Source organism: Echiichthys vipera (genome assembly GCF_963691815.1).
Source record: "Echiichthys vipera genome assembly, chromosome: 11".
Classification (NCBI taxonomy): domain Eukaryota; kingdom Metazoa; phylum Chordata; class Actinopteri; order Perciformes; family Trachinidae; genus Echiichthys; species Echiichthys vipera.
In genome coordinates this window covers 14,912,621-15,056,799 of record NC_139836.1, presented here as the reverse complement: position 1 = coordinate 15,056,799, position 144,179 = coordinate 14,912,621, and the positions used below count along the sequence as shown (strand labels likewise).

The following is a 144,179-nucleotide window of genomic DNA, read 5'->3' as shown; positions in this document are numbered from 1 at the left end:
ACATCCTTCAAGAGATCTTTGCAAATGTTATGAAAACAGATCACAGGCTTATTTGGGCTAATTTAAATATTCATGCCCTGAGTCACCTCTGTGTAGAATAACTGTTGGCAACGAATGCACCTTCTGGTATGTCTCAATTCTGGGATTTCCTTTTTCTTAATGTCTAGTTTTCTGAAGCTCTGCAAACAGAGGATGAGAGCAGACTGGGCTGTGTGACAAAAGAACACTTGTACAAATAGCACTGTAGACATATAGGTTTAATTCACCAAATCAGATGTTGTTGCCATTTGGACAGCAGAGATGTGCCTCTACTTATGAAGGTAAGAAATAGATAATTTTGAATGAAATTTCATTGCATTGACTCAAGTGCAGCAAGAATATCAACATTCCTAAACAGACAATCTGTAAAAAGTCAATAAAAGTGCTGAGTGTGTCCATAAAAGTGCTTCATGTGCATGTTAAAAAAAGTTCTGCAAAATGTAGGAAGGTTTTAAAAGTGGCAATGTATAAGAAAGTTGTAGCATTGGTTTGATTGTGAGTTCAATAGTCTTATGGCCTGGGGGATGAAGCTGTTGCAGAGCCTGGTTGTCCTGCTCTTCGTGCTGCGTTACCTCCTCCCAGAGTTCAGCAGTGTGAACAGTCCACGTTGTGGGTGTGTTGGATCTCTGATGATGCCCTTTCGCCTTTGTCAGAATGCGTTTGAATCCAATGTCCATTACGGAAGGAGGAGAAGTCCCAATGATTTTTTCCACTGGGCTCACCACTCTCTGAAGGCACTTCCAGTCTGCAGCTGTACAGCTGCCGCACCACATAGAGATGCAGCTGGTCATGACTGATTCAGTGGTGCTCCTATAGAAAGTGGTGAGGATGGAGATGTGATCTTCTCATCCTGCGGAAGTACAAACGCTGCTGTGCTCCTTTTACCAGAGATGTGGTGTTTCCAAGTCCAAGTTAAGGTATCTGTCCTCTGCACTCCCAAGAACCTGATGCCTTTCACCTGCTCCACTGCTGAGTTGTTAATGCATAGCGGAGTGTGACTGGGCTGTTTTTCTTTCTAAAGACGATGACCATCTTCTTGGTTTTGTCCACATTTAGGAGAAGGTTTGTTCCTGCTGCACCAGTTTACCAGCTGCTCCAAATCCTCTGTATGCCCGGTCGTTGTCGTTGTCGTATTTGATGATGTGATTAAAAGTGGACCTGGGGACACAGTCGTGTGTCATCAATGTGAAGAGCAGCGGCCTCAGGACACAGCCCTGAGGGGAGCCGGTGCCGGGTGTGATTTCTGAGGAGGTGTTGTTCCCCAGCGGCACAGACTCTGATCTTTCAGAAAGGAAATCCAGTTGCACACGGAGGTACTGAATCCTAGGAGTTCCAGTTTGCTCACCAGATGCCGGGGGATCACCGTGTCGAATGCTGAGCTGAAGTCAACGAACGGCATTCGCACGTGGGTGTCTTCACCTCCAGGTGTCGTAGGCTCAGGTGGACTGCAGAGGAGATAGCATCCTCTGTGGAGCGGTTTGGGCGATAGGCAAACTGGAACGGGTAAAAGCTGGAGGGGAGTTTAGAGACCATGTGCTGCTTAATAAGCCTCTCAAAGCACTTCATTATTGGTGCGAGTGCTACGGGGCGGTAGTCATTCTGTCAGAACCAGGGCCAGCTGGTCGACACATCCCCCAAGCAGACACCCCGGTTGTTATCTTATCAGGTCCGGCTGCCTTTTGCTTGTCTATGCCCTCGAGGATTCTGCGGACTTTAGCAGTGTCAAAAAAATAATAACACAGAGGTTAAGTAGACTGACCAAAGACGGCAAACTACTGTATTTCGCCTTCCCCACTGTCAACAACAATGCATCACGGCTTCACTACATCCTTCTCACCTTTCACAATAAAAGCCCTGCCAGTATAACTTAAAAAAAATCCATAATGGCTTACCAGAGAGCATTTTGCTAAGGGTCATGTCAACAAAAGCGCTGCCTCCAGTGATACTGCAACAAGCATGCTCTACACTGAAGCTGGTATTAGATTGGTGAGGTGGTGTTTTTAGTTTCTGCCGGATAATGCAGATTTAACTATTTTTGTTTCATAGAATACCAGGAACATTTGTTAAAATGCACATAAAACACTGGTTATAAAAAAGGGTAAACAGTATCCGTGCTGTGGCTGTATTTCAGGGAGGTTAAACTCATTTTAGCTCATGGGCCACATACAGCCCAATTCTATCTCATCAGGCTAATGTTTTCAAATGCTTGTGGGTCACAGGATTTCTGCAGCATGTCTTCACAAATTCCCCCTCAGATTATGGCTTTGATGCTGATGCTATTTCATTAGCAATAAGGTAGCTAGCTTCCACAACTACGTCACTAATCCCTCGGCTACGGCTAAAAACAGACGGAAGTTTCCTTCAACCCGCAAACAATTTTGTTAATCTTCTCCGTTATCGGTTATCCTTGGAAGTTTTTGTATTTTTCGCCATGATAGCTCTAATACATAATATTAATAACTAAACACTGAAAGGTGTTGTGAATACACAGAGTACACTGGAATGGCATTTACGTCTGGGAACTGGTCCATTCCTTCTAAGAAAAGCCCACACTGTGTCAACTGTTCTCCTTTTTGACAAAGGCATTTTCCACTGGCAGCTCCCGCATGAACAGCAGCCTAAGCTTGACAGTGTTGTGTCACGTAGTCCGTACGCAAGCATCTGTTATCTTTAATCACGTATCCAACATAGGGCCTGTTACTCTTAATAACAATGTGATCCCCAGGTGACAAATAGGAAATATCAGTGCATTTTTTAATTACTTGATTTCCACTTATTTACTTTAAATTCTGCAATTTTTAGCCTTTGCAAAATCATCTGGTAAGCTGGACTGGACCCCTTGGCAGGCCTGTACTGACACACCTGCTGTAATTATTCCTTCTCTCATGCATAGTATAAATATATCCCACTAATGCGATGTTAGTACTTCACTTCCAATTAGTGAGCTTTACTCTGGACTGGAAGGTTTTAAGGGGATTAGAGAAACAATATGTCAAACATCCAAGACACTTAATCATACTATTACCGCTCAAACCATCATCATACATTTCAGGTCTTTCAGAAATAAATCACTACTGTGGGAAGACATCAAATCATGCTGTGAAAACAGTATCATCATTTTAATGCATCTTTGTGGATTGCCATGAAATGTTGTCCACACATTCATGGATAAATCCTAATCTGATCCTGATTTTTCATGCAGCGCCACCAGGGGATCAAAGTTTCACTTAAAGAAAAAATTCCGGTATATTATCTACACTGTATACCCTGTAAATTAAACATTAAGACCGAGGACCTCGTGAGTGGCACCATTTGCCAGTTTCTGAATGAAGTTTTATTTTACACACAACTTATAAACCCATTGACAAAATAAATGTCATGAGTTTGAGGCGGATTGTCTCCAGTTAAAGGCAGAGAATGGTGGCTGGAGGGCTTCTCTGGTTTTTGAGAGGCCTATTGTAGACAGGAAGGCACCCACCTGACTGATCCCACTTGGAGACACCTTGTAAAACTGAAGCTTCTGCTTCAGCAGTTCTGGGTCACTGTGACGGAAAGGACATCCTACAACCATACAATGGAAATTAATTATAATACATTGATATAGAAAAAAACATATAACATAGAACATTACTTGTACTTAAACTAAAAAGCCTGATAATGTCAAATGAGTTGCTTGCCACTTGTGTAATGGCTTCATCCAACTGCCATCAACTCACCATGATGGTCGCCTTGGCTGGGTGGGTTTGATAAAATCACCTTCATGCAACTGTAGGGGGTGTAGTCGGTTCGCTTGCCTTCTTTGCCAAACATGTGGCGGATGCTGTAGGCATATGCTTTATCAAACTACAGAGAGAAAGAGAAGGCATTAGGTGAGGATGAGAGTGTGAGAGGGACAAGTTTGGGGGTGAAAAAAGACATTGTCATACATCATGTCAGTTTTGACAGGGTGTTTTCCTCAATGAAATATAGAGCTATTAGAGAGAACCTGCTGTGGAGGTGTCGTCACACCTGAGGAAGCTGGATTATGGATATTGTAGAATGGCCATCTTTCCAGGTTGTTGCTTTTGCCCCTTGTTCTGTACTTACTTACTGCTACAATATGAAGAGCATGTTTTGAATAATATTTAAAAATATTACATGCAGGAACTCCCAATACAATATGTAGACTCAAGTACTGTTCTATTTTGATGTCATTTATTTGAATATCTCCATTTTATACTATTAATTATATATATATATTATAATATTTGAAAAATATATATATATATATATATATTTGAAAACTATAGTTTCTAGTTACAAAAAAAGCACAGTAATGTTAACGGCCTTCGCTTCATTTCAGACATCTGAGTTGTAAGCAGCTTTACCAAAGAGATACATCCCATCCAAGCTTCTCTGATGAACTCATTAAGTTACCTGTACGAAGCCTAAATAGGTCGAATTTTTAGATATTTCTCAAAAAAGCAAAGACTATGGAAACAGATTTCAGAATTTTTCTCTTCTTTCCTCTGCATTCTCATGACCCCTCAGATTTGATTTTAGACCCATTTGAGGGTGAGAACCACCATTTGTTTGGGAACTACTGGACTTGAATTCATTCAAATTATGTGAGCCCCTCATGTCACTGCTGGAAAAAGCTTTATGATCACCCAAAAGGCAATAAACTTTAAAAAACTGCAAACCTTCACACCATCTTCTGTCTGTTTGTTCTGAGCCAAAAAACCCTGTCATACTTTTTGATGGGGATCGTTCTATACAGTTAACTCCTTTTACGTGTACAGAGCTCATGTGCACTCATTAAAATTATTTACAGGGACCCTGCCTCTAAAAACTAAACAGTAAAAATATACAGTGTGCTTCAATAGTGGCAGAACAATCACCATGCCTGCTCTGATCATAACACAATGTTGCAATAAAACCCCTGAACTTGCTAATGTGACAAGCTGCAGCTGCAATTCACAAATCCATTAAATCTTCTTGAAGTACTACAAATCAAATATTAATTATGTAGAGCTTTGAAGGATTCAAGACGCCGTTTCCTGATTTAAGACCCCCCTACCAACTCCACTGGCACTAAAGTGTGTTTAATATGTATTATGTGAAATAATTGGGACATAAAATGATCCCATGTGGTCCAAAACAGTAAAGACTAAGACATTGAAAGTATGATATTAAACTTTTGCTAAAAAACGGTGAGTAAAGATATAACTCCACCGAACAGATTATAAACCAACTCTTTCTAATGCTGGGTTTTCTAAAAACATTTGATATGTCCTCGAAAAACAGCATTCAGATTCCCCTTGGCAACAGATGTTGTACAATACAAATGTGTTTTGTTCACAATTTGCCCCATTTTACTCACACTGAATGCACGTCCCCTAAGAATAATGATTTTTTCCTTTTAATCACCAACTGTTCCTGCACTTCAACCCACACTTCAGATTATCCTGGATATACCAACACAACTGACCTCCAAATTGAGGGAATTCAGAAAATCAGAGTAGAGAGTATAAACACAAGAACAAAAGCTGCATTAAAGGAGCAGAGCCACAGCTCTTCTTGTGCATATCTTGGCTCATGGGGCTACATCTCTCTGTAACATCCCCCCACACTCGAGGACACATTCACAAAAACCTGCAGCGATTGAGACAGAGAAATGGGACAAAATCAAAAGGGATTACGTGTGTGTGTGTGTGTGTGTGTGTGTGTGTGTGTGTGTGTGTGTGTGTGTGTGTAAACTTGGCATGGCTTCTTAGGCTCAGTCCATAGTGACTGATGTGCCTGCAGCTCCAGTTCCTCTTATGTGTAATACCATTAAAATACTTCCAATTTTAATCTGCACTACAGGCTTTTTTTCAAAACCTAAAAAAAAACAATAAAAAAGGTGAGGGACTAAAATACTGAAAGTGTGCACAAGTAAAGAAGCTTGGTGTTGCAGAAAAAAAAGGATGGCTTTTTAAAAAGGTAATTCACACACAATGCACAAGTATAGTTTAAAAGTAAAAGCAAAAGCAAATGGAGACAAATTGCAAAGTCTCTAAAACACTGCGACAGGCCAGCAGCAAACCCTGAAAGCTGCACTGTTCATCTTACCCATATAAATAGCTTAATGTCATCTAATTCCAAGTCTAATTCATGACACTACTATGTAGTTAATGTTATTGTCTTGTACTTTAGGAACTTTCTAAAAAGGAAAACAAATTGATGAACACAAAATATCCTTGCCTGCATCTCCGCAAGAAAAAAATTAAGTGAATAATCATGATATGTTTTTATATATGGACATTAAGTAAAGAAGAAGGTAAGGGCTACTTAAATCTACCGAAAACACATTAGTATATGGTTTACATACCCTGTGTAACCAAACTTTAGCAGAAGCTGATAGTGTCATCTAACGAAAATCCTCCATTGTTGGAAAAAGCTCCAGAGCAAACCAAAACTATGTGAAAAATGGTGTCGGTGGAAATTAGTAAAACAAGCAGTCCAAAAGCAGTCCTGCCCCCGAAGGCAATACAACAGGCCAAAATGTGCAAAAGTCTTCCAAATGAATAGGTTAACTTCTCTGGCAATAAAAATGGATAGCTCAAGTTGATTTCATCCATTTTTTCTCTCCCTCGAGTCTAATATTGCATTGCCTCTCTTCCTCCAGGCCTTCCTCTCAGCATCGCTGCCTCCCATCTTTTTCCTCTGTGCCTGTCGCATACTAATGAGCAGGTTTTGTGCAGCATGCCACAAAGTGCAGTCCCTGACTTAACACATACATCATTGTGAGAGCTGCGATGTGGTCAGCACCATTCTGCTGCCTCTGCTGTGGAACAAGAGCTGGGCTTTGTGCACAGCCAATCACACTTACTCTGGTAGATTGCACATGAGAAACAAGTCACCTCGGAAACTATGGGGCACCAAAGAGGGCTATAACATGAATCCAGTGTACAAATACTAGGACAGGAGAGAGTGAAGGCAGGATAGACGTACACTGCTGTATGTGTCTAAAAATGTGCTTTAACAGGTGTCAGTGACAAAACTTCACAAAAGTTGGGGAATCTTTAGATGGTTGAACTAATTGTTAGTGCAGAGTAAACAACGCAAACAAAAATCTCCTGGTGTCTAACATATTTTGCTATGGTGCGAAACTACTTCAAAGAGCTAAAATTATTGGTGATATTGGCTTACTTTTCATCTCAGATTAGGGATGCAACCTTTCCCCCACCACTATTTACCCTAGTCTTAAATACAAGGTTCGCATTGAACAGTGACAGTTGGAAGATTTTATGTTTAATGAAAAAAACATTTCAAAGAAATGAGTCTACGCAAATTGTGAAAAACTAGATGCAATTAGAGGCTGGTTGCACATGTGCTCTATACATACGAAAATAAGTTCAATGTGAAGATTGTGCAGAATGCTCCCATCAAAAATTATGATGGTTGTTTTGGTTCAGAACAAACTAGACAGATGAAGGTTCCCAAACATCTGGCACTTTAAAGTTTATTGATTCAATTCACTTGTGACCTTGACTTTGATGTTTTTGCTTTTGGGAGATATTTGTAATTTAGCTACATTCTTTTTATTTCATTAAAAGGTTTAATTGTAGCTTTTTGTGTCTTTTATTGTTTGATTTCTCTTAATGATCTATACTGCAGTTCTGTGCCTGTTAATATAATGTTAGAAATTAGACGCGCTAAAATTAGCTACTATTAACACCATTTTTACAGAGGATTTGAGACATGGTTTAATGCTTTAACCTCAATGTCAACCACATTAGTGCTATATACATTTCTGTATTTAAAAAAAAATAAAAATTTGCCTTGTACCAACTGTATATTAGCGTACTTTTTTACCCTCTTTCTACAAACTTGTTATTTTGCACTGAGCAAAGAGATGTGAAAAACCTTACAAGTGACAGCATGTTGGATTTTCAAAAAATTGAAAACATGAAGGAACGCGTATCTTTTTGCATCAGAGTCTGGTCAGAACTCTTTGATGTGTCTTCTCATTAGGACTGAAAGTGTGGCGCCAGCAGGAAACAGAGGCTCAAGAACTCCCCACAACATGCCTGGCTGATGCAACACATGTCCCCGGACTGAAAAGAGGGCAGGCTACCTAGAATGCCATGCCAGCCTTGTGATGTACTACAAATCATTAGGCTATCTAAAGACGACATGGCCCAGGGAACAAGGCCCACCACCCGCACTACTGTGCCAAATTGCAACAGTGGATGAATTTAACTCACAATTAAATTATTTCCTGGCACTCACCTTGCACCCTGTTAATACTGCATGTTTTGAATAGCACCCAAAATTATCAGCGGGGGTCAGTTGGACATTTAGATAGACCGTTAGCTTTTACTTTTGAGCTCCCATTACTGAAATGAAGTTTCTCATTGTGTCACAGTGCAATCAGATCATGTTATGACATTAATATGTCAAGTACTTCCAGCTGGGGCCATGCCAGTCGATGTAGTATGTGTGTACATCAGCGGCGATTGCTCTAAGGCTGCAAGGGAAGCTCAGCTTCCCCTAAAATGTCGCCAAAAAAAAACAACAAAAAAAAAAAGTGGTGAAAAATGTACATTTCATTGACTACGCGCCAGAAAGGCTTCATCTCTCGTTCAGAATCAGCTACTTATCACAGATAACCGGCGCAACCTCCTCCTCATTCATCCCCACAGCTATTTACAGAGTCGGATGCTCAGCTTCTACTGACTTCAGTGGGGAAGCGTAGAGCGGGTAGTTCCACTGCAGCAAAACTAGACGGTCATTGGATAAATGCTGGGCTTTGTCCCGCCAATCCGACACTCATCGTCTCTGGGGGTCTATGGGACTCTGGGCTGGCCCGGACGCTCAGCTTCTGCATGATTATTGGATGAGCTGTCGGCGGAATCCTTTTTTGATTTACAGCTAAATGAGCGAATCAGCGATCTTGAAGAATAAACATCCACTGGAATGTTTTCCAACTTTTTCATTCTGTTGTTCTGAACTGATCCGGAGACTTTGTCCTTGTTAAAAACGACTAGCGTTGTGTTTGGCGACTGTTTTCTCACTCTGCAGTTTCTTTCCCCAACGAGCAGCGGAAGCTGTGGAGCTTCCCCCCTGTCACGATCACTCACACTTACAGGCGGTCACACTTCACACGTTTAAGCAGCCTAGCTCTGCTGGCCATTGAGAGGACACTGATCAAGTCCCTTTTTTCAACTAAAAATCAGATGAATATACCTTTAAAGTTATCATGATGTGATTTTTTTAGTATAGTGCACAGCTCATTAGTCATGTCAAGCAAGTGATGCTGCTAATAAAAAGAGAAAAGAAAGAAAGAAATGGTACGAGTGAAGAACAAGATCTTAGAATATGTTTTAACGCTTTCAAACCTTAAAATACTGTGTGATTTGACAATAAATCCGCAACAAAGCAATTTGATACAATCAGAGGAATTATATATTGAATACGCTATTATTTTCATGACAGCTTAGCTTGAGTACATAGTTCAGAAATCTGACCTTATCCAGGCATTTTCTTATTGGATGAGTCCGAATGGTTTATCTCATCGAGAGACAACAACGGAACACACAACCACTTAAGTCTTCATTAGTGTCAACGCAGTACTGTGTGAAAATAATACCAATGACCGTTCTTTTAAATCAATACAGCCTCGATGGGGTCACTTCATCACGAATGAAACCGCACCACCCATTTAAGTGTTGAATAGCACTTTGGAGAGGCATTCAGACATCAAGACCGCTGTCCTATACTCCTAGGGTTCTTCAAGTTAAATTTAAGACTTCTTCTGACCTTTTTAATACCACTTGAAGGTTAATGGCCACTTCACACCCATACTTGCAAAAGTATAAAGGACATAAAGGAAAATCGGTATGTATTTTTAACCCTAGAAAATAAATATTATAAATAAATATAACTTCTTCTTTGTCTGAAGAGTTGACGCAGAGCCACAATGAGCTTGCAGGTTCACAGGCTAGACTATGGACAGTGGGATTTCTTCAATACTGCTGGCAGTAGCTGCGGTTTGTAATAGAACTTTACTGTGCACAGAACTGTACTACTATTGGGCTGGCAAGTCCCGCTGATCAGTTTTATCCAGCGATTCCTAGTCTTACGGTCAGATGGGAATCAAAAGACTGAACACCTGTTCTTGTTGGAATGTGGGCATTCTGGCACAAAACACACTGGCATCTTGATCTCCATCTTGGCAGTAGACGCAGCAGCAGCACTCAGCAGCAGAAGTGGAGAGAAAGCGTGATGACGTGATGTCAGATGGGCGTCTTCCTAATTAAACTTTTTCCAGAGCCTCTCACTGAACAATCTTACAATAAACTCTTGACCTCTCAACCTCGTAACATGAAAAAATATCTTTTAACTCCGCAAACATGATATGTGTAATTCAGGACAGATAATGACTGGAACCAGAAAAAAAAAAAAAAAAAGAATCCATTTCAACAAACACCAAGGTCAATATTTTGGGAACTGAGGTCCCATTGGGTCTTACGTAAGCCGTACTAAAGTAGTCGGGACTTAGATGCCCTATAGGCGCCTGCTGCTGGCGGGATGTAGCAAATGCAACAGGTCATGGGAGTTCTTTCACAGCGGTTATGTTCAAAAAATAAATAAACAACATAAACACACACCTCTGCACAACCATTTTTGTCAGATTGAATGAATACAGGGCCTCATCCTGTCTCCGTATAAGCGTGTGTTATGGTAAAACAGACACGCTGCCTTATGCCCTGGGTTTAAGAATGCAACGCTGAGGGGAGGGGCGTGACAAAGCGCGGGTTGGGGGTCAAAGGCTTAAAAGCTCTTTGCTGCATGAGGCTCAAAGGCTCTTTGCTAACACCCGCCTCTGCTAACACCCAGAAACATACCACACAGACCAAAACAATAAGAAAATGAAAGTCCAGGCAGAGGGCAGGGTTTCTGCAGATACAGACACACAAACACACTTTTAGTGGGTCATATGTGATGAATGAGAGTGATGATTGTACTAGTCCATACATGGGACAATACTACATATTTTACCTTTAATTGTATCTAAAAGCAGTGGCATCCACCAATATCACTATGTAATTGCATTAGGGATGCCCCCGACCAAGGATTCCCTTGGTCGACAACTGGTCGTCATTTATCTAAGCGAACGTTGATTACATGTTTTAAGGTGGTGGGTCGTGGACGAGTGAGAAGTTTTTCTTCCTTCTAGGGGATTATCCTTGTTCTTTTCAAAGTGATCCCATATTTTAGACGCCTTTGCCAACATGATTGGCTATTAATTAACTGTCTAACCCCAATGTACAGTCAAGGGAGCTGCCTGTTAAAAAAACAAAAAACACTGACAGTGAGTGTCACGACTTCCTGTATCTGGCCCTTCAAATTAAAAGCCCTCCAGCCTTCGGTCACATAGATTTTCACTTAATTTTGACAAGATCCAAATGTTTTTTTTTCCTGCGACCAATTGACCAATAAAATTTTGGTCTTCTAATGAGTTTTTGGTCAACCAGTGCTTGGTCCACTATTTGGGGGCAGCCCTAAATTGCATAAGCGTAAATTCTCACCACTTCACTCCGCTCACATCCTCTGCACACAAGCAGAGTATAGCATTTGCCACAATGCTGTTAGATGGGCTATATGCTAAACATGAATGTCGATATAAGAGAGCAACACATGAGGCTGCGCTCCCATTCCGGTAAAAACAAACTACCGGCATTGACTGGCGGTAAATAAAAACGCCGCCAGTAAACGCCACGTAACCTGTCCCGATTTCGCCTATGTTACGTTAACTTGCCTGGAAACCTCCTTCAATTGCTAACGTTAGTCAGGCAGATGGCTATATTACGTTGTTGCCGAGCGATGATCGGTGTTATATGTTCAAAAACCAAAGTTGGAGAATGTTTGTCCAGTTTACCGGAGGAGAATTGGGTAAACGAGTCCACTCAGTGGCCTGAGGTGACACACCCATGTTTATGTCCCTACCTCACTGAATCACCAGGTAATTCAGGACTCGATCCCTTTCTCTGTCGTTAATATACAGTCATTTTAGTAGGCTATACGAAACAAAACAAACAGACGAAGCTTTGTCCACCTAAGGTTAAATGAGGGTGGAAATGTACTGACTTTCTCTCTTACACACACTCACTGCCATCTTTTTGATATTCTGTCATCTTTCTGACATCATTCTATTAATAAATATGGAAATATTACTTGCATTTCCCATAGACTGTAATGCATTTCCTCAAATGTGATCAAATTTATTTTTATAAACTCACTTCTGTTTTTCGTATTAGCACCTATAGAACACTGAGGCCTTCTCTTTTGTTTTCACCGGCGAGGGGGCGCTGCCTTTTACGTGACTTAGCGTTGCTCTCTTCTATATCCGTTTGGGGAGTATCTTTGGAGAATGGTTGAATAGTCTCAATCAAATTGTATTTTTATCCATCCCTATAAATAAGTGGTCAACAGTAACTGTATTCACTCACTCGTTTGTTTAAAATCCAAATGGATTTATAACAACTTAAAGTTTTAAAAAAATATCACAGAATTCATGTTATCAGCATTACCTTGTCTGCATCCACTTTGCCTCTTATGAACTCTGACCTCCAGAATTGCAGTGCTTGCTCCAGAGAGAGGCCGATACCTTTGAGGAAGAGGCCGTACTGCATGCGACCACCATGGCGGAGATGGTGGTTATCTCTGAGCGACTGGTGGAGCTGCCTCATACAGAGCGGGAACGACTTCCCTGAAAGCTGAAGGCAGACAACAATTACAGTAATTTATCTGCTCCTGTTAACATCCATTTCATAATCTAATCTATATCTTCCTTTTCTATGGGGCGTGTTACATAATGTGAACTGATTGATTAAAGCTTAGGTGGCACTGAATACACTTTCTATTCATTGCTAGCTCTGGGAAAACAGAATTACTATACAAACCTCATGTCTCCACCATTATACCACACATTTCCAGGCAAAATGGCAGTGTGAACTTGACATTTCAAGAATAGATAGTCAATACAACTTACTGAATCAATTTGTTCCAAGGAGATTTTCCCAACATTCTTCTGGATGCTGTAATCCTGTCCCACATAGGCATGACTAAAATAAGAAACATATTTTAAGCAATATCAGGAGGACTGTGACAAATGTTAATACCATTTTAGAGGCAGTCAAGGCTCCCACCAAATCTGATTACATTTGTTTACTCAATAAGGGCTTTTTGATAGAAAATAACACCTGACAATAAAGGCTGGACACAATCATATAAAAAAGTAAATGTAATATACCCCTTCCAACCTCCTGCCACAAAGAAAAGAAACTGCTGTGCTGTTGTCAGAAGATTTTTAAGCTGATGACTTTGGCAACCCATTGACTCCTGTATGGCAGTGCTTTACATCACATTGTGTTCCCCCTACCTTGGAGATTAGTGGGCTGCCCACTAATCTCAACAACCTGCCCACTAATCCCTATCAACAATCAGGCAACATGACTTCTTCCACCCCTATATTCACTGTGATCTGAGCTGTTCATCTTTGCGATTGAAGCTTAAATGAAGGCTGCTGCTATTAAGCCACTTTTAATGCAGATCACAGTCTGTTGCACAGTACAGCATAAAGTAGGTATCCAATCCATATGGAATTTGGTTTATACAGGGTGCATATTGGGGCTCTGTTCATTATATTACCTTCACCATGAAAATGCACCTCTGCACAAAAATTAAGCCTATTATAAATCAATTAAGCAATCTATTCTAAAAACAACTAGCGAGGGAAAACATGACCTCACCTCTCATCAACTAATACAGAGATACAGTACAGTGAATGAGAAATAGTTGGAGAAACAATGCACATGTCATATAGTCATTATTACTTCAAGAACAATAGGAATAGATTATGCTGCACACATAGGTAGGCACCACAAGTTACCACAACATCTGGACTTGTCCACAGGGAGATTAGGTTTACTCAGACCAGCCACAAGCTCCCGATAATATTTGGTGCAAAAGATCTATCAAGCTAAATTCCTTTTTCAATGGAGTCCTGGCAAAGGGGCAGTGAAGTTATTTAACCTACTGCTACTCACCTTAGGTGATTAAGGAGCGGTTGGAGGCGTTCATCCGAATGCACTGCTGGTAGCGAGCGAGCTGTCAACTGCAGATGTGAAGGACATCACATGAGTAATGGTTAATAGTGTTGGTCATAGACCTAGAAATGCCTAAGATTTCAGGTTATGTGCAAAGATCAAGTATAACACAGAACAGTGATTTGAATACAAGGCAACGGAAAAGTAACATAAGGAGGTTTAATAAACCTGCATTGGAGTTCATCTACAGAAAGAGTACCTAAACTTTAAGCACTTCATGTTACTGAATGTTTGACGGTAGTGTCAAAGAGCAAACTGTCAGCATGGTGGCTATGATTTTCTGACTTGAGCAAAAGATCATACATCACACATTGTGACACCATCCTGAAATATATGTAGCATATGAAAGAACTGTCAAGTGTTTCCTTACATCCCCCTTCTACACCTGACATTTGGTTTTCACATCCTGTCTGTCTGAGTTCAGCGAGATGTCTGACTTCATGCACATCCCTCCCAAACAAAACGTTTCACTTGTTCTAATTGCTTTATGAACATCACTCCAATCGGTCCATCACTACAACCATTTCAAGGACTGCCTTACACAGACACAAAAAACAGCTTAATATACTATATTTCTGTTATGTTCTGTTAAAATTAACATTCAACCAATAACTGGAGTCATGTGGAGAAGCAGCTTTCAATTTCATGCCTTTTTAATGAGACATTTTCTGCGATGTCCCCTTGTCATCCCCAGTCGAGGAGAATAACCATTATAGTAACACAGAAACAGTCACAATGGCATAGTTACAAGAAAAATTGTTTTGGAGCATTATTCCATTCCAACAGTTAGTGGTCCGGATAATTACCAGGAAATGGGAGAATGGCAGAATTGGATGAAGTTGCTCTTTGAAAAGATGGTCCTGCCTGTCCCATGATGTGTTGCAGCAAATCAAGTGCATGTTGCCCACTATGCCAAAATTAGTACAGAGGCAATAACTTGCTGTACTATACCCAGAACAACACACAATCTATTTGATCAGGATTTGGACACTGGGAGGCTTCTACAGCCAGTGTTATTTTCAGAGCAGAGTCCTACTGCAATTCTTTACCCAACTTACACACAATAAAAGGTTTACTGCTTTGGAGAAATTGAAAGCACATAATCAGAGCAGCAGGTCATGGTTTGGTGACCAAGATACGTCACATGCATTCTGAGAATAGTAAGCTACACTACATGAAAACTACTCTCAGAACTACGTGTTATTCTGTTAATTAAGCATATTCTAGGTTGCCAGTAGTAAGTGTTAGATGAGTAGCAATAGGCATTTTAGATCACTGGCCATACAGAGCCCGGGCCGTATTACCTGGAAACTCACTGAAAGTGACTACACCCAAACCCAACGAACAAAAATGGACCTTTGTTCAAACTGCCAAATCATTTTCTATGAACAAAGCAATGAAATGACAGTTCTAAAGTAGACTTGAACAGCTGCTTTGGAAAGACATAACAGCTGGTGTCTCTTTTGACTGAGTGCTCTTTAGTTGGGAAAAGGGAACTAGAGAATAATGCCAAGGGCGGCTCCTCTGGTCCACATGTCGAAGTGTCCTCGGGCAAGACACTGAACCCCCAAATTGCTCCCTGTGCATGGGTGTGAATGGAAGTCGCTTTGGCTAAAAGCATCAGCTAAATGAAATGTATTGTAATGTAATGCATGACATTAGAAACACCGTCTGTTACCATTACATAGTTTCCGCGTGTTGAAGACATCAAATTCAAACTAGTGAATATTTGCAAAAAAACAACCCAAATCATTGTATTCTGTTTTATTAACGTTTTACACTACGTCCCAACATCATTGGAACTGGGGTTTGTAGTTTTTAAACAACATGGATCAGTTTAAAGAAAATGTATCCTCTCTTTATCACTATCATCACAAAAAATATAATGCCTTTCATTCAGGCACAGCTTGGCAAACAGCACACAAACGGTTGGCTCAAAAAAACACAAATTTAACACAAAAGATCTGTAGATTAAAAAGGTTTAGATTCCAATCAGAACAGTCAGGACCGTTTACCGGTCTTTATATTGGCATATTTGATACATTTCTTCTCTGGGTCTGTGAGTCACCTATTTTGTAGATTTATTCCACCTCATTAATAGAAAAAGTCTATTCATAAACCAGTGCAGCACCTATGGGTGTTGAGCACGTTTGTGCCCGTTTCAAAGTCAGGGCCCCTAACCACAATATTTACTAAACCATGGTTGTCTCCTCACGTATTAAAAAGAATGCCTCTGGACCCCGAAATGCCATGTTCCATGTCCCTCAGGGCATTCAATGCAATGCACGAGATGGCCGATGCGGTGTTTAAAAAAATATCATGCCCGCAGGGATAATGAGCACTTTCATACTAGCACTTCCCAGTCTTCCCTGCAGACATTTTCTGTCACATGTACATACATATTTCCCTCATTTGAACCCTGTGTTTCTCCAGTTTTCCCTCAGGCATGGAAGGGAACAACCAATTTTAAAATGTGCCTTATGGAACCAAGCTTATTGTATACACAAAATATATTTACATAATCTACATAAACAGGGTGTGGACATTGCAGAAACACAATATAATGCAAAGTGAAGCTGTGTTGGAGTGAGTCAAAATGCAGATTAGTACGCCTGAAGTTGTCGTTTTGCTCTCAAATACAAATCCTCATTTCTCTTTGAGCTTCTTTGTATTACATAACATCCATTATTCATTCTTTCTAAAACAGTGAAGAGCTGCAAACACTTACTGCAAGAGCTTTAGACAGCCTTGTGCGGAAATCATTAAGAACAATGGTGACAATGTCCTGGTGAGGGATGTACACGTAACCTGCTTTGAGGTACACCTTCCTTGTTCGCACTAGATCCAGGGCATCTTGAAATGGAACCTTTGAAATAAAACAAAAAATATGTTAAATAATGTATCCATTCAAAATATGGTCAGGGTTCCTACACCTTTTCCAAAGTCAAATTCAAGCACTTTTTAAGCATTTCAAGATGCATTTTCATGCTTTTCCAGCACCTTACAGCTGTGGTAAACTACATATTTGTATATAGTACAATACTCAGTATAGTTATTATTGCACATTAAATGAGATGTTATTGTCCCATAAACAACCAACATGATGTTTTGAGGCAGCTTTCGACCGAAAGACGACAAATAAAAGGAAAACTAACTTGATAGAAATACAATCACCAACTATTTTGATAATCTGTTAATCATCAAAAGTTATTTCTCATGCAAAAATGTCAGACAAATGCTGATTTCAGTCTCAATTATGCAGATCTTCTTTTCTGTGTTATACTGAGGCCAACCCTTTGCCCTACGTAACTCTGGCTGTGATATGAGGATTTACACTTATTCTAGTGATGCTGTCAGCACCAAGCCTAGAATGTACATTTGATGTCAAATAGCAGGCCATGACATTTTCCCATTTCCCTTTTCATTTTGTGAACAGACAACTGTAGACTTAAATCCATTCAACTGTGAAAGATTTTGATGGTGAGTTGTTAATCAGACATTTTCCCCCCGTGCTGAACATTTCTACTGATTAAAGAGATTTTTTGTAGTGATCAAACAAAAATGATGTCCAAATATTTCATTAGAAGTAAGGCAAGAAACTCAAGATGCCGCGTGGACTTGACTGGTACCGTGGGCAGGTTAGGATTGCTCAGTATGGGTGAAACTAATGAGATAGCTTGTGTGGTAATTAGTCCAAGTGAACAAAATGCAGAAGTCCAAAAACCAAATCTGTGGATTTACAATACTTAATTTGTTGCCAAAAGGATATCTTAAAAGACACCTCTGAATGGAACCCGAATTATGTAGACAGAGGGATCATTATCCAAGTGATCATCTAATCTAATGGCTTGGAATGACCTTAAAATAACTACTCCAGGGATTTAGCATAGCACCTCCATTAAGTTGGGGAACTCACAAAAGACAGATTTTTTTTTTTTTTTTTTAAAAAGGAAAGGTCAAAATTGAAGGAGCAGGGACGGAGATAGTTTATGTCCCTGGTAAAAGTCAAGATCAAAACACACTGGATCTTTTTCATTTTCCTAATGGTACTGAAAAGTTCATCCAAAGTTCACACAGGCTAAGTACTATCTCTCGATATGTAACGTTGTATTTGTGTGTAAAAATGGTGGAGAGCCCTTTGAATATGGAAATCCAAAGTGCAGAATATTTGTTGTTCCATGATTCTGGACACTTTGTCAGATTGAGCATACAATTGCCCAAGTAGCCTAATATTGGAGAAACGGTGGAGCTTTTGATAGTAAATGGAAGAGTCACTTTGAAAATAATTAGTGTGGACGGTGTTATTTTTTATTTTATACTAAATAACATGATTTGGTTATCTGTTTGGATATCAGTGTATAAACTGTAATTTCTTTATCCAAGTTCTGGCATTTAAATAGAAAACATTGTGTCAACGTCACTATGCCTCGATGGCTTGCTTCTTCCTTCACTATGTGAGATTGTAGAATAATATTGTATACAGAAATGTGTTTTATGGACATAGCGTTCTTAGTGGTCTCAATGGAAAGAGAGAGATGAGTAACTTACTTTGTAGAAGTCCTGGTCCTCCACAGTGATTCCACTAACAGTGTAACTGGAGTTGACAAGTTTATCCTGCAGAGCCTTCTTCTCCTCCACACTTATCTGAAAAGTTATGGATGAGAATGATGAATTTCAGTGAAAAGCTGCACATGATGCAGAACTGTGTCAGTGTTAATACATTAAAGGCTGAAGTTCATGGAAACCAAACATCATTCATCGGATGAATGCACCGTTTTTGTCCTTGCTATGATGATACTTGATGAATTATTAAATATATTTCCCCCATTTTTTCCTTTAATTATTTACCTTAAAGAGAAACTAAAGACACTTTATTAGACATACTGACTGATAAAAATAGGTCAAATATAATTTTACAAAAAAACTCTTTTACCAATATACTAAAGTGCAAGAAAACATTTCAACTTTTTAACCACCATTCAAGGAACCCCTTAACATAGGTCATGTTGCAGTGATCAAACAGCTCCATCTAGTGAAAAATACAAATGTGCACAAATGTTACTTTCCCCACCCATTTTCATGGGTTTCCTTTCCTAATTTCCACCAATACATGGGTTTCTGTTTCAACCTCTTTATCACACATATTTATGTATTATTCTACAATTCTTACAGGACCCCAAAAAGTCAGAGGAGACAGGTATTACAGTATTTGTCATTTGTAACATAAATAGATAGCATTTTTGCTGCTATAGAACCTGCTCTCTACTTTGATGGTGCGTTGACCAATACATATTCATAGCCCACTTTTTTTCAATATTTTGAGTATGGCTCCTCTAAACAAAGAAAAACCTACTGTGTCATATTGCAGATTATTTCTGTGAAGAAATTCAAGCTTTTGTTTTGCAGACAGGTCATTGAAGCGGTAGCGGAAAAGATCAACCTCCTGTTGAATAAACCACCGTCTCAGATCCTCCCTTTAAGATGCCATTGGAAATAAACATTAATTCAGTTGCAATGCATCTTTAGATTTTTTTTTTTTTGACAACAAAAACATTAGAGACTTACGTTTGGCAGTAGGCAAGTCTGAGAATGAAGTGGGAGATATGGTCCTTTCTTCGTTTCTCAAATTCACTTGGTCCAGATTTTCTCTCATCCTTAATGGGTTAAATGATGTACAGTATTTGTATTACTCATAACTTGTGTTGGGAATAAACATTTGTGAGGTATACTCAAAATGACAGTTTGTTAAATTGAGTTTTGAGACTTGTGTATGTATAAATAAGAATGCAGTACATACTTTTTACTACAATCATGATTACAATACCTTTATGCCATCTTCAATTAATTCAAGCGACAGTAATTCAGCTTTATTTTGGAAAGTAAGCAGCCAACTTTATGTGCACATCTTCTGTCTCTGTGGTCGCTCCTTTTGTGTTTTGATGTTTGATGTTGATTTTTGATGCTGCAGATCAAACATATACACAGTGCCAGCCACTGGCTGAACCATATATATACAGTTCAAGTTTACTAGGTATACCCAATAAACTGTTAACAGAGTGCAATTTATGGTGACCACAAGCACAATGGAGTACAGCGTGTAGCACCAACTACCTACATATGATGGGTCAGTACAGTGCAAGACTGCGAGGGACCACGCCTCCTGTGAAAGCCAACACCTGGTAAAAGGTCATGGAGGATTCACTTTGTAATACAGCTTTATGGAATGTGTTCAATACACAGTGACTCGTGACAAGTAGTAAATTTGGCACTGATTTAAAGGCAGTGTACTCGATATTCAGAAAATTAATATAGCAGCCAACTATTTTCCATGCAACGATATATTGGAGTAATGGTGTCCTAAGCAGAGAATGAAGTCACTCTCCCTCTGTATGTTGTAATCTGAGTTTCTCTGTTGTCTGTTATGATAGACGGTCCAACCGCACATGTACATGGCTGTGAGCCGTGTGGTGGCAATCCCAGCTCACTTTTTTTTGTATTTTGAGTAGAGCACCTTTAAAACTCTGATGTGAATCGTGCTAAACATACTCACAGCATCGGGTCTGTAAAGAAAGTTCAGGGCTTTAGACTCAGACTCCAGTTTCCTTGCGTACTGCTCTGACACTTTCACATAGCTCACTCCCAAGTTCTCAATGGTCTTCAACACTGCAGTGGCAATAGAAGCCAATGTAAATGTCATTAAACACATTTCAAATGCATTTCACAACAGAGAAAACACTGCTTACAACAAATGTCATAGGGTAAATATCATTAGAATGGCGTAAGAAGCAGGTTTTACATTTCAGTCTGTCCACAGCAAATGCCTCAAACTCAGAGAGAGATATGTTTTCAAGTGGAGGCTGCCCATAAAACTGCAGAGGATGCTGATAGAGCTCCGTTGCAGAGTTGGAGTTCAACTTCTTTCTTCTGCTGCTAGAAAACTGCATGGTTCCTGATGGCAAGGGAAAACAAGAATGAGCAATAATGTAACAGCAGTTCAGTCACTTTATTATCCCAGATGGGAAACCTAATTAGCAGGTGGATGCACAAGATTAAAAAAAAAAACTGTGCCTTTCAAAAAGAAACAAACTATGCTGACATATTTAGTGAAACTATAATCATTTTTTAAATATTTGACCAGTGCGCTTTAATACAAGTTAACGGAAATGAAAGCTCAACTCATCTCATATGTACAGTGCCTTGTTTCTGTTTATAACACTTTCCGCTGTATTTTCTTCACTAGGGTGCTGGCTTTTGGGTAATAAATAAAAAATATATATTGGAGGCTTAATACATAAGGTGCCCTGTTAATAATTAGCAATCCATTGACCCTATATGGTATGACGAAAAAGAGGATGCTGGGATCCTCTTTACAAAAACTGAATAATTAAATTACTACTTAAAACGTGTTACCAGTGCTGTGCCATTTAAACTGTAATGTTACAGAAGAGACACCCTTTACAACCAAAAGGCTCCGCTTGCCAACAGGCAAGGCAGGAAGCTGCTTGGGGTCCCAGGCCAGTAGGAGGCCCCGAAGGCTGACAGACTTTAAACGACAGCAGTGACAATGCGCAAAGTTTGCAATGACAGGAGGAGACCTAACCTCCCTAAGGTGGCCTCACCTGACTCCAACCAAGTTTTTTTTCTTTTTTCTTGATATTAATGTTTGAATTAAAGTTTTTTTAAATTATTATATTCATATTTGAAAATAGATAACTTTAAAATAAAAACATCTTTTTTTACATTTGGCGATTTTTTTTGTTGTGAGATTATTTATAACAAAATGGTGATGAACACAGGTTTGAGGGGCCCCTGTGAATCTTTGCCCAGGACCCCAACAGACTCTAGAATCTCCTCTGTATACAACTTAACTTGTGTCCGAATAATGTGGGCAGCAGAGAACACGTGTTCATACACCACACATTATAGTACAAATGTTATAGTTAATGGAAGGGTGAAGAAAGAAAATACTTTGTCAGAAAGCTGCCTCCACTCTACTCGGTTAGCTCTGTTATGAGAGGAGGAGATGCAAAGACTGGCAGTGAGTTAGAAAGTCAACTGACCTGACAAGCCAGTGATTTATACGGTTAATCCTAACCCTGATAGAAAAACAAGCATTATCGCTTTTTACCATAAAGGAAAAGCTGTACCCGCGGGACTGAGTTCAGCCTGTAAAGTTAAGTGAGGCCGGTGTCCTTAGCTCCAGGTTAACGGTTAGCTCCATGACAGCACTAACGTCAAACAACGTCTTCGTGGTGGAAGATGTTAACGATAGCTTTAGCTAACTGAGCCGAAGACGACCGACTTCTTCAATCTCAGCAACTCATCACACAACATACAAGCGAGACAAGTACTGGAACAACATTTAAATGACTTATTGTGACTACATTACCGATTAGACGATGTGCTTGCGTCTTCTCTGTTCAAACCCGCCAAACAAAGTGGGTTGTTCAACTAACGCGGGTAAACGATGACGAGAGCAGCCCACTCAGGAAGAGAAACCCCGTGGGGGCGCTCGTTTAGTTGTTCCGTCCTACCCGCCATGTCTCTCCTGTTGGTGGCGGAAATATTAGAAAAGACTTTAAACTTTTTTATGTTAATAATTATTAACCAGCCATGTAGAGAAATATGTAAAGCAGAACAAGGTTAATAGATTGTGTAACTGTTATTGTGTTGTTTTCTTTTTGTTGTTGTTTTTTTCGGTTCCGTGAAGCGACTTTGAGTTTACTGGAAAGTGCTATACACAAACAATGTATTAGTATTATTGTTATTATTATTATTATTACTTTTTTTTTTTTTTAGCCTTCGACCTTTTTTTTATACAGTCTATACTACTATAGATCTGGGTGGGTGCAGCGCAGGAACTTTCGAGAGCATCCGCACAACAAATCAAACGCACCGAAAACACGTAGTTCTTCCAAGCATACGTCGGTACCACTATGGTCGACACGGCGGCCATCTTGTGTCGGGGTTCCAAGGCAGTTCAACCGCGCTTCTTTGGTCAGAAGATGCCTGACTATTGCGCCGCATATGGTTGTACAAACCAAAGGACCAAAACGACAAAGGAGAAAGGCTTAACTTTCCATAGGTAAGATTTATTTTGCTATCTGTTTTCGACAAATGAGAAAGTACAACCGTTTTTGAGCAAACGCCCCCTGACCATTTATTTTATCCACTGGCGCCGTCCCAATTAAAAAAAGAAGTACGATTCCGAACTTTTCTTTCTTTAACTGGACCAAACTATATAACATAACATGTATAAAACAAAATAGTTAGTATAACTATTGGTAAAACTTACCAGGTGAGGTACTCTAAAATGAATAACAGAATAATAATGCAGAACTGATGGCACATTTTAAATAATAAAATACATAACCTCAAATAAAAAATGCAGAAGTAAATGGGACCTTGATAATATACAGTATAATATAAAATACATTCTCTGTAGCACAGTACGGTGCAACAGGGGGGCACCTTTGGGCAAATGTGGTTACTTGGACATTAATGGTAGATTTTTCTTTACAAAGAGAAGAGTCTCTATCACCTGACAGGCGGCTCTTTTTTCATTTACCTGATTCTGTGTATCGTTGTTGTGGAGTCCGCTTGTCGCAGGTCAAAAGGTGCACCTGAATGCACCATGAAGTCCCGTCAGCGCACTAACGTTCATTATTTGTTTATAACTCACGGACAACATGTTTCCACACAGGCAGTATTGGGAGGGTTACTTTTAAAATGTATTCCCCTACAGATTACTGATAACATGTCCTAAAATGTAATCTGTAATGTATTCCCCTGGATTACCCAAGTAAAGTAATGTATTCTAAATACTTTTGGATTTGGATTACTTTTCGTCTAGTTGAACGTGTTTATCTGAGACAGTGATTTTATTTCCCACTTGCAATAGAGAACGATCTTATTCCTGTCTTCAGACAAAAAGGTATGCAAATACACAAAAACAAATGTGGTTTTGTCCTGCCACTGATATTATAAGAAAAGTGGTATCCAAGAGTTAACATTCTTCGATTTCATTACCTTTCTTCATTTCCACAGCTAAGAAATTAGGCAACAGGGACGGTTGTAACATGTGTACAAAATAAACATAATGAATCACTTAAATACTCCAAATGAAAAAAGAAAATGTAGCATTCACATTATTAAGACCATTCATTTATTTTCTTTTTTCAAATAATTATCTTTCATTCACACTACATGATAAAAGGTCAGTTAGTTATAATGCAAACATTTTTAATGGGTGGAACACACATCATCAAATGTTAAAAAATCTATTCATCATGGATGTGAGGTGGACATCCTCAACAATAAACATAAAAGAGATAAACCTTCTCCCCAACAAGGAGATAAAACACAGCTATCTGTCTGTTTTTCTCTTTCTGATATTTGGCATCCTGCAATCAAACACATTACAGGGGACGGACCAGCAGTTACTAGTCATTACATTTAGCAATAACATTTCAATGTCTTCAAATCTATTTAGATATCCATATATCTATCCCTCCCTCCATCCATCCATCTACCTATCTGTCCATCCATCCATCCATCATCTATCTATCCATCCAAGATTTCAAAGTCAAAGTTTATTGCATCCATAACAATGGGAATTACATTGCTCATGCCCACCGTGGTGCCCATATGAAAATAACCTCAATTGAGGATAGATTAAATACATACGCAACTGTGCCTATAGTTACAGGCACTGATATAGTAACTTAACATAGATCAACATTACAGGATAATAAGTTAACATTTAAACACACACACATAAACCTAGATAAATTCTACAAAAGTACGTTTAAAGTGCTCATTGTGCTGCCTAACCACTAGCGGGTATAGTCGACCATAGTGGAAACGAACTTATTGTGTTGTAGTCAGTGACACTACAGTGTCATTGACAAACTAATGGTTTAGTTGGGAAGCCCATTAGCTACTACAAAATGTCTCTATGGGTATACTTGTTGTGTAATAGATTTCCCAGTGGTGGAGAGATGTGATAGGCATGGACCCCTGCTCTTAAGAGAGAGCGGTTTGTGGCAAAACCACAAACTGCTCTGTAGCTGCCATTTCCGTCCTGAAGATTTTGACAGAATTGGACAGACCGTTCGACTAAGAGAGGGTGCAATCCCATCAATTTTGAATTTCCCAGAGCATTTGTCCAAGGTTAGCCACACAACTAATTTCAAGACACCTCATAGTAAATCACTAGTTGTTCTTAATAAATGAAAGACTTTTCTTTTTCTATAGCGGCCTCGTTCAAGGTCAAGTAGGACTTCTAAAAAGGCAACTGAATTGTGTCCACCACAGTCCCAGACACTTGCAAGAGAAGCTGACACATTTGAACTGTCAGACACAGTGAGTAAAATAACTTAAAAAATGGACGCTGGTCTGATGTAACAGTGATATAGTTTGACATGAGAAGACATTGTTCTGGATTCCAAAGTGTAAGTATGTTTCAGGATCATCCGTATGACCTCGATCCTGTTGCAACCAAGCAGAAGTTGACTGAATGTCAAGACCTAGTTGAGATGTTAAGGTGGGAACTGAAAAATGCCAGGGACCGCGAGAGGAGACAAAAAAAGACTGTTAGATGCCCTTTGGATGATTTGAAAGAGAAGAACATGCTGATTGAGGAACTTCAGCAAAAGCTGGATTTTAACTCTGGTGGGTTGATTCAGGTTCTCCTTTCCTTGTTTAGCATCACAAGAGTTGGAAAACTCTATTTACAAAAAAATCAGGGGTTGGTAAGCTGCGTTAACTTCATCTCTGACATCCCTGACTGGAATATAAAGAATGAATATAATGAATGCACACTTACATGTAGTCGCAAGTTGAATCTAAAATCTCTGCAATAGCCTGTCCAACAATTATACACTTGCTCGAAGTACTTTGTCAAAATAGTGTTATTGTTCTTCTTAATCTCTCAGATCTTCCAGTTGAACTCTTCAAAAAGGATTAAGCTTTCACTCCAAAGCAGAGGGAATTTGCTTTGACTTTACACCTGCATGGACCTAAGGCCTAAAGTTTCTTAACAGAGACCACGAAGATGCCACTCTCACTAGGGGTGGGCGACAAACGATATTAGATCATGAAGGATTAGAGCGTGTTGACGATCTACCAAAGCAGAGAGATCGTAGTATCCTCTACAGGGAACATTCTATCCACTGCTGTTCTCTGCTTTGCTTCTGTAGCTGTTGGAGTTATTGGATAGCTTGCACTTGTCTGAAATGTTTACTTGGTAACCTTGGTAACCCATTTGGTCCATTGCCTGTTAATTTTTTTGTTTGTTTTTTTAATTTCAGGAGGATGGAACAATAATCCAAGTGTACTTCACTTTCAACATTACTGCTGGCACGTTATGGTCCGCTGTGGCATTGGAGACAGGAGACGGAGACAACGTTCAAGCATGGGATGACACTACATGTTTGTTAGCTGTTGACATGTCATCAGTGGTGCCAGCTGAGGATGATAACAACATTACACCTTCTCCTTTTGATCAAGCCACTGGTGTTGTATTAGACCATAGCTACTTGCCAACCAGCTTTGGGGCCCTGACTAAGAATGCTCTGGTGTGTATCGCAGTGTTCTCTGTTAGACATGTCATTAAGAAGCTGAAGTGTAATGTATGCTGCAGTAGTTTGGTTAGTACAGCCCTGCCTTCATCTCTCGGTGAACACTATCATCTGCTGACCTTGCGTCTCAATGGAGGCCTGCTGATACCAAGCCAGGGTACAGTAATGGTGATTCGCTCAGCTGAGCAGTGCATCAGACGTGTCTCCAACACTTCGTCTGCGGCCCATCAGTGCTTCGAGTCTCTACTGAACAGGGTTGTGATAGCAGATATAGGTTCTGAGGATATATTTAATCTTTGTGATCATATTGCTGAAACACAAGATGGCATTGACAACAATCGCTATTTAATTTCACTCATTTTGTCTAGCTTTCACAAGTTGAGACAACACCATCTGGCCAAAGTTCATACTCTCCAACTACAGAGCAAGAAACTGTGGAAAGTAGTGTTGTTGCAAGGATACTAAATACTTTAAATATAAACTATATAACATCAGGTGTATAGATTGTAAATATTACAACCAAATGTGTATATTGTAAATAATGCAATAAAGTGTATTATTTGTTAATGTTGCAATAAAGTGTATATTTTGTGTAGCTAGATCATTATCAATAGTTATTTTACCAAACTTATACAATTCCTGTGTGTAATACAGTCAATGGTAAAGACCTGCCCTGTCTTGTTCTTTTTCCAAATAAGCATGTAAATGGCTATTCATCAATATTAAAATGTATATTCAAAAAAAATCTTTGCTTGTTAAATATATTCTGTGCATTGTCTATAGTAATAGTTATATATACACTGATGATTTAATTCCGCATCACCCTGGCTTCTACTGACGTTCGTTCATTTAAAAGCAGCGCTACCCCGTACCAAGATGGCGGCTCTGTTGACGCGTTCGTTCCGATTCTTGTTCAAGGGCTCAGGCACTCCAGTCATAATGGTCGCAACTCTCGCTTCAAACTGCTCTGGTTATGGTCACGCTCATTCCTACCTATCGCGAGAGTTTGAGATTACGCTCGCGGAAGTTTACGTTCTGTCTGGGAAAACGTGTCGCTCATGCAAGTGTTGAAGAAAGAGCCGCTTGCCGGTAATAGTTTTTTTTCCTGGCAGCGTCGCTACCCTCTACAATGTATTCTGTTTTAATTAACGCGGTCTTGTCCAGCTCTCCTAACTATGACCTTTTATTTGAGTCTCTGACCTGGAAGAGTGACTCGTGGCCGGGGACGGAGCGAGTTGAGGCGCTGACAGCTTTCATTGAAGGACTCGGACATCTTTTGTCCGACTCCGACACTTCTCCCATTTCAGATGCGAAAAGAAGATATATTAAAGAAAAAATCGACTCGGTGATTTGGACCCAGTCTCTTCCTCTCCTCTCCAGAATATCAACAGAAGCAGGTGAAGGTATGTGGTGCAGAGAGAGTACCGCTGCTGCCTGCAAACTTGTGAGTGTCTGTGTCCCGCTGTGTGACGCGGCTGTGCCGGGGCGAGTAGCCCTGTCTGTGCTGCCGTCGCTCCAGCTGTCAGAGGAGGAGGTGCCCGCTCCGGGACGACTCAGTGTGGAGGTTGCCAGTGAAGTCATGGCTGCTCTCATACCTTCTCTATCAGCGGATGAACAGCTCACACTCACCACCCTGTCAGCTGCCTTGTCCTGCATCAAAACACTCCCTGGTGCATTGGTCTCCAAAATCACAGTCAGGCTTCTCTTAACTGTGCTGAAGTGCTGCAGCGGTGCGAGGTTCACTAGCATCCTCAAGTTGATCCTGGATGATCTGTGCAGCTGGCACTCCACTGACCGCACACCTGTGGTCACAGAGCGGGCACTGCTGTGTTTGACCGGACTGTCAGACCACCTGCTGAAACCTCACAGCCTCCCTCCCTCTTCCTCCTGTGAGTCTGACCCTCGCCTGTGCCTCCAGTTCTGGAGGGTGGTTCAGGATGGACTGACGCACAGAGATGGGGTGTCACGGAAGAGGGCGTTGTACCTGCTGAAAATGTGCGTGTCCCTTTCAGAGGAGGAGGGGGTGGACTGTCCTCTGTCTCCATCAGAGCAAGGTGAAAATGCTCAGATTTGCTGAACGTGTGCCAACTTGTTGTGTGGTTTGATTTCTTACTGTCCTTGAAACCGTTGCAGATGACATCTTGTTCAAATGGGCCTCTAACAAGAGCAAGTTGCTTAGAGAGTTTTGGGAGGATTATGCGCTGGTGATGGAGACCCTGGAGGAAAACCAGGTAGAAAATCCCACATGTTCACCCTCAGTTTGGAGATGGGCCTCTTGATACATGCTTTGTAATGGTACTTGTCTCTTCTCCCTTTGCAGATTCATGTCGTCCGGCCAGTTCTAAACAGAATAGACACATTGATCCAAACTACAGTGAATGATAGTCAAGGTAATAATAGTTCTGGGCAAAGTTCTGAGTTGCTTTCGTTTGATTTTTTACTGAATGTTTGTAAATGTTTTGAATCCCACTTTAGCAAATTAGTTTTTTAATCAGACCTTGGGCTTTGTTTTGGTGTAGGTCAGTGATACAGCAGTTGTTAATTTTTTATGAGGGCTAGAATCCATTGCATTAGTTCTCTTTGAATCAAAAGGTCTCAACCCTTTTTTTATACTGCTTCCATCTGACTGTACAGTAGATGCTATCGATCTAATCATATCATATAAGGTTCTGTTTTGTAAAATGTGAGATGTCCATTTCTATTATAAAGCTGTTTGAGGTTCTATATAAATCCTGTGAAAGTATCAAAAGGCTTGTGCCTTTAAAGGAGCTGTCAGGACTTTTGTATGGTTGTAATGTCATTGCGATGTGAAAATGAGCATAATATGCGAATTTGAGCTTATCAACTCTTGACAATTTAACACTTGAGCTTGTAGAATTTCAATCGGATGAAAAAAATTTGAGTTATGGAAAATAAGTGAATGGCATAAGGTACATCATTTAAATAAACTCATTCAAAACATATTTAAATAGCAGACCTTTTATTCACTTCTATACAATAAAGATACCACTCAGTAAAAAAAACTTAAGTCAAGTGCCAACCTGGTAGTTGTGGCTGTTCTCTTTGTCAGTTCTCTGTCTGTGTTGCAGCTATGGATCAAGGCTTCTTCCACCCCTCCTGGCTGCTGTGTGTGTACCAGCGAATGTTCCACAGTGAGAATAAATCCTTAATGAGAGAGGGAGTGTGTCATCTGCTTGAGCTGCAGGTCCTCCAACAGCCAGCCTTTGCATTGGCCCTTTCTCAGGTACAGGCGCGCACATGCGATGTAGTCATTGTGATTAATTCATTCAATTTCACAGAAATCATTAAAAGTAAAATCTGTGCCTTTAAGTTTCCTCTTCTGTTGCTTTTTTCCTCAGTTCATCGTTGGCCCTTTTATGGATGTTCTGTCTGAAACTTCACTCTTCCACAGGTGAGGTTTAAAATCAAGCAATTTAAAGCAATTCTTAACTTCCTTGCATGTCTCACAGCCCTTACGTCAAAAGTCCCCCCCCCCCCCCCCCCCCCCCCGCCTGACCTCTGACGCTCCTCCGAAGTTTCGGACCTCCAACTAGGCAAACTGCACTGGAATATCTGTCAAAGTGGAACCTCCTACTATCCAATTTGAGGAAGATCAGCCTACCTCGAATTCCTTAGTAGGAGCTTCCACTTTGACAGGAATTCCAGTGCACTTTGCCTAGTTGGAGGTCCGAAACTTCAGACATCCCATTGCACTTGAACGCAGCATGAGCAGCGCAAGTGAAACAGAGCGATGGATTACAGGCAGGAAGCCCGGCAAATCATTTTATTCGGACCGAATAAAATTATTGCTCAGACTCTTATCAGAAATAGTTTCAACACCTGGTGGATTTCTCGTACATTTTAGTGTGCCATACGCTTATTAGGAGCATTTTAAGATTACAAAAGAAAAGTGTAAAAATGCCAGAAAGGTAAGAATTGCTTTAATAAAAGCAGGAATTACTTTTGTTATTGAGGGTTTCTCCACTTCTGTCCACATGTAGGTCAGCCGGGCAGAGTGTAGGCGATTGTCCTGAGCTCGGGGCTAAACTCCAGGTCTTCATGGTCACCTTCTTCAGCAGCCTTCCATCAGAACATAGAGGTAAAGGACAACACAAGCGAAGAATACATGTCAACAAAGTTCTGACTCACTTCTCACGACTGCCCATCTCCGACCGTTGTGTTTGCTTTGTAGGCCGTATGTTGCTGCAGATGATTCAGCAGCTGTGCTCTAAGCACTGGTGTGCAGCACCCCTGCTCTTCCTCTCCCAGGCTCTATCCAAGCTCCTTCCAAGTCCACTGCTTGGGATTGATGGCCTCACTGCTCTAAGGTACCTCACCATGGTTACAGTTTGACAGACTGCATGGTAGCTGTTTATGCTTAATATGAAAACTCATTTAATCTGCTACGTTGTACAGGGAAGTGCTGTGCTCCACCATGATTACCCATCAAGTCCTGCTGAGAGGTGCCTCTCAGTGCTTCCTGCTGAAAAGTGCCCTCTGTCTCACAGAAGTGGTAAGACATAAATAATTTGCATAACACCTTACTTTTTAATATGACAGCTCTATTGTCAACCACATTTTAAAAATCATAAAAGCTCATTATGTATTTTTCCGGTTTTGACTATTAAAGTAGCCAGGATATTAAGTGAATATTCTATTAAGTTCATTTCTGGTCAATGGTGGTGAGGTAAAGTTATGATCACAGAGGTGCTGAATGCAATACTACTGCACACTTAAACATCTTTTTTGATAATGTAATCCAAATTATATGAGTATACTCTGATAAAACACATCTGTGTTGGTGTTAATATTTACATTTTTCACCAAATTTATAAAAAAATCTGCATTTTATGGGTTGAAAATTGCTCAACAAACCCCCTACGGTTCTAAATCAGCTCTTACCTTTCAAGTCCAAAACTGAGGTGGAGTCGTCCTGTTGGGACTTCTCTATGTCATCAAATTCAAAAATGTTACTCTAATCTGAGGTGGGCAGCTCCACTCCCCTTGCCCTCTCTCTGTCCCCCTCTGAGCACCAAACACTGAACTCACCATAGGACTGTTGTGCTGCATAGTAAGGTGTTTCTGTTATTTTGTCCAACCCCTGTACTTTCATACACAGCTTTAGAATTAGTGAGTGATTGAAATATCTCTTTCCAGAGCGCAGTGACCCTTGATGATGTTTTTAGTTTCCTGATGCATTTTCGGGCCGACGAGTCACTGTGTAGAGGGACACAGATTTGGAATCAGGTACGCTGTATTAGACACATTTGAAGCAACATTTGACATTTTTGCAAGTGTTAAAATGAGCCGTTAGGGAAGTTGTCTGACGGACTTATTGCTACATAACATATGTGTGACTTTGCTGCAGTCATGTGTCTGGCTATTGGAAAATGAAGGCAGTTTCAAGCCCAGGATTATGGACGGAGATTGCACTGCCGCTGCTACAAAGAGAGAAACTGTAAGAAGTTATGTGCAAGGCGAGATACAAGCCTATCTCCGAGTCCCAGCTAGCACTGGTAAGGTTGAAGTGAGATGAATGAATTGAATAATATGGAGACATGATATGTTGGTTTTACGTTAGTTTCCCTGCTCCACAGGTCACACTGAGAGGTTACCTGACTCCAGAGAGGCCGATAAGTTGGCCAGGGCTGTTCTGCTGTGCGTGGACATGGAGAGGAATGAACTCGGAGCAGAGATCGGTAACACTCTGGAGTCATTGCTGTCACCGCTGCTTGACACCCTGAGCAGAGTCAGCACCAACATCTATTTGCCTCTGCGTAAGAGCGACAAGAGCCTGCAGCTTGTGCTCCGACTGTTCCAGCTTGGAGGAACACCAAGCTGTCAGCATGTTGGAGAGGAGCAAGGTTTGTTATGGCAATGATCCATTGTTATAACTGTCATGACCAAACTCATGCATATGCAGTAGGTACAATAGATGGATAGAAGCATTCATATATTAAACAATCGTTATACCTCTACTCATAACTACTATTCGCCTGGTGTCCTATTGGAAAAACATGTCACATTATTCTGTAAACATCACCCTCGTATATCAATCCAGATCTCCATAGATTTAATAAGGATTTAGTCTCTACTCTTTTCTCATAATGTCTGTCCTGTATTCACCCTCTGTCCAAAACAAGTGTTTTAGCGCCTGTCTCTTAAAGTCTGCTCTGATTGGTCAGTGTTTTCCGCATCTGCGCTCTCCCTCTCTGCACCATCATAGCATCGATGGGAATGATTGTAACTGTGCTGTAGCCGCATTTTCTGCCTATATACAATATTGTTGCGACGTCACAACCGTACAAAAGCCCTGATGGCTCGTTTAAGGGCAGCGTTTCTAAATGCGGCTGTGTTCATCTCTCTGTGGATTGAGCGTTTTGACACTTTCACAGAATGTAGATAGCACCATGAGCTGCTTTAAATAAATTTATATTTTTTTAAAAACAATAAGAAATTTTACTTTTTACAATATTGGATCTTTAACTTTTCTTTATGTTTTCTTGCAGTAGTGTGCATTTATTATTTCCTGCCATGGTTCATGGACTGAACCCCAAATTTCTCCCCGTGCTGTGCATGAGTGTGTAAATGTGTAGTTAATGGTTAGATTAGATGTTATGTTGATGTCCACTACCATCTGTGTGAATGGGTGAATGTGATAAGTAGTGTGAAAGCGCCTTGAGTAGTCAAAAGACTAGGAGGGTGCCATTTAGTGCAAGTCCATTTACCACATTGATTGTGTGACATTGCACTCTTCTCACTCATACTTTTCACAGTGGATAACGTGATGGTTGCCATGAAGAGGCTAATTTTCAAAGTTGTCGATCCAATCCTCGAGTTTATCTTGAGGAGGCTGCTTGGGGAGCTGCAGGAGGTAGGCATGCCAAGCAAGACACTTTCACTTCAATAAGCAAAGATGCCCCTTGTTGCAATCTCATGTGTACACGTGCTGTTCTCTTTATAGCTGTTTGATGTGGAGCGGGCAGAGCTGTATCTGTGTGTCCTGAGGCAGCTGGTGCTCATCTACAGTTCTACACCACAACACCACAGTGAAATTCAGCAGACCTATTTCCCTAAGCTCATCGAGTACAGCCTCAAGCTCCTGCAAGATTCAAGCCAGCAGGTACAAAGCTCAGCCAGGAGTATAATTATTCAGTTTGGTTGCTTGATTATTTAACACAGATTGTTTTTCCGTTGCCAGGTCCACTCTGTGGCAAACCAGGTGGCTAGAGCAGTTGCTATGGCAGCCCTGGCTACGGTTTGTGGTCTCGTTGAGCAGGAAGTGATTGACATGCAATCAGAAAGCATTTCTGTTCTGAAATCACTGAATGACTACTTCTACAATCCAGTGTCATCCCCTCGCCAAAGTCAGTCCGCTTTGGGAAACTTCAATAAACGCCTGCAAAAACCACAGATGGGAGACGATTCAAGGTCAGTGAAAATCTGCTTTGAGTCCTCAGTAAGCCTAAAAAATGATGATGATTATGATGAATAACAAACACCAGACTGGTATGATTTTACAAAAACAAAGCATGGTTTGTAGTCAGATATTTTGGTGTACAGATAATGCCTAGTACCAATTTTCAACATATACAATATATTTATATTTTTAAATTATTTTTTCACGCATTTCTTTTTGTTAGACTATTGGCAACTGATTGGTTAGTTTTTATGCTCATTTAGTTTGCTTCTTGTTGTCTTTTTATTTTTTGGTTAATTTTCCCTGTTTTTACTTTAGTGATGTAGGAGTGCAGGGTCGTATGCTGCAGGACTGGGGACGCATCGCTTCCAATTTTATGCGTGACCAGTGGATTTGTCTGAGCTTCTTGATTAAAGCTGCTGGGATTCCTGAGTCAATAGAGATATCCAGAGTGTCTGAGACTCTCAAAGCTGCTCTGAGCTGCAGTGTAGAGGCTCTGGCTCTGCTGCCCAGTGACCTGGTGCTCCCTGTGTTCAGCTATATGGAGACAGTGCTGCCACAAGTGAGTGTCAATCAATTCAGATCAAGCTTTAAAGAGAAAGATGCTAAAACGGAGGGTTAATGCAGGTATATTCAGACAGACAATATGAGAAAAATAATGTATTTTTAGAGCATTAAAGCATATAAACATATTCTAGTAGAAACCCAAAAGGCAAGTATTAACCAACTAAGCATAGTATGTCCCCTTTAAGCATTTAAAATGAGGTGTTTAGGTAAAACAAGGAGTTCTTGCAGTTGAAGTAGAATTTCTCATTTAAATCAGGGTAATATCTGATAAAAGTGTGTTTCTGGTGTATCGTTTTTTGGTGATATTTTGATCCTAGTTACTACTTCATGAGGAGGCCCTGTGTGTGGAGGCTGTGACTCTGAGCTGGGAGCTGGTGCAGGGGCTGAGCACTAATGCCCATGACTTCTGGCCGGCCCTGAAAGGCTTCACCTCCATGGCCTTTCACCGTAAACTGCTCGAGCTGACAGACACTTCTGCTCCAACACTTCTGGCCACCTTGAAAGAGGTGAGTATAATCAGGCCTGTTGACTTGGGCAGCTAAGAGTACTGTGATCGGCACTTTAAACATACATTTGTGATTGTTCTTAGATTGCCACTGAGCTGATGGAGTTGTCTCAGTCAAAGAGCGGAGTGTTCGGTGTGCTGCTTCAACACTGCTGTCAGACTTGGCTGCCTACTGACCGAGGCACCAGCGACGCCACGTTTTCTAGTGTTTTCAGCCACATCAACATACTAACTGAGTCTTGTGTCTACGGACCAGTGTTCAGGAGGGATCAAAGGTATCTCTTAATAGCATTTCTCAGATTGTTAAACTGTTTCTCAGGGCTCTTTTAACTTTTTTATCTTGTTCTTTTTCAAAGGCTCATCCAGGATGTCCAAACATATGTGGAGCAACTGGGTGAAGAATGCGCTGCCAATGTTGCAGTTACAAGGTGAGCTGCAGGTTAAGTGCCACTAGAGGTCTCTCTTGATTTGCAGATGTTCCCACACTTAAACTACTGCTTTTATTTTCCAGTGATAACAGGGATGACCAGTTGCCCCGCACATGTGTACTGGCTTTCCTCAGCCGCCTGGTTTCCTCTAATCTGCAGCATGAAAGACTGATGGAGGAACTAGTTGTGGATTTGTTAAAAAGGGTAGGCTTTACATCAGTTTTGCACATGTGACACAGTTCAAATGAGTAGCCTAAATATTATTATTTTCTTGTTTGAAATAAGTAATTTAAACACAAATTTAATGCAAAATCCCAATATGATCATATTATCATGGCATAATTCCACTGAAAGCCAAGGTACTATTAACAATTACTGTGTTACTGTCATATCTCTAAGATCAGTTTTAAGGATTTGTGTCTCATAGATCTTGAATTTTGTTTTCATCTGAGAATTTTTGCTGATCATGACATGTGACATTGCGACCTAAAGAAAATACTTTAATGTTCTGATCCCCAACAATATGTTACTTGTTTGTACTTTGTTTACTTACGGCACCACATACTTGTTTTGCCGCATGATATTCTGAATTGCACTTGGCCTTTTATGTTTAAGATAATAATTTGAACATCAGCTACAGCTAATTTAACAACACAACTTATCTCCTTCTGCTCCCGACCCATCTCTCCAGGATAATGACATATCAAAGTCAAAAGTGCGTTACTATAGCAACTCTCTGCAACATCGTGTCAAAAACAGAGTATGGCAGACACTGCTGCTGCTGCTGCCCAAACTTAGAGAGGTAAGACGATTACCGGTACACTCACACTTACAATCACACAGGAAATAACCACTCAGAAAGTAAACGTGTGTGTGTGTGTGTTTGCGTTTGTGTGTGCGTGCAGGAGTTTGTCGCCACTGTGCTCAACTGTGTGTTTGAAGCTGGATTCTGCAGTAACCAGGCATCAGTCAAGTACCTGATCGAGTGGATGATGATTCTTATCCTCGTCCGCTATCCACAACATATGGAAAGCTTTTGGGCGTGCTTCAACAGGGTGAGCTCCCACTCTGGATAACTTCCTACCAACAAATACTGTATTATGAGTGAAACAGTTCAATGATTGACCAGGGGTGACCCCGAATAGCTGAGCCTGATTCGACAGCCAATCTCACAGTCAAACTGTTGCTGTGGCGGAAAATGTTTTTATGACACAAAGCATTATTCCATTCAGGCTATATGAGGATGCTGAATATCTGATTTTACAAAGAATTTCTTGGTTTCTCACAATTAATAGTAATATATAGCCTATTTTGGAATGCATTCATTAATGAGAGCACTTGCATAAGAACATAGCACTAGCAGAGGACTCAATATTTTTTTTAAATGTATTAATAATTCTCTGTCTAAATCAGCGGAGGGAGGCGTAGAAACAGCTGTCAGGCAGCCAATAAGAATCAACTATATAAACTTGTAGTTTGGTACACCCCTGTTGTTGACCAATTTCTGTGTTTTCTGTAAAGGATCAGGAAAAGACCAAGACAAGCATCTGCACCTTCTTGTCAGTTCTGGTACATTTCAGTGTCATCCTTCCTAAACTCAAGGAAAAGGTAAAGCCTTTGATGTTTTGTTTTTTTCTCTACTCGCAAACAATTCTCCGCGCATCACCTCTCTGTCTCTTTCCCCGTGTGTTTAAGGAGGTGCATTTGCGTAAAGCACTGGACATCATTCTACAGTGGTGTTTCAACCATAACTTCAGTGTGCGTCTGTATGCCTTACTGGCCCTGAAGAGGGTGTGGAGCTTAGCTGGAGTCTGGGCAGACGAAGGGGCCGACGGGCTGGGAGGGCTGTCCACTGTGATCAAGGCCTGTCTGAACCAGGCTGAGGCCATGCAGAACACCGGGTGAGAGCAGGACCGTGACAGCAGTTGCAAAAACTTTTTGTTGCGTCGTGCTCATGTATGTATTTGCTGTCTCACTATTTAGAAATGCCAACAAGAACTGGACAAGGATTCAGGAGCACTTCTTCTTTGGTGCCTTTCATCCTATCAGGGATTACAGTGTTGAGGTTTGCTTGTACGTTTCTGCTGAACAGAGGAAGCCTGCTAAAATACAGTAACACTGTGTAATAATGCACTTTGTTTTGCTCTCCAGACCATATTCCATACGTTCCCCAGCCTGTCAGACTTGGCTGATGATGAATGGATTCCACCCTGGAAGTTTGAGAAACTGTCCTGTTTCTCTGAAAGTCCATCTTTTCCTTTAAGGAACCCTGCTCCTGACCTGAGCCAGCTCCAGCCTGGAGACTGGATCCAGCAAGACAAAGGTTTAGTAGCACCTATCACAAGAAAAAGGACTACTTGATTCAACATACCATAATCTTACCTCATTTCTGACTGAGTGGTGATGGTGTTGTATCCCCCCCCAGGCGAGCAGAATAAGGAGGAGCGCTGGGCTGAGGTGCAGAAGAAGATCACTCCCTGGAGGTTGGGGATCATGGAGCAGGAGCCTGAACTCCAGCTGGTTCCTCAACAGAGGGCTGCTCGACTAGGCAAACTGCATGGCGCCCTGCTGGTGGTAGCCTCACTTATCGACAAGCCCACCAATCTAGGAGGTCAGGAGCAGCACGATATTTGTATTATTTTACATTTTTGATCATACTTCTTCTTTGTCAGGGAATTATGTGAAATGCCTGCAAAAGTCTCCTTGATTTGCTTAATATTGTGAAGCTTACAGGCTTTTGTTCAGTTTCACAATGATTATCTGGGCAATAGAGGTCAAACACAGCTGCTGCTAAAACCAATCACTTGAGCCCCCTTATCAGAGTTTAGACAGGGAATGCTCAGATTTAAACACAGACACTCCTGTTTTATGTTCTCAACAAGTGTACTCCAGTGCTTTTGGTCCCAGGTGATAAGGGGCTGAATCAATCTAAGTGTGTATTTAGCGGAAAAGACCCATTTTCAAAATCAATATTGATACTGGACGATTCAAGCAAGAACATTAGCTTCGCCGCTCTGTAAATGTTTTACTTGGAATAGCCAGGTGTAGCTTTTTATATCTGTCCTTGCACATGGTGATAGACCAGTTTTTGCTGAGTCATCACTGCCACAGATTGTGATTATTTTCCTTCCTCCCTTTAGATGTCACAGTGTATTTTTATTTACTGCTAGTTGATATTGCGATTGCAATTCAAAGTTCACATTTAGATAGATGGCATTTTTAGGCTTTGCTTCATTTGTTTATTTGTTGTTGCTCTAGGCCTGTGCAGGACCTGTGAGATCTTTGGTGCCAGCACTCTGGTGCTGGACAGCCTCCGCCACGTCAGTGACAAACACTTTCAGTCCTTGAGCGTCTCGTCCGAGCTGTGGCTTCCTCTGTTAGAGGTAAGGGTGCGGGAAAACAATCTCACATTTCACTCAAGTGATCATAATTTCTACTCTGTCTTTAAGATAGTGCTTCCTCAGTGGGTCAGTGACCTGAGGAATGTGTGATTTTGACTTGGTTCGATCTGAAATGATCTCAGTCAAGATCAATGTCAAGATCACGCAGCTGACAGGGGGGGTGGATGCCAAAACAAATGCAGCAGTAAGCTGTAGCTCTCCTAATGGCTTTCCTGTTCTGCTGCAGAACCAACAAACAAGAGAACATATTTTGTCGGAATTCCAAGAAAATAATTTTCTATGATATTATGGTTTACTGACTAAATTATACTTGATGACATACGCCTTGGTGGTAATCTAAAAAATATCTAGTTCATTTTAAACGCATTAGCATTTAAAGAGGTGTATGCTTGGGAGCAGTCTCCTCAGTCTTCAGTCTTATTTAGAAGTAGTGGATGCTAAATGCTCCTTCCACTGAAGCGTTACCCAAGCTCCTTCTTCTTTTTCATGAATTTTGAGAATTCTGGCCCTGATATAGTAACTGCTGAGATGGAAGGGGCGGTAAAGGTTTAAAACTGAATCTAAATCTTGAATTTAAACTCTAGGGATACAATATTACAACGTGACAGCCTGTAATAGATCTTCACATCAGTAAACAGGGCTTAAAGATGTTGCAGATGCATTACTGTCCTCCCTCTTTAAATGTGTATTGACTGTCTTGTTTCGCGGCGAATGTTTGAAATGAAATGTTAATTTCTGTCATCTCTAAGATTATAAACTTTATCTTTCTGTCGGTCAGGTGAAGCCAACGGAGCTGAGTGAATTCCTGCAGGTAAAGAAGAGTGAAGGGTACTGTATTGTTGGGGTGGAGCAGACAGCCAACAGTCAGAGCCTCCAGGACTACCAGTTCCCTGAGAAGACCCTGCTACTTCTGGGGTATGACAGCATTAAAGGCTCTTTTTTTATCAACTATATGGGCATAAACGCATACAAGCTCCTGTCTTCCCATGCCCTTTGTGGCTCTCACATAGATAAAGGCGTGAGCTGACGAGGCTATTTAATGTTATCTCACCAGTTTAGTGTGTTTCCCTGCGGGCAACTCTCCTCCCCACGGCTTACCTGCCGGGGCATGCCGGACTATAATTGGCTCTCCCTAAGGAGGAGAACACAGGAAATTGATAATTCAAACTAATACAAGCAGTGTGATGACAGCAGTAGAAAAAAAATAACCTTATTCTAGTGAATTTTGAGTTGTAGTGCTGCTCTGACAAAAATAGCTTTATTTAATGTAGCTACCTAGAAGTCAACATGAGTGTCGTTCTACGCTTGTACACTTTGTGGCAGTAGGATGATTCACTCTCCTTACTTAATGCATACTGCAGCAGTTCAGCTGACAGGCAGAGAAATAGAGATTAATGTGTCACATCTGTGTAGGTGTCCTGTTTTGTTTTACCCTGTTCAGTCAGAGAGGTGGTAGTAGTGCTGTTAGCTTAAACACCCTGTGTGTGTGAGTTGCATCTTAAGTGCTCTCACAGCTGTGCTGTCCCCAGCACAGCACGGCCCAGCTCTAATCTCTCATCAGGTTGCTATTATCTCACCCAGTTGCACTCAGGATAAATGTAGCTCATCAAATCGGGCTTTCTCGCTGTGTGGCACCCTCTGTAGACTCGTTGAACACCAAACTCATTACCTCTTCATGTTTGCTTTGCATGGCCCAATACACAGAATTGCTGGATGGCAGTATACAGTATACTCGGTTGATTTGTGTTTAAATTGCTTTTGGATTTATGAGTCATTCGTATGAAAAGCTTTTTCCCTGTAATTTTGGAAATTATAAAGGATTAAGTTTGCCACTAATGATAAGGGTTCTTAAATTACATCAACTGGGTGGCATTATTACGCCAAATGAGGACACCAAATGTGGCGTGTGGTATATATGATACACATCAGGGTTAGACTGAGAAAGCAGATGGTTTGCTGTTATATACCCGATATCAAGAAGTCGGTGTTGCCTTATTGCTGACAGAATGCTCATTATCATTTAAATCCTGCAGTGGAATTTCATTTCTTGGCGTTTTTAAATGTCCCATATTTAAAAACAAAAAGAGATTTCCATGTAATTTTTTACTTATAAAGTAGGTAGAGGTTCTATATACATACTTACAACGCTCAATCCACAGAGAAATGAACAGTCCAAATTCAGAAAAGGTGCCTTTTAAACGATCCGTCACGACTTCCGTACTTGTGATTTCACCACTTAAATATATACAGTATACGGTAGGTAGAAAGAGCTGCTATAGTACAAACCTTGCTGCGATGACGGTGCATGGACACCAAGAGCACAGATTCAGAAGACCTGGAAATGATGCTGACCAATAAGAACAGAGCGGGCAGACAGCCAGTATGAGAAAAATAATGTTTTTTTTTGTTTTTTTTCATTAAAGCATGTAAACTTTTTAGTAGAAACCAAAAAGTATGAACCTAAAAAAGGGGACCTGTCTGATTTAAAGATATTGAATACAATCATCAAATCACTCCTCTTTTAATGGCTTCATTACAAAAATGAAAGCACCAAACATGAAAAGCCCCTTTTTAAAACTATTTTGACCAGATATCAACATAAACTACTGTAGATGCTATTTTTATTACTATTCTGTTTCTTTGTTCCACTCTATAATATATTGTTTTCTCTTTTCCTTCTTACAGCAACGAACGTGAAGGTATCCCTGCCAATTTACTCCAGATGTTTGACGTGTGTGTGGAGATACCTCAACAGGGGGTCACCCGTTCGCTGAACGTGCATGTGAGTGCCGCCCTGCTGATTTGGGAATATACACGGCAACATCTCACCTCTGGCTCAACCGAAGTCATCTCTAGACCTGAAAACTGAAGAAGAAACCAGCAGGATGTGACATTTGAACTCCAGATGTTACACGCTCCTCTCTTGTAGCAAATGTGAAAGGCATCTTGGGAAACATAAGGATGATAATGACAGGACCTTTGTGTTCTTTTGAGGTTTTAATGTGGTCAGCAGTCATCAGTGCTGCTCTTGTGCCTTAAAGGGAGAATAGAGATTGGCTCTGGTTATTACATCTAAATATTCCGCTGGGCTTGCTGTTATATTAATAGAGGCAATCTCTGTGTTTGGCTGAGCAGAAGCATTAATGAAAAAGTTCCCCTTTAAGAGGGAAGTGTAATCTTGATGTGAGCAATTTGATTGCACCAGGACTGGATTATAATGTCCATACCCAGGAAACTATTATAGATAATGTATAAATGTTGCTTATCTTCAGGTATAATTGCTTTCCCATTTTTTAGTTGTTTTTTGCAGTTTGTGATTTTAAATTAACGGTCTTTTTTTATACAGTTGAATAAATACAGATTTTTATGTACATGTGCTTTTGTGTTGTATTGTGATTAGAGATTGCATCAACAAAGGAAGCACTGAAGGGGTTAAATAAGGTACAGCAGGTGTTCACGCATCCTCCTCCCTCCCCATAGAAGAGTAAAGGAGTTGGTTCACCTGGAGACCGTCCGACCAGAGGGGAGCAGATGGAGTACATTTGATCACACTCGTTTATTTTTCCATCAAGTCATGCTTGTACAGTACGTGGCTCATCGTGAGGATAGCAGTTATTTTTTGGGTGGGACATGGATGGCCTGGAGGGCTCCTGGTCAGTGTCCCTGCAGGCGGCAGCAGTCAACGCAAGCTGGATGGAGAGCGCGGGCCTCGGTGTGTCCAAGCAGACCCAGCTGGTCCTGGAGATCCTCATGGTGCTTATGTGCTTGGGTGCTGTGACAGGTAAAGAATTGAACTTTTGACCTTTTTTTTTAATTTTTTTTAAAGCATCAACAAAACGTGTAACTTCTAATTCTTATTATGTCCTACTAATTTAAACACAATGTCACAATTAAATTGTTCAATAAGAAGATTACCTCCATACTGTTAAGCAAAGCACATACATTCTTCCGTTTTATTGTTCCAGCAACTCAATGATTTCACACTATTAATGTAGTGGCCTTCCCCATTTTTATTGTTGCACAAATGAAAAATTCCTCATATAATTTCCGACTCATTACCCTGTAATTTGGCATGTAATAGTCTATTTGTAATAGGGCACCATTTAGAAATTATCTGTAAGTAATGGCATTATCAGTGGTTAATAAACCATTTGCTAATACTGTAAAGATAAGTCCCAATCCATTAATAAGAGGCTTGCCAGGTTGTGAAATGTCCCTTTGGCTGCTGCAATCCTCCTCCAGCATTATGTCTGCTTTTAGCTCTTTAGTTCATCAAAAAGACCACTCCAACGGTCTATTTGACTTCTGACCTGGAAAAGAGCTGCAGAGCTTCTGGACCCAAAATGTAGATCATAAGTTTAAAAAAATACTTATAAATAATGTTGACTGTTATAGAATTTCTAAGATGTCATGTGGAAGAAAAATCATATTTTAGTGCCTAACAAAATAATCCATTATGTTGTGCATGGATAAACTGAGCCTTTACATCAAGTTAGACTTGCTTGACTGTACAATTAACCAACAGTCATGAGCTCCGCATTCTGCAGTGCTCTGTAGTACAAATACAAGTTATTAATAGACCAGTTTCCTTGCTATCCACAATTTTCAGAATTTAGTTAGTAAATAACAGGTTTTTTTTTTGTTTGTTTGTTTTTTCTGTGTGGATTTTTGTCTCTGTTGCTGGGTAACAAATAAAAAAGATGGCTGTGTAATCTAGAATCCAACCATTCTGACCTCTGTGTCATTGTGTGTGTGTGTTTGTTTGTTTGTGTGTGTTTCTGTGTAGGTAATATTCTTGTCATTGTTATTGTGGCTGCAACAAAGACTTTCCACTCTGTGACATCAGTGCTGATCATGAACCTGGCCGTCAGTGACCTCCTGGTGGGCGTTGGAGTGATGCCTTTTGTTGCTTTGTCCATCATGAACCGTGGATGGGTGGACTGTACTGTACGTCACCTCTGTCCAGTAGTATCAAATGCTTTAGTCATGTAACGCCGCATCATTAGTGTCTGACATGATCTAAGGTTGACCTGTTACGTCATACCACTTATTTTCCTGTGATTTACTGAGTGTGCATGTGATGGGCTTCTCTCTGTCTCTCTCCTGTCTGACAGGACCTCTGTTTGTACGTGGGTTACACCTCCTCTGTGTACTGTACAGCTTCTGTACTGACATTAGCAGCTATTGCCCTCGACCGCTACCACTCCATTGTGGACTGCCTGCGCTACAGCTCTCGCTGCACCCTGTGGAGGACCTTTGCTGTGGTCCTGTGGATCTGGCTGCAGGCTCTAGTCACCAGTTGTCCCCCCCTGCTGGGCTGGAGCTCCATCAGCTATGTGGCTCCCATGTACAGCTGTGCAGTCAACTGGGCCAGCAGTCCCAGCTACATGGCTTTCATGGCTGCCCTCTCCTACCTCATACCAGCGGTGGTCATCCTCTTCTGCTATGTGAACATTGTCAAGGTGGCCCGCAGCCATGCCAGGCGGATACATACATTGGAGGACTCTGTCCAGCGCAGCAGGAATCCAAGCTCTGCCTTCGCCCCTGGTGTTTTGTCTCACCAGCACTGTGGAAACCTCCACAGCCCCCCGAGACTGGTTTATCATGTAAGTGGACAGTTTGTGTCTGAGGTCAGTAGAGAAGAGGGGAATTATATCAGCCCCGCTCTTCCTGATTCTATGACTGAGCAGAGTAACCCTACATCCAGACGTTTGTGCTCCTTCCTTGCTCAGAGCAACTCCCACCCACCCCTGCAGAACTCCCAGCCGCACCATAACCACCATGGATTGGTCCGTCTCTTCATGGTCATCTCGGCCTTCTTCCTCTGCTGGACCCCGTACATAGGTGTGGCCCTGGTTCAGGCCACAGAAACTGCAATCTTAGGCCAATCCAGCCTTGTCCCACCCACCGCTGTTACCTTTTCATACTGGTTGGTGTTGCTGAACTCTGACATCAATCCACTGCTGTACGCTCTGCTCAGCAAACGTTTCCAGGGTGCTCTTCAGGGACTGAGGCAAAAAATAAGAGCACGTCTGGGGAGTGTGGTGGGCAGGGGGAGGGGGTTCAGGGCAGATGAAGGCAGGAGCAGCGACCCCTGCACTCTGAGCACCACCCATCCTGGTCCACCTTTCACCTCTGAGAGTTCAACCTGTGAGGACTCGAGGTATTCCTCCTCCAACGTTTTTACTGTTAGCACTGACTTCAAGCCTGACGCTGAGGAGCATCTATGCAAAGTGTGCCACCATGAAAATACCTCTCCGTCCTGCTCTGTGTGGCAAGATGCTGCCGGTGAAAGGATGGTGGACTCTCTGCAGGTTCCATTTCGACCACAAGAGGGCAGCAGATTACCTTTCTCTGCTCTGACCAAGGAACGTCAGGCCACCTTCTTCTACGGACAAATAACAGTCAGAGTAGAGCATGATGTTTGTTAGTCTATCAGCGGAAATTGTTGCAGATAACAATCTTAAAGTGTAGGACTAAAAGTGTTTTTTATTATAGGTTGTTGATTATTTTCCCAGTTAATTGATTAATCAAATGTTCAATAAATTGTCAGAAAAACTAAAAAAAACCCTGCTCATTAAAATTTCCCAAAGCCCAGGTTGGCATATTAATTGTGCTTGTTTCATCTGACCAACAGTCCAAAATCCAAATATATTGACTTTAATTAAATATGTAGAAGACCAGCAAATATTATTATATTTGAGAAGGTAGATACATTGATCTTACTTATATAAATACCTAAATGAGTCCTCAGTTCTGAAAATAGTTGTTGATTATGAATCCGTCCATCAACTAATTGATTAATCAATCATTTCAGCTGTAAAAATAACATAAAAGACATATACAAAGTCTTGTGTTGTCGGCCCGATGTTCCGAAACCCCAGTATTTAGTTTGCTATAATATTTTTTGCACCTTACAGTAGTAGCACTCCTGAATTTCATTGTATATTTTGAATGATATGATGACAATAAAGGCATTCTATTCTATAAGACAAAGAAAAGCTGCAGATCCTCACCCTTGAGAAGATGAAAGCAGCAAATGTTTGCATTTTTACTTGAAATGTGTCTAAAATTATTAAAAGACTATCAAACTAGCTGCAGATTAATTTTACATCAATCGATGAAGTGACCGGAGATTACTACATTTTTTTTCAACTTTTCATGTTGCCCTTTGCAATATCCAGTGATCAATAATTGCAAAATCACATAACTACAACACTGAAGACAAAACAAACCTGGACAAGGAAATGTATTGAAAAGAAATCTTTTATATAGTACATGTGATTACACCCGAAGACACCCAACAGTAGAGCTAATAAACCCATCAATTATTCACACTCTAAATGTTTCTTCCTCAAATGTGATAATCATATGTTGCATCTTAGTGTAAAAATCATCATTCCTTACAAAGGTTTACATTTATGTCTAGCAATAATCCCAGAGGAATACAATATTATAATTTATTGTCATTGAGCATGACAATGGGAAACAGTGCTAATGTATTCTATTGCATGAAAAGAAGAGGCAGTGAAGTGGACTTCAGCTGTATCTGCTCATATAGTATGTGCATGCTCGTCCTGCAGATGTCCCTCACTGTCCCCTCAAGGTTAGTCCGCAACCAAATGCAAAAATATAAAAAGTCCTGTCGAATGCGTCAAGAGTTTGTTCCTAAAAAGAACTCAGATGAGTACAAGAGGGATAGTATTAAAGAGTGTCTCTGCAGCAGTCTGTGGTGGCACTGTAAAAAACAGATGGCACGTATAGCGAGCATGTGTGGTCGAGTGATGTTCATACATTCACAACAAGGCAGAGTTTCCACCAGTCGTTTTGCAAGGCGTGGGCCTCAGTCGCTCTCAGGTTCATCCCGGTTGTTAACTTGGCTCAGAAATGTGATTGATGGAAACAGATAAAACTTTTTCTTTTTCTTTTACAAAGAGCAGAGGCAGACTAATGGGAGCCATGTGTCAACGTACCTCCCCTCCAGCCACAGTGAGACAGTTTTCATCTCTTATTTTCTCTGGGAAGAAACGTTAAGTGATAATTGCCGCAGATTAATTTGTGTGCATGTAAGTCTAGAACGTTAAATGTGATAGGAATTCAAAGGGAGGCTGATTGATAGCTATGGTTGATGGTCAAAGTTATTAAAGGGGTAGTTCCATGATGTCTGTCTGTCTTATTATAAACTGTTAGTGCTTTAAGTCCATCCAAAGATTAGTATACCTGAAGCATTTATTGTGAAAATGGGCCAGATAATAGTCTGAACAGCTAATGTAGAGTTAAAACAACGTATTTTATATCATTTGAATGACAGTATCATTTCAATGTCTTGTATATACAGATTATTATATAACAGATTACCTGTATTGCTTGGTTAATAACCTGCTTGCTGCCAGTGTTTTGACAACAGGAAAAGTGCTTTATGGATGGACTGAAAGCACTCACTTTTTGACAAACAAATCTGAACCATCTCACCCATTGAAAAAAAAAACTTATTCAAGAGCAACCCATTCTTACTCCCAAAAATGTCAAATACAGCAGCTCGGTCAGCGCCCCCCATCAGTGTCCAACACAGATGCACAAGGCACCCTTTCAGCATCTGTATGGGGCGCAACGTAGGGTAGTGCAAGTAGGCCATTAGGTCAGGTGGTGGATGGGTCTAACAGACACAGGTCATTCACCCGGGAGACCGGTGTTGCACCCTGTGTTAAACCTAAAGTTTTTTTTAAGTCACACGCACAGGCTACGCAAGTTAACTTTTTCATGTAATGTTCCTTACTGACGCCACAAACGTAAGTTACGTAAAAGGGATACCAAGAGCATTAATACCAAGGGGTCTTGATCAAGCTGCTGGAGTGACAATATGTTGGCAATGGAGATTCTGGTTTTAGCACTCTCGTGACTTAACTGTGGGCCTGAGCAATGGGTGTCAGCACTGACTGAGTGGGAGTCGAGCCCCAGGAAAGCACATAACCACAGGAAGCCAATCAGTCAGACTGTCCAATCAAAGGACCTGACCTCTCTGGATGAACAGAAAGAGAGGCATTGCGAAAGACTTCTTTGTCTCAGATTGATCCTCAGGTTTTCAGACAGGTCGCTTCACACCAGATGAGCCCACTGGGTCCACCGCTCCAGGACATCCACGGTGCGAGACATAGCTATGTACAATGCACGGAAGGCAGGTATTTGTCGTTAAGAAGACCTTGTTTTCAGGCATTCTGCATTTTAGGCATTCTTCTTTGGATCTTAAAGGTGTATAATGTGTCCATGTTAAAGACAAGCAAGTCCAAACGGGGTTAGGTGTGCCTCGAAAGTCTTTTTTTCTTTTCTTCTCAGAATGGAAAAATATCAGGCAAGTTGGCAAGTCTCCCCAGGCGCAAGGATGGAATGATCAAGAGGTACAACAAAATTAATACATGACTCCGTCAGTTATACCTGATAATCTATTGGGTAAGAGGGGTCAAAATTGATATTTTTCATGTCCATGCACCTAATCTGATAACTTCTGAGTGGAATTGACACCAAATGAATGATACACAATCTGTGCCTCCTGCAACTCCCCCCTTGACTGAAATGTTACTGATCAGAGGGCAGTCTCAAATACTTTTTTTTTCATCCAGGGGGCTTTTTGAAGAGAGTGCAGGTCACCAGAAAGGTCATATGTCCCGACATCGATAATATGTGCCTCCCTCTCTGTGTCTGTGTGTGTTTGAGTGGCAATATTTTATAGAGTCAATGTGCAAATGTTGACATGGAGGTCCTCGCTCTCCCTCTCCAACTGAGCCCTGTGGTGGCGCCTGCCTCTTCGCTGCCCTCTGCTGGCTCGTCACGTTTGCGCAGCTTCGTGCTGAGCTGGATGATGCACTGGTCCCAGTCCTCCGGTAACAGCAGCATGAGGAAACCCAGGCAAATGATGAACACAGCAATGAGGCGCACTGTGTTGAAATTAATTTCACATGTGTAGAGGTCCACCACTGTAAAATGAAGGGGATGCATAAGTACGAGCAAATGAAAGAATTTGTAAATAATGCAATTGACGGACAAGAATTTATAGGATTAAAGGGATAGTTTGGATGTTTTGAAGTGGGGTTGGATGAGGTTCCTATCCTACGTCAGGGTACTACCTACAGTAGATGGTAGTTGGCACACTCCCAATTTAGAGAAGGAGCAAGGGCGTACCAACACGGTACAGTACGGCTGATGACAGGGCCAGAACAGGCAGCAGCAAAATGTATTTTAACCACCTAAAAAAAACTTAAAGATTATATATGATTTTAAATGTGCGCTACATTTAGAATATTTCCATGTCTTTTCCTTGCTACCAGGCAACCCTTTCTGATGGTAAACTAAAGCTTTTATATTCATCTATGCTCTCTTCAAAGCCACTAGCCTCCTTTCACAAAAAACAGTAAATTTACCTCGTAAAACACAGGAGTTGCTGGTTTACTGCTGCCTCGGAAGGAGTCTGGTGGCTTTAAAGAGAGCATATATGGATAGAACAGCTTCAGTTTCCCCGTCAGAAAGAGCTTCCGCTCCCTCTCCCCGCCATTTTCTGACAATCTTCAGCTGTTCTAATTAATAAAAATGCCAAAAAATTATCTACAAAAAAGGGCTGTCTGATGGGAAGGTAAAGTGGTGAAAATATAATACAGAGTACACTTATATAGACCAATATAGATTTCTTTTAGGTGGCTAAAATATGTTTAGCTGCCGCCCCCGTCAACAGCAGTACGTTTCTTAGCTTCTTTCTCGGGACTCCTGCCTGCTTCTCCAAACTGATGGCGTGCTGACTGCCATATACTGAAGAAAATACACTCAGTATGCATAAGTACCTCATACATTCCCACTTCAAAATATCCAAACTATCCATTTAAGGTAAACAATCAATAAGCAAAGTGGAATGTAAATTGCTATGAATAACACCAATTATACAACAACAAAAGGAAGCAAATTTGAAATTCAAATTCAATTCTTCATCAAATACCGATGCTAACTTTTTGGGGGGAAGACTGAAATGCAATCAAATATTTAATGGTGGCCGGAATCAAAAAGTTAGCCCTGGGAGGAAAGCCAAGTGACTTACAGGCATTTACAGGAACACTTAAGACGATGCCAAGGGAGATTAACTTTGGGTATGTTATCGCAATGCCAAAGTTCACCAGGATGTTGAAAGCTGTGGGAAGAAGCACAATCAGAGCGGCAGCAGACTACACAAAATGAGGGTGTGAAACCACAGAACTTGAAAAATGATATTCACGGGCTGCATTGTCATTGCAGTATCAGATTTATGCACAACATTGCTTCAAATGTCTTCTTTTCGTACCAAACAACAGGCCTGCAACCCCGCAGAGGTAGGCCCAGGGGATGTGTCCAAGCGAGCCAATGTACTCCACATGTGTAAAATACAGGATGACCGGCACAAAGCTGAGAAAAATAAAGTTGGCGCTTCCAACGATGCTCAGAAAGAGCGCAGCCTCTCCAAACTTGGCACTGCCCAGGACCATCTTGAAGAGCACCTGAGGACAAATAGGGAGGAGAGTCATGAATGCACAAAATCTTCCCCCTTTAAAGAGCACAGTGATACTGCACAGGGCTGCACCTGCCAAGTACATGCCACGGCTCTGGCACAGCGCCGCTGCAGTCTGTTTATCACATTAGGCAGCGCAGACAGCAGGCCAGAGGAGACCAGAGCAGACCAGAGCCCCCGTCAAAATATAGCTGTCCTGTAACCTCCTTGATCAGGACATCGAAGCCTGAGGCCAGCAACCAAACGCTCATATATCACACGCTCCTGTCAGCTGAGTCTTACATTTCATAATCTCCTCCTGTCTTCTGCCACCTGGTTACATAAGCAGAAGGGAGCTAGTCCAGGGATTTCTTATATAAGGCAAGACTATTCATATGTTTCCCTATTTCTGTTCCACTGCAATTGAAGGTGTCACTACAAAGGGATGTTTATGGAAGGACACAAGCTCAGAAGTGTTCTTTACAATTGATCAAATGAAAACAAATACCTTGTAGAGCGCTGACATCGAAGCAGAGGACACAACCAAAGTAATGCCGATGACTGAGTGGCTGTGGAATCCATCAGCATAGGTCATCATTACAATGCCTGCTATGGCCAAGATAGCAGCTACTATCTGTAGAGAGAGAGAGAAGGAGGAACATCAACGAATGACGGATAGGCGACATGCTGCTCGCTGTGTGGTGATAAAGACTGCTGAGTCTTTAATGCTGTGTGACACAGCGGGCACACATGGCGCATTGTTTTTCACTGCAGACGCATCACACGAAAGGCTTGTAATGTAATGACATAATTAATACGGGTTTTGTTTTATAGTGAGCAGACTGCACATTTGAGTAGTTACGCTTTCTCACATAAAGGCAAACACAAGCATACACTCAGTGGTGGAATGTAACTAAGTACATATACTTAAGCTAGCTCAAAGTATTTGCCCTTTTCTTGAGAATTTTTATCTTATGCTGCTTTATACTTCTACTCTACTACATTTATTTAGTTAGTTAACCTTACAGATTAAGAATGTATATGAAAAATACATAACAAAACATATCTTAAAAAACTCAAAGATCAGAGAAACGACAAAGAAATGAATACAGATTTGTGTATCAGAACTTAATGTTTTCTTCTTCCCTCTCTCATTAAATCATCTGAGTACAGCTCAGATATATCTGAGGTAATACGTAATATCATAATGTTATATCACAGGGGCTGATTTTCTACAAAACTAGCATTGTTCTCTGTGCACACACGAAACTATTGAATACAACTCAAAACACTGTAGTACAAATGCCAGGCCAATATGTGGCACTGACATTCATCTGCGACTGGTTTTCAGAATATAATGTTTTCAGGCTACCAAAACGCCGCATCCGTCTGGATGATCGGCCAAAATAATACAAAACTTACAGCAAAATGCGTCTTGGTATGGACGGCCTCTTAGATTCACAGCACAAGTGCTTCCAACGCAGGACAGGCAGCCTCTAAACTTGTTTGTTTGGACGTCTGACATTGATTTTTATTACACTGCCATCATGTTTACGCACCAGATACCCCCTTTGATCAAACAGCCCCCACTTCTCAGACCCACGCCTAAGCGATTACCACAGCTTCAGGATGCCACTAAACCATCTGTTTCATCCAGCTTTCAATCAGCCTTGAAGATTCCAAACCAAATCGTTCATCGTTGCTTTATTACACTTACAGTACATTCGTGTTTTCTACTTCTCTGAAAGCATGTGTGTGTTCAGCTGAACAATGATATAGGAACATGGCGCAGTCCAGCTGAGTGGATTAGCTCTGCATTAAAGAGGTGTCAAGAAGATAAATGAGCCATGTGTGTTTGCTCAGCCAAAGCCCTTGGGCACAGTTGGCAAAACGGCTCTTTCTGCACTGCAGGCTGGCTCTCAGTCATAGCTACACCTTTCTTTACACATTTCTTGTGACTGTTCTCTTACAAGGTCAGCGACCCTGCATGTGTTAGGGTTTTAGTTTCTTGAGACGCTTCAGCGCAATGCGAGAGTCAGAGGAGGAAAAAGATCACGACACCTTTGCATTGAGTAGCTTATGCGATTACAGCGTTATTACCGCAATATGGGAATGTGTATCAAGCTGTATCTGACTCCCATTTACCCTTTTTAACAAGGATGATTTAGCATTCCCCGTCTTTCTCTCTCCCCTCCTTTACTTTCATGACAAACTCTTCCAACATCCCCTGCATTGCTGCAGACATCCAAACACTGCAATCTCCACCACCAAGCAAGGAAGAGAGAGAGAGAGAGAGAGAGAGAGAGAGAGAGAGAGAGAGAGAGAGAGAGAGAGAGAGAGAGAGAGAGAGAGAGAGAGAGAGAGAGAGAGAGAGAGAGAGAGAGAGAGAGAGAGAGAGAGAGAGAGAGAGAGAGGAGAGAGAGAAGAGAGAGAGAGAGAGAGAGAGAGAGAGAGAGAGAGAGAGAGAGAGAGAGAGAGAGAGAGAGAGAGAGAGAGAGAGAGAGAGAGAGAGAGAGAGAGAGAGAGAGAGAGGATTATTACAGTATTTGTCTCTTACTGAGGCCTCTCATCGCAGATAATAGGGGTGGGAAGTTGGGGCATGCACAAGGGAGAGAAGGGGTGGTTGTGAGTGTGTGAAAGTAAAAGAAAGCCATTTTGCAGAGTGCAGGATGGCTGCAGTGGGAGGAGATCGGGAGATCCCTCAACTCACAAAGTAAAGCCCTCCCTCTTTTGCTTCTCTCTCTTCATCCGGACAAAATCAGTGACAAACACACACAGACACACACACACAGACACACACACACACACACACACACACACACACACACACACACACACACACACACACAAACACACACACAGACACACCAGGAGGAACGTTTGAATGACACAGTGAACACTGGTGGGAAATCACACTGTCACAACTGTGCTTGTGTTTGCAGCAAATACATTCAACTGAAAATTTAGTCAGAACAGCACTACACAAACCGTTACTTCTGTCATTCCTTGGGGAGTTGTAAACAGAGTTTTTTGTCATTATGACCGAACTCTAGTGCACAATTGAGGTGATATACATACACAACACGGTACCATTTGAAGACACACCATAATTGAAGGTCATCTTGCTATCTCTCATTGTCCAACATACTGTGCAGCAAGCCTTTTCCTGATAAATTGGTAGGTTTTCGGACAATATTAGCTTATCGAAGATATAATGCAAATAAACGTAGCATTTTTGTCTTTGTCTTTGCCTATGTTGATGGGTGATGGTTGAGGGTTGAGGGTTGAGGGTTGTGACTCCTAGAAACCCTGTCCTCTAAAGTATGCTCCCATACAATAAACTGCATTGTCAATTATGTTTTAAGGGGAAAGTATTTTCTCCCGAATTACATGTTCTTGTACTAGCACATCTTGTGAAGCGGTCACAGATTTAAACATGTGAACTGAAACAAAACTACTTGGTTATGGTTATGTTTAGGCAACGAAACTACTTGGTTCGGGAAAAGATTGTAGATTGGGTTAAAATAAGTATGTTTGTTACGTAACTTAAAGCTGCAGTCAGCAAGTCTGGCAGATCAAGCTGACTCGACTCAACTCTCACACCCCTCTTCCTCTACCAACAAGCTACTCCACTCCCTCCCATCGAGTGCTCGTCAGTGCGTGTGCACAAGATTTTTGCGAACACACCCGTCTCTTCTCTCATCGATAAATGGAATGGAGTACACGCTACACGGAGGTAGACTGGCTAACTTACTCATAGATAGCAATTGCTAACGTCATTTAGTGTATGCCTAGCTTGAGGCGTGTGTCTGTGATATTGTAACATGCGCAAGGTGTGAGGGGGACTTCTGTAGCGTGTGCACAAACTGTGACTGACAGTCAGCTCTCACACAGCCCTGCACTGAGTGGACAGGATGAAAAGGGAGCGGCCCATTTTTGCAAAACAAATAACAGGATGTGGTGCAAGTAGAGGAACATTTTTTATTTAAACCGGATGATTTATGTTGTTCTATCGGAGCATAGTGTGTGTTTCAGTGAATATGATCAAAAAAATGTTGCCGGCTGCAACTTAAGTTAAGATCTGTAAACATTTACTTTTGGTTTCACATGCGGACCATCCACCCTGACGTCCTGAAACATAACTGACAAGGAGCATACTTTTTAGGAGACAGGGCTGCAAGGGTCACAAGATAAACCTGAGGGGTGGCAATATGATAGAGAAAAAAAAGATACTTCTTCTACGCAAAAATATATATTTTCTTTACTTAAGCTTTTCTCTAATCTTGGCTTGGTTCTTGTGAAAAATGGCATACTTTTGCCTCTGACCATGATCAGAATTGAGAATCTTGGGGGGGAAAAAAATCCCTATTTGGTGGTAATACACACTCATAACTACTCATGAATCTGTTTTATGTCCTCACTTTATACATAGATATTGGAACCAGGTGGTCAACAGTTCGATTAAATGCTAATATTGCTCCATTTTCCAAAAATTAAAAGCTACATTGATAATATATAACCTTATACAAGCAGATGTAACAGCACATGGACACAAGTGTTGCAAAATATCATTAATGGGTATTTTGTGTATTACTTTATTTGAAATAGTAGCAATTACATTATGTAAATTACTTTCTTTAATTGGTTGGATTGTTTTGTCTGTTATTATGTTGTTAATTGCACTGGAAGTTCCCGCAGGTTTCTGGAGGGTAAATTAACACTTTTCTACCATCCCTGCTTTTTGGGACATGTGCTTGACTGAGACTCTTATCTAAAGATGCATTAAGGAACATTTTCTCTCAGGTAGTGAAATGCACATACACACAAACGCAAATGTACTCACCCTGACCCCCATGAAGCGGTCTCTAAGTACAATCCAAGACAACAGGAAGACAAAGGCCTTGTTACAACAGAAGAGCGCTGACACGTCTGTTGTGTTGATCTTCCTGAGGGCCTGCAGGTACAGGTAGTTGGTGAGGATCCACAATAGGCCAAAGGGAGCTACCTTGGTGAAAAACACCTTGGGTGTGAGCCCGTCATCCCCGAAAAACCTACAGCACTCCCTGCGTAGAGACATAATGCAGAGCACTGTGTAAGCATATTGAAAAATGTGGTATAACTAATTTAAGAGTTAATAAATAATATTACAGTCTGTGACTCTCAGCCTCTTTTTCTTATATAAAATGTGCATATATTGAACACAAACAGCTCTGTCTGAGCAAATGATAGCCAAGAGAAGTTAGACTCTGAGTGTCTGAAGTAATTCACAGTTTAACAGTTAATGAATATTGCATCACAGTGAATGTGAAATAGAAATATAAGAGAAATAATAATAATATTTACAAATACAATCAGATCTGTCACTAGGCATTGTAGTTAAGTATTTCTTCTTTATTAATGTCTCCATTAATAAAACTCAATTATTTATTTCCTCCTCATGTGTTTCGTTTTTGGCCATTGGAGACTCGACAATATCTTATAAATACACCATACACCAATGACTGATTCTGGTGCTTCTGACAAGTTTGTGATGACTTTAATATATAATAAATCATAGTCAACTCAGTCTTACTGAATAGAATTTGGATACAAAGTCAACACTGTGAGTGGTGTGCTTCAGTCTGGTGACATTTTGTTATTTTCATCCATCATTCTGTGGATTTCATCACTATATTTCAGCTTATGTCTGGAGTTGAGAATTGTGTCAAGGGGAGACACTACAGGTGAGTAAAGTAAAAATGTTATCTAATAGGTATCAGTGCAGAAGCAACACCGTTCAACCTGGGCAGATATTTGCACAGGTGCTGGAAGCATAGATGAATAAAAAAAATAAAAATGTTTTTTCCCCCTAGACCCGATCTTGCTGCCTAGTCTGTTCAAACGTCACACGCAACCAATAACGTCACCCACATGCACAACAACCAGCTGTAGCAACACCTTGTAATGAAGGTCCATATCTGCTCTCCAGAGCTTACAACCATCCTGCTCAGTGAAATCACATGGCGTAACGAAGTGGCCCAGAACTGATTTGAAAAATCTAATTTTGTGTCCAGATCACTTTTAAAAAATAAAATCTGTGTCACATGAGCGCAAGAGAAAAATAATTGACCCTGGCCACATTTGCTTTTAATGTGAACGTAGCCGTAGATCCGTGCAAAACCTCAATTTGTTTGTGAGACCACAACATACGTATATTTGCTCTGCCGAAGGTCTGATTAGACCGAATGCTCAAAAATATATTGTCCTTTTGCTCAGATCTAAGTGTGTAGAGGTTTGTTTTTATTTAATAGATATCACCATGAAACTTGCCCAGTTGATTACTAATAAAACTGACATATTATGTGTAAATATGCAAATCAGGCATTATCTATTTCAAATGTTTAGTGAACTTAGGAGAAATCTACGGATACCAATGGACAAAGTGTAGTAAAATAAACACTTAAATGTGTATTTTGGATGTCTAAAAGACATATTAAGGAAGCAGAAAAGCTCAAGATCTTAAAATTGACATCAAAACCTAAAAAAATTGCATCTAAAATGTTGCCTGTAGTGTCTCGCCTTAAATGGCAGCTGCAGGTTTTCAAATATTTGAAAAGGATGAACATGCCCTTAAATAAAAGCAGACAGTCTAAAGCTATTAGCCTGATAGTCAATGTGGCACACTCTATGTAAGAGAGGAACCAAAGTGTGACGTTATATATCATTATCAACTTTAAAGAGATTCTGACCAGTCTGTCATTATGTTTTGAAATGTTCTACTCAAAACGACGTTTGGTTGCATTACTCTGCTGACCAAGAAAATCTACACACCTCCCCCTCCCATTTCCTCCCCAGTCAAAATATACAATTAATGCAATTTCAAGATACTGGCATTTTAACTGGGCTCTTGAGTTACACTGTTTACTCTGTAAAGCTGCTGGACCTTTAAAATATGATGAAGCAGCGATAGCTGAGAAGTGGCAGGTAGCACATTTGTCAGATACTGAGGAGCAGCAATGTTGTGAAGGAGCTCCATAGAGCTGAGTCAGCACTAAAAACACACCCCCTTTATAAACACACTGATTCATTGACCATCACATTAAAGTCTATCATCTATTCATTACATTCACTGGATACACCACCTTTGAATCCACACCGCTAGCAGGAATACTTTGCTGATTTTAATCCAGCTCTGGGTCAAGGCACTGTGGGTCCAATGCCCCGAGTTCTGTGCGCTGCGGCCACGGAGAGAAGCCAAACACCATTCATCTGCACATACTGCCCACACTGCCATTACACAGAGCTGGATATAAATCAGCAAAAAGGGCATTCAGACAGCGCAGACCTCTGCCAAGTTATGATCAGTCTCACAATTGTATTGAATGTTCCCAAGTTGGGAACAAATTTTTCTGATTATTATAAATTATACAAAATGTATTGTGTCCTTCCAACAAGTTTCATGCAAACCTGGCCAGTAGTTTTCTGTAATCCCACTGACAGACAGACAAACAAACAAACAAACAAAAACTGAAACGGAGAATACAACATAACTTCCTTGGTGGAGGTAATGATGTATGATACTTTTAGTATTGTTGCTGTCCAGTAAAAACATGCAAACCTTTAAGAAAGTAAGAAAAGCCATCCTTGCTTTCACCCTCACAACCTTTGGATTTATTCCTGGGATTTCTAAAATGGTTTCATAATTACCAAGAACAGTCACAAACCACACACACAAACCTCAGTAAAGAGAAGCAAGTACTCCTCATACTGAAGTCAAAACATGATCATGCCTTTTATGCCATTTATGCCTTTTGCAGCACCAATATGTCAGGTTAAACTCAAAAGGTGATGCACAGATAGAGTGTAATGAGGAGCATCTGCCTAAAATCCTCTCCACTCCAGACGGAAGCTATTACCTCATGATCTCTGTTTTATATAAAGAGACAGGATAGCTGTTACAAATGCTAGCTCTTGGTCTCTATTTCTCCACATTGCCTGAGATTTACCAGAAGGTGAAATTTGAATAAACACAAAGGAAACTGAGTGTTTCATATTCGGAGCACACCGGCTCCGACTGAGGTGGAGCGGCAGCCCCATATCCTTGTGTAAGCCTTTAAAAAAAGAAGAGCGAAATCACAGGGGTGCATCGGAAATATAGAGCCAATCACCCCACCTACAACACCTTCCACATACTTTCACCCACTTTGTCTTTTTGTGCTTAAGTAGCTCAGCAGGCAGCAGAGATAAGACTTTTGTCCAAACCCTGTGATGAATGGACTTTTTCAAGTGTGAAAGCACCTCTAAAGCATTTGGAATGACATTGCCAACATTGTCTGTTTGCTGCTGCAGGATAACTAAAGATGGAGCTGGAACCTGGAATTCCAAATAAGAATATCAACTAGCTTAAATTAGCAGAATACTGCGTGCTGTTAATTGTAAGCAAAGCCTTTTAGGGGATCCTTGACCCAGCTTTATAATGACTGCATTCATATGTTTAGGATGTGCCTTGATATTGCAGCTGCATGAACAAATAAATAGTAAGACTATTTGTTATCAACTTTCCATTAAATTATTTCCAATGACTGCATTGCATTCTGCTCTATTGAGGCTGCTGCCGATGGGGAAAATGGTTTTCTATGATGTGTAACTGCATGATGTTAAAGTCAGCGCACCATCGGTGAGTGTAGAAAGAGAACAATTCTCTTTGAGTCTAGTTGACACGGTTGGTATTTTTCTCTTAGTCATTCTTTTGTAGCTGCAGAAGAGATATGTGTGTGGTGTGTATTTGGCTTGTTAGCCACGCCAATAAGTAAAACACACTTTCAGCAAAGGAACTTCTTTTTAATTGTGTGTTTTAGGAAAGATACGATGCAATGTTAAGTGGGCCCTAGTCATGTTACTCTCCCTCCTAATAATGTTACATTGATGCATTGTCAGCATTACTACAAAATAACATCGTTCTGGGCACTGAGATTCAGTTGTGCTTTTGATCCCAACCTAAATTGAGCTCCATTTGAAAACTCAAATTCAGGTTCAGTCTTGCTTTTTCAAACTTCAAGTCAGCCATGCTTGCAAAACCTAAAAGTATACTGCACATTATTGGAGTTTCAGCTTCTCTCCACTCCCTGCGATCAGCCACCATTGTATTTAAAGGAGCTGTTGAGACCTCTGACCAATGGAATAAGCCTCTGGTTTTCAAAACAGGGACTTCTGGCTGTTTCAAGGTCAAGGAAGGTGTTTGTGCTTCTGCTGTCGCTGCTCCTTGATTCTGGCACAGACTCCCACAGATTCTCAGACAAGCCAAATCAAAACCCATTTGTTTTTCTTTGGCCTTTTATGCACTTATTTCTCCTAGTGATTTGTAAGTAATGTTTACTTGCTTTCTTGAATGCACTGAGAATCTTCTCACCTGAATCTCTGTCTGGGCGTCTGCCTCTCTGGATTCTTGCACATGTGGCCGATGTAGTAGAGGGGAAAGAAGAGGCAGTTCCAGGAGGTGGCGAACCAGGTGAGGGTGAAGGGGGCATCAAACTGCTTAAAGGTCAGCTTCGCCAGCTGGGTGGCGCCTGCCCAGGAGGAGCACACACATATCACCATGGCCACTCCCCATAGGGCCTTTCGCACCTGTACGGTCGTCACTCTGATGCAGCAGCGCAGCTTCCGTCTGTTGGAGCCAGGTTCCGCTCCGGTCGCACCGACAGCCGTCTGTGTGTCTGTGGCGCCCACCACATTCTCCCTGGTGCGGTCTTCTCCTGGAGGTGATGATGAACACATACATGTTGGATTGGAAAATGGACACACTGATACTGGAATGATCAGGAATATTTGTTTTAATATTTCTTTAGCTGAGGAAATTTTTCTGAAGAAAAAAATATAGATTAGCATAATGCATATATTAGTTGTTTGATTATCTCTTGCAGTAAATCTGAACTACTTTTAAAAGAGACTATTTTCCCTGTGTGAATGACTTCAGGTCACGTCATGTCTTGCCATCTTTTCCAAACTAAAAATAGCTTCTTTCACAGTTTAATTGAACTTGAAGGTAATCAATCAGGCATCTGAGTTAAAAATGTGGTGATCAAGTGTGACAAGCCACAGGCAAACAGAGGACAAAAGAGGACGGATCTGATATACAATCCAAGGCGACCTCCTCTCCACCTCGTGAGTTACAATGACATGTGCATGTGTGTGTGTGTGTGTGTGTGTTGCACACAAAGGCACACACACAGCAAAGCCTAACTTTGCTATATTGCGCCTGTCAAAACCTGATAGCCTCCAAACTTTTTCAATAATGTGTGAATTGAAGCAAAGTGTTCTGTTTTCTATATAGAAAATATCCCACTCACACACGTTGTGTTTCAAAAATGATTCAGAAGAAGACGATATACTTTCCTGAGGTGAAACTGTACTTTCACTTACCAAAGTCATGTTACCTCAAGTATTTGAACTTACTTATGGATACATTGTTTATTGTGTCCTCTAAACAATTTAGTTATAGCTTTTTAACCATGTGTGGAAGCATAAAAGCACAAACGCAACATAATAATAGATATATTATTCATACGGTCTACTTTCACTCAGCCTCCCTTTATCTCTCAGTGGGACTGTGTATTGACAATTCATTAAAGGTCCCGTATTATAAAAAGTGAGATATCTTTTTTATTACAAAGCAGGTCGAGGTGCTATATAAATACACTGAAAGTATAAAAACGCTCAATCCACAGAGAAATACACACAGCCCGTATTCAGAAACTGTGCCTTTAAACAAGCTCTCAGGACTCCTGTACAGTTGTGATGTCACAACTACACTATATATTTAGGTACAAAGGGCTTCTACAGTCATTCCCTGGCTTCAGTGAAGGTGCAGAGAAGCCGAGAGTGCAGATGCGGAAGACCCAGCAATCAGAGGAGACTAGGCTTTTTCGGGAGGGGGGTTTAAAGATACAGGCGCTAAAACTGAGACATTTTCAGGCAGAGGGTGAATACAGGTATTTTTAGATAGACAGAGCGTGAGAAATAATGTGTTGTGGAACATTTAACAACTGTACTGTAAACATAGTCTAGTATGTTGTAGAAACCCCAAACCTTAACCTGACCATGAACCTTAAAAAGAGTAAATGTCTCCTTTAGCATATCTGGACTAAGACTAACAGTTACAAAGAACATTAACACTATGATCAGTAAAGCCCAAATAGATTTGTATTTGAGCCAAACAGAGCCTATAGCTATACTTTCACAACAGAGAACAAAACTGCAAGACCACAGCTTTTCAATCAGTGCACAACACAGTAAACAACAACCATGCTGCATATCAGCTGTGTTTCGTTAGGCAACGTTAGGCAACGTTATGCGCTATGCGTCTTTTCTAGCTTCCTGCCTTCAAACAAGTTAAAACTGAGGGATCCAGAGGTAATGATGTGCTGCAGGGAGCCTTTTGCAGATTCATCTGGAATACAGAACGCACTTCAAAAGACCTTGTTAAACAAGCATTAATCTAGCTTAAGCTTGGGTTGCACTGTGAAAATCATTAGTGTACGGCACAGATAGGGCACTGAATTTATCTTATTTGAGTTGTCCTGTGTTAGTATACTGCCATATACCCAGCACGTCTACATTCATGTTAATGTGATCTGTGCAGTCAAAGGGACACTTATTGTCTAATATAAAGAGCTTGCTACGTATTTTTCAAAAGTTGTATTCGAAGGTATCCCTCATGCCCAATGAGATGTCTCATTCTTCCTGGAAGAGCTTTTACTGACCTTGCCAGGTGGTCTCATCATCTTCCAGATTAACATCCCTGATGACTACCGCCTCCCATGCTAATGCCCCCTGGCTCTCTGCTGAATGCACAAGAGATTTTTATTTTTGTTTATCTGCTGTGCAAATATGACGCAATTAAGATGAAATTCATCCTGCATTATTTGGACATCCTGAACAATACCACCTGCTCCTGAACGGACTTGTGCTACCACACAAATTTGCAGCAATGAAAGAGGATTCAAGATCATTGTCTGTTGTTGCAATAAAATGATGAATCAGCAATGACCAAAAAAAAAGAGACTGACGCACATGGATGTCTGTTAAAGTCTTGGGCACCAAGGTGAGAATTAAGTTTCTCTATTCTGAGCTCCAAGCCTCTTTGTCTTATTCTGAAGGTCATCTCTTGTTTATGCTGCCCAGTTTTTGTCCTTCCTAGGCCTCCGTCCCACATCCCGTGGCCGTGGCGACTGCTCCATACTGCAGCACAGTTTAATCTTCCAAATGCAGTGATGGGCCAAGCCAATCAGCCCCCGGAAAGGCACTGGGCCCAGCTAAGCACTTCCAGCTCTGACACACTTAGAGAAGTGTCATAACAACATTAAGTGTACTGATATTCCTGTCACACACAGTCTTCAATTAAGCTATGAGCATTATATATATATATTAACAATATACCCTCTCTATGTTATTAATGTTATGAATGAAAATTATTAATTAAAGCTTGCTATCAAATGCTGGATCAAATGCTTGCGATCAAATGCTGAGGAATCAATGTGTTTTCATTTGTTACCCACTGACACACTGATTCAAAGATTTGAAAGTAAGTCCCTCCTTTCCTGAACCTGACGGTGACTAATGATACTGTATCCACCTTGACTGCCACTGATGCACAATATGGAGCACTGCTGAACTCATCAGTGTGAGAGAGCTGGGTCAGTGAAGTGGCTCAGTAAGATAGAAAGGCTCCTTCGCTAATGACATTTGAAGCCATTATTACCATGACTGAAACACCCAGAAAGGGTCTCCTTCTCTTACTGCTAAATGATTAACTGAAAGCTCTTAACCTTATCGGTTCAAAATCAAATGTCAACCGACAAGGTCAGACATGACCTGCAATGCAATCGTGCAATCTTTGGTTTTAGTTAAGTATAATTCGGATTCCACAGTGAGTGTATTATGGCGGCCTGCGTGTCCCCGGTTTGGAGAAGCAGGCAGGAGGATAGGCACGGAAGCTAAGAAATGTACTGATGTAAATGGGGGAAGCAGCTAAATGCAGTTGTTTGTCTACCACTGCCATGATCAGTTAGTTTGTTCATTAGTTCTGTAAATTTTATCCATTAAAACATCAAAGTCATAAATGTTTTTGACGTGTTCTGCAAAGTAAAATTACTTTTTTTCGTCAATAGACACTAGTGGTTTTGACGAGAGCATAGGCAAGTTAAAGCTGTGACAATATTCTAAATTAAACTATTATTGATATTCATTTGCTTTGATTCCGTGCCTTTCCTCCTGCCTCCTTTTCCAAACTGGACGGGGTGAAGACTGCTATCTACTGTAGGTGATACATTGACTGTGGAAAAGTACCTCATACAGCCCCACTTCAAAAGATCCAAACTATCCCTTTGACACTAGATGGAAATATCTCAACTCATTCAACCCAGTCTATGTTCAAATGAGCTTAACTGAACCTAACAGGCATCTCTGAAATCACTGGAGACAGGCATTTGGCATCCTTGTAGGACAGATTTGGATCCACTCTGACAGCAGTGTAGGCTATGGCTTCTTCTTCTCAAATGCATTCATCCCAACCACTCAGGCAAACACCATGGAATTCAAATATGCACGGGTAAATGCGGACTCAAGAGTAGAGAAGGTGTTGAAAGAAGATTTTACTACACTTAAAGCATTTATCAACAGAAAGGATAATATTTCAGACCTGTGTGGTTTTATATGCAGCAAAGAGTATACAATACTTTTCTCCTGCATTAACATTTTAGGAGAAAAATCCTTCTGTTCTGTGCCACAACTCTAAACCTGTGTGAAAATCCGTCTCTTTACCACTAAAGGTACAGTAACTCAATATTTACCTTATATACTAATGTGACTGCCTCTAGTGTTTTTTGTAACTACACTGAGCACCTCATATGGAGAGTATTAAATATACGTCCTTCATCCAGTAGGGTCGAAGCGCTCTGATTGGTGTTGAGATTTATCTGGCCAGTTTTCCATTTTTTCTCCCATCTCATGTCCATGCTCCCCAACCAGCCTCATTCCCTCTCACGCTCTCCTCCCTCCCCCTGCAGACTCTGCAGTGCAGATCTCTCCTGCTGATAGCTGCAAATCCCAAATGTGCCAGCAGAACCCTGCCTGACTGCCTGCTCTCACAGTTCACAGAACCTTGCCATGTCAGGCCAAGAAAACCTGTCACTCTGTAGCTCCCTGAACAGGCAACCACCTATATGCTATCGATGCCCTGCTAGACCCAGAGCAAGAACAGAGAGCAGGCAGCAGTGACGATAGCATGAGCATTGTGTTGGTCCGTCAGGGTGGCCGTACAGCTGTCGGGAGAGCTTCACTGGGACCTCAAGTTGGAGACACCAAGGTTAGGTAAGAGAGGGCTGTATGTTCGGCTGATTGGTGACACCTCCGTGGGAGTGAGAGTGCACTGCAGCTCCCCGCCTCAGTGATTCAAGAGGGTAAACAGATCAATCACAGATACACACTTCAGAGGAATTCTTCTCCTTGCCTTACTGTCTCTTGGGTCTATTTGGTGATGAATATGAATTGACCGGTGCAACTTACACATTCTATATACCAAACATCAATTACCTTAAATTCACCGTTAGGTGTTATAATCCAGATTCTCAAAATTAAAGTGCTACTTTATGTACATTTGATATAAAAATGCAAAATGCTTGTTCATCTTTGGTTGTCACACAACATCAATCATTATATGCTTTTTAAAAAAATAAATCATTCCATCCTGTGTTGACTAATGTGGTTTGACATTCCTGACATGTAAGTCAAAGTCTGAGCCTTACAGTGTGTAAAAGTTTAAAAGTAAGATGATTTCTAGGAACATATCAACTAGAAAACTGTCAAATTAGAGAAGAGTGGTAGTTTTATCACAGCAGGTCAGACAGACAGGCAGCAGTCACTGTCTTTGTAATCCCTAAGTCTGACAGACAGTGGGAGTCTGTGATACTTTGCTGTGACAGCTTGGCCGGGCCAAGTTGACAGTCATACCTCTTTCAACACACCAGAGCAAGCTCATCTGACAAGCCTGTCTCGCTCAATAAGACAACAGAGAGTCAGGCGGCTAACCCACCCTGCTGCTTCAACCAGCTGATAGGTGGGACCACTTGGGCTGAAGGGACAAATACCCAGGAGGGCAGACAAGGGCAGGACAACTGTTACTGATCCCGCTCTCCTGAATTCCCCATCGGTTTCTCCTTCAACTTCGAAAGGACAACAGAGTAACTTCCTCACCGGGTTGTAAACTTACTGTTTGTAACTGCCCCGACCTGCCCAGCTGGTTCAACAGATGCTTGCGATACAGGTCAATGCTGCGGCCCTCTGATGTCTCATTGGTTAGCGATATAACAAAACACTGATGCAAGCGGGCCAGCATGTTTGTGTGTGTCCGTGCACTGTGTGTTACAGCAGAGCAAAAGCAATTACTAATATTTGGCAAGCAGGTACACTCCCCGACAGTATATCCCCCTGTCCTGAAGTACCCCCGGACCCCCCTCTCTTGCAGTCCCTTACAGTGACTATAGCGTGATGGACCTGCAGTTTAACAGACTGGCAAGCGTCCAAGCACTTTCTGCGACAAATCAATATTAAAAAGATTGGCCACAGTGCCCCTGTTGAAGTAATGGATAGTCAACCACCGCAGGTGTACACTCTTGAGTTTGTGTCCAAACAGCGGTTTTACTCCCTCTCTGCACCCCAAGGCCGCTGATAACACAGGAACTCTATCAGTCTTACATAAACCTGTCTTATGACTTCCTTATTTTCAAATGCATTTCCACCTCACCATTACGTCACGGCTGTAAAATGACCCAAGATTTAGATGGACAGCTAGCTAAGTCCTTTTCACAGATGAAATGCAACGAAGGACACAGCACAAATTTTTGCTGACACTATTCCCGCGCTGGTCACAATTAACTGCTGTAGGGGTGGTGGAAATATTTTGTTATTTCAGCTTTGTAATAATTAGCTTTTTAGTTACACCACAACTGTAGCATCTGGTCTACTGGCTGCATTAGACATTTAGAGAGGACAGGCAGTAGTCCATGCACCCTGAAGAATGCTTCCGGATCAACTCCCTCAATTTAGGATTAGAGCTTAGTTTCCTCTTTACATGTTTTTTTTCACACAGGATTTTGCTCAAAGATGAAACACTACGACACAAAAGGCATTTTCTTGTATAGAATACAAATGAGGTAAGCAGCAAGGAAGTTGTAGCAGCAGTCCTCTTATCCAATGAATCAATTTAGCACTTAACATCAGTCCGTCTATTCTGCAAAATGTTATTTGTTACAATGAAACAGATGACTTTCTCTGCACACACATATTCCTTGTTATATAAACCAGAGCAAAAGCTGGGCCTTGTAATAAAATAAAAGCTGTGTCATTGTGTATTCATTGCACACTTATCAAACAAGAACGGGCCTGTTTCACTTGCATTTAAATAAAAGCCTTACTCCTCTGACTTCCTTTTAAGTCAACTTCAATTACATTTAAAGGATCAAAGTGAGCTGAAACATCTTAAATGTAGCTTTAAAGGAAAACTCTAAAATGAACGTCATAGCTGCTTCTGGTGATCTTTTAGCACCACTGATGCAGGTTAAACAGGCATGTACGTATGTTTGACCTTTGTTTCGGCAGACCCTCATCTCCATACTGAGTATTTTGCCACTCACACAGGCCTGAATATACAGTACATTTACATACAAATAAGATACATGCAAATCAGAGATGCAAAATTCTGTTTATGTCCTTTGTGAGTGAGCTTGAAGGAAACATGTCACATTTAACATTGATTCAGGTTTTGGTGTTCTTCACCTCAAATTGCCAAAATCATTCATGTCTTAAGGTGTAATCTCGCTTGCTCAGTGGTAAATGCTTTTACTGTTTTGCTCAGTGCACTTACTTTATAAAGATGATGATGATGACTCGTGCGCTGTGCACAAAGAGCAGGGCAGACAGGACAAATCGACTGACTATGAACATCGTACATCCATCACTTCAGGCAATATCCACACAAAGCCATGACTCTTATTCTTGCCTTTGCTACATTTCTCAAAACATTTTAAAAGGTCATATATTGTAAAAAGTTACATGTCCATGTCTTTTTTTTATAACAAAGAAGGTCACAAGAAATGTACATAGCCCGTATTCAGAAACTGTGCCTTTAAATGAGCCATCAGGACTTCTGTACAGTGATGTCGAAACTTTACTATATGTAGAAAGTTTTGCTATAGTAGGCCTACCATTACAGTAATTCCTCAGCTACAATGACACTACAGAGACTCAGTTTAGCAGTATAATGCTAGCTAGCTGATTACAAATCACAATTAAAAATCACAATAGCAAGCAAGCTAACGTTAGCAAGCTAGCTGAGACTTAGCTATACTGCATGGATCTGAAGCCAGCCAGATCAGCCCCCAGAGTCTGGTTGAATTAGCTCACGTTATCCACTCAAGGCATAATTTTGCTATGTCAGCTAGTTAGCAATTTGGTAAATTTTGGAGAAATCTCCAGACACAAACAAAGTATAGTAAAAATAAACACTTAAATGCGTGTGTGTGTGAGGGTGGGTGTGTGTGTGTGTGTGTGTGTGTGTGTGTGTGTGTGTGTTGTGTGTGTGTGTGTGTGTGTGTGTGTGTTATTAACAGTTATTATTTGCTTGCAGTCGATTACAGTCTTTGTCAAGGTGTATGAAGCTCTGGAGAAAGATCCAGCGTGCTCATAATAGCAGCTGGTGAAATATGACCAGCTTCCTTGGGGACGTATGTACACTGAATCACTCTCAAAGACACCTGTTCTGTTTGCCGGCATGAGAAACTCTAGAGATTAAAGGGACTTTTATGAACTTTGTATCCTTTGTATGACATATCCTTGCTAGAAACAGATTTGATGAGAAATCAATAATTATCATCCATGGGCCGTTGGTAGGGATGAAGACAGTGAATCAAACGTGCGGCTGTAGGAGACAGCAGTAGATGGACGTTTCTTACAAAACCAAATCAAACAACAATAATGGAACCACCAATTGTGGTGCTACTAGCCTCAAGATGAAGATACAACTAAGTCTGATGTCAAAACTGATTGGTGGCCGTTCCACCTTTCCCTCAAAGCGCAAAGCAGGACTACATCTGACTTGATAGTTCCTGAAGAGGTGATGTAGTGACAGTACAACATGTAGAAAAACTAGAAATGTCATTTTCAAATCCAAAAAAACGACTTTTGAATGTTGTTTCTCCTCTGTTCTTGGTGTTTAAGACTGCATTGTCACACTAATACTCCTTTTGGATGTTAACTGGACACAAAAAAAAATAATTGAAAAGAAAGACCACTAAAGATCCCGAACTGAGAAAAATAATTCTCAGTTGTTAATGAGGAGAACAGAGGTTTCGGAACTGGAAAGGTTACATAAGCAGCAGAATCTCTGAAAAGCTGTGCTGATCCGCTGTGGCCCCCTGTGATTCCCTCCTCCTTCAAAGCAGCTGCTGAAATGGGGAGCTGAACATTCACATCATAAACTCTACAGCTTTGACTCCCTTCCACAATTTACAATAGGCCTATCACCCAACACATCCTCATACCTGAACGTCAGAATAGGACGATTGCCAATGACGACACATAACACCATTCTACTTAACGCTGTGAAACGGCCGTTTGGCACAAGTGATTGTTGTGATAACTGGACAATTGTATTGAACATTTTGAAACAGAGCTTAAGTTTAGGCAACAAAAAAATAGGTGGTTAGGGTAATAAGAAGATCACGGATTGGTTTCAAATTAGTCACAAGCCCAATGATGATCTTGTAAGTAAAAAAATGTCACTGTTCACTTTTGTTTCACATGGGACAACAACTCTGATGTCCTGTGTGAAACGCTGCGTTTCTGTGACCCGTTGGAAATTTCAACTGGCATGCCCCCTGAAGTCGGATTTTCCTAATTTTAAGTTGGAGAGCCCTGACCTCATAATCCAACATGGCAGTGCCCAGCATCAACAGAATAAAGCTGTATGAATACAGTTTATTTGCCCTTCTGTGTTATTTGTCTCATTAAAAAAGTAATACACAGAGTGCTGCCCTTCTTCTATCTGTGGACATTACAGTGTTTGTATGCGCAAAATACCACATAATGCGTTGTTCTCAACTGATAGGTTATTGCTTATATTTGCTTAGCTGGCTGGAGTCCCCCCCTGTTAAATACAATGGTTTTCCAACCTGTATTTGGATCGTGGTGCGACATAATTCCAAGTTCCAACATGGGATGCACCAAAAGTTTTTGGGTGATAACTGTCCCCCAACACACACATTTACAATCCTTTCTCTAGCTACAGCAAAGCTTTTTGTCAATTCTGTATATACATAGAAGCTTTTCAAATAACAACCTGTCATCGCAGCTATTCTGAAAATAAAACATTTTGAGCTGACATTCTCACCAAAAAGCTCAAAAACGTAGCTAATCCAGCAGCAGTGATTATCATGAGGTTATCCAGAATGCCTTAGAGTGACTGAACATATGCAACACATAACAGTTTAAAGAGCTAAAGCATGCTGGTTAGTCCATATGAAACTGGATTAAAATGCATCATTCATATTCTAGCAGATGGTCTAGTCATAAAGTATTAATATTGAAGTATTTCCATATGTTTTCACATGAATAAAACCGTTGTGAACTCCAAACAATAGGAGGTACAGTTAAGCACCAATGAAAAGTCTGAGTCAGCAAGCTCTGTAGCTCAAGTATTGACTCCCAAAACTACTGCAACAGAGAACGGACTTGAAAACACCTCTTTCTTTTTGAGGCTGAACTGACATTTTGATAACTCCCTCCACTTGTTGTCTGTGTCAAGAGCTGACTGATTTCCATCAGGGTTTACTGAAACATTACTTTACTGCACTGCACAAAGTACAGTTACCAGCTGCATAACATCCACTGATCAAACAGTAATTTATACATGTATATAATTTACAATACACACACACACACACACACACACACACACACACACATATATCTATATACATAAATACAGTAGATAGACATATATGTCATTGTAATCTTTTTGCGTGCACCATGACATGTGTCTGTACCCATGAATCATTCATTATTTTAACTGAAATATTGTTTCCTTTAGGTTGCCCGAGAGGTGCAAATATGTTGGACAATATTTCAGCTGCAAGATGTTAAAATGCTGTGAAATCATCGGCCTTCTGTGTTTATGCCAAACACTAACACATTTACTAGTCCTGTGTGCTGAGGGGTGGATTAAAGAATCCATACAGTAAGCGTGAGGCAAACATTGTCGGGAAGAGAGCTATATCTACACTTCAGGTGATGCAGCAACACACAAGGATTCAGAGAGGAGTTGTGCCCTTGATGTCAGCAGGAAATGACAGATCCATCATGAAGCCACTGAAGACCAGTTTACAGGGACCATTAACATGCTTAATGCTCGATTCATGTCCCAGCTGCTCTGATGTGATGCTCTGGTATTTTAGCTGTGACTCTCTTGCAGCCAGGGATGGGTGGAGGGTGGTGAGAGTGTGGGGGAATCCCTACTGCAATAACAACTTAAGATCCTCCCTATGGACCAGTAAATTTAGCACAGTGTTCATCAGGCTGGCATGAGTCGCGTTTATCTCCCTCACCAAATAAAACAAACAAAAAAAAAAACCAACAAACAATCAATGCGTCACTAACATAATGTCCTAATTCAGACAGTGCGGGTCTATTTCAGGCTTTATTGTGGGTTTGGCAGCAAAATCACACACATCATGAAGAAAATGCGACTAAATTCCGAATGTATTTGGCATAAAAACTGAGTAGGAGGCTGTCCAATGTTACATTTCTTGCGTAAATGTTGCCCGTGGCTTTGACGATTAAGTTGCGCGCTTGGTTGATTCCCGTGTTTGTTTTATCTTGCTCGCAGAAAGATTTTCTAAAGTTGACCCATGCAGAAACCCTCTGTATCAGATCAACAGAGGGATGCTTCTAAATTTAGAGTAAATTTAAGACACACACGCCGGCCCCGTGCAGTTTTGCGGGGCTGCGGACGGTCTTAATGGACATGAACTCTCCCTACCTTCCACTTTGGTGAGGGTGAGCACCGGACTGTTGCAGGCGGACAGCGGGGCAACCCTTGCGGAGTGTTTCTTCATGATGCTGAGCTCGGATGGGCTGAGCTCTAAACCGCTTCGACTACATCCCTGAAGCTGATTTTGGTGCAGACACCAGACCACTTGATGGGACCCTTGATGTTTCTAGAGCCGGACTCCTGCTCTCCTCTGTCCCCTCGCATCCATCCAACTCCCTCTTGATGATTTTTTCCCTACCTCTGTCGTGTCCCCCCACCCCCTTCCTCCACTTGCCTCCCCTCCTCAAGTCTGCTGTATCCAGTGCGTCCTGGTTGGTCTCTCCTCACGTAGCCTGCAGTTTGGCAGTTGCTGCAATTCGCCAACGTCACACACATACACATCAGTGCCACCGCCCACCACCACCCCCCTGGTCCCGAGGCAGGTGTGCCCGGCTGTCCTCCCCGACCCCCGTTGCCGAGGTCCCAAAGGAAGCTGCGCATGGAAGTGACTTGGACTCTGTGATAGCCATACAGTCTATGGTGATAGCATATATATATATGTGACTCCAATGGAGTTGTTTCAAGTGAATTCAATTATAGTGATACAAAGTTATCCTTAATTTTATCTATTAGCCTACTTTAATCGACGACCCCTTAGTAATCCGGCCCATTGGTTGGCTTTAAGCTATTTGTGTGTAAATTGTGAACAATTTTATTTGCCTTGCTATGATTTATTTTAGAAAATCTAGTTTATAATATTTTTCTTTTTTGATTAGTTTATTTAAAATTATATTAAGAATACAAATGACTAAAATTAAATGAAGGGCAGTAGGTTTTTATATATATGCACTACTGTTCAAAGGTTTTAGGCTACCGAGGTGAGGTTCATGTCACAGGTCACATTCCATGGCAAGACTGAGCGCAGCAACAAGACACAAGGTAGTTATACTGCATCAGCAAAGTCTCTCCAAACACAGATTTCAAAGCAGACTGGGGTTTCAAGATGTGCTGCTCAAACTTTTTTGAAGAAGAACAAAGAAACGGGCATCGCCGAGGATCGTAGACGCAGTTATCGGCCATAGAAACTTAGTGCAGCAGAAGAAAGACACATCAAGCTTATTTCCCTTCAAAATTGGAAGATGTCCAGCAATGCCATCAGCTCAGAACTGGCAGAAACCAGTGGGACCCAGGTACACCCATCTACTGTCCTGATTAGTCTGGCCAGAAGTGGTCTTCATGGAAGAGTTGCAGCCAAAAAGCCAAACCTCCGACGTAGAAACAAGGCCAAGTGACTCAACTAGGCAAAAAAAACATAGGGCTTGGGGTACAGAAAAATGGCAGCAGGGTCTCTGGACTGATGAGTCAAAATTTGAGATATTTGGCTGTAGTAGAAGGCAGTTTTTTGCCGAAGGGCTGGAGAGCGGTATAATAATGAGGGTCTGCAGGCAAAACAGTAAAGCATGGTGGAGGTTCCTTGCAAGTTTGAGGCTGCATTTCTGCAAATGGAGTTGGAGATTTGGTCAGGATGAATGGTGTCTTTAATACTGAGAAATACAGGCAGATACTTATCCATCATGCAATATCATGAGGGAGACTTGGGATTGGCCCCAAATGTATTCTGCAGCAGAACAACAACCCAAAACATACAGCCAATGTAATTAAGAACTATCTTCAGCGTAAAGAAGATCAGGAAGTGATGCTATGGCCCCCACAGAGCTCTGATCTCAACATCATTGAGTCTGTCTGGAATTACACGAAGAGATAGAAGGATTTGAGGAAGCCTACGTCCACAGAAGATCTGTGGTTAGTTCTCCAAGATGTTTAGAACAACCTACGAGCCGAGTTCCTTCAAAAACTGTGTGCAATTGTACCTAGAAGAATTGATGCTGTTTTGAAGGTCACACCAAATATTGGTTTAATTTAGGTTTCTCTTTGTTCTCTTCTTTTCTCTTCTCTCTGTTCAGTCACTGCATGTGGATAACTGATGAAAATAAACTATAAACACTTCCATTCTTGAAAGCATTCTTAGTTTACAGCATTTCTTCACGCCTGCCTAAAACTTTTGAACAGTAGTGTATATACAGTATATGCAATTTCACATTAAAGTCCATTTATGTTGAATATATACCTCATAATATCATTCACATATCATTGTCATTGGAAAAATAATACCATGTGGAAAATAAGATCAACATGATTGAATCATTCTACTGCAAGTTGTGTTGCACTGACATGCAGAGATTATGGAGCCATAAAGGTTTTCTGATGATGACTAGATAATAAATACACCTCAACCTTTGTGCTTTAATTCACAAAAGGAGAAATGTCCTATGTTCACTGCCACAAACACACTCTAGATGTTAGCTGTTCAGAGTCTCTCAGTTTGTTAAGGGATTAAAAAATAAATTCCAGCTGACTGCCCAATAGACTGACTAACCTGGGTCACAGTCCTTTCAGTTTCACACTGTTTACACGTCCTGTCTTTGACTTTGCCAAAGTCATGGCAGTTTAAACTGCACTGTTTAAGTGGGTAACATTTTCCAACTCATTCACGAGGGGTTGAAAACATTGTCGAGTGTCTCTTGACTATTGTCTGTTAGGTCTTTCTACCAACATTTGGTTTTTAAGCCTGACATGAGAGTTGAGAGCTTCAAGTTTCATAATACTTTTAGAGCCGTCCAACTTGCTCACATTTTGATGTTGTTCTGCATGTTGCTTGTGTTTTACTCCAGAGGAGCCATTACACACAACAGATTATCCATCAGAGGAAAGCAGATCACTGTCAGTAGTGCAAATTGAGCTGCTCAGTATTGATCTGTGAACGCCTCCGCTGTCCCTGTGACCCTGCATCAATGTCTTTAAAGACATACATATGTCTGCAGTGGCTCTGCATGTGTGTGTGTGTGTGTGTGTGTGTGTGTGTGTGTGTGTGTGTGTGTGTGTGTGTGTGTGTGTGTGTGTGTGTGTGTGTGTGTGTGTGTGTGTGTGTGTGTGTGTGTGTGTGTGTGTGCATAAAAGCTGCTGAGAGTGAGCATGCCTAAAGGAAGCTGCACTGAATAATTCACTGTTTAGACTCTATCTCACACTCAAGCCCTGCCTAACTAGGACAGGAAGCTCTAAAAAACATTCTGCCCAGACTCACTCTGACATCCCTCAGCAACCGAATCCATTGCTTTCCAATCCTGTTGTTTGGGTTTGCAAAGGAGAAACATCTGAATCAGTGGGCCGAAGCAAACTGATGAAGTGCAAGAACTCACGGTGAAAAAACTCAAAGAGCAGCACAGTGTGTTTGACAAATAAAGATTACAAACAAGTCACCTTTGAATTATATTTTTGAATGATTCCATGTCATGTTTTTTTGTATGCGTCCTATTTGGGCTCTGCAGCTGCCACCTGTCAACTATTGTTGTCAATTCTCAGCTTAGATTTCATCGGAGTGCATATTTTATTATCGATGGAAAAGACAGGGAGGTCGAAATAGGTGGAGCGGGTTTGAGATCATTAAAAGATCCCAGTCAGTGATTCATAGCCTTTTATCTGTGAACACAGAGGCATATCAAACCAGTTCGTGCTCTGAGACGCCACATGACAACTCTCTCTTTCTAACACATTCAAATACTGTATGTGAATAGGGATAAGAGTGTATGAGCAATAAAGGAGGTTTAAAAAAAGGTCCCTGCTCTGGCACAGCCTTTTGAATCTCTATACCCAGAGACTGATGGAAGCAATTTGGTGATGAGAGGCGGTGATTCTTCCATGTACAGTGAAATTAACTAGTGCGCTCCAAAGAGATGATTTTCTTGAATGTTTATCCATGCTGAATAATGAGGGAAGCTACAGTAGCCACTTCTCAGGTCAAACAATCTTAAACTGCACCGATCTGCTATAACATTCATACTGATGTGATATGTGTTAATTATAGCATTTTTAATAAATTTTACTGTTACTATGGCGAAAACTGAGGTGTACCTTGACTGGGGCTACAAACTACATAAGACAGAATTTATGGGTGAGAATGCTCACTTTAATTTCTTCCTAACACAAATTTTATCCGGAGATTCAGCCTTGATATTTCCATCTACTTGACATCAAGTATCCGCCACGTTCACAGTTACAACTGTTTACTGTAATTCTACAGAGCAGGTTGAAGGAGGAAAATTAGGTAGTCTGATATCTATTGATTATGCATAGTGCATGCAAGTGCTTCAGCTGCAAATCAAACTGCATGGAGCACTGAATAGCGGAAGATGATGAGTGCTAAAAAGTGTGTGTAAGAGTAAATTATTTCTTACAGTCTGATCTAAATGAACCAATAGTGCAAATGTGGGTAAATGTGACAGGCTTTATTTGTGTACAGCAGCTGTTTGGTACAGATTGTCAGTGCTGTTGTAGTTGCCTCTTTGCCAAATCATTAACACATTTCACATTGGCATTTCCTGTCCAATGGCACAGCTATTCCTGATTTAAGACAACAATACCTTGCTCAACACCAATAACAACTGCGACCACTGGATGGACTCCCAGGAAATTTTGTGCAGGCATCAGGTGACTGAGTCCTAAATAACAACTTGTTTCAAGTACCAGAAAGGTCAAGTGAAATTAACTGTCCCTCTTCCTGGGCACTAAACATCTTAACATAGCTCAGCTGTGGAGGCAGGCAGGTGTCAAAGGTACTGCATCCAGCAGCAGTTTATTCGATTATGGCCTCAGTGGGTTCCCCTGGGTTATAGGAGGGAGAAAAAAGTTGCCAAAACCTCTTCCCCATTTTAGTTCTATTACAGAGCTACGTGGTGGCTCACGCTCACTTGCATTGATCTTTCATAAATACGTGTTACCTTATATTAACACATACTGTCATATTTGATACTGTAACTGCAATCATTCTAACAGTGAATACATTAACATATGCTGTAGGCTGATGTTTCCGCATTTAAGTGACTCATCAAAATGATTTTTAAATTACTTTTGCAAATCCACCCCCTATTGTCTAGGGATACATTAATACCTCTGTACGTTGTTGTAATATAAATTCTCTCCATGACGAGAACAGTATGAACTTATATTTAATGTGATGTGATGTGAAAACTTTGATAGTCTGCTCCATGGGACTTGCTTGACTTTTTAGTGATGTTATCCCCTATCTCTGCATTAAAGAAACAGGGAATTTAACTACTTTTCTACTGTTAAAAAAGATAAAGTAGAAGTAGTAAAATAAATTGCAGAGCACAGATTCCTTCAGGTCTGAAACTTACCAAACCGAATTATTGCTTCCGATCTGCATACGATTCTCTGAATTAACAGAATACTCATTTGTTCTATGAAATGTCAGAAAATAATAAAAAAACCTTACATTGAAATGTCTTGTTTTGTCCAACCAACAATCCAAAACCTAGCATGCACAGTTTGGTGGACAAACAAAAGCAGCATTCCCATTTCAGAAGATTTATTTTTGCCATTTTTGATTAATAAACAAATTGTTTCAACTCTGGATGTCATTCACGCACTCTTCCAAATACGCTCGTAATGCAAACACAAATAAATAGCCTGACTGGAAACCTCTTTTAATAAGTTGTTTTATAAGAGAAGAATATGTGTAAACCTCACTCACAAAACAGAGCTTTCACTTTAAAATAAAGTAATGTGGGACTTCCTCTTAATTACGACCACCAATAAAGTCCAGAAGAATCTATTAAAGTGCTGCCAAGTTGTAATACCTAGTGAAACCCCTTATAATCACACTCCACTCCCGTGGCCCACGCATAATCTGGAAGAGTGAGTCTCCATTAAATTTACATCCCACTCGAGGAATCCGTCAACAGCCCATTTTGTCCCTTCCGATTAAGGTTGTTTCAGAGCCACAACATATGATATGTAAAAGTTTAATTTGTGGTACAGATGCGCAGGCAGGCTCAGAGGCTGTGGCCCAGTATAGGGACCTGTATGCTTTGGCACCATAGTGTTGGACATGTGCGCAGAGATGCTATAACTGAGTCAAAAATTATTCAGATCAGTACGTGAAGCAAAGGGACGTTTTGAGATTTCTATGTGTTTTTTGACATAAAGCAGTTCTAGGTGCTATATAAATACTGTGAAAGTAGCTGTTAGGATTTCCGTATGGTTGTTATACAATATACTGTACATAGGTACAGGAGATTTGTGAAATTTGGATAGTCTCTGAAATTTTGACAATACGCTGTCTTTGCCATGCATTTCTATTTTGTTTCTGTAACATTATCATCATTGATCATGCATAAAATTAGACTGCTATTGATGTGTGATTCAAGCATGAGGGTAAAACAAACATGCTTAGTCCCAGTCAGTTAATTTCTCTGTTTTGTAGTTGGCATTCATATATGTAAAAAAGAAAAGAAGATAGCTTACTCGAAAACTTTGGATTTACCAAAAAACGGAAGCCAATCAACTATGAAAAGCAACCAGAGCCAGAGGCATCTCTGTTTTTGATTTAATGCTCATACATGTATGTGTCAAAGGCTGTTTTGCAATTTGACCTACCTGTCTTCTTTGTCTGAATACACTACATAATATCGTACATCGCTCTGTAGAGTTGTACTGTACTGTGGTTTTTATTGGCTGTATTGTATCATAAGCCCTTTGTAGAAACACCACGATCACTAACACAACCACCTTCTCCACCCAGGTTTATTCTGCTGGTCCGTGGATCAAAACTGCCAAACTTCGAGTCACACGCTTCTAACTAACATCTTCTTAATCACAGGACCACTGCTAATGAAGTGGGCTAAGATGATTTCATGTTTAATCTGGTTAAACTTGTCAAAACTGACCTTTGCACTCCAGCTGCTGGTGAAAAAGGAGGTTATTTATGTTCACAGAGAAATATATTTTCTCTCCAATAAATGGCGCTGGCTCCCTCTGTTGTCAAGCAACAGTATGACTATTTCATCTCTTTAATCTTCTTTTCCCTTTCTTTATTTTTAAAACTCTGCAGGCATACATGTAATATATTTTGGATACATGTAATATATTGTTTTGTAAATTTGACTGCCATTCTGCACCTGTCCAGTGTTTACATTTTACAATTTAGATTGTATGCATTTTTAACATTCACAGCAGTCTGTGGATCTGAACCAGAAAAAAAAGCCTTAAAACTATTTTTGCTGAAGAGGCTCCGATTTAAACTGTACTTGTCTCACTGTGCTCAACATTATTCAAATTGTTCTAAATTGCTGTAATTATGGAAGACCATTTCAAAAAGCTTCTCTCGACCATTTGCATTTAAATGAGGCTATTTCCTGAGCCTGGGAGGAATGGGTCTTCTACCATATTTTGTTATGTAATTTTTTACCCCATTTTACTATAAAATAGTTCTAAAAAAGAAAATAGGCTCTCAGAAGGTGCATTTTGTTCCACTAATGACAAGTAAGGCAAGTAATGTATGTCACATGTAACCAATGTTTTTATTTAATGTTGCTCATGAGTGCATGATCCAAAAGAAAATGGAAGTATAAGGTAGTCACACTTGTCTTACTGACACCTGAGGGGACAAAATCCTTACACTGCAGAACCTCCATTGCGCCTCTAGGGGGCACTGTGACCACACATGCTCGCTGATGACAATTTCATGCGAAGACACCTGCTCCTCAGGGTTTTGATGAAAAATGACCAAGAAATCCAACTGCAGCCCAGCAGTGGAGCAAAAAGTGGGACAGCAGTAATAAAAGGTCCGTGATGTGACCCACATACACACACCTGTACAGTCCACTTTAATGAAAACCGACATATTTAGAAGCACACGACCATGATGAAAGATATTAGATGAAAACAACACTGTAGTACACAAACACACACACACACAGACACACAGAGAGGTGTAAATTAGTAACAAACCGCATGTTGGCTCTTGTGTGATTACTTTTCCCTTTCTCCTCTCTTCCCTGTCTTTTCTAAGGCTATTGTTAGAGCTCTGTCAAGCTATGAGGCATTCACTCCAATACTTGATTTGAGATTTTTTGTTTTCAAGGGACATCCAGTGAGGTGACAAAAGGCTACGGTGAGTGCAGAGTGACCTAGTGATCATGTATATCGGGTTTCCAAAAATGGACACATATTATGGAAAATCATGTTAGCATACAGTAGCTGATTGTAAAACACTGCTACTGAGGTGGGTCATTTCAGGCTGATTACTAATGCTAGAACAGTATTTGTTTGAAATGGATTTTCAGCATAAGCCCTTTCAAATGTAAGTTTTAAAAGCAATATTTGACAGTTAGCAAGGCATTTGTAACATCTGTTACCAAAACCAACAATGTGTTAGTCCATCCTCTTGATTGGTCCCTACATTGGTTTCTACTGAAAACATAACTCATTAAAAACAGTTCAGGGATGTATTTATAATTTTCAAGCAAGGCCAAATCATTTACTAGAACAGCTGACCAATGTTAGCTTTGATCATATGTTACAAAATTGTAGTTTAGAGCAGCAGTACAGTGTTGTGTTGTGGAATTAACTTAAAATAAATACAACCCATCCTCTTCATCGTGACAAGGTTTTTAATATTTTTTAGACTGCGATGGGGGTCAATGGCACAGGCTTTAGCTACACCGACAATACTTGTTAAGATGCTGGTAATGTTTTCACTTGAAAGTGTGTGTGTGTATCATCATAAAATAAAAGGTGGTCCTAGAGACACCTACTGAAGCAGGACCTACCACAGAGGAGGTTTTGAGTATTTTGCTGTCTGTGTTATTTTTGTCTGTTTGTGGACATATTTTGTCACCGTGATAGCATGACAACCATGCAAGATACAATCACAAAATATCACAAGTGTGTAGTTTATGACCCTGGCGTGATCCCATTGCAAGATGGTCTCTATTGAGGATAAACCTATTACCGGTCTGTTCATGGGTTAAGTTGTTGTTAAAAATAGATTATTTTCTGCCTTATCCTTTGATTTGTCAGTTTTTTATTAGCTCAAAAATGATAACATCATATGTATAGTACATATTGCATGTCTGAGGCATACACAGGGATATGAATATATACCACAGTATAAAGCAGCTTTTATGTATTGGTGCATTGCAGGTTATTTTATATCCAGGCACAAAGTTGAATTAACACGAATAGCAATCGGCAACATGAATTTCAAAAAGGCTCGGCTGAACATCTTCTCTTCCCTGAATTTATTACATACTTATTGATCCCTCAGGCGGGAAATCTTCTTTTTCCCCCCTTTTCTCATTTGGATGTTGTACTTAAAAGCCAGAACTGCAGATGAAAGGGTTGCAGAAGGAGTGAGGAGTTATTTATGCTGCTGAAGGATGCTTCAACACGTATGACCACACAGGGGATCAAACCTCTGACATTCAGTTTGGAGACACCCTCACTAACTGCCAGGCCTATCCTTAATCATTTAAGTGCCTAAACAACAAAAGAAAAGAACATTATAACCAAGCAGTAACCAGGTGTAGAATCCTGCTGCGGATGTTAGAAATAGAGAACCTGTTGCCGCCTTTTATTCACTCCTCCAGCAGTAACAGCCTCACTGTCTCCCCCACCAGCGACGTGGAACCTTAAATGAGGGATTCGTCTAATCTCCATCTGTGTAACAGACTGCCATGGAGACTGCTGTCACAACATCCGGTGCACATATGAGACAGAAAAATAATACACCTCAATTATGCAGATATTTGTCTTTATAAATAATTTTTTCTCAGCCTTTTGTGGTGAATAATTCAAAGTTAGGGAATATTTTCAAACACCAGAAAAGAAAGAAGAAACTGCTGGTTAAATGCAGTTGGCAGTTGCAGCAGTAACAATATGAAAGCCTTTCTCACAAGGGAGGAGGGTTGTTTATTGATGGCCGAATGGAAAGAAGAAATGAGCTATGCCCTGTATCACTACAATTACACTTCAGATCTGTTGGTTTTTGGCTTTGAAGTGTTAAGATTAGATGCTGAGTCTAGCCGGATCGCTTTCAACACTGATCAAACTGGTTCCTGATCACCAGCGAACCCATCTTTACATCCACTTACAGCGACAGGTTTTTGGAGGCCCTTCAAAGGCCAGGAGCAGGTGTTTGTGCTGTCAGTAGTGTAGAATTCACGCTCCTTCTCTCCTCCATCTCCATCTCCACTTCTCAACCTCAAACAGTGAGAGCACCCAGGCAAAAAGTGAGCCATCGCTGTTGGATAAAAATAGAATTAGATTCCCTTGCGTTCCTGTGGCTGTAAAAGCACCGCTTTGTGCGCTTGTTACAGGGTTTATGGGAGAGCTGTTTTCTTTTTTTCAGCTGGCGATGGAATTGCGAAATGCTGCAATTTATCATTCCGATGAGATCGCATCACATTATAGGAAAGTGTCGTCATAAGTGTGGAGTGAGCATCATGGGGGACAAATGTCACCTGAAATCATGCTCCATTCTCCACAGTAATTACTCTGAATTCACTGTGAGGACAAGGGATGAGGCGCTCTACATCTGAGGGTTGTATTGTCAGTGTTCCAGAACATTTACACCACTTGGACATAATTTAATTTTAGTAGCCTTTAAAACTTGCATATCATGAAGAAAGTTAAAACTCTTATTTTCAGTGGACAGTATAATGAACTCGCCAAACACTATGTTCTTCCCTAATTGAACTTATACTGATATATTCTCATTGTAACCATATTTATTCTTGGACAAAAGACTGTAAAAAGCCTTTATTAGAAATATTTAAATATTTTTGTCAGCCAGTGGAGAAAAAAACACAGTTATCAAAGCTTTTAAGTGCTTGATAAAATTTCCAGTCATAAATAGTTCTGTCAGAGTGCTATCCCTTAAGCGTGAATCATTGTGCATAGTAAGTACTTGTGCAAATGGAGGCCCGTGCATTGGCTTGATTTTGAATAAGCATTGTGATTAAGTGGTTGTTCTGTGCATGTAGTGGGCTAAGGGATGTGGACCAGCCAGCTCCCTGAGGGGGTGAGGAGGTCCAAGCCTTCCTGGCTCCTTCTGCACTCCCCCATTGGCTGTCGGCTCTCATCCATGTCCACAGCTCCCTTAATTGTCGGATTTCCTGACCCCACGGTGAATACTTTGTACACTGAGGGGCTGTGGGGTTATAATAATGACTTATAGTGACATGCATGGGGAAGACTCACTCCCTTGGCTATCACAGCTCTCAGTGACTGACTGTAACCTCATCACAGACCTCTTGATTTCATACATAAATAACATGAAACCAATGCAAAATTAAGATGTATTCAGATGTATGAAGGAACACAGCAGGAAAAAAACTTTTTATAAAACCATTCTTTTAAGAAGGACAGAGAGGTATGAATTCAATTTGATTCTATTTATAGTGTCAAATTGTAAGTTATTTCAGGACACTTATCGAGCAGGTCTAGACTGCACTCTATAATTTACAGAGAACCAACAATTACCCCATGAGCAAGCACTTAATGTGATGGCTGCGAGGAGAAAGTTCCTTTTAACAGGAGGAAACGGTGAACAGAACCTGCCTCTAGATGGGCGGCCATCTGCCTTGACCAGTTCGGGAGTTTAAAGGTGTACTCCAGGGCAGCCGGTGGCTGAGTGGTTAGAGCAGTCAGCCCATGAGGCTGAAGGTCCTTGAGGCAGCGGGTTTGACTCCAACCTGCGGCCCTTTGCTGCCTGTCTCCCCCTCTCTCTCTCACCCCATTTCCTGTCTGTCCTATACAATAAAAAATACTTGAAAAACTGCCAAAAAGATGTACTCCATAAGATTTTCATCTATGTAATTGTCTTTTAAGTTACTATCTACTAAAAAGTGAGTTAAAGCAATGGTGATTGATCATATGACCCACTAATGATAGCACTTCTTCTTGCCTTTTTGCCGAGTATTACAATATGTGTGTCTGTGGAGACATTCCCGGGCTAGATGTAAATCATCATCTTGATCATTTTGTAATGTACTGCATCAAGACTTTAAAGCACTTTAAATCTATGACAGTCAAGTCACATTAAAACTCGTAAACTGGGGAGTTCTCTGTTCTTACGCCGTGCTATTGTTCACTATTTATGAATCTCTACACGCAGCAAGGAACCTGAGAGATGGTCAGATGCGCTGGCTCATGGCTTTTGGATTCCAAAGGAAATCAACTGATTACACTCTCACAGTCATTAGTTATACTCCTCCGAGCACACTGATATTCTATGAGATGGAATGACAACAGTGTACTTACAAATTTGATTCTGATGTGAAAGCAAAAAAGTCCATGAATCTGTATATTTGTGTCTATTTCAATTTCAACAACAAAAAGCTATCCATCTATATTAATCAGATATAACCAGCACATAAAAACACAACGGACTTTTCAGAAAGATTAAAGCTGAAGTTCACACAGTCTTCAGTGCGGATTGTTTACCAATTTCACACAAAAGGAATCAGCTGTCAAACATAAACCAGTGTTAATTCTTCTCATGCAAGTGACACCAATTTGCTGGCCTATCACAGCCTACACACACTACAGAGGCAGTACAGTGGTCTCTAGAAATAGATTTATCCAGTTGGTCTTCTTTGTTGTTTTCTCTTCTGAGTCTCAGCATCTTTCTTTGACGGCTCTGTTCAGACTTTGCGTGGCTCTCTCAGGAAGGTAACTCGCAGTCACACATTTATAGTAGCCTGTGTGTACGCCATCAGCATCCTATCAAGAAACAAATCCCCTACATAAAGAAATTGTTCTACATTTTGGGAAATACGCTAATTCTCTCTTTTGCTAAGAGTTAGATGAGAAGATCAATGGCACTCGACAAGCAGTCAGTTAGCTTAGCCTAGCATACTTGCTTAACATACATACTTGGCAAGACTTGAAATGGGAGAAACACCTACTCCGTCCAAAGGTAACAAAATCCACCAACCAGCATTTCTAAAGCTCAGTATTTTATGGGGAGTTATGTGCCAGACTATTTCTGCACATGGGAGAAGTTAGCCTTCTGCCAGATGTGCCAAATATTTCTATATTTCAGGGAGAAAGACAGAAAGATTTGTGCTGGAAAGCCCTGAAGGCTAACCTTTCCCTAGTGCTGTCTCCCTTGCCTAAGCCCCCAGGAAAAGCACTGGGCTCTGAAAACAATTTGATATAGTGACCAAACCATGTAATTACAACTTCTGGGTCAATAGTGATGCTACTGGGTCCAATGCGACGTGTTTACCATAGACTTACATTGCGAAAGAGATGTAAATACTTTTTTTAGGTAGGCTACACCAACGTCCCCGTATGCAAACACTTAAATAGCCTTATTTAAATCATTATGTCCTAACAGTCATAAAATCCCTAATAAACAAATCCAGATTAATTTTTTTTCCTCTGTTCATGTGAATGAGCCTGAGTGGTTGGGAGGAGGGGCTAGTCGCATGCTCGATGGTCCCAAGAGATGATCCCGGTGAATGTATACATGGAAGTTTTTTTTTAGCTTTCTGCGCCACTGAGCAACTTTGATAGGAATGAACAAAGCCCTGCCTCAAACGTTGTATCCACTTGTCTTTATACATCAATGATAGCAATAAGAAATAAATGTCTATAAAGATATTCCTTTAATCCTAGGCTTTAGCAAATGAAAAAGGGTGAAGGTGCTTTGCCATGAAGAGTGATGAACCTTTTCATCTCTGAATCTTTTGCTATTGATTGATTTCCAGAACCAGAATGATAGGCTGAAAATAAGCTCAGGGTTGCAATGCCTTCCAAATTTACATTGTTAATGGTTAATAATAACTTTTTCTAAGCATGCAAATGATGGATTCTGTTTACCAGAACTATTCTTCACAGGCCATGCTGGCTGCTCCTGTTTGTCGAGAGGGATAGTGATTTAGACACAGACTGGAGGTAAACAAGGGCAAATAGGATGAGACTGGAATAGATTTAGGCTTGGAGTATTTGAGTATGGAGCAGATGGGTTGATCAATGGAATTGCAGCAATCACTGTTGCAGACATGCGGTACATAAGAAACGCCTGTCAGACCAATGAAGATGGCAGATCATGACTGCATGACTTTGCAGGGAAGAAAAGAGGACAACAATTATGCATCATCAAAAAGGAGATAATCAAACTACAGCTGACAAAATGGATCTGTGGACACCTGCACACCTGAAAGAAGGAAATAATAGACAAACAAACAGGAAAGCTGCGTTGTGACTGTGGCTTTGTGCATCTTTGCTAGCAGCAAAGTCTTGTATCTGGACCGTATGTAATGTCGGCATGTAATGCCGACATTACATACGGCTTTTATGTTTTTTTTCCCAAACCAATGCTTAAACTACAAGACAGAGACTAAAGACTACATAAAGACTTTTAACTCTTTCACACTTTTACTCTTGACACTTGCAGACACAAGTGTTTTTTGTAATCATTTCAATAACCTGAACTTGATGTTCTTTAAGCAGAACAAGTGGAAACAAAGATTTAACGATCCCACATTGCATCTTTTTTTTAGTATACAACAGGTCGAAGTGCTATATAGATTAAAGTATTAATATGCTTAATCCATGGAAAAATACACACAGCCCGTATTTAAATAAGCCGTCAGAACTTACACCATATGTAGGTAGAAAGTGCCACTACAGTGTCATACAGTGATTCCCCAGCAATAACGTTGCAGAGACACTGAGAGCTAAGATGTGGAAGCAATTTGCGGAAACATTGACCAATCATAGCAGGCTGGGCTTTTTCAGGAAGGGGAGTTTAAAGAGACATAGATTACTGTGTTTTTTGAACATTAAAGCATGTAAACATGTACATGTAAACATGTAAACAATCATAAATACAAATATGAATCTGAAAATGAGCAAAACATGGTACCTTTAAACTAGTCAATAGCTGTCGATGAAGGCTTGTGTTTGTGTGTATCAGTGCTACAAACTGCCATCAGTACTCATCCTCTCCCATCAAGAATCACACATAAGCCTCATAATTACTTGCACAACCCCATTTACACTTTGCTCTCCCTGTTCTCGAGGACAGCTCTTCTGTGTGGCCAACACAGACCCTGCATTAATTACCCAGAGGTAGGAGTCATCACTTCACAACTTCTAATTAACAGCAGATAAAAGGAGTGAGGAGGAGAAAGGGATGACAGCAGGACTGAATCTGGCATTAAACTAGCAGGATTTTCATTACAAAATATGAGTGAGCATGACAGCTTTCTGTTCACACTAATTGTCTTCAGGGTTAATCCTGAGAAACACTAACACGAACAGTATCAAGGCAGTTGTCTCAGATATTACATAAGGTACACAGATGCTCCACAAGTTCATGCATGCAAAATCTTTACCACTCTATCAAGCAAATTGTCCCTGTGCAAGAAATACCAAAGTGTTCTTTTATCCAACTCTGAACTAGAACAATATTGACCCAAGCCTACTCAATTGGTGGTCTCATCTGCTCCTCTGCATCCACCCATCTATCCATGGCTGTCATCTCCACTTTTGATGACACTGGGAGATAAGATGAGCAGCTTTAAGAGACAAGACTGAGGGTTTTTCTACTTCAAAGTAATATAGCTGATTCACAGCTTTTCCAGTCCACCGGGCACAAGCAAGACTTCAGAGGCAGGTGTCTGATGATCTATGCATCCCTCTCAATTATAGATGTGACGTTACGCAACAGAAGCTGCTTCTACTGTACTGGAGACAGTTTTTTTAAGAAAAGCCTAAAATAAGCTTGTTCAGAGAAGCCTTGCTTGTACCGCTTGGACAGAACATGAAACTATAAATGTTCTGCTGAAACAGTGGTTTTGAAATACAGTTGGGAAATTATTCAAGAACTGGTCGGAGTCAGACATTTCTATGATTTGGGTGCCAGTACACTAGTAACCTTTCAGACACTCCAACCACATAAAGCTATGACAATGCTCTCAAAAACAAATTATTCTAAATGTCCTGTTACATCCTAGCATATTCCTACAGAACTGGGCCGATATGCTTGGTACTTCACTCACTGCTGTGTTTTAAATCAGGATTAGTACAAAAGCCACATCCAGAAATGTCTCATGGACAAAATTGTGCATTTGTTCCTCCTTTCCACTCCCTTCAGTCGACCAAGAATGAGAGATAAAGCAGTTCCGTGTTCGTGCTCCTGCAGAGACGATGCCTCAGTTCCTTCAGTGATGGATACAAGTGGAAAAGGACTGAATCATCCCATTCAAACATGTCAGATGCTGCCCATATGGTCATATAACCCATTTACATAAAATATTAAATATATCATGTTGCTTAAATCCTGTGGGTATGTGATTTCTTTTCACATATTGTACATTATGCATGTCACTAAAACAAGTAGCAGTGTTTTAAAAATATATATGAAGAAAAGAAAGAAGAAGATTATAGAGATGCAACCCTCCAAGGTAATGAATTGTTTACCTAAATACTGTACTCTTGTCTCCATTTCTTTTTGCTTTGTGGATGATTGTGTATGTGAGCATGTGAACATGTGCAAATGTGTGTAGCGCTGATTCTGTTTACATACGAAGATGATCCTGCACCCTTGACTGAACATCCGCCTGTATGGCGAGGCTTGTGTCTGTTCTGTGCGTGCAGTCGCTTGGCTTGAATAAGGGCTACAGACGTGGAGGAGGCTGATCGAGGTTAGAGAGGACAGAACAAAACGATAACACACATTTTCTTATACCCACTGAATCAATGATCAGTGTGACTTGGACAAATTAACAACTGAAATACCAGTACTGTTCTTTTATTATGCATAGTTTACACATCATTGGGTAAATATTGTCAAGGTTATTTTAAAAGATCCTGTGCTCGACATTCAGAACATTAATATAGCATCAAAAGAGTATTTTCTAAAACATATAGTGAATTTTGTTCAGTAATTTTAGTGGATACAGCACCTTTTAAAGAATTCCACACACTTACACTTTTGTAGATCATCCTTTTGTGGTTTACTTATTGACTGCATTTCCCAGAGTGCCTTTGCCTAACCTTAGAGAGCACGCTCATTCTTGTCGCATTTAGCTATGGATTCACAGAGAGCAAAGGTGATGAAAGATAAAGTGTGAGTTGCACCCTTCACTCTCAATGCAACTTTGTGTTGCTGCATCGCATTCCTGTCTATTGAGGCTTTTTAAATGATGGTAAAACTGGCATGTTTAACTGATTAATCGTTGAACACTGGTATACAACAGAGATTCTAAGAAAAAGCGCTTTTGACTTTGTGGAGTTTGCAAGCAAGCCTGTATGCAAGCCTGATGTTTCTGTAAGCAGCTGCGTCTGTCTGCGTAACTATTCCGTCTTTCTCCTCAGCTCCAGCTGAGTTAAAAGGTGCTATTATCCTCGTCTGCCATAGTCGGCCCATCCCCTCCAGCTGTTCTGCTACCGCCAGCGGCGAATGTGTACGTACATGCATACATTGGCTGCTCCACTGTTGCACCACACTATGCCCAAACCCTGAGCTCAAAATAGAATCCAACCTAATTTCATGCCTCGTGAAGCTCTAAATTTGCACCAGAGGGGACGTTACATTTGTGATACATAGCGCAAGTAAATTAGGAAAAGAACAAAGTCTGTTTGCCAGACAAATGTATCACTTCTCAGTGGAACTTCACAAACACTAAAGGGACACTTTCCCAGGAAAAGAAAAGGCCTAACGCTGCTGAAACACAATGTCTGCCTATGTGGATCTGAAGTAAAACAAGCTTCTCAGCCTGAACTTGGAAATGCTATCTCTTCTTTTAGGGTAATATCATTCTCAAAATGACTTGCGATATAGCTTACATATCTTTTGGATACCACAAGGATAAAAAGTTTTGCTTGTGGAAGAAAAATTTAGTGAAAAATTTACAACAATCTTTTTTTCATATTAGTCCCGCATGTCTGGGAGAAACCTCTTCCATATGCACCTATATTACTATATGAATCATTGTACCAGATACACCACATACAGGTATTATGCGTATATATATGTGTGTGTGTGTGTGTGTGTGCGTGACTTTAAGTGGTATCGCTTTAGCTACAATTGTATCTTGTTACCTGAGGACTCTGCATGCAAATGGGAAAGTGCTGAAATACTCAGTTTGAAAAGAGGTTTTGGGGAAAAGAGTTCCCTTGTATCTCTAAGTAGATAACCTGCAGCAGTGATATCAAATTAAATTTCTTTTGGGGCAAAATTCTAATTGGTCTGCGAAGGAGACATTAATTTACGTTTTTTTAATCAGGTTTTATAATATGACATTTTGTTCGAATTCGACTTAAGTAATCCTCCATGGTGGGTGGAAATAAACAAGATAATACGTCAAAATGTCTGCAGCAATAATAGTACAAGTGCTCTGCCGCTTTATGTCAAAGCTGATTACTGAAAGTCTAAAATGACAAAGTGAATGAAAAGTGTTGTTTCATGATGTATAGAGGTTGTAGCTCAATATATTTTCACCAATAACCTTTCTCCATCAACCAGTGACCTTTCCTTTGATAACAGACTTCAATCCCTCCATCTACGGCCATTTCCAGAGTGGAGTAAGTGTTGGGTAAAATTGAGGAGTTATTGAGCTTTACTGAGAATACAACTGACTATAATTTTGGCTGTATTTGTGTTTATTGGTTTCTTGCAGTGGATAGAGAGAGAGAGGAGAGAGATGCCACATTTGTCTAAGAAAAGAATCAAACAGAGGACATTGCAGTCAAATGGTAACTGAACACATACATTTTATAGCTGGGCCCAAACATGCTTAACAGCCTGAATGCAGATCTGTGGCATCCTGGGACCAAAGGTACAAACCTGCAGTATCACTTATCTCAGTTACATCAAAAGCAAAGTCTTGCTTAATTCTGCTTTGAGTTTAAATGTGCACCACTTAAGGTGAAGTGACTCCCAGGCAGGCTTCATACATGAGCAGGTTTTTCATGTTGCGTTAAATGTTTTGAGAGTATTAGAACATTTTGCTCACAAAATGTGTCATTTTGGCCAGAGACTTTCAGTTCTGAGAGGACCGAAGTGTTCAAAACTGTAATCGAACACGGCTTTGTGTCTTTCTGAGATCTGTGTTTTCTTTTTTGAAAATGGGTGCGAAAAATGTGTGAAATTGGTGAAAAAGTGGGCTTATAAAGTGATGATGAGGACCAAGTTGATCCCAGTTCCATTGAGTGTGGCTAGCAACTGTAGGGACATGGCCAGTGCATGGATATGTAGATACAGAAATAGTCACACATATCTCTGTATCAATGGATTAGGTCATGGTTTATGTCTGAACAGTTGTCTACTTAAGAGAACAAAAAGCAGCTGTTGGTGAGCTCATGGGACCAAATAACAAAGTGCCAGAACACATAACACACCAGTAGCCAAAAACTGAATAACATATTAGAAGCCAGGAAAATATTGGTTGTGAAATAGGATGTTGCACAATACATTGCTTGCAGACGATGTCAAGGTTAATTGGCAGCTACACAGCTCCAACAGGGTCACCAAGACATTGTAACGCTGTGAGAAGATTGCCAGATCAGGAAATGTCCCTATATGGACAGCCAGGGTTTGGAAGAGTCGCTAAAAGATTGTAGACCTGCTAAAAGAGATTCACAGCCATCTTTCATCCTAAGCCTAACTCATGGCTTACGGTTAGCTCCACTTTCCCTTTCCCTCTGCTTACTGTTGTGTGAAAAAAGCACATGTGCCAATTTGGAAATTATGGTGGTAAGTGAAACAAACAACTGACTCTTTGCACTGTACTGATAAGTACTCAACCTCCCACCTCTTTTGAAATTGACTGCCTTCAGCATCAGCCATTAGCCGTTGCTTTCTAGTTGCCAGTGGTTCCCGCCGGGTCATGTGCTAGACAAGGTTGTGGGATGATGGATCCAGGTTGAAGTGACAACTGTGCGGATTTGGAAAATTCTCTATCTTCCTTTGACTTTCGGTTTCGTTTGTTAAAAACAGATACAAGCTGAAAGGATTCAACATTTTCTAAGGGGCAAAATGCAGTGGTATTCCCACTGATGGCCACACACGCAGGAAAATGCCCGATGCAAGCGCAACTCATCATATAATATTTTATCCACAACATGTCTGACATCAACATTAAATACTATTTTATGGGACAGGCTCCAGTAGTGACTACATTTTTTTTCTCAACATGGGCAGTGTTTTAGAATTAAAACTACCATTTTTCTAGACACTTTTTAAAACGCTCATTCAGATTTATAATAACTCCACCACTCTAACTAGAAATACTTCCCACCATAATGTCTGTTCCTTAACAGCTATTATAATTAGGAAAATAAAAATTATATAGAAGATAATGAGTGCCTTGAATCAGTTCGAAACACAGCTCTTAAGGAAGGGATTGGAAAAACTAAGCCAGTCTTCCAAATGTAAAGTTCTTATGTCCTATTAAAGGTTAAACAATAGCTAAAGGTTCCATATTATGCTAATTTTCAGGTTCATACTTGAATATGTACGCATTTTGTGTTTATATTCGGGCATGTTTATATGCTTTAATGTTCATTTTTTATGATATTGTCTGTCTGAATATACCTATAATCACCCTATAATGTCTGAAACGCTCCATTTTCTATTTATACATCTATAGTACTGATGTGACATCAAAACCGTACAGGAAGTGCTGGCGGCTTGTTTAAAGGCACTGTTTCTAAACACTGTGTGCATTTCTCTGTGGATTGAGCGTTTTGATACTTTATATCAACTGGCTTTATGATCAAAAAGGAGATCTTTTTTTTTTTTACAATAAATTTGGCAAGTATATCTATCTCTAGTTGCTTGGGCAGACAGATAATAGACATAGGTATATTTCATCAAATTAAAAAAATATGCATCTCTCTTCTTCTAACAAAAAAACAGTCATATTTCAATCCTAGTCACCACATTGATATTCCTGATATTCCACTTTATTTGACTGTCGCTTCCCTTGTCACTGCACCAGCCGTTACGAAAGAGACAAATTCAGATCTGAACAGCAGCTGTCCTATGAAGTCTGCCGTATTCAGACGTAACGTTAATTTTAAAGTAGCAGTTGCAGTTGTTTAATATTGCAGTCTCTCATATGAAATTTAAAAAAATGTTCCACCAGCAACCAGCTAAAGGTCGTCAACTGGAAAAACACTACAGAATGTATTCACATCAGAGCAGCAATAACTGACAAATGAACAGAAGCTTGATAGTTGTTAAGACTGTGGCTTGTCCCGACACCACCGCAGACAGATAAAGATCCTATGAAGACACAAAGCCATTGAAGCAAGACTATAACCCATCAACAGCAGGGATGATGCAGGGAAAGGACATGAGAGAGGAAGATAAAGGCTGCATCGACACAACTTTTTTTCTTCAAAGAATCGACCGCTCCGAGCAAAATTCCCACTGTCTGGCTCCAAGCTCAACAAACTCAAGTGGAGCAAACATTAACTCTGATGTGTGCAGCAAACAACAGGAAAGCAGATGCCTTAGCGGCTAATTATCAATGCAAATTTAGATTTACTATGAAAGGAATATGATAAAGATGTGAATCATGACACCATGTGTTTATCCTTTGCTTACTAATCACTTACTTAAACACTACTTAACTAAACATGGCACACCAACCCTTGGGTGACAATGGCAGGATGGATAGTAGTTAAGTGGTGGGATTCAAGGTGGATACATTCCAACTGCCTTAAAGAGGAACATCACCTAAATTAAGAATTCAAATATGTTATTTCCATGGCCCAGGTATATTCAAATCAATTTTCATTGATTCATTGATTTTTTCATGCAGTTAATTCACACGTCAATACATTTTTTTTCAAACAGTTTTTTATCATGAGCACTTTCACACGGAACGTGAATATTATGTGTCAAGGTTGATTGTTCTGACCTTTCGCACCCCAAATGAAGGCATCAGTCAATCAATCAATCAATCCCATTGTGTTGTATACTTAGGAGGATGATGAAACAACAACATGGAGGCTATGTAGGAAACTTTACTCCTTCAACCTTCACAAAGGCAGCTTCTGTTCTTACCTTTCACCATAAAAACCCTAGACCGCATAAATGTTTATCTGGTATAAATATTCACAGGTGAGCTTTTTCGCATTTTCCTATAGTTTGTTATTCATTGTTGTGAAAAGGCCTTTATTCTCAAACTTTTGATGTCATCAAGAATAAAATCTGGAGCTGCTCCATAGACAGTGAATGGGAGACAGATTTTGTTTGTTTTCTTTTTTTATGCCCAAATGACCTTTATTCTGTTGTAGTGGTGTCATTGTGTTGAAAAAAAGAAGATGTACTAATATACTCAGAACATTCTCCTGGGTGCTCTTAGCACCACACGAATGCGGGTATTTTTGAAAACTTGTGTTTCTCTACACGGTTTGGAGGTTCATCCCAGTTGTGGACCGTTTTTTTGTAACTTTAGTCCAGAGTGAACTATTTTGAAAAGTCCGGATTCCACAGTCGTGTGGACAGGAAAACCGATGAAAACCGCAACTTCTTCTTGACATAAGTTGTATGGAGACTTGTGGAACACTCTAGACGTGATGAGCTGACAAAGGGGTAATTTGCGGTTTCATGTGGACAGAGATATTTTTTATCACACAGGTTGGAAGGGATTTTTTTTAACCAGGGGCCATAAAAATACGGTTTCAAAAGTACCTGTGTTCACGTAGACTAGGCCTTAGTGTCATCTGTAACATCTTTCACTTTTCATTGTTTGATTTTTTTTTGTTTATTGCACAGAAAAACACAATGGCCATACAGTTATGAAAGTACTAAATAATACTAACTAATGATATAATTAATATTAAAAAATATAATATATTCTCTGACCACTCTGGATTTGGTAGAGAGTTGTTCATGTTAACTAGTATTTTTGGACTGTCTTAGGCCATATGAATAACATTTATGAATTTTGAAAATAGGTTTAGCTCCCCTTTAAATGGGGCCACATGTCTAAATGTGGTTGGTAAAAACAATGCAACAAGGCGATTTCCATCATCCTGTGAACTCTCACAGTAACAATGTGAAACCCGAAACGTTAGTATGTACATGTTATTCACATGTAGTTATTGGACCACCAGTGTTGAAGTTCCAGTTATTGCAATGTTCCCAGTCCTGAACTCCACATAAAGCATCTAACCTAGGCGGTAAGGGCACACGCCATCTCCGGCGTTATCTGTATGTGTCAAGTGTAACAAAACTGCCTGTTTGTGCATGTATAGTCACACAAGTAAACATCTCCATGCGTGTAAACTGACTCACTCTTGTAGCTTGCACTCCATGGCTGATATCCATAATAGCCGGTGATTCGCAATATTCGCTCCTCTATGGACGCACTGTTGATGTCCTCAACTGAGCGCGAGGACTTGAGGTCCTCTTTGATGGCCTCGTCCACCACCAGGTACTTGAGCTGTCTGAGCTGAGGGCTGATGTCCGAAAGCCTTCTTGGGCTCACGTCGGGAGACTTGCGCATCCCGCTGGGAAGAGAAGAGAACAAGGGGGCCGGTATTATGAGACAAACGTGAGACAAAAGCTTGGCAAAGGGAAAAAAGAGCCTGTAAAACTCGTTTATAACTTGATAAGACAGTCATTCTCATTGGCTAAAGCTGGAAAGTCAGTGCTGTATGTTCCTCAGAGGAAAGCGTTAAGGGCCCCTGCAGCTCCTCTCTTATAAATCATCATCCTTCACTGGTCCTGGGTCTGCACAACAACGCTTTGAAAGAAAAGACACTAAGCGAAAGCGACTGCTCCTGAAACTGTTTGTGCAACTCCCAGGAATCTGAAACTAATGAATCGATCACGAGTGATTTGTAGAGACGGAGAGGGAACACTTGTGACAGCTCCGGGCTTTGGAGCACAAACTGCACGCATCCTGCCTACACCGTAGCCTCCGCTGTATCTCAAAGATGAGGAAATAATTGTTATTTTGTATCCAGCAGTTGAGATTTTTCTTTAAAAAAATGGTTGAATATTGCACCAATAAAGCGCTAGTATGGTGCACCTGATGAAGCAGCACGATGGTGACCTGGGAGCCCCTCAGCTGTTATGAAACCTTCAACATGTGAAAACAAAACATGATTTTACCACTCAGAGAACATCGGTGCGTAAAAATCTCACCTATCCTAATCATCTCTTTGATATAGAACTCCCCTATAGGCGAAAAGCCCCTCAGTTGAATTTAAAATCATCAACAATCAGTATCAAATTCACAGATAATAACATTCTACAGCCGTGCTGGATATTTTAACATCTGCACTACACAGTCTATTTACTTTATCGATACTGAAAGCGGGTGCGCAACAGGTGTGGGCCCTGCCTCTCTTCGTTCGATTGCAATGCATTTGTTTAAAAGTTCAAATGTCTTACATCGGCATCAAAGTAGTAGGAGGTCCAAGGTAGCACATGCAGTCCCGGTGGGGCCGTCCGACCCGGTCCCACACAGTGCCCTCTCCATCACCGTACATCCTCAAGGCCTCTGAGCAGGGCAGCTACTGCAAATCTAAATCCTCACCGAGGCTGACAGAGAGAAGTACCATCGTCCTGCTCCTCCTCACCCCCACAAACATATGCCTGGCCACTACAGTAGAGTCTGTTTCAACAGTAAAAAGGGGTGCGCTGTGCTCTGGATGCTGCTTCTGCTGCTGGGTCCTGGAGGCACTACAACAGCGCCATCTACCGGATTCACTGGGTATAATATATATCTATCTATCTGAAGGACATCAATTGTACCACTATCCTCTTAACCTAGGGTATCCGAACCACCCTTGGTGGCCCCTTAATCTCAGTCCGAACATATCTGCACCTAAAGGCCTACACTGATCCAGCTCTCTCCCTTGTGGCTGGTCTAAAGTGTCTGTATATTTCAATGGCTGTGTGGCTCAAAAAGTCAGTAACCTTCAGAGCACCGATGTCCATCAGCAGCAGCCATACTTTGCAAATTAGCTCTTTCTGGTCATTTTTCCTCAAACTGTCACATTCAGACAGGCACAGCAAGCCTCCCCGGACGGAAAAAACTCCTTACTTTGAAGTGTGAAGAAGGTGTTTTATTTTTGATAAGGTAGTGCCAATTATTTGTGGCTTAAACGGTTGTTCTGGATGGTATTAAAGAGACTATCAAGCAACAAAGGGGATGGGGATGTGAGGCAGAGGCGCATAGAATTATGTGAAGATATTAGCATTTGTCAAACAATAACACTCCTCTGTACATTGTACTGTTGTTGTTACTTTTTCTTTGAGGTAGCTGGATGATGATAAATGGATTTTCCTCCAGAATCTCACAGAAATATTGACAAAGTATAGATTGTTAAAGATGTTTTCAGCACAGATGTGAGAAACACCGGCGACCAACCACCTTTTCCCAGTAACTATAGATTTTCAAGATCTCCCCCTGTGGTCTATTATTCATGGTTTACCTAAGGAGTCCACCGGCAATTCAAGCTGATAGTGGGGTCTGTATTACAAATGTCTGGGTGAACAAAGGTAGAAAATAAACAGTAGCAATGTTGTTTATGTTCACCACCACTGAATCAAAGACAATTACAGGGATATGATTGATTACATCCAATCAGAGCAATGCTCCCAGTAATGGGGTAATTATGTTCACTGGTGGTGATTATATCTACTTGGAAAATTACAATCAAGTAACTGTCTTTTTCTCGAGGATTCAGAAGTGGGAACAGTGCAGCAATTACATAACAAGTAAAAGGTTTTTCACACTCTCAAGGTCCGCTACAGTGCTGTTATAGTCATTCCCCCGACTGCAAAGGTGGTGCAACGATGCTGGCAGCACAGAAATGCTGACCAATCAGAGCAGATTGGGCTTTTTTGAGAGTGGGGCTAAAAGAGTGAACCGAAAATAAGCATGATATGGGACCTTTAAAAAATTACATGACAGTCAGCTGATAAAGCTAAAGATGACCTGCATTTCATGCTCATTTTGTGTTAAATCTGGCAGCTTCTGGCAGCTTCTCTCCCTAGATAAACCATAGAATGTATAATAACTGTTTATATAAAATATTTTTATTTAGATAAACCTAAGCAGTGCATGCAGTTTCAACAATGAGGAAGACTGGAGCCTTACCTTGCATGAAGGGGGTAATGTCGGCCAACAGTCCCAGGTCTGTGGTCCACCGGCTGCATTGCGTCGACATTCTGTGAGCTCCTGACTGCGGAGAGCAGCACAAGTACAGTGACTGTTTTTTGTAGACAGATTTTGCATGGATCAATGACCAGCCACACCTTTGGGGGCAGGGGGGGGCACCTGTGCTTACTCAAGCAAAAAAAAAAGTGGAGTCTATAGTCATCGATAATTGGGTCAACACCTCCCAGCGGCAGTCTTATAGGAGGAGAGGATCAAGTTCATCTTGCATAATGCACCTCTCAACTTCACAGCTCAGCCAAAGCAAAATCAATTCTCACTGGTCGACCTTTCCCAAACCAATTCATGTGGACACCACCCCTGTGAGACACAGCCAATGAATATCAAAATAGTTGATATAAGAGGAGTGCTGATATATTCAAGTCTTCAATTGCCATCCATCACACCATCTTGCACCTCAGCAGTCCTCTAATAACGATTTAATTGGTGCCCCAATCTACAGGGCACTGCACTCCTTTCTGAAATTGGATCAGAGATCAGAGATGAAGCGGGAGCCAAAGCTCTAGGCCAAGAAAAAATAAAATTACACATAAGACAGATATTCCAAGTGACAAATAAAGTGGTTTAGTATTTTGAATATTGAAATAATAACTCACTGGCCAGAAAAAGTTTTCTAATGATCAATTAATCTCCATGAATACAGATCTAATAGTTCTTTCTGCGGCAAGCCTTTTGACTTGAAAAGTGCAGGTGTAAGGTTAACAACGACTCAGCTCCGTCACGGGTCACAGTCATTCCACTGAGTCAGCATGCACCGTATTTGGGTTTTGAAAAAAGACTTTTGTCACAGCAGATATGGTGTCGTGTCAAACAGGTATTACGCATGCTGACTCACTAACATTTTTTTTTTACTAGGTGGATGAATTGTTTAAAAAAGGTCTTTCTCTATGAACTGATAAAGAGCATACTGCAGAAATTCTCTTTGAAACTGCACAGAGGTTCTTGAAGTGCCTGGTTTACAGGCCCTTTTCACAATAGGCATAACTTTAAAGGTCATTTATATTGTAAAGAGTGACATACCAAGTCTTTTTCATTATAAAGCAGGTCATAGGGCTATATAAATAATGTGAAAATATCAAATGGCTCAAACCACAGAGGAATACACACAATCACGCTCATATTCAGAAACTGGGACTTTAAACCAGTTGTCACAACTTCTGTATAGCTGTGATGTCACAGCTGTACCATATATACTGTAGCTAAAAAGTCTTGCTACAGTGCGTTGCAGTCATTCTCCGGCTGCAATGATGGTGCAGAGACACTAAAAGATCCAGAAATGATGACCAACCAGAGCAGACTGGGCATTTTCAGGAGGGGAGAATAAAGATATATTTAGACAGACAGAATGAGAATCTTTTTATTTTTTTTAATTAAAGCAAGTAAAAAATGTTCTAGTAGAAATCCAAAATATCATGAACAGGAAATTAGCATAATATAGGACCTTTAATGATGGCTCTGTTTTATTCAAGGTTCCCACTAAGGGATGACGGTATGACAATAAGCCGGCATGCACAACACCAGGACCCCTAAACTGAAGGAGCTAACATAATTCAGCCATCATTAATTGTATGATTTACACTTGTGTTTTCCCTACTAGCCTGACAGGAAGTCTTTCATGAAACGGCCTATTCTCATGAGGCACATTTCTAAAGTGAGCTCTAATTCTGTGAAATCTGAAAAAAAAAAATCTAACCAAAATGTCTACAGTTTTTCCCTCCATATATTTCTAGAACGTAGAGGGATTTTTAAAGTGAAAGGGATTCAGGTTACATGTGATATCTGGTGTGTACTCACTCAAAACAGTGAAATATTTCATCATAACTCTAATCTTTATTATTAAACACTTGTACACTTCAGCACTTAGTCAGACACTTTTATTTAGGTCTCATATACGTCATATTCATTCATACTATTGAAAAAAAAAAAAGCATGATGTAAAACCTCCCTCTTCCCACCATCAATATTTGATGCAGCTCTCAGCCTGGAAACAGTGTGACAGGCCGCTGCTGATTGGCCAGTGCAGAAGAAGGTAAAGCTCTGAGCCAGTAAAAAGGTCCCATTCATCTCTGCTTATTTAGGTACTTTTTTTGTCAAAATTTTATTTCTCATTACTCAGAGTAATTTGCAAATGCCAACAGGAGGAGCAATTCATTGTTATAATCCAGAGAGATGTATCTGTTCCTCTGTTGTTGAAAAAGAAATGTTATTTCAGCCAGGAGGAAGCATAACCTTTATGGAATCAGCACCCTGTAGTCCCAGGGGCCTCTGTGATTTCTTTAGGGTATATTTGTTATTCAGCTGCCATTATTGGTAAGGTTGACACACAGCTGGAGGTTAGCCATGAATCCCTGTGGATAAGAGGACCTGCTGATGCTATTATGTGTCAACATCGTGAACCAGTTAGCTGCAAACAGCTCCAGTGGGAAAGGCATCATCTGTCTTCTTCTGGCCAGGCTTCACTGCCCTGATTTCCATTCTTAGATGTTCCCTGTTTGGTGTTTCTGACAAATTAAAACAAGATAAAAATATATGATTACAGTTCTGGAATTATCCATGCGAAGTCACTTTTCTGTTGTGCTGCTATTAATATTGAAAGACACCTCTGAAATAACAGGAAAATGACACTTCAGAAGTGCCTTTCAAGTTCACAGTAGTTCTTACAGAATGCGTTATGGAAATAGTTTTTCATGAAAACATGACACATAGACATCAGATATATGTAACCACTCTGAACTGGGGTCTCCTCCAATGGAAACACACCACTTTGGATGGGGCTTAAAGAGACAGGTGCCAGTGCTGTCGTGGGGGAGGAGCTGGACACCCTGACGACCGTGGGAGAGAGGAGGATGCTGTCCAGGCTCCGGTCGACACACTGGCCCAGCAGAGGAGCACCTTCAGCAGAAGACTCCTCGCACCCATATTCACCACAGAACGCCACAGGAAATCTTTCCTGCCTGTGGTCATTAAACTATACAACACATCCCTATAGGAGTCTGTCACCTCCTCTCTGTAATATGGACTCAACCATAAACAATCTGTTCTTTGCACATTTTTACATTACTTTGAACAGTATTACAGTACTTTTGATCTTTATATATTATTATTGTAAATTTTATATTTATATATATATATATATAGAGAGAGTTATATACATATTTTTTTATATTTCTGTTTTTCTAAATACATGTTGTAGTTGTTAATTATGTTATTTGTATAGCTGGAGTTTGCAACGAAAATAATTCTCCCCTGGGATTATTAAAGTATTTCTGATTCTGACTGATTCTGATATTAAACATTATTCCTTTATGAGATTGGCAATTTGTCCACTGTTCATGTATATCCTCGAGCTTTTTGTGTCTTACACAACTGTCCTGTCCTAAATGTCTATGCTGCATATTTTTTTTTCTAATCTGCCCAAAGGGATTTGGAGTAATTGGTCACCCGTGTTGGCGAGGGGAAAACTCAGCACCGTGCTTCTCCAAGTCCTGAAGGTTATCTGACATTTGCCACTTGAAACTGAACTGATTGCATCTTCTGAATATTTATAACCAATTATTTTTCCGTGAGTTGTAGGGTGTGACGACTTGATGAGGATAAGATCTTGCAAATCTTACCCTTCTGAGGTTATTGTGAAGACACAATGATGGCAATTGTCAGTGTTGTTCCTTCAGGTGCTTATGTTTCTGATACAAATTGTGTTGGTCAAAGACATGTGGCTATTTGTCTTTTTGTCATCCAGTTAGTTGACATTTTCTCAGCTGGATATTATACTCAGATCTAAGTGGGTTGATAAAGTGGAAAAGACAGAAAAATGCGTATTGTGCTGTTGCATTCCCAAGAGTTGCTTTATGTTTCAGCATCACTGTTGATGTTTTTTGGCCTGTGATAGCTTTTGTCAGAAATCTGAAAACAACAACAGAATTTTTTCCCCCCCCGGTTCTCAGTCTCTTCTTTGGATGAAATATGAGGGGAACCAACTGTGATTCCTGATATTCTCTAAACATCACACACTGCAGTCATTGAGGTTTCAATGCAGAATGGTTGCAAGAAAGAGAGAATGCCCATGGTTGCAGCATCCATCCACCCCTCTTTCTCTTCTCTCCTCTCTCCCTTTTTCTACAGTCAGTTTATCTCACCTCTTCATTCAAGACAGTTAACTGGGGCAGGTTGTATGTCCTGCTAAGAGTTTTATGGTATGTCTGCACACATACTGTATATACAGGTATGAGTGTCACGGCAAAGAGTGTGAATACTTATGATGGCCATGCAATATTTTTGTTTTTGTTCTTGAATATATTTGTAAACATTGCTACAATTCTGTGTTTTTCTGTCAAAATGGGGTGCTGTGTGTACATTAATGAGGAAAAAGTTTTAATTATTTTAGCAAATGGCTGCAAATTAATAGAGTGAGAAATTTAAGGGGGTCTGAATACTTTCCGTACCCACTGTACAGTATACACTTTTTTTATACTAAGAAAATAGGACCGCTGTGCTACCATAACCTCAAAGACTATTTCATTTTAGTTATTTCTTGGATACATTAATAAAAGCAATATGGAATTATAATAAAATTAATAAAAGCACACTATAATTTAGAAAATAATGACAAAGACTCCCTTCACTCCACCAAAATGAATGCATCGTGTTTGCAGTAGCAAAGGAGAGCAGTTACAGAGTTGGCAGTGGGGAATGTTTTTGCTTGAGGCCTCCTGCATTCCCATAGTCCCAGTGTGTGTGTCAGGATATAAATAGAGTTGCTCCACCACCAGAAAGCAGTGCTATAGGGTAGATGCCGGTCCTCGCCTCAGTCCAGCCCAACCCACCTCCTGTCCTGGATGACCCCTGAGTCCCTAGACCACAAGCACATTAGAAACTGGAGTAGCAACAATGTCAAACCTGACTGATGAAATGTCAAGAATCACACATTTTGTGTGTGTTACCCTTGGGCTTTCCCGGGAGTTGGTGTTTGATGCAAATGCACAGCAAGCGGAAACACATGCATTATTTGTACACTAACGCAACAAAGGGGCATGTCCGGATTCCTTAATAAAGAATAGCTTTAGATTCAGTCTAACGATGCATTTCTCACTTTCATCACGGAAATCCGGTTGCAGGATTTAAACGTGTATTCTTTTTTTTTTATCTTCAAAGCTCAGGCTCAGGTAGTTTCCTGTATGCATATGAATAGTGCAAAAAGATCAAATAGCAATATTAATGACATGGACCAGTGGGTAAATTTCAGTCCAGTGTGTAGTGATGGGTCTTCAGGAATAGTCCTGTTCTGCCTGGTTACACTCCTGACTGACAGCCTGACTGCCTCTACTGGCACTTACAAGTACTGTATGTGCATGTGGGTAAAAAATTAGAAGCAAATAAAGGAGAGAAAGGTTGGTGCATGATGAAAAGATGTGATATCCTCAAGGGTAGGTGTGTTTAAGCAGGCTAAGTGCCAAAGATGAGTCTGTGAAGTCAGCAACATGCATGCATCATGCAACCCTAGTTTTCTGTAAGTACAGACCTTACTTGTGCATGCAGAATGCCTTTTCAGCAAGGGGGGGCTCTCTCCTCAATTAATAACATAGCTGCATGTTTAATGGCGACTGTTTGTGTGTTTGGTTACGTTCATATTCTACATTGTGAAGAAAGAAATAATACAATTTGCACAGAGGTTTTGGAGTACTATTATGAGTAAATCAGAGTGTGTACAATAAGTATGACAAGTGTGTGTTTAAGTGTGTGGACTAACCCCCTTAATACAGTAAATGCACTGTTATTTTTGCTCATTTTCTCATTATTTATTGAGCCTCTCAAAACAATAATAGATTATGTTATTTTGATATATCATATGCATTTGAATGAGATGTTATTTTCTGTATTGTATACATTAACCATTAATGTGATGCTTTGTTGTCTATTTAGCTTGAATGGGATAAGGTCGAGCTGATTTAATTATGTTTTTAATGAAGCATAGAGTTTTGTACAGAAGCAAGGCCGTGATGAGTGAATATTTGGATTTTTATATTAAAAAGGTGCAGATTTATGGTGACCACTTACCATTGTACCATGTACCTGTTTCAAATGTTATTGCTTATACAGACAGTAAGCAGGGCTCACCTGATTAATAAGGACTATTTTCAGTGCACAAATCATAAGAGGGTGGAGAGTCAGTTGAATGTAGCTCTCAGTTCCTCTGTTGTTGTGTTTCAAACCTGTTCTGTAATAGGTTTTCCTAAAAAGGAACCTTCCCGATATGCTTATTATGTAAATGAGCAAACGTAATTGCTATTCAGTGCTGATTCTGAATATGGCAAATGTGTACTCAACAGTTATGTGCAATTACTGTGCACCCACAGGCAATCGTGTTCTCCATAATGTGCATCCAATAAATACTGTGCCAGGAGTTGCGTTCCCCTCATCTTTATTCAGGTAGTTCAACTTGAAAACATGGATGTCAGCTCACTGGCTCTGCAGTAAGATGTGCCTGCGTGTCAGAGGTAATTACACTAGTGCTCAATAAGAATTACAATAATAATAATAATTATGTGTTGTATTTTCTTTCCGCACCAAATTAAATTCACTCTAATCAGAGAGACATATGCTGCCCATGCCTATAAATACAATATATTCTTAAAGTGTAATCCGGGCGCAAAATCATTCCATGGTCTTTTTCGGCACTTACATACATCAAATAAGCCATCGAGGCAGTTTTTTCCATGTAACAACTATTACCGGAGAATTCCAGGAGAGTCGCTAACAGCCGGACGTGGCTAACACTGATTAGCTCGGAGCAGGACAGTGAAGGCATTAAAACTTTTTTAACCACTAATACGGCTCAAAATAACACATGATAAGAGTCCCTACACATTAAACGAAGCCCCAGTGGGCTCCTACCTTTTGGATTGCATTTGGTAATCAACTTGAATGGACTTTACTACGAGAGGAGCTGGTACTGGGGCCAGTTTGTAAGTCTTTCAAAACACTTTTTTAATAGACTCTGGGTTCGCTAACTACGTTGTTGGTGGTGTTGTGGCTCGGTGTCTTATTTGATGCATGCAAGTGTCGGGAAAAAAAACATGGGATGATTTTGCGTGGGAATTGCACTTTAAGTACTGGGTGAATGCTGAGGAGGAAACAGATAACTGAGACTTAATACGTCTACATTTTTCATGTTGATGTATTGTTTATTGTTTGTTCAGAACCTGTTTCAGGAAAGGGAAAGTACCTATCTGCTGAGAGGGCAAGACGTGCTAAAAAAGCCCAGTGTTAGAACAAATGCAAAAATGCATTGTATTTCTGTTGTTGGAGTGAATGTTTGGAATGATTTGGCCATAGATTTAAAAGACTGCAGAACATTAATTTACTTTAAGACTGTTCTCAAGAGGAACATTATTCAAACATATGTTGATTGTGTATGCTGACAGCAGCAATAAATTAATTATTAGACATTTTCTTTTTGACCCGTGTGTAGCAGCTACCTAAGTTTATGTATTTTAAAGGGTAGGCGTTATAAGCTTTAGCTTCTGCCTATTCCCTTTTTTCAGACCTTATACATTTATTTTTTTGTGTTTGTCATGAAATGTCTTTGTCTGAAATGTCTGAAATAAAACTGAACTGAACTTTATGACAGATATTGAACAGTAATGGAATTTGATCTGCACTGAACTGAGTACAGTGGTGGCTCTGGCTAATACAGTCAAAGGGGAAAGAGCATTAACAAAGAAATGCCAGATTAAGTATTAATAAACCAGCACTTTATTTAAGACACACTGATATTTTATAGTTCATGGATTGACATCTCATGATAAAACTAATTTTACAGCAATCCTGTATTACAATGTTGCTATTGTAACGCTAAAAACAGTCACCGATGCATCTACAGTATGGACCACAACAACTGAAGAGACATGGGAATCTGTGAGTCCAAATTTTCTAAACATCTTTTGTAACCATCAATAAATAATGTCAGAGACCTTCCATTTTGTAATTTTTGACACGTTTACTTCCTGAACCAAACAACTTTATCTGACAGCTCTCACCCTCAAGACAAACTGTATGTGTATCTGCTGAAAACGTTAACGCTGAAGGGTAAAAGCCTTGACATCAATCTTTTCAAATTATCTACAGAACAGTGACACATCTCACTTTAAAACAGAAAGCCTAGCATGGCAAAATTCAAGTTCTCAATAGGAACAGTTTTAATGCTTCACAGTTTACACAAAGGCCAAGACTGGTGGAAAAACAAGAACTACAACCCTACTGATGTATAAAATACAATATTAAAAATCAGTGAGTAATTCAGATGATGCAGTTATGAAACGTTGCAACAGTTCACCTGTACACGCTGTTTCAAATACACTTGTCACCACAAAAATAACAGAGCCAGCAGAGCCAGCAGAGCCAGCAGAGCAGCAACGCGTAATGCTGCACTTTAGGTCAGGCCCTGAAGCTCACTGTAGCAAACGGCATGAAAACGATACATTCAAGACATCATAAAAGGCTGCGATTGTGTCTTGATGTGGCCATGTAGCAAAGAAAGACGAGGTCAGAACTTCAGTTCCACACAGAGACTGAGACACACAAAAAATTCACAACAAATACACATCTTTCTATGAAATGTACTAAAAAGCATATATGACAAATAAGCCTGCATTGCAGCACTGTGCTTGCTACACTGTACATGTCTATTTGCGCCTAACAGAATATTACGGGTCGGATATTGGAGTGAAATTAAGTACTTCTGTCACAACATTTTTACTCCAGTTAAGAATTGTCCCATCTTGCAAGTGTATAACCACTGGTTTAAACTCAAATTATGGAGAGTTGTCAAACTGTATGGTAGATGATAAGAACTGGGATATTTTAGCTGCACTCCTGTTTCAAGTTTCCCCAATGCACCGTTTCTAGTACAGAATGACTTTCATTATTAGTTCTACTAAAATGGTGTAAATCTTCCTTGTGTCAAAAATATACATTTCTACATTCAAATTATGTAAATAGAGTAAAATCCCTTTTTTTGACATCTCGCTCTTTTCTAGGTTAGCGCAACTATAAAGCCTTTACAGATCATCAATATCCAAAGTACGATTATCTTTCTATTAAAAATATCTCCTGTTCTTATGGGTTAAATATTTTGGACCATGTCCCTTTTCTCTCTGAGAAATCTCAAACAGTTATTATTTTCTGTACTACTGCCTGACTCAAGTACATGTGCAAACTGAGCGCTCTTTGTTGACAGTAATAAAATGTTATGGGCCACCTGTGGTTCCCTTTTTAGGACAGGCTTACCTCTACTTCCCTTTTTAAGCAGTCCAGTACACATTAAGTCATTCAGACAAATCAATAAATTATAGTGCTTATCATCACACATGAACAATCTTAAAATTGTACTGCAACATGTTAAGAAAATTCACATATGTGCAGAGAAATACCATCCCTCACAATGAAGTGTGACAACGTGAAATCTAAAAAGAATAGTTAACACATCCATAAAGATGAGCCAAAAACACTACAAAACATAGACTTAGAACTGTTTTCTCTTATGCAGAGTAAATTGTTTTTTCTTGGTGTTTTTTTTTGCAAACTTCTTATTCAAAAAATGTCATACTTTCAGGAGCTCTTCTTCTGAGCTCAGATCACTTGTGCACAAAATGTATTGTCAATTCTTTCTGTCAAATTATGCTTTGTTCAGGCTCGACTGCAAGCTCTCTTTCGGGCAACCGTGTGACATGCGTTATGCAATCGAAAAACATGCTCCTGAATTTTTCCAGAAAGGAGACGATCGAACTGAAATATAACACTGTCATCAGTAAATTAACAAATTTTCCTCTCAAAGCTCCATCTGAAAAAAAATAAGTTATGTTTTAGCTACACTTTGACTCATCTTTAACAGGTGTGTTAATTAATGTACATCTTAAAACACTTACCTGATAATGTACATTCCACATACCTGTCAAGCAGCTCTATTAATAAGATACATACATGTTTATACTATTTTGTGACAGACTAGAGAATTGCCCTATATTTGAGCTATATTTAAGAGACCAATGAATTTCTAAAATCTTCCTAAATATGCAATAAATAGCACAGCACATACAAGAGCATATCTTGTGTGAGTTATAAATACAGCAAAAGGCTTATTTCATCTCTGACTTTAAAGTCAATGTTGTGCATACATTTAACCTTTCCTGCATAGCACTATATCGTCAGTTTTGTGGTTCGATTGTTTGCTTCTGAATAGTCTCAATTAGTAACACTTGCAGGGCTGAGCTTTACAGAATGCCTACAGCTGAGAACTTATGATCTACTCATTCTATCTACTTATAGTCTGGCGTGCACTACCCCCTACTTTCATATTATCATCCTTCAATAGATGTTTGCTCTGTCGATGTTTACTGGATCATAGGATCGTCATTGGAGGAGACACTAACAAACGTCTGGGTTTTGCCCTCAGTGTAAGCTGTGGCTCTGTTGGACACAGTAGTGAAGGATAGGTGGTCGTGCTCCAAAATGGCGAGGCGGTCCTGCGGCTTCTCCTTCTTCAGGTAGAACATCTTCCTCAGCTGTTTCAGTTGCTGCAGCTCACAGAAGGTCTCCAGCACCACCAGCATGACTATCAGACCCAGGATCAGGTAGACTGATGAGACAAACACACAGGTCAGGACAGGGATTACAAGAAGTATGAGTAGCTGCAGTGAGCATCATAATTATATATCACCATATCAAAAACAAACAATGACCAGGAATTTCTATAACACTGAGAATACATCACATTATTATTAATCTAAATATGTTATTAGAACTTAGAAGCGAGTGAGTATTTATAGAATTTAAGACCATGTATACTATTTAATCTCTTTTTGTATAAGGGAGAATTGTACTTCATGTATTTTGTGCCCAGCTGCTGTTGTATTGATATACTGTAAGACTTTCTGTAAGAATTCCTGTTAAAATAATTGTATTGTAATTGTAATCAAAATTAATGCATTTCTTCACTATTGTCCCACTACCTGTTGTTTACACAAACTGACACAGGAGGGCAGTATGGCTAGCTTACCACGTTAGGAAGAAAAGACTGTGTGCTTTGTTGAATGGTGAGAGATGGAGAAACCGTTTCAGCCAACTATGTAAATCCACAGTTTAGATATGAATGTTTGTTGATCAGCACCTGCAGTGAAATCTTCCCCCGATCAACTTTCACTTGATGCAAATGAACCATCTTTGGCAGCATTTAACATGAAAAATCCTCCTAAAAACTCCCTAGCAACCCAAGGTATGTCTAAAGTCCAGACCGGTGTTTGAACTATAGAATCATAATACAACTACACTATAAGCAATAATGCCATTTAAACTACTAGTTACATAAATAGCAATATATGTAGCATGTTGAGTCTGCTGTGTTTGAATGAGCAACTGTTTTAAATGCATTTGAAACCCCTTCTGTTTGGACTTAATTAAAGGGATGGTTCCAAATTTTTTTAAGTGGGGTTGTATGAGGTACTTACCATAGTTTATTACTTAGACAGATGGTGGTCGGCATGCCCCCAGTTTGGAGAAGCCGGGAGGAGGACAGACACAGAAGCAAGCAAGCACTACTGTGGATGGGGGCAGCAGCTCAACGTATTTTAGCCACCTAAAAAAGGGCATAGTTTAAAAAGATAGATATAGCCCTAGGTGTATGCTATATTTAAAATATTTTTACAGCTTGATCTTGCCTTCAGACAGCCTTGTTTGAGTTTAATCGGGGAGAACTGAAGCTGTGCACTCATCAAAGCCACCAGACTTGACAAAAACAGGGTTTTTACTTTGCAGACGACGGGAGTTGCTGGTCTAATGCTGCCTCGTCCGGTTAGTTTGTTTGTGTTATTGTGTTAAAATAACAAACAAAATAACCTATCATGGCAGCGGTAGACCAGCAACTCCTGTATTCTCTGAGGTTAAATTACTTTTTTTTTTTTAAGGAGTCTGGTTGCTTTGACGAGAGAATAGATAATGGCTTTAGATCCCTGATGGCACTGTCAAGCGGTGAAAAAAATTGTGAATATAGCATATACTTATTCAATCGGGTGGTTGGTTGTTTTTTTGTGGGTTTGTTTTAGATGGCTTAAATATTTTAAGCTGCTGCACCTTTCTACAGCTCATTGCTTAGCTTCGTGCCTGTCCTCCCCTCTGCTTCTCCAAGCTGGGGGTGTGCTGACCACCATCTACTGTAGGGAATATCCGGACTATAGAAAAGTACCTCATACTGTACAACCTCACTTCAACAAATCTGAACCATCTCTTTAAGAAGGTAGAACACTGCAGCGCTAATCCTTAAATGCAAATTACAAAGCAGTAAGTGCTTATCACCAAAGGAACTGGCAAAATCAATAGAAACAAAATGTGAACACTTCAGCAAACGACATAACTTGCTCATTATTTGTGGCAAACTGTGTCTTGCAAATGTAAGTGCAGATAGGGCTGTCACTTCCGATTACTGACACGTAATTCTTCACAGAGGAAGTTGGACAAATGTGTCCGGTGTTATTTGTGTAAACAGATACATTCTATCACAGCTTTCTTTCCTCCTACAGACTGACACTCTGTTCTTACTGAATGACGTCTCTCTGCCGGGTGCGTACGACACACCCACACACATGCGGGCGACAGTTCACTGGAGTAGTGTTCGACATTCATGCACACCCACTGCTTGTTTGATGCGTATGAGTGCAATTTTAATTAGATTTTTTGTTGTTGTTTCTGTAGTTACAATTTCCACTGCACTGTGTGACTAGGGCAGGTTATTTCTAACCGCTGATGTCAATATGCTGCAGTGGTTCAATTCTATCTTCTTATTTTTTTGTTTTATAATAGCGGCCTGTTTTAAAATCTATAGTATATCGACAGCAATATAATTCCTACTTTATCTGTCAGGTTAAACTATAAATCACATCTCCTTTTGTTTATAACCCAAAGCTGTAAAGTGCAAATGATTTATGTTATGTTGTTTGAGGTCAAACTGAGATAAAGCCACTACTACTTTATGATGCAAGCAGGATCTGAAACAGGAACCTGTAAGTCAGGGTTAAGGTTGTATATTATCCATCATTGGTTTATGAAAATACAAAAAGAATGTTAGGAGCAAAGTTATAACAGTCCTTAATTCGTTTTTATTATATTTTATTTTTGACATCTCACATTTGCTAGTTTAAGTTATTGATTTTCAGAAGGTTTAGTTTTTCTATATTTGGTAAAAGTTGTACAGTAGCTCAATTAAAAAATACATGGTTAGAGATGGTTAGTTAATGTTTAACAATTCATTTTCATGTCACTTGATATAGTGTCCAATGTAAAGCAATCGAAGCACAGCACCATCTCCTGGAATATCGAGTTTGTCCAATTTCTGTGATTCAATGTCACAAAAGTTGACGAAAATATTTCGGTGAAAAATCACAGCCAACATTAAACTGAAATGGATTTATGTTCTTTTTTAATTATTTTCATTATTATTTTTGTCCAGGAATTATTATTATTATTGTTTCATTTCAGGTGAGTTTTAGTTTTTCTGTAGTTTCAGTTAACTAACAATATTTGTCACTGCCTATTTTCATTTTAGTTGAAATATATAGTTGAAGTATATCTGAATCATATTTGTATAGATGTCATTCTTAAGCATGGGTTTTAGCATATTGAACATGATATAAGGAACCTTTACCTACGATAGTAACGTGTCAGAAAATAGACCCGGCTGATAGTGTCACACGCAGGTATGATCAAAGTTCATCATCATAAAATTTGCTCTCTGTGAACTTCAGAACATTATTACATCATTAATTGTGACCATTTTGAAGATTTAACTTGAACAAATTAAGACTATCACATAGTGGTGCATACATTATAAACATAGTATGATAAATTATTGTATTAGGGTTTTACTTGCTGGATAGCTTTCTGTTCCTCTAGTGCAAACAAAGTCATATCCTCTTTGCAACAGTAAGTGTTAAATGATAATGAGAAATGTGATTCTGAAACACAGGCGCAAACAATACCACTGTGGTGTTCCAGTCACCTCTTCCTTAATTTATTTTGGCTTACAGCATAAATTATTTTACAATGATATACGCTGTTCAAAATGATTCACACAGAACAAACACAAACACCTCAATAAGGACAAAAATAGACAGTAAGTGGAATTCATTTCAGACAATAAAGCTGCCACCACCTTGTCATGGAAATAGTTCCAAATACGAAGAATCATCAGCACTCACCAGTGATGCCCACTTTGTAGAGCTCCCTGAACCTCTGATTAGTGGCCTCTCCAGGTACGTAGTCACCTAGGCCGATGGTGCTGAGGGAAATGAAGCAGAAGTAGAAGGACTCCAGGAAGTTCCAGTTCTCCTCCAGCGCTGAGAAGATGGCGGCGGGGATGAGGAAGAAGCAAGAGACGGCCACCGAGGCAAGCAGAGAGGCATGAACGATGGCCACCAGTGGCTTGGACAGCCCCCAGCGCCTGTGGACGTACATGATTGGCCTCCGCGTGCTGAACACCATGATCCTTTGCACCACAGCAGTGAGGAAGAGGAGCGTGAAGGGGATGCCAATCACTGAGTAGATAATGCAGAAGGCCTTTCCGCCATCTGACAGTGGTGCTGTGTGACCATATCCTGTAGAAAAACAAACGGGACGGAAAATGAATGTGTGTGCACTCTGTCTCACTCAACATGCTTTTGGCCTGTTATTGGCTCATTTAAACTTGATTTTTTTTATACAGGGTAGTTTCCTAAGCATATATGCTCTTGTAAAGCATTGCCCCAGTTTCATTGAACAGACAACCACTAATTAAATATAGAAATATTAAAATGAGTCAATAAAAGCTAAAAAAAAAAAAAAAAAAAAGGATTTAGGCTCAATTAGGCCTAAAGCAATTACAGACAGGTAGCGGATGATTACTAAGAACACTCTTGACATTATGTCATGTTAATGTGAAGGAGGTATTGCTGTAAAAACATAACATGTTCTTGTGCAGTGGAGTGTTAAAAATACCATGACTCACTAACAGGAGTGTGCAAACGAGGATATTACAGTATAGGTGTTCTTGAGATATATGTTGTTGTGCACATTGGTTCCCTTTTTCCTCTGGTGAGATTTAAACGTCATGGCATCATGGCATCTGCACTGTGTTTTGTAACTAGTCTGTCTGTCATAACTGCTGAGTAACATAAAATGTCCAACTATAATAAACAGTCGGCCTGTGATTTATTATAGTTAGTGGGAAACATGAGGATCAAACTCATTGTGATAGTGCCATTGCGATGCAGCGACACAGCTCTATCTGATCTACAGGTTTGTCAAATCTCTGCTTAGCCAGCAACAGAATTGTGTTGTGTAGACATGAACAGGAAACGTTTTATGCAGCCAGGCAGCCACTGCTGTACTCAGTATCAGCACAATCCTGTATGTTGAAACTTCAGAGATAACCGTTGCCATGTGGTCAGGCTAAAGTTCTTCAGGTATCTTCCCTGACAAGCATCTGCAAGCTACGTTCTTTTGAGCAGTGCTAGATAACATTAAAAAAAAACCTCATACTGTGTCGTGCAAAAATGCAAACGCCTTAAAAGAAAATACACAACCCCATTTGTTTAAAGTCTTTGAGGAAAATGTGCCTAAGGGGTAGTAAGATGATGATGTTGACATTCAACTGTGTCAATGTGTGTTCTATCCATCACGCACTGGATATAGGCCTGCTGCTGTGTGGATTACAGGCATACTGAATATTTTGAAACAGGGCCGTTCATTTAGCCTACAGTAATTTATATGTATCAAAGGCTGTACCGACTGCAGGGCAGGGTATACTGTGCCAACATAAATGCACAGAAAAACAAATAGCTTTAACATCTATACCTGAATAACCAGATATTTCACAGTTGTAAACATTCTAAATGTGTCCCAGTTTATTTCCTGTTGCAGCGCATGTGTGGCATCTGCTGGCAGGAAGTTAACAAGGACACAGGCTGTTGCCAAGCAATGGAATTCCACTGAAAAGACCTCTTAGAATATAATGGGGTAAATACATCTAAACTACACATTTTCATTTGAGGATAAAGCTACAACCTGCTTTACGGCCTGACTGAAATATTGGGATAAGTTTTGCAATGTGTATCAAAATGGCAACAATTTACCCTACAATTATCACATTTTTCAGGGCTTGAAGTTCTAAGGCACAGAGCAGTTTTGAACTCATATAACAAATTGTATACATTTCCTCCTAAACAACTTTTCAGACTCACAAATAATTTCTTGCTTAAACCCCTTTATTCTGCATGACACATTTTAGTTTCCACCACCTATCTACATCCAGTAGGCCATGTTTGTGTGGCCTAGTGGTTCACCCTAAAGGTCAAACAAAAGTATGTTTTTTTTCAAAACAGGAGCCCGCTTAAAACTAATGCTGGTTGAAAACACATAGTCTGTGTTATTCTGAGCACCTGGTCGGCTGCAGCATCACTACACTAAACAGTCCGGCCTATCAGCCAAAGACCAACATTTGTACCTGTGGTGGACAGCACGGTGCTCGCAAAAAACAGCGCAGAGGTGAAGTCCCAGTTCCAGTTAGCTGAGGCGTTATTGAGGATGGAAACTCCATAATTACTGGCGTCCAGGGCTTTCTTTAGAAACCGCTCCAGACGCTCCTCGGACAGACAATCATTTTCCTGGAGGAACTGTTTTTTAATGGTCCTCAGCTCCTGGCGCAGGAGGTCTTCATAGGGGAGCTCAACCGAGGAAAACACAACAGCGCCGAATACGAGATAAAGGATGTACCCGAAGACTAGAGATACAAAATACCACGTCGATTTATGACTCTGTATCAACCGCACGCACGAATTGCTGGCTAGAGACTGAAGCATTTTCAAGAGTAGACTATGTTTAAACAACTATAATGCTAAATTAACGGCATTAATTAAGCCGCCTCTATGTTGCCGTAATGTATCCTGAAGAGAGGGATGTTGTTACAGACAGCTCAATGAATATTCTCTCTTCCCCCTCCGCCAAACCTGCTGTGGCGCATGAGGCTTTCAGGTGAAATCGGAAATGTTACTATTATTGGATGAGAAAGAAGCTGAGATCCTCTAAGTTGCTCCATTTGCGACGGTGTGGTCATTTGGGGCGTCTTGAATTGACAAGTGGACTTCTGATGTTAGACACCGTTACAAAAAAATCGATTAAAATGTATAGAAGCAGGTGCAACACTGATTCACACTCCTTTCTCTCTGCCGCTATCTTAGGCTGCAAAAAAGCACATTGGGGCCTGGTTTTCAAAACAATGGCAGGCCTACAACCACGCAACTCTAATGAATCTATAACTAGCATGTTTCTATATTATTTCAGAAAGAAACACTACGTTAATTATCCTGGCTATGTGGTATTGATATTTCCGAGCTTCACGTGACACTGAAGGCAGCAAGTGATGTGGCGGCGACAAAGGCCGTGTGACGTCAGAGTTTCCCTTCCTCTCCTCCCAGGTAGCCTCTCAAGTCATACCCAAGTCTGTTTTGTTTCAGTTCAGAGAAAACGAAAACGTCAGAGAGCTATTCACTCACCCCGCCTTTTGTTTTGTAACCAAAGAAAGTAATGAAGTAAGGATTAAACGCCCCGATACAACGAATATAAAGCCTGGTGAGATAAATGGGTGTGGAGAGACAGATGACTTCAGGAACAACTGGCCTTTATTCATGAAGAAAGACACCTCATGTGAACAAGGCCTAAATGATAATAATAATAATAATAATAATAATAATTATTATTATTATTATTATTATTATTATTATTATTATTAAACTACCCAGAAAACATTTTAAATAATAATAATAATCATCATAATTAGCATTATTATTATTATTATTATTTAAAAAAAGGTTTTCTGGGTAGTCACCTACAAATTTAGCAACATGTTTTGTCAGTGCTTAAATAGGCCTACTTTATATGAGTTATTTAATTTTGGAAACTTCTGCCCAATTCAATACTGGAGGGAATTATTGTACCTTTGACTTTCTAGCTGTAGTTAGACAACTAGTTACTTTGTAGATTTAGATTATTAATAGGCTACACAATATAAATCAACTCGTAAAATATGCTACATTATTATAGGTTAAGACACCTAGCAGTATACAGGCCTGAAGTAATTAAAATGAACCCAACCAAGTAATGGGGCGGGGGCCTAAAGGTTAGAGAAGCGACCGGCAGGATAAATCTGAGTGGGGAAGTGAAGAAGTAGCACTTGCCCTTCCTTCATTACCACCACTGAGGTGCCCTTGAGCAAAGCCCATAACCCTCAAACCGCTGCTCAGGGGCCAGCAGAGCAGACTGCGGTTGTACTGGGCAGTTTCCAGTGTGAATGTGTAACTGTGTGAATGTGAAAAAAGACAGCATTGCTCTCAGTGTTCTCCCCCTGAATAAATAAAGGTAAAACAAATGCACATGTAAATGCATCACCAATTATAATGCAGTAATATAGCCTTATATATAATTCTGAAATGGGCTATTCTCCATAATACATTTAGGCTAGGTAGACTAAAAATTACTTATTCCACTTGTGTTTTTTGTAGCAGTTGCTCCTCATAGAGGCAGTTTTGATGTGTTATTCTTGATATTACTGTTTCCTTTTTGGCAAGGGTGGGCAGGAGTGAATGTAATGTTTCCTGAAGAGTTCACCCAAGGCTACTTGATTAATAGTGAAAATAATATTAAAATGTGTAAAAATAACATTTTCAGAAGTCAGGAATGTTAAAATGTGTGTTTTTTAAATTATAACTGAAAGTGTTTCTAAGGAAATCATTTTATGGTATAGATAGCAGTTTCGTATTTTATAGTGCTTTATTCTAGTCTTCACAAGGCAAGAGTCAAAGCCACAGCACCGACTAAAGATTAAAGGTGTGTATTACCTCATAATAAATCCATTTCCTTATTCCTACACTCGCTTGTTTTAACTAAACAAATGTTATCAGTAAAATCTTAAGTTCCTCGGTATATTAAACCTAATATTAACTATCTTACTCTACCTTGAAGAAAAAAACATATCTGATAGTAAATCACAAATTGGTTGATGGGTCTCATCCAAAAATTGTATTTTATTATCAATTTTTTGGTGCTGCAAAGTGGTGTAGTGGTAGTTGATGCGGTAGGGGTACTACGTGGTGCATGAGTATGTAACCATGAAGGGAGTGGGTAAATGTACATCGTATTATTATTTTGTCATGCAAAAATAATATGTCCAGCGCGAACAGGCTTACGAGACACCATAATTCTGAAATAAAAGATGCCAAACTCCTATATATTCCAGTGTCTTTCTGGCTAATAGGTGGGTATACTGTAAACTCTGAGAATAAGAGGTGGGTATACTCCGTATACCTGCGTATACCCTCCACTACACCACTGGCGCTGCATCTAAACTTGAGTGATGATCAGAATGAGGCACTGTTCTTACCTTATCGTACTTCAAGATCCCAAAGAAATTGAATGTATTATGTATACAATTATTTAATCATTGGGTGCTGTTGATTTGAAACTTGCGTTGTGAAGATGACTAAAAACGTTTTTGGGATTATATTAATTTGAGACGTTAATTTAAGGTATATGCTTTACCAGCATTATCAGGGTAAAATCAACTCCTATTGTTTCAGAATGTGTCTTATGATTAATCAGAAACAAATATTTTGACTGTAGATGTTTAGATACTGTACTTTTTTTTGTAGGGGTGAGTGAAAGTTGTAACTGACCCAAAGTGCATAATGCCTTGACCACTTGATTTAGGAAAATGTTGGGTTAGATACAACATCATAACTAAACAAAATCTAAATATATACTTTAATTATGAATACGTCATTAAGAATACCTGGATTACTCTAGTCATAAAAAAGTTGTCGTAGAAAACAAAACCTAGACATGATTTAAGGTAGGCTTCATTTCAGTGTCCCCACATAATATGCATAAACAAACATGTAAACACAAATTGTTTATTCATAAAGGTAAAGATTTGAATAAGGTGGCCTCAGTCGGATTGAATGGTCACAAGACTCGAGACCACCAGGGGCCGCCAGAACCCCCCAAATCAGAATCAGAATCAGAATCAGCTTTAATGGCCAAGTATGCACACATACTGTACATGGAATTTGACTTCGGTAGGTGTTCACTCTCTCAGAAAGGTAGACATATACAATATAGACACATAGTACACATAAATAAAATAATAATAATAACAAATTGGGACAAATATACAATCCAGATGGCAAAAATGGACAGGCACATACGTTATGGATATATACATAAATGTTTTATACAATTATACATATATAAAACAAATGTACAAGATGAACATACTTAATGCTGAATGCAGGAGGTAGATTTAAGAGGCAGCACATTGGCTCAGCTGTTCAGAAGAGTGACAGCATGAACCCATGAAATGCATGGGTTGTTGTACTGCATATAGTACAACCCCCCTAAATCTGACAATGGGCTCCTGACATCGTGTCACATCAGGCCCTCAGTACTGTAGGCCATCTGAAATTAGTCCCTTCATTCTTTCACTGAAAACTACAAACTAAGCTGTGAATGAATAATAAACTCCAATTATCCCAGCAGTCATTTGTAACATATCGGGTTTACTACAGCTGTGATTTAAAAACATTATAATTCATCATATCAGTCAAGAGATGATCAACTGATTCACTGTGACTGTAGGTCTACTACTGTAGGTTAAGTACAAGCGCAGGGGGGCTGCACATTTACGGACGTATACGACCCATCCGAGCTGCCGTAGTAATGCAAGACTGTGGCACTCCTCCTCAATGAACGTTGGAAAGATGGCGACGGCATACGCACAAGCGAGAGTCAACTGTGCCGGCGGATAGAAAGTGCTCTAAAGAGACACAAATCCGCCTCTCTTGCAAAGATTAAACGGTGCAAAGTCTGTCCGACATCGCTTAGACATGGTTTAGTCCATGCACGGCCATAAACAAGAAGCCACTGCTTTGCTATGGAGCCTCCGGATCGCAACAAGCCCAGCAGGTATGCGAATTTTGTTGAACAAGACACTACACCATCAGGACCCCGCAGTTGCCAGATAGGGAGCTGAATGTGACACTGCAGTCGGCTCTATAGGAGCGCTCGCGCATCTCTTAGAAATCGACTTCCTGTCAAATAGTGGCGCGCGTGCAGTAAATGCATTTGCAACACACACAGTAGTTGCAAAGTTTTCAGAGCAACATTTTTAGGCTTACTTTCCTGCAGATATTATCTCCTCCTCTGATTCTCGGTTGCTAGAGTTGCAAGGCGAAAATGCTCAACAAATGATAAGGTAACTTTACCAATTATTATCCACCGCTGTAACAGTGCAACATGCCAGGGACCAAGCTAGCTAACATCTTCTATTAGCTGTCGCTTATTGTCACTTTATTTTTTATCCGCAAGTTCACTAATAGAAAAAGGCTGAGCTGAAGCTACATGCGTGTTCGCAGTGTGGGCTCGAAAGGTGGACTTGAAAGTGTTGTTGATTATTTGAGGTTGCCAGACCGTGCTGTCCATTATTATAACGCCGAGGCACTAAACTTCGTTGGCTTTAGCTTTAGCATGTTGCTCCACTGTTTTTGTATTTCATCTCTTGTTTTTCTCTCTCGTGCTTCTGTCTCGCGCTCCATTGCTTTATCGCGATATGGGCTCGTTGACTGTGTACAGCATACACATAATGCATTTTTTAAATTAATTTAATTCGATCATTATTGTTCAGCGTACAGAACTTTGTTGACAACATGTCAAATGTATGTGCAGCTGCAGCTGTTTCATCACGCTGTCAGTGTCATGTATTCTTATTGTTCAGATGACAAGGTTACTGAACGATACAGTTCTGCAATCAGTCAGAAGATGTTTTTGTCATGTGTGCACATCCTCTAATCGAAATGCCGCAGTGTTTGCCCCTGACCGCTGGCGACAGACCCTCAGGAATCTGGTGTTATGTCTTCCCCTCTCCTCCCTTCTCCTCCACATGCAGTCGTATTTTCTGCAGAGCTAGTGACTTTAAGGGCACTTATCACGTAGTCACCTCCTATAATCCTGGGTTTTGAGCACATTGCTTTTTGTCGACTTTCTTCCAGTAATGATTGAGCACCAGCCTGTTATTCCCCTGCACCCTTGTGTGGCCACTCAGTCCGAAGTGGACACGCAAACAGCTCGCATGATTGTGCAATACTGTTGCTGTTAAAGTAACTGCTGTCCGGCATTGTTGCATAAAGAAAAACACTGAGTCATGCTATTGCTGGAAACATGTCACAAGTTGATTACAAGAGATCCATTCTCATGTTGTTTTCCCCCCACATTCATACCCATGTTTAGTGTGTGCACAACGTCTGGGGTGAAAGGTAAATTATGCTCTGGAGACCTGAAAAGCATGCCATGGCAGGGTTTTACCAGTTAACATACTGTCTGTGAGCCTAAATGTGGATCTGCCTGATAATTTATTGGAGTTATCATTTCAAGAATAACGGGATTAGATTTAGACTTAGACTGCTCTTTATTGATCCCTTTGGGATGACTCCCGCAGGGAAATTGAATTTCCAGCAGTTTACAAAAACACAAGGGAGGTATAAGATAACCAATAAACTCTTAGCTAAATAAATACAGAAAGTATAAAAAAAGAAACAGTAAGCAATAAACTCTTAGTCAAATATATATGAAGTAGATGTAAGTATACAGGTCGAATAAAATTCCTTAAAAATGAAATCCGTTATGTTAAATGTAGAGAAAATGTACAAGATAAAATATGTATTACTGTATATGACAGAAAGGAGCAGTAAGATTAAATTATTGCACTTAAGTGGTGGATAAAGTTATTGCACACAAAAAAAGAAGATACGTGTCCAGGATTAGATACATACCCAACTTGGATTGTTGTTAACATAGGTTACGTGTCATTAGTTGCATTAGATTGCAGGAACACAACTTTTGTTCGCCCTGTTGTTTCAGATTGCATAGCTCTGTAATGAGATTCAAACGTCAGACTAACTTGACAAGCCTCACAGCATTCACAACAGATCTTTCTATATCCACTTTGATGACTGTATAACACACAATGTGAGGTTGGTTCACTCCAAACTATTCATCTAAAGATGAGTTATGTGCTTGCGTGGCAATTGAAGGCTATCACTGGCATGTACAGAGGTCCTTTGTCAATAATGTCTTATTCTCAGAGTCAGTCTGAAGACATTGTGGCTCACAAGCATTCCAGAGATTTCAGGATGTGGTGAACAGTGTGCAGTGGATAGCTGCCTGGAGCCCCGGAGACGCTCATGGGTAGAACTCCTTAATGCCTGCATTTGCCAGGAGCACAGGCTGTACAGATGGATGTCCTCTAGCATTTCCTAACTGCATCCTGTCTCTATGCCCACACCTGCTTTAGAGAAAATAGTGCTGCTCCCACATTCTGTCACTCTCATCTGCCATTTTCTTTTAAACAATAGGATCTTTGTCACAAATAATACTATGGCAATTCATGTTACTGATGTGCATGCAGAAGTAAAATCATCATGATAGAGAAGGAAAGGAAAGATTGCTAAGTTCTGCAGAATAGCATTGTGTTCATCTATTTGATTTGGCTTTCGTGATGTGCACAACTGCAAGAAACTGAAATGCAAGTTAAAAAAAGTTGAGATAAATTGCTTATGATTGCTTATGACTCTACAGTTTCATATTCAATTTCATAGGTGGAGCAGATTGCTGCCTGCACTGCATTTATGATGCAAGTGGCATAAGGTGAAAAACATGTAATTAAACCATTTACCTCATGCTGAAACCCACAGTCTGCAATCAGTCCACATTTAGATACAATTACATCACGTGACTTAATGTGGTTAATGGCTTGCACTTCCACTAGTACAGTAAAGTCTGTATTTCCTTAGTCTGACGATGTTCCCTGGTGTCAACTGATCTATAAGGCCAGATAGTATGCACAGCAGTGTTTAAGGATTGCACTGATGTTTGCATCTATGATCATGTCTTGGAGAGGCAAGCTTCTCTCTTGTGCATGTACAGTATGCTTTGTATAGTTGCATGTGGGAGAGGTTGGGAGGTCCACTCCTGGCAATGTCACACTGTTCCAGAGAAGGGTGGGGTCAAGTACGTTGTGTTCTTTGTTTCTGAATTCTGTCAGCCTATGGCACAAATTCTGATCGCTGCATCAGCTCTGCCTGTTTATCAGGGATAGCCAGCAGTTCAGATATGCATAGTGTTTTAAATATGAGCTAAACTTCCATTGAGATTTGAGTACATGTGCACAAATAGGTTTTATATTCTTATCGCCTCACAGCTTAACCCCGGGCTGAAATGACTACTAGCCAGAAGGCACATCCTTTTTACAGTGGGGGGGAATCAGAATCTGTATTTAGCCTACCCAGCATCAGTCCTGCCAGCATGACCTAATTGGTGGAGAGTGTGCTCTTACAAAACCCCGGCCTCCTTCTCCTCCTTTTCCTCTCCCTAAAAAAAAAAAAAATCCCCTTTAGTTTGACCATTGTGAGCAAGTGTGCTCACTAACCAGCTGTGTGCTATTCAGCGGTGGGCCTCACGGGCCACGTGTCACAACTATACAATAGAGTGCCCCTTCCTGGTACAATAGTGTGGATGGTCGGTGTCAAAGGTCAGGCCCCCCTGACTCTGGCAGTCCTCCGTATCACTGCTTCAGTCGCTACACAGAAAAGACTTTCCATTTTGTGCCATTTATTATGCACTCAGTGTTTCTGCCTAGGGGCTCTAGCATTCCTTTGGCCTTTATTGGAGCCCCAATGAGCCATCAGATGAGCCATTGAGACCAGCCAGACACCATCTGCAGTGATAATTCACTAGTGGCAGCCAGGCAGGGACAGCTTGAAGACCATAGTGCTGCTATGGTTAACTGCTGTGTTGCTTGCCCTGCCTGTAGGTTTTTATGAAGAAAAGCAAAGAATTCAGAGAGAGGAGGAATTTGTGCAGTCTTTACTGTAGCAGCAAAATCTGTGCTTGAAGTGTCTCATGGCAACCAAACAAACAAGTGATGGCGTCATCGGTTCCGCTGTCATTCCTGAGTGATCTAATCATGCTGTTCTGCGTAGAGAAGTGTCTTTTTAAAACTTGGTCTCGTTCCCTCTCACATGCATGCACTATTTCTGTCCTCAGACACCACACACCCGTGCACGATTGAGATGTTTACACATGCATGCACACATGCATATTTGTGATTGACGCAGTAGGAGGTTATTACATTCACTTCATCTGCTTTCTCTATGCAGTTTCCTGATACCTGTCTAGATTTTTGCATTGCAAAAGCACATAGATTCTGCTGTTGTTGCGCTAAATGACTTATTGCAACACACACGCTTGCTTACTATGCCTTCATGTGCTTGCATACTGAAAAGATCACTGTCGTGTCCTGCTCCTGCCGAACAAGCCCCTCCACAGTTTCCCATACAATACACTCATAAAGGCACTAGTGTTCTTTCATGCAAGAGTTACTCTGTAATTTCAAGAGTTTTGTGGTTAAGATGGTTGTGCTCTTAACCACAATTCTTGCAGTATGTTACGTTCATGAAGTCTTGATTGCATCTGGATTCTTATTGCATTTGAAGTCGTAGGGTTTGCAGCAGGTGTCTGTCTGCCTCACATGTAGTTCCAGAGCTTCTCCCAGGGGACTGTGTGTGTGCATAGAGACATTTTCTGCAATGGGGCAGATGGGCTATAGAACTCAGGCCTCACTCCCTATCTGGTTCCTTGGGATTTCCAGGTTTACACCCCTCCATTAACACTCACACATACTCCCCCAGCAAGAGTGTGCCCCTTTCAACTCCATCTACACAGACACAAATGGACGCGTGTTTGGGAATGGCTTTCAGTCAGATGATCGATGGAGGGACACATGGCGACTAGCATTTAGAACGCCTGTTTTCATGCCCCTCCTCTTCTTTCTCTTTTTGTTTTTGTTGCGGGGTCAGACCTCCCAACCTTTCTCACTAATCCTGTTAAAAACTCCTCAGAATGGCATTAGGGAACAAAGCTCTGACATAATAATCTCGAAAGACGCGCTGCTTGCACACTCTGTTTTCTTTTCTTTTTTTCTTTTTTGTCCCAGAAGGAAATATCTCAAGTGATTATAGTGTTTCCTTTCTGCAGAACTAGATGACACATATTCTGCTCTAGGCTTTCACTGTCTGAAATTTGCAGGCAGGATGTTGTTAAACAACCTTTATGTTCAAATTTTTTTTGTTGCTCAAGATTTATACACATGAAACACATTTTCATGTGTGGGACATGCTGTTTTGCATTGCTGTGTTTGCATTACTTTCCAACGTCTAAGCACCATGGTTGTGCGAGTCTCAGTGCGTCATGAAATCTTGACTTGTGCAGGACTGTTGATGACCAAACAAGAGTTACTTTTTCTCCCTCTCTGGTTGAGCCATTATGTTTACCTAGTCCAAGGGTGCCAGTAGAGAAGCCACAACTTATTATCCTGCGTCTGGGCGGCTGCGGTCATGCACAGAGCAGTCAGGCTCCAAAGGACAGACAGCTCGTCAGTCTGCTCTAGGTAGCAGCAGACATACAGTCTAGTTGCAGTTTAGCAACCTGTTTGCTGTGGCATCACAGGAGATTTGCTGCACACCCTGTTATGGGTACAAACATCCCCAGCACTGTATAACCTTGCACACACATTTCTTTGGTTTCATTGTGATGGGACAGAAAAAGTGTCATTATGCCAAGGCATTCGTTTGCTGTGATCATCACTTTCAGGTAGCATTGCTTATTATAAAGATGCAAAGCTAGACCATGTCGATATTTCTTCCTCCTGACTGATTTTGCCATAATGTCATTAAATCTTGACAGGCAGGCTAAGCCAGTTAAAGATGCATCCCAACAAAACTCTGAGGTGGATGAATCCTGGGACTCTCCCAGCGAGGAAGAGGAAGCTCTGTATGGCACATCCCCTCCTTATACCTCTCGCCAGGTGAAACGCATGTCTGGCAAACATCAACGAAACAGCCAGGCAAGGAGTGCTGGTCGGTCTCCCAACAAGGGTAAATTAATAAATCTATTTAACTTATATCTATACATGGGAAACTTTTACATGCATTTTTACACGCATTGTACTGACTGTGAGTGGGTATCTGTGTTTATTCCAGTAGACCCTATCCCATCTGTCCTGAGAGAGAGTCCTAGGCCAGCGGAGGCTCCTGAAGAGCACAGCTACAAGCAGGGCAAGAAGCAGAGGGCCACACTGCGCTCTACGGAGAGAGACCACAAGAAGACTTTTGAAGGTTCCTTCATGCTGGATCCACTTTCAAAGTCAAACCCTTTTGGTGCCCTCAACATGGATCCCAGGAAGCATTACTTGAGCTTGGGCTGCAGCAGTTGCAAACTTCCTGTATCAATGCCCCATATTGTCCGGACCCACCGTCAGACCTCCAGGACAGACTGTCCCGCCGACCGCCTCAAGTTCTTTGAAACTCTGCGGCTGCTGCTTAAGCTCACGTCTATGTCCTCCAAGAGGAAAGAGAAGGAGCAGAGAGGCCTGGAGAACATGGCCTTCATGGGGCACAACAACGAGGTCATTTGGTTGGAGCTGCAGGCTTGGCATGCACGACGCTCCACCAGTGACCAAGACCTTTTTCTTTTCACTGCCCGCCAGGCCATCCCTGACATCGTCAATGAGGTGCTGCACTTTAAGGTCAACTATGCCAGCCTGAGAGGGGCCCAGTGTTTAGGGTCTCAAACAATCCTAGAGGACTATCAGAGTATCCCAGATCTGGTCTGTGGAGAGGAGAGGGAGCCTGCTGTAGCAGAAACCAACCACTGTGGAGTAGATCCCTGGGGCTTTAGCGCCTTCCCCTCACCAGCAATGAATGCAGCAGAGCCACTGGGCTCTGGCGCTGATTGCAGGGAGCACCTTCAGCGCCAGCGGCTTGCATTTGAGCAGGTCAAGCGTGTTATTGAGTTGCTGGAGTCTGTGGAAGCTTTGTACCCGTCTTTGCAGGCCCTGCAGAAGGACTATGAAAAGTATGCAGCACGAGACTTCCAGGGCAGGGTGCAGGCGCTCTGTCTGTGGCTCAATATCACCCAGGACCTCAACCAGAAGCTGCGTGTTATGGCCACGGTTCTAGGCCTCCACGATCTATCCCGTATCGGGTGGCCTGTCTTTGAGATCCCTTCACCTCGCTGCTCCCGTGGCAATGAAGAAGAGGAGAATGAGGAAGACGAGGAGAATGACTCGACAGCCACTTTTACTGCTGAAAGTGATGGAGAGGACAGGGATGATGAGGAAGAAGAGGGGGTATTGGGACATGTAGCAGAGGGAGAATTGTCTCCCTCCCTGACACCTAAATTTGCCCGATTGTTGTCCGAAGAGGAGTTTCTCCCAACTGCTACCGCAGGAAGTGCAGAAGCGATTTCGGGAGGGGGAGTATTCTGCCCTACAGCCATCTACAGACCATTTGTGGATAAAGCTCTGAAACAGATGGGACTGCGTAAACTGATCCTCAGACTGCATAAACTTATGGACCGCTCTCTTCAGAGGTCCAGAGCAGCGCTGCTACGCCACACTCCTGCACTGGAGGTGAGGCTATGGTTTCTTTAACTGCACTGTATCCATATAACTGCAGTGCTGTGGAGACTTCTTTCTTGCTCAGTAGTTTCTTTCTTAGGAGTTTCTTGCTGCAGGGAGATAGTCATCCGTCGGCTCTAAATTAAGTGTCTTTTACTATGTAACACAAGCTCTCTTACAGATGAACAATTAGTTTGATGGCAGTAACAGTAATATGAGATATCCTTAATCCTTAAAATTGAATGAATATGTAACAAATACATATACAAATTTTAAAAAGTAAAGGTGAAAAATATTGAATATACTATATACATATATATGAACAAACATGACAACATGAGCATTGAGCGAGCATTTTTTTTTTTTTTTTTACTTTTCTGATATTTGATTGACTAAAGATAAAATAATATATTCACTACTTATCGGTTGAAGCCCTAAATTAAAACTTTGTCATAATATTGCCTGGGTTTTTACAGAAATCACTTACTTATATTATCAAATGAGATCCAAGAACATCAGCTACATTCTTTTTTTTGGCAACCTAATTTCACTTCCAGGTTTATTAAAACAGCAATACAGCCTGGCGCACTTAGCAGTCAAACTAGATGCAGTATTCTTCACTCAGTTTGCAAAAAAACGGCATACTGTAGAGTAATAGTGTTGAATAAGTCATTGAATTGTCAATCACTAATTCAAAGGTTTATTTATATCATACACCAGTAATATGTGTTGTGAAATGCAATGTGATGTACATTTGTGCTAATTTATGTGGGAAAAAAAAACACATGTTTCATTAAATAAGTGTCACATTGCAGTTATTATGGCAATACTGTGTACTGTCTCAAAGCAGTCATGTCTGCTATTCGGAATTGCTGTAAAGTGGAGAGCAAAAGCAGATAATTGGAGCGAAATATTAGTAAGTTTATGAGGCACCAGAAGAAAGAGCATTTGGAGCTTCCAAGAAGCCCAGGCTATAAACAACTGAGGATGTGTAAACACAAGCTAGTAACAGAAAAAAGGAGCATTTAAGAGAAGAGGATTGTAATTGAGTTTGTTAGATAATCGTTGTTGGAAATAGTGAGCTTTGACCTGCAAATAAACATGTTATGGATCGCTGATTTATTGAATAAATCTAGAGATAGTGTAAGTTTTTAGTAATGTACACCGTGCTGTGCGATCCAAAAGGGGTGCATATTCACAGAGTCTTTGCAGATGCCTATCTGAAATGTAAAAGATGAGATATGATGGATCAAGCAATGAAAACAGTTTTAATACATTTATGAAATAGCAGAATAAAACAAAACAACTTTGAGTTTATAGTGAAGCAAACTGTTGACTGTTAATAGCCATCCTTAATGACATGCTGAATTAACTTTGCCGGACATTCCCACTGCAGTTTGCAGACTTCCCAGACCCCATGCTGTACAGTGATTACCTGCCAGAGCTGTCGCGCCATGTGTCATGCAGCGGACCCGCTCATCCAGAGCTCGGAGCAGACCAGGTTTCCTGGGAGGATTTGCTGGACATGGACCTCCCGTCCTTCCGGCCAGCGTTCCTCGTGCTGTGCAGAGTCCTTCTCAATGTCATTCACGAATGCCTTAAACTACGACTTGAACAGAGGCCTGCTGGAGAGCCCTCACTGCTCAGTATCAAACAGGCAAGGAGCTGTTACTGTTACTTTAGTGTTAGTGTCTTTTATATCGGCTGCACCATTAATGCTGCATGTGTGACTGTGTCTAACTAACATATACACTGGAGATCAGAATTAGAGAAAATATTAATTATACTTGATCTATTCTGAAATGTTATTTATTTTTTATTGAATTTGATACAATATCCACTATAACACTGCTGGACAAGCATGTTTTTTTTTAAATGACCAAGACACTTCAACGAAAACACTGTTTTTTTCACAAAATACAGAGAACATTAACCACATTGTCAGAAGAGAAGATTTAAACAATGTTTTCTTAGGGCTGTAGGATTCAAAAATGAATAGGAAGTGTAGAGGCTCTTGCTTTGAATGACTTCAGCACATCTGCCCACAAGACATCATTAGTTTCATTGCTCTGGTTTGATCTTGGTCCATTCTTCTTGCAGTCTCTTCCACGGTTCTGTAACTGAAGTGGGTTTCTTAGCCATTACTTTGACACAGAAGATTTTCCAATGATTCTCTATGGGGCTTCTATCTGGACTGTATTTATAATTTGTCTTCTAATCTTGATCTCCAGTGTATTTTGGTTCCATTGCATGCTTCATTTTCTCAAATTAAAGAGACCAGTCATATGGCATGGTCTGTAAACACATTAATTATTGTTAGAACTAGTAGCCTACAAATATACGTATGGGCCTGCTGAACTATAGATTATCAAATAAATATATAAGCTTAGATAATATTAACGAAAAAATATTGAGATAACCATTTTTACCATTTTATTGTCCAGAACTATCCTTGAAGACAGTAATACATGCCAGTTCATATATAAGTGCTAATCTTACTGTTGCATGTTGTTTGTGCTCTGCAGTTGGTGCGTGAGTGTAAAGAGGTTCTCAAAGGTGGTCTTCTGATGAAGCAGTATTATCAGTTCATGCTGCGTGGCGTGGTGACTGATGCTCAGGGCTTTCAGACAAATGCCAATATTGATGAGTTTGAAGAGGACCTTCACAAGATGCTCATGGTAAGACTCTTAACCTCTACTTCAACTTACAGATTTTAAATGTATATAATCATTGTAGGGAAAGTCTCTTGATTCTATGCGTTACACTTAAATTTAAGTTGTGGTTATCTAACGTGTCATTGTTTTTGTAGGTGTACTTTGACTACATGCACAGTTGGATCCAGATGCTGCAGCAGCTGCCTCAGGCCTCTCACAGCTTAAAGAACCTGTTAGAGGAGGAGTGGAACTTCACTAAGGTCATCACTCCTTACATCCGTGGAGGGGAGGCCCAGTCTGGGAAGCTTTTCTGGTCAGTCACTTACCTGTGAAGTAAAGGAGCAAGAAAATACTTTCACAATTGCAAACCTATCCTTTAAGAGTGTTACTTGTAATTTATGTGAAAGAGAGGACTATTCTGCTCTTTGCAGCGATATTGCTGGTATGCTGCTTAAATCCACTGGAGAGTTCCTTGACGCTGGCCTGCAAAAGAGTGGTAATGAATTCTGGGAATGTGCAGATGACAGCACCGCCTCAGATGAGATCAGGTAAGGGGAATAAGATGGTTATTTGATTTCTGTTTCAGCCAGTGTACCTGTTTTGTTTTTTTGTCTTTTAAACTTCAAACCTTTTGAATTCTTCAAGGCGGTCAGTTATCGAGACTAGTCGGTCACTTAAAGAGCTTTTCCACGAGGCCAGGGAGCGAGCGTCCAAGGCACTGGGCTTTGCCAAAATGCTTCGTAAGGTGAGAGACCGCAGCGAAGAATTTTCACTCCCTTGAAATAGAAAGCCACAACCGTACTGACTAGGCAGTTTATCTGTGACCCTATTTTCTCTGCTCTTTGGAGAACCGGGACTGTGTGATCTGACACAGTTTTGTTTGATTACCTCTGTGCAGGACTTGGAGGTTGCTGCGGTTTTCAGTATCACTAACGGGGTGACTTGTCTCCTGGAGGCACTGAAGAAGGGAAACTATGTCAAGGTGCGTCCCCTGTTCATTTTACACGTTTCTAATCTTTCTTTTCAGACATTTATGTACCTGTTTAACATCCTCCTTCTATATCCAGGTTCAGATTCCAGGTTTGGAGGAGCTGCAAGTTTTTGTGCCCTGCGGCTTGAGGGATCAACGGCCTGTCATCCTGCAGCTTCTCAATGCCGCTGCTGGCAAAGACTGCTCCAAAGAGCCAGATGAAATTGCAGAGGACGAGGCCTACCTGCTCATGAGTAAACACAGAGCTGGGGACTCTACTTCTGACTGGGCTCAGTGGGACGGAGAGCTGCTCAAACTGGTCCCTCAGATGGAAACTGTTGACACTTTAAGAGCCATGAAGGTATGTAACATTTTTAATTTAATGTGTGTGTGCGTGCATGCATGTGTGCATTACAAGCCTCCCACTGGTCCAATGTTCTTTCAGGTGGAGAGCATGCTCTTGATAGTGATGCAGTCAGCTCATCTGGTCGCTCAACGAAAGACCTTTCAGCAATCCATGGAGGATGTGCTGACTCTTAGCCGGGAGCAAACATCTAGTCAGCCTCTCATTGCAAGTGCTCTGGAGGAGCTCAAGGTACTTACATAATCTAGCCATGATTTCTAACCTATTAAAACACTTTTGTGTTCTTGTAAAGACAGGTGCATGATGGTGTCCTACTTAGTTAACCCGTATTTCCGCTTTGTTATAACATCGCCTGAAAAAAAATATCAGGCCGCTATCAGGCCAGATTTTAGAAGTGATTACCCAAAGGAAAGTCACTGAGCTTACATATCTGTTAAATAATACAACATGTCATGTCTCACAATGTTGATCACTTTTACGTTTAGAGGTTTACATTTTTTTTTCTACAGAAACCCTTTTTATTTGGAAATAATAAAGAAACTTTTTCTTCTCCCCATCTTTCTCTCTCCTGCCATAGGATGAGGCACTACAACTATGCATTAAGATCAGCACTGCCATTGACCGAGTGGAGTACATGTTCACCACAGAGTTTGAGGCAGAGGTGGAGGAATCCGAGTCAGCCACTCTGCATCAATACTACAGGGAGGCAATGATACAGGGCTACAATTTTGCCTTTGAGGTAACTGTAACAGTGTATATTTTCATATATGCTGCACATATAATCTTTCCCTTATTCTACTCAGATGTCTCTTCTCCACTTTTTGGATGATTGTTTTGGTGTACTTATGGGTTATATTTTGCAAAGTGACAATAAGGCTGCAAGGACTGAATTAATTGTGAGGTCATCAGATGAGGGGAAGTTGTGGCATTAATCCTAAATCAATCTCGTTTGACAACGATTTAGCCTCTGAGGGTAGTGGCTAATATTTCGAGATTTCTGGTGTAACTAGCGCATATACAGGCCAAGACTACATCTTCCAAGCAGTGGTCATTATTTACAGTCCGGTTAGCAACTTGAGATGCGAGAATGGAGTTGGGGCGCACTCACACTGTCTGTCCGTACCGTGCCCCGGGCTTTAGGGTACTTGTCCCCCCCTCCCTCTCCCCCCGCTGGCCAGGCCCGTTTGTACTCACACTGCTTGGGCCTTGGCGCGAATGCTTCTTGCCTGTCCATACGTCATCACGCCGTAGCACGTCACACGCATTGATGACGTCATTTGTTTACAAATCTTTACGTAGACCTCAGAGTTTTTGTGCGTCTTGTCCGACTGTTTTTGAATATTTTCATCCGACCAAATCTGCAGTAAACACTCCACCTCCGCATCACACCAACGTGAACCTTTGCCTCCATTGTTTTAAATGTCCGCGCATGGTCCATCTTTTTTTTTTTTTTTTCTATGTCCGAACAGGCGCACACAAAATGACGTCAGAGCCGTCTTAGGCCTCATGCTCGTACGCTCGTGCTCGTTCTCGTACATGTGTAACGCGCTTACAAAAGCCCACCTCTCCCAAACGCCCACCTCTCCCAAACGCTCCGTGGCTGTCAAGCTGGCCGCAGTTAGGCGCAGATGGACAGTGTGAGTGCGCCCTTAGAGTCAAGAGAACGTCTCTGTAAACAGATATCTGCATAAGAATACAGATAAAGCTAATGGAAACTAAGTCGTCATCACACAATAGCCAATATGTTCAGACCTTGCATATTGGCGAATGCCTCTTTTGCTCTCCATGCAACTAAAGCAGGCTCAAATCGGATTGTTAAATACTACTGTCTACAAAAAAAAAAGATGGTGTCCGATACCGAAATCTTGTCACATTTTTATATTACATTCCCTTGTAAATGTGTTTATAGAGATACATTCTGAATACAAATTTGCTTATTTTGTTATTTACAGTACCACAAGGAGGTGGTGCGCCTGATGTCAGGGGAGTTCAGGCAGAGGATTGGGGAGCGCTACATAACATTTGCTCGCAAATGGATGACATATGTCCTGACCAAATGTGAGAGTGGCAGGGGCACAAAGCCCAGGTAAGGCCTTACCTTCTTTTGAGCACTAATGTCCGTTGGAACATGTAACTGACTAGAATTCTATTGTTTACTTAGCCCCATTTCACACTGGCAACTTTAAGCTCTGGGTTAAGTCGATTTTCAAGGGACAACCCTGCAAACTTGGGGATAACCTGCTCTGGAGCAAGGCCACCAGTCAGGAGTAGCTCACTTTGAAATGGGCCAAGGTTGTGCCAGTGTGCACGCTTTCTTAGCCCCAAGTGGAGTGTGAGCCACAACAAGTTACCATAGCAACATTATATTCTCTTAATAGAGTGAATCCTTAAGGTTATTTCACAGAATACAATTACAACAAGTTGTTTTAATATTCAGACACATACACAATCAAAAATAGGCCACTTTACAGTGAGCAGGAGTCAGTTATAATATTTGTTAAATATTCAAATCAAATCAAATCAACCTTTATTTATTTGGTGCTTTTCATACAGAAAAGTATCGCAAAGTGCCTTACAGAGATGTACAGAAAAAGAGAAACATCAAATAAAATCAGGAGAAGAAAGTTAAAAGAACCCAACCCTCCCACAATCATGCACAGAGACATACACAGATGTATATACGTTCATTCACACATTCACATAAACACACACAGCACACTGGAGCATCTATCAGCACAGTACAGAGTGAAGTTTGGGCACACATTGATTGACGGCCATGTTTAACCCACAGGTGGGCGACTCAGGGTTTTGATTTTCTTCAGGCTATCGAGCCTGCCTTTATATCAGCATTGCCAGAGGATGACTTCTTGGTAAAATCACCTGTTTTCTACTTTTTGTCATCTTTAAAAATATTGCACAACATGTATGCTTTGAATATGATGTGTCTGTTATCTATTGACGATGAATTTACATGTCTTTCCGCAGAATTTACAAGCTTTGATGAATGAATGTATTGGACATGTGATCGGAAAACCTCATAGCCCAGTCACAGGCCTGTACATTGGTAAGACTCTTTATCTGTTGGTGACTTCCATATCTGGAGTACAGGGTTTATTTCAGTGTTTATATTCTGTTGCAGTTTATAACCATGGTGTCCTGGGTACAGACTAACACAAAGCAGGCACAAGAAACTCTGTACTGTTGAAAGTTGCTCTCTGGCACATAAAGCCAAAAAAGTTCCACTTCCGTGCATAAAATTATCCAGATCTTCAGCATTGCTTCCACACTGGAGACTTCCACTGACAGAGCCTGTTAACTTCTGGTTTAGCCCTCCGCTAACTTGAATTCTGATAAAATTATTGAATCATGTGGCTCTTCTAGACTTTCTAGATGTCATCGGGTTGAATTGATCATGTTCTGATAGTGAAATGAATAGTTTTGCAGACCCTCAAAAAAATGATCCACTGATTTACAGATGTCTCTTTCCCAAGGTCTATGGGGAAAAGTATTTTTGGGCCTCATGGTATCACATGACGGACCAGGAAGTTGTAAAATCCATGGTTTAGCCACTATGTTAAATTGGCTTTCAAACCCCGTGCTCATCCTGGGGGCCTAGGTGTTACTGAAAAACATGTTTGTTCAGCAAACATTCCCTGATTAAATAAAGACAGGGAAAAGCCGCTTTAAAGCAGGTGGTTTTCGGCACCTCTCTGATGCTCCGTTTCTCGGGGACTTCCACAGCAGAGACAGGGCAGAAGGCAACAAACTGGAACTAAAGCAGTGGTGCAAAGAATTAAATGTCTGTCTTTGACTTGGATGGAGCGAAGCATCCATCCAAGTGGCTTTCTTGTGGTGACATAACCTGACCACTGGGTGGACATGGCTGTTAAACCATGAGCACTTTACCCGCCATTATTTCTATGATCTTTAGATCATTGAAGATTTCTCCAAAACTATAAACCAGGTTTCCTTTTTGTCCAAATAAAGCATTGTGTTTTTCTTTTTTTCAGCCCCCAGGAATAGTCCCCGTCCTGTAAAGGTCCCTCGTTGCCATAGTGACCCACCAAACCCCAATCTGTTCATCCCTAATGCTGACGGTTTCAGGTAAGTGGTTGCAGTTAGAGTTTTTGTCTGAGTGTTTTAATACTCTTTCCTGCATGGCTCATCTTGCCTCATCTACTATTGCTTTGTATGCCTACAGATGTTTTAGCTCTGTAGCTGTTCTGTTTTTGAATGTGTATGCTCTCAGTATGTCAGTATTTTTTTTTTTTAAGTGTCTGAGTGAGTGTGACTGAGTGTGAATGTGTGTCCCTCAATCAGCCATCCAGTCACTCACACACAAACATATCTACACACATCCCACTGAAGCCACCTTACCTCCCAAGGCTGAGCTCCTCAGTTTGTTTGTTTCACCACACAGCTCTCGAAGTCTCCCCTGCGACCTCCGGAACCAGCTGTTCCCCAACGGCCCTCGCCCCGTCCCTCAGGGCCCGGGGGAACACAGCCACACCAAAGCACCCAGCAGCAGCCCCAGTGACGTCAGGTAGCCTTGCCCCGAAGTCACTTGGTAGAAACTGCTGTCAAAATAGAAGAAAAAGCCTCAGATACAAAGAAAAAAAGAGCCATCACTGATTTTTTTTTTCCAATTCTTTTTTTTAATAAAGCTCCTGGAAATTAAAGGAGGAAATGCTTCATGTTCAAGATCTGAAATTTGTTATTTGCAGATCCTTTAACAGTGAATTTCAAAAGATGGAAATAATGAAGCGCTGTTTGATAGCACTCTGATGCTGATGTGTATTTTGTTTTACTTGTTTTAATTTAATTATAAGGTTTGTAGCTTTTAATTTATATGTTTTATTGGAAGATTGCAGATGTTCTGCTTTAAGCTTTCTGATTGTATCCAAACAAACACTATAAATTTGGATATTTGGATAGATATTGGATTAACTACCATGTCAACAAGTCAGTCTCCCATTCTCTGTTAAGTGAGATTATTCTTATTTTTTTTTTTACATCTAACATTAATCTTTTGTAGTTTGAATGAGGCATTCCCCTTCACACACTACCTGAAATCAAATTTTACTTGAAGGGACAGATTTTGAATACACTGATGCTGCATTTACAGCATGGCTGTACAGATATGATTATTTTAATCACTCGTAGACTTGCAACAGCTTAATTGAAGTGCTGAAAGATGCATCTAAATAATATGCATGGTATGCGTGCATGCAACCAAATAATTTAATAAAAATATTTTAATATGCAGTGTTTCAGAAGTGTTTTATAAGCCCAGCTAAAACGTCACCAAATCTTAAAAATGACACAAGTCTTGTTACTGGTCAAGGGAAGAGACTGTGATTGTTGTGAACACACTTTCTAAATGAAAGGGTGGATTATGATATACTTCATTTTAGTGCTATTAACATCAGTCTTGCTTTGGTGCTGGTGATTCACTGCTGTGAAACTTTTTGGCTTATTTGTGTGTGCTTTTGAAATCAGAACATGCACTCTAAAGATCTAACCTTCAAGTGTGTTTGAGCTTTATGACTAATGCATGCTGAGCTGCTAATGGGTTTCTTGAAAGGGATATGTATCTTTAAACCATTTTACTGGCTGTCCAGCATAGAATTATGTAGCTTGATTGGTGGATTGTTTATATTGTTTACAGTATGAATGTAATTTTCATTTAAAGCACAACTCTGGGAACATTTCCCCAAAAGCATCCTAAATTAAAGATGATCTCTAGCCCTTTGCAAGTCAGTGGGTAACATATTGCTAAGATGCTTTTAGAAAGCAGTGGCCTGTTTTTAATTTTCTTCAATTAATTAAAGGTAAATGACTCACTAAGTGTGTGGTATTGTATTGAGAGCATGAGCAGCCATTTTGAAAGCATAAAATGCAGTACAGTATTGTAAAAGATTGCACTCTGTTGATCATTAATTTGCACATAAACAGAGAAACTGAAAGACATACTATCTGAATCCGTAGATTTTAATTGAACCACAGTGTTGCATCAGTTTCTTCCTTGCTCTTGCAGGGGATCCAGTGTCCATGAGAATGACCGTCTGTCATCGGTTGCAGCCGAGTTGCATTTCAAATCTCTGAGCCGCCACTCTAGTCCTACAGAGGACAGAGAAGGTGAGTGCATTCATTGCTATGCAACGTATGATCCTCATTGTGCGTATTCATTTTTCTGATGGATAATTTTTTTTTCTTGTGATGCCTTTCTCCAGAGCCTTCCTATCCTAAGGGAGACCCTGCACGGCGGAGCTGGGAGCTCCGCACCTTTATCAGCCAGTCCAAGGGTGAGATTGTTGAGTGTTGAGGCATGTTAGATTGACTATAAGGAATGGCTTCCAACATGAAAATAATAAATCCTGTTTTCTATCTCCCATTGCAGACACAGCAGCACGGCAAAGCCCCATGGAGGCCGTCCGTCGCTCCATCCGCAAGTTTGAGGACAAGCGCTACGCTGTGATGAAGCAGCGCAACATCATCGGCCAAGTGTGTCACACACCTAAGTCCTATGACAACGTCATGCATGTTGGACTCAGGAAGGTGACCTTCAAGTGGCAGAGGGGCAACAAGATAGGTATAACTACCTACTGACTGCTTTTGCTATGATGTATGTTTTGTAAGGCCCATACAGGTATGTAATGTAATGTTTGTGTATCATAATAGGTGAAGGCCAGTATGGGAAGGTGTACACTTGCATTAACGTTGACACCGGTGAACTAATGGCCATGAAGGAGGTATGTATGATCAAATCTGTGGTCTTTAAAATAATTATATCATAAACAGTCGTTAACATTTTTTTTTATTCTACCAGATCCGATTCCAGCCTAATGATCACAAAACGATCAAGGAGACGGCAGATGAGCTCAAAATATTCGAAGGCATTAAACACCCAAACCTGGTGCGATACTTTGGAGTGGAGCTCCATCGGGTAAGAGGCATACGTTTTTTGGCGGCCCAGGCCTCACATGGTGCACACTGAAGCATACTAAATTTTGTGCGCTCACCTGTAGGAGGAGATGTACATCTTCATGGAGTACTGTGACGAGGGCACTCTGGAGGAGGTGTCCAGACTAGGGCTGCAGGAACACGTCATCAGGCTCTATAGCAAACAGATCACTACAGCCATCAATGTCCTCCATGAACACGGCATTGTCCACCGTGATATCAAGGGTCAGTGTCACATGCTCTTTCTCATATTTTTGAACTCCGCATCCATTTGCCTACCTTTTAATTCTGTCTCTTTATTTTTTTTAATATCAGGCGCCAACATATTTTTGACATCATCGGGTCTGATTAAGTTGGGTGACTTTGGCTGTTCAGTCAAATTGAGGAACAACACTCACACCATGCCAGGGGAGGTGAACAGCACACTGGGAACAGCAGGTAAGGAAGTCTGGATTGGATGCCACCACCAGGTGTCACTGTGGCTTCATATTTATTTTTTTCCTCTTTTACCAATGGATATCAATGTGTCCTGAATACATCCATTCACACCTGTACTTAGAGCTGCCCACTTGCCTTTGTGTTACGTGTGTACTGGGTAAAACAATTTTCATTTTTATGTATTTGTTTGGTGCACTTTTACATAAAACCTATCTCACCGATCATATGGAATTATACACAATACATTTCTTGAACCTGCATTATATTGTTTCACTGATTTAATTATTTCTAGTGATTAATAATTCAAGGTACCTAAACTAAAAATTTCCAGATTCTTGAAGCCTTCATTGTCATATTGAAAAGATTACTATAACTACGATTGCAAAAAAATGTTTACAGAAATCATTTATACCCACAGCAATCAATATATATTTTCGCTTTGTTCATTTTAGCAGCTGCTATGTAATAAACCAAGGGTCTTTTGTTTGTTTTAAAGTGTGATTAATAATGTGATTAATAATTGTTTATTTTCTGTATTAATCAGCATACATGGCACCTGAAGTCATCACTAGAGCAAAGGGTGAAGGTCATGGACGAGCAGCGGACATCTGGAGTTTAGGCTGCGTTCTCATTGAGATGGTGACTGGAAAGGTAAGGATTTAAAAGTGCACAAAAAGTCATTGTTCCTTAACATTTATACATGTATTTACTTACTCAGGGATTTTTCTATGCTGCATGTATACTACTATGCCATAAGTACGTCGGGCTGAAATACTTGTGTTATCGTCTTAGGTTATTTTATTGTATTAAAATTATTATTATTATTATAAGCAGTCTTTAAATAAAAAAAATAGGCGTGAGACGCTGTTTGCTTTGGTAACAAATTGTTTCGGTTTGACAAACTGTGGAGCTGGTAGCCATTTAGCAAAACCATTTGGATTATTTAAAATAGCTGTCTGAAAGTCACAAAACCTGACACTAGTTGAGCTTCTTCAAGGCACATTGTTGGTCACGTACTTTAGGTTTATTTCCTACTTTCCTACCACTTCTGGAAATTCACTACACCGGAAACAGAAGTAAAAGAAAAAACATGAGGAAATTATTTTATGTTCTTTATTTCAACCTGCAGAGGCCCTGGCATGAATATGAGCACAACTTCCAGATCATGTACAAAGTGGGCATGGGCCATAAACCTCCCATCCCAGAGAAACTGAGCACAGAGGGGAAGGACTATCTCGGTCACTGTCTGGAGAGCGAACCCAAACGCCGCTGGACAGCTAGCATGCTGCTAGACCACCCGTTTGTTAAGGTGAGATGCTGCTATGGCAAATTTCTTTCTTTCATTTTTTTTTTTATAAACCTGTAATCAAAAAACATCCCACAAATAAACTGTCATAGTTATCCATCCAGTTCCCATTACAGCTTCTATCTCTCGTCTGTTTAAGGTTTGTACGGATGAAGAGTGAATGGACCCTCCTCTGCGGCTTTTACGTTTACAAAAGAAAGCACTACTGTACATGCTTTTGGCAAAAGAAAAAAAGAACTGTGGCCAGGGAGAAGAGGAAGTTACGGCTGAAGGCACATGGAGTTAAACTGAGGAACTAATACAATATCATTTCAGAGGACACCTGGACCTATGGGGTATTGGGTTGTTGTGTCTTTTTATACCCATGAACTGGGAGGGGGGGGACTGTACATACTGTAAGAATAGGATTGGCCTTAATTCTTGTATAAACAATATTGTAAAGTAACTATTGCCACATTTGTTGTTCTCACTGGTGAAGAGGCATTGAGGAATACTTTTTTTTAAACAAATGGGTGGGGGGGCAAAATCTATGGCACTTTTAAACTGTTTACCCATGGGGCAGTTGAGTAGAGGAGAGAGAGGAGTCATATTTCAGTCACCCTTCAAGACTGAAAAAAAGGCGGGGTAAGCCTCAATAAGAGGAAGGAGATGCTGGTTTACCTTTAATGAAATGAACATCATCCAAATATTCAAATTAATTTATCACTTACCATTTGACAAGCGAGGGCACTAGGAAGGAATTTTTTTTAATGTATTTTTCTTTGCCGAGGAGTAAGTGTCAAGTCGGAGCAATTTTCAAGTCTACTGGTCACCGGTTGTTTATGATACTGGAGTGTAGAAAAGGAGAAACGGAGCCTGCTCTCCCTCCCTGCTGCTGAACACACACACACACACACACACACACACACACACACACACACACACACACACACACACACACACACACACACACACACACACACACACACACACACACACACACACACACACCCCACAACTTCTGGTCCTCTGCTGCTCTTACAGTGTTTGCTATGTATAAAAATAATATTAATAAACCAATCGTTTTGTTTTTTTTAATGAAATGAGTTTGTGTTCTTTCATTATAAGTGTTACATTACTATCAGTCTATTTTAGTCGACAGTCAAATAATTCTTATTTGAGTCATAATAGTAATCCTGTCTCATGTCGTCGTACCAAACTTGCCGAAGCAAGATTAACTTAAGATGCCTGGCACTGTGCAGTTCCATGATCTGACATCTTGAGCTTCTGAAGTATTGTGTTAAGACAAAAATTACAGGTGTTGGACTGGTGATTGCTGTTCTGATGTCAGAAGCTTAGTTCTGCAAAGAAGCAGCTCTAGGGGGAGTGTAGAGGAACCTCCCTGTTTTTGTCAGTTTGCTTGAACAAAAATAATTTTCAGATCACTGAAAATCTACTTTCGATAGAACATAGACTGTGGTACCACTTTAAAATAAGGCATCCTTTATAAACCATTTATAAGATAGAACTGTGTTAAATTGCAAAATTAATTTCGGGTAATTTGGTTGTGACAACATTTTTCATTGAGGTAAAAATGGTTGCAGATAGTATCTGGACCAAATTAATATTAATATACTTTATACAACTTTTTTTTAAATGGAGAGCTCAAATTAATGATCTTTTTTAATGATCAGTTTTTGAGAAATTATTTAAAAGATGTCACCGATTCTACATCTCCCAAAAATGAAAATTCCTCTATTAAAAACTTGACTCATTTTGTTGTAAAAACCCTTAATCACTTTTTGATAGTGGTAATTGCAGGTGAAAGCTGTGCACCAGCAGGGGCCACTATTTTATCCCCACTTTCCAATGCATGTCCACCATCCACTGTCTTAAAATTGCAAGTACGGCTCCGATTTATATGTGATGCTAAATTTTAACATAAAATTCCAGCAGTGTGAGCACCATTTGTATCTTTTTTTTTTATAGCTTCATGAAAAGGTGCAGAAGATCTTTTTCTGCACATATTGCTCAATATACCATCAAGTGTTTCCGTTTCTTTTTTGAGGCTGCAAGTATGATTTGAGTCTCCAATGATTGAGAGTCACTGCTCTTGGACAGCTTTTTAAGAGTAAAATTCACTTTCAAGAGCACTTTAAAGGTGCCTCAACTAAACATTTCCAGACTCCGGAAGTCTTCATCGTCACATCAAATACATTACTATGAATTGCAAAAAAAAATAGTTTACAGAAATCATTTATGCCCAGAGCAATCAATATATATTCTTGTGTTTGTGTTTGTTTTAAAGTGAAATGTGTATTTTCCTCCAACATGAACATACCATTTAAATGTTTTACATTACAATCAAAGTGGTAGTCCCTGTCACTTTGCTGAATTTTGATTCCAGTTTTGAGTTACCAGTAAAAAAATGTGTCTTAACTGTATTCAAATATTTACACTTTGTGGGGATGTTTTATCTTGCCTTGCATTCTTATCACAAGTTTGCCAAAGGAGGCTGCTTACCGCGGTTCAGTTTAATAATCTACACCTCCAGCTTCTGCAGCATAGCCTTAAGAGTATGCTTTGCTGCAGGTTTTCACCTGTTGGACCAGTCCTGTCAAACCGGTGTTGACACTTTTGGCTGCCAGCAGCTGGCAGACAAGTAGTGGTGCAAAAGGAGCAGCTCTGAGTACATCAGAAGTCTTTAATTCTTGTTCAGAGGAACCTCCTTATTCCCATAGTTTGAGCCTCTGTCAATCTCAGTCTGGCCGATCATCCAGCGAACTCCAAGGGAAGCTGTGAAGGAAAGATTCAGAAAGGGTAAAAAACAAGACAAAATATTTTACCCTCAACCGCAAACTCGGGCAATTATTTATCGTGGAAACTGTAACATGTTCCTCGTGAAAAATAAGTTCTCCATTTATCATTTCAGGCAAGTCAAGTTCATTTATATCGCACAGTCCATATGTCAGGCGTAGACTCAATATGCTTCAAGCTTAAAAGCAAAAACATCATACATGACAAAGACATATATTAAGAAGATATTACACATAAAAACATGAAGGTAATTATTATATTATTATTATATATTATTTTATAAAAAATGATATAATAATAACAATAATTTAGCATGCTCACACATTTTCAAAGATGGGGGCATTAACAAAGAGTGAATCTAGTGCCTCAAAGCCTTGGGATCTACCAGAAAAAATCTCTATTATGTCCTTGTTCAGTTCTTCCAATATCTAATATCAGCAGTGCACTGAACAAGGTCATCATTAAGCTAATTCCATTGCCAAACAGATATGCATAAGTGTGTGTCATCAGCATGCTGGAGTAATCTTTAACTTTGCTGACTGGCCACATGCCTGAATGCTGAACATGCTCTCAAAACTGATAAATCACATTATAATAAAAGTGACTTACATTTGAGTTGGCAAATCTGCAGCTTTATGGAATGTTTGGATAACAAGGAGTTGGTTAAATTGAGGGAATGACCTTTATACCCATTCAGGATGACTTTACTTTGGGCGTGAATGCATGAAACCAACCTGCAGAACAGAGAGCCACAGAAGCTAAGATGGTCAGCGTTGATCCAGAGCTGATCAGCTGAGCGAGTAGCAGGCTTAGTGGGTAGAGCAGCAAGCAGGCCCAGACCAGCCAGTTGATCAAGGCCCAGGGACGGCGTGGAGGGTTCACTATGGGGCCAGGGAAACGCCCTGTTTGTTTGTAGTGCTCCTGAAAGCTATCCTGTTGACACATAAATGCAAACATAACTTAACAGTCCAGGACATACACTTGTTGCTCTTAGTGTCTCTAGAAAGTGATAGGAGCCAAAATGTAACTACCTTGTATAACTAAGAGTTCAAAATTCTCAACATTAGCCAGGTAAGATTAAAGCCCCCATATTATGCAAATTTTCTAGGTTCATACTTGTATTCTGGGTTTCTACTAAAACATGTTTACATGGTTTGATGTTGAAAATACACATCATTTTTCTCCTACTGTCTATCTGAATATACCTGCATTCGCCCTCTGTCTGAAACACTCTGTTTTAGTGCCTGTCTCTTTAAGACCCCCTCCTGAAAACAGCCCAGTCTGATTGGTCAGCACTTCTGCATCTGTGCTCATGGAGTCTCTGCACCATCACTGCACCCAGGGAATTACCGTAACAGCACAGTAGCGACACTTTCTACCTATAAATAGCTTATTTGTGACATCACAACCGCACAGAAGACCTGACGGCTTGTTTAAAAGGCACAGACACACCTGCTTTATGATCAAAAGACGCGGAAATCCCACTTGTTACAATACGCAACATTTAATGAGTAAGAGGATATGGAAGAACTCCCACCTCCGACACACTTACCTTTTCCTGGTAGAGTTTGTGGAGCCAAGCAGCACACTCTGACTCGTCTTCTGGGATCAACTCCAGAGGGATTCTCCTGCGAGGAAGAGGGGATTTCAGATCTCGCAGATGAACACAGATTACACCAGTAAACAGGAAATTAAATGTAGCACAGCATGTCTTTGTACCTCACATATAAATCTGCGTGATACTTCATCCCATTAAGAATTCCAAGCAAGGTTGGCGTTTCATTGTTTCTGAAGTTTAGCGTGGAATCATAAACAGCTTCAGCTACACAAAACAAAACACAACCCACTTGATTCGCAAATTCCACTCTTCCACACATGGTATCTGACATGTACTGCTGGCCATTTTTAAACACTTCATCCATGATGTACACTCACCTGTTCCCCTAAGGTTTTGGACAGTTACCCAGAATCCTTTGGTCCTGGGCAGAAGATGATACTTAAGTTTGGGTAAACCTTTGCTCTCAGCCACCTGCATGCTGATCTCGTGCTTCTTTGGTGTGAAGCGTGTTCCTTCACAGAAAAGCAAGAACTATCCCCAGGATATGGGATTTATAATTAATGTCACTGTTAAAAAATATCTATTTAACCTCAACAGAATAATGTCTAATATGTGATAAACATACCCAGAAGTTTTCTGGGTAATCCCGCAGGTTCTGAAGACTCTGAGCCACAGTCTTTCGGTCCTCCTCCCACTTCCTCTTGCAGAAAACTATCTCCAGAAAGTACCACATCCAGCCAATAATAGGTACATACCTTAACTCTTTTTTGGCTAACACTTTAGAGCTCTGGAAAAAGATGAACATTTAAAGTGTAAGGGACTGAAGG

The 144,179-nt window shown here is 40.5% G+C and overlaps 7 protein-coding genes across 7 annotated transcripts in view; 3 read left to right on the top strand and 4 right to left on the bottom strand.

Moving 5' to 3' along the window:
• prim2 (DNA primase subunit 2) overlaps positions 1 to 21,121 on the bottom strand; it is a gene marked incomplete at its 5' end in the record, with an annotated part of 23,176 nt that extends 2,055 nt beyond the window's left edge. The window contains 11 exons of the mRNA XM_083922613.1: positions 3,518 to 3,600; positions 3,756 to 3,882; positions 12,600 to 12,785; positions 13,061 to 13,133; positions 14,118 to 14,185; positions 16,906 to 17,043; positions 18,726 to 18,821; positions 19,531 to 19,651; positions 19,743 to 19,831; positions 20,728 to 20,840; positions 20,974 to 21,121. Coding sequence (XP_083778739.1) covers positions 3,518 to 3,600; positions 3,756 to 3,882; positions 12,600 to 12,785; positions 13,061 to 13,133; positions 14,118 to 14,185; positions 16,906 to 17,043; positions 18,726 to 18,821; positions 19,531 to 19,651; positions 19,743 to 19,831; positions 20,728 to 20,840; positions 20,974 to 21,121 — 1,242 coding nt within the window. The remainder of the gene's footprint in view (positions 1 to 3,517; positions 3,601 to 3,755; positions 3,883 to 12,599; positions 12,786 to 13,060; positions 13,134 to 14,117; positions 14,186 to 16,905; positions 17,044 to 18,725; positions 18,822 to 19,530; positions 19,652 to 19,742; positions 19,832 to 20,727; positions 20,841 to 20,973) is intronic.
• A 6,766-nt stretch (positions 21,122 to 27,887) lies between these two features.
• Positions 27,888 to 41,986, top strand: tarbp1 (TAR (HIV-1) RNA binding protein 1; the record flags this gene model as incomplete). Its single annotated transcript, XM_083923134.1, has 29 exons — positions 27,888 to 28,812; positions 28,892 to 28,989; positions 29,079 to 29,148; positions 29,848 to 30,002; positions 30,118 to 30,170; positions 30,760 to 30,857; positions 30,951 to 31,086; positions 31,175 to 31,271; positions 31,916 to 32,005; positions 32,127 to 32,274; positions 32,356 to 32,622; positions 33,535 to 33,632; positions 33,723 to 33,881; positions 33,960 to 34,189; positions 34,497 to 34,740; positions 35,063 to 35,251; positions 35,335 to 35,525; positions 35,607 to 35,678; positions 35,762 to 35,882; positions 36,370 to 36,480; positions 36,584 to 36,733; positions 37,200 to 37,286; positions 37,374 to 37,579; positions 37,662 to 37,743; positions 37,830 to 38,001; positions 38,104 to 38,289; positions 38,937 to 39,061; positions 39,858 to 39,994; positions 41,765 to 41,986. The coding sequence occupies 29 exons, from the start codon at positions 27,888 to 27,890 to the stop codon at positions 41,946 to 41,948; spliced, it is 4,881 nt and encodes a 1,626-aa protein (XP_083779260.1). The 3' UTR covers positions 41,949 to 41,986.
• Positions 41,987 to 42,709: 723 nt separating this feature from the next.
• LOC310953958 (5-hydroxytryptamine receptor 1D) lies at positions 42,710 to 45,510 on the top strand (the record flags this gene model as incomplete). Its single annotated transcript, XM_083923226.1, has 3 exons — positions 42,710 to 42,860; positions 43,866 to 44,026; positions 44,194 to 45,510. 3 exons carry the CDS (start codon positions 42,710 to 42,712, stop codon positions 45,508 to 45,510), a joined length of 1,629 nt encoding a protein of 542 aa, XP_083779352.1.
• An 865-nt stretch (positions 45,511 to 46,375) lies between these two features.
• On the bottom strand, positions 46,376 to 96,062 carry slc35f3b (solute carrier family 35 member F3b). The gene is made up of 8 exons (XM_083922612.1): positions 95,930 to 96,062; positions 94,826 to 95,040; positions 59,971 to 60,313; positions 55,426 to 55,645; positions 51,091 to 51,216; positions 50,400 to 50,592; positions 50,160 to 50,249; positions 46,376 to 49,050 (listed from the first exon to the last, which is right to left on the bottom strand). The coding sequence occupies exons 1-8, from the start codon at positions 96,025 to 96,027 to the stop codon at positions 48,809 to 48,811; spliced, it is 1,527 nt and encodes a 508-aa protein (XP_083778738.1). The 5' UTR covers positions 96,028 to 96,062; the 3' UTR covers positions 46,376 to 48,808.
• A 9,551-nt stretch (positions 96,063 to 105,613) lies between these two features.
• Positions 105,614 to 114,681, bottom strand: kcnk1b (potassium channel, subfamily K, member 1b). The gene is made up of 3 exons (XM_083923143.1): positions 114,247 to 114,681; positions 111,965 to 112,360; positions 105,614 to 108,354 (listed from the first exon to the last, which is right to left on the bottom strand). Exons 1-3 carry the CDS (start codon positions 114,599 to 114,601, stop codon positions 108,110 to 108,112), a joined length of 996 nt encoding a protein of 331 aa, XP_083779269.1. The 5' UTR covers positions 114,602 to 114,681; the 3' UTR covers positions 105,614 to 108,109.
• Positions 114,682 to 118,562: 3,881 nt separating this feature from the next.
• On the top strand, positions 118,563 to 139,274 carry map3k4 (mitogen-activated protein kinase kinase kinase 4). Its single transcript, XM_083922530.1, has 26 exons — positions 118,563 to 118,757; positions 124,590 to 124,780; positions 124,889 to 126,315; positions 127,700 to 127,960; positions 128,829 to 128,981; positions 129,113 to 129,270; positions 129,389 to 129,505; positions 129,603 to 129,702; positions 129,856 to 129,939; positions 130,025 to 130,288; positions 130,373 to 130,522; positions 130,869 to 131,030; positions 132,244 to 132,377; positions 133,083 to 133,161; positions 133,277 to 133,355; positions 134,302 to 134,395; positions 136,329 to 136,429; positions 136,525 to 136,596; positions 136,692 to 136,883; positions 136,973 to 137,043; positions 137,121 to 137,237; positions 137,320 to 137,479; positions 137,570 to 137,692; positions 138,237 to 138,343; positions 138,822 to 139,001; positions 139,138 to 139,274. Exons 1-26 carry the CDS (start codon positions 118,726 to 118,728, stop codon positions 139,156 to 139,158), a joined length of 4,629 nt encoding a protein of 1,542 aa, XP_083778656.1. The 5' UTR covers positions 118,563 to 118,725; the 3' UTR covers positions 139,159 to 139,274.
• A 2,368-nt stretch (positions 139,275 to 141,642) lies between these two features.
• The window catches only part of agpat4 (1-acylglycerol-3-phosphate O-acyltransferase 4 (lysophosphatidic acid acyltransferase, delta)), a 3,919-nt gene continuing 1,382 nt past the window's right edge, over positions 141,643 to 144,179 (bottom strand). Inside the window, exons 4-9 of the mRNA XM_083922529.1 lie at positions 143,978 to 144,139; positions 143,730 to 143,883; positions 143,514 to 143,616; positions 143,347 to 143,422; positions 142,529 to 142,727; positions 141,643 to 141,773 (exon numbers count right to left, since the gene is read on the bottom strand). Of these exons, the coding sequence (XP_083778655.1) occupies positions 141,682 to 141,773; positions 142,529 to 142,727; positions 143,347 to 143,422; positions 143,514 to 143,616; positions 143,730 to 143,883; positions 143,978 to 144,139 (786 nt within the window). The 3' untranslated portion in view covers positions 141,643 to 141,681. The remainder of the gene's footprint in view (positions 141,774 to 142,528; positions 142,728 to 143,346; positions 143,423 to 143,513; positions 143,617 to 143,729; positions 143,884 to 143,977; positions 144,140 to 144,179) is intronic.

Bases quoted from the DNA above. Each gene is read 5' to 3' on its own strand.
- kcnk1b (XM_083923143.1), bottom strand. From the start codon at position 114,601: ATGCTTCAGTCTCTAGCCAGCAATTCGTGCGTGCGGTTGATACAGAGT. The intron at 112,361-114,246 runs GTACAAATGTTG...GTTTTTCTACAG, and splicing joins CACCGTGCTGTCCACCACAG to GATATGGTCACACAGCACCA. The intron at 108,355-111,964 runs GTGAGTGCTGAT...TTGTCTCATCAG, and splicing joins CTACAAAGTGGGCATCACTG to TCTACCTGATCCTGGGTCTG.
- map3k4 (XM_083922530.1), top strand. From the start codon at position 118,726: ATGGAGCCTCCGGATCGCAACAAGCCCAGCAG. The intron at 133,162-133,276 runs GTAAAATCACCT...GTCTTTCCGCAG, and splicing joins TGCCAGAGGATGACTTCTTG to AATTTACAAGCTTTGATGAA. The intron at 137,480-137,569 runs GTCAGTGTCACA...TTTTAATATCAG, and splicing joins TGTCCACCGTGATATCAAGG to GCGCCAACATATTTTTGACA.
- slc35f3b (XM_083922612.1), bottom strand. From the start codon at position 96,027: ATGTACGGTGATGGAGAGGGCACTGTGTGGGACCGGGTCGGACGGCCC. The intron at 95,041-95,929 runs GTAAGACATTTG...TTCTCTTCCCAG, and splicing joins CCTACTACTTTGATGCCGAT to CGGGATGCGCAAGTCTCCCG. The intron at 60,314-94,825 runs GTGAGTCAGTTT...CATCACCTCCAG, and splicing joins ATGGAGTGCAAGCTACAAGA to GAGAAGACCGCACCAGGGAG.